Source organism: Hemitrygon akajei, chromosome 14, assembly GCF_048418815.1.
Source record: "Hemitrygon akajei chromosome 14, sHemAka1.3, whole genome shotgun sequence".
Taxonomy (NCBI): domain Eukaryota; kingdom Metazoa; phylum Chordata; class Chondrichthyes; order Myliobatiformes; family Dasyatidae; genus Hemitrygon; species Hemitrygon akajei.
Window position 1 is genome coordinate 9,579,458 of NC_133137.1, and position 117,162 is coordinate 9,696,619.

At 42.3% G+C, this 117,162-nt stretch overlaps 1 protein-coding gene across 4 annotated transcripts; it reads right to left on the reverse strand.

Moving 5' to 3' along the window:
• Positions 1-541: 541 nt before the first annotated feature.
• Positions 542-96,118, reverse strand: nos1 (nitric oxide synthase 1 (neuronal)). 4 transcript variants are annotated; one of them, XM_073065457.1, is made up of 28 exons: positions 95,894-96,118; positions 64,147-64,249; positions 61,619-61,741; positions 61,365-61,510; positions 59,875-60,037; positions 58,417-58,508; positions 55,534-55,675; positions 55,293-55,432; positions 54,988-55,162; positions 51,947-52,048; positions 51,668-51,862; positions 48,710-48,795; positions 43,974-44,118; positions 37,690-37,794; positions 34,402-34,460; positions 30,817-30,933; positions 29,358-29,532; positions 24,139-24,277; positions 23,970-24,048; positions 22,013-22,206; positions 19,737-19,906; positions 18,551-18,761; positions 14,161-14,248; positions 10,417-10,538; positions 9,649-9,797; positions 8,943-9,137; positions 6,267-6,385; positions 542-4,021 (listed from the first exon to the last, which is right to left on the reverse strand). In XM_073065457.1, the coding sequence occupies exons 2-28, from the start codon at positions 64,243-64,245 to the stop codon at positions 4,006-4,008; spliced, it is 3,546 nt and encodes a 1,181-aa protein (XP_072921558.1). In that variant the 5' UTR covers positions 64,246-64,249; positions 95,894-96,118; the 3' UTR covers positions 542-4,005. The 4 variants fall into 4 exon arrangements, with proteins under 4 accessions (XP_072921558.1, XP_072921560.1, XP_072921559.1 ...); XM_073065459.1 differs by lacking the exon at positions 95,894-96,118 and adding an exon at positions 95,485-95,556; XM_073065458.1 differs by lacking the exon at positions 95,894-96,118 and adding an exon at positions 86,392-86,415.
• Between the last annotated feature and the right edge of the window lie 21,044 nt (positions 96,119-117,162).

Genomic DNA, 117,162 nt, shown 5'->3' on the forward strand with positions numbered 1-117,162 from the left:
AGGAGGACCTTCAGCAGGCTTCACAAGGCACTGGAAAAATCCTCCAAATTGACTGGAAGGATGAGCAAATCAACATCAGTATCATCTCCCAAGACAACATCCCCAGTACTGAAGCCCTAGTTATGCTCAGCTAGGTTGGGCAGGCCATACAATCCACACATTCTTGGCCTTCTCCACGGCCACAGAAAGGCAATTGCAAACTCAAAGAACAACACCTCATAGTTCACTCTGATAGCCTACAACCGTTTGAACTTTCCAACTTCATCCAACCCACCTCCATTGTGTTCCTCTCCCTCTCCCACCAGTTCCCCCAGAGTGTCTATCTATTCCTCCTCTCCCATCCATTTCTCCCCCATTAGTTCACCATCCCCAACATCTACATCCCATTTACCCATGTATTCTTATTTGGTTCACCCTTCCAATCCCCTCCCCACCTGGATCCATCACCCCTCCCTTATTTGTTTCTCTTATCAACTACCAGCCCTCCCTCCTGCCACCTCCCTCCACTTGCATCCAAGTGCCCACACCCCAAACCCCCGAGTCTAGTCCCACCGATCACGTACCAGTCTCTCACCTTTTTTGTTTTCAGTGCAGCAGATTTTTTTTTAACTGCTCCAAGCTCTGTCAAATTACCAGGGACACAGATTTCAAAGATGTGCTCAAAGCCTCAGTTAGGACATGCACCATCCTGACTAACCCCTGGGAATCTCTGGGACACTGATCAGTCAAAGTAGAGAAGCTCCATCTGGGATACTATCGAGGACCTCAAAGAAATGCATCATGAGCACACAGAAATCCCTTGGAGGAATGAGACCACTTCATAGACTGCCCACCTGCCCTCCATATCAGCCACAATCTGCCTGATCTGTGGAGAAGTCTGCAGTTCCCACATTGGCATTGTTACCCAATGCAGAATCTACAAAACTAGAGTGCAAGTAAGTTATCTGATGCCAAAAGACGACCTAGGGAGAAGTAGATGCAATATAGTTAGATGTCAGGAGACTTCTGTTGATTGACTAGTAATAAATGGGCTGTTGACTTTGTTGAGAAACTCTGCACAGAAATTCCCTGATTGGACATATATATCACCTTTATTCATGAGGAGCACTTCTTATTTTAATATTTATTGAGATTCATCATGGAATAGCCCCTTCTGGCCCCTGAGCCATGCTGCCCAGCTACTCTAGCCTAATCACAGGACAATTTACAATGACCAATTAATTGGCCAACTGGTATGCCTGTGGACAGTGGGAGGAACAGTGGGAGCACTCAGAGGAAACCCACATTTTCACGGGGGAGCAAACTCCTTACAGACAGCGGTGGGAATTGAACCCGGGTTGCTGCCACTGCAAAGTGTTGTGCTAACCACTACACCACCGTGTTTAATATGTTGTGTGCAATCCTAAACTTAAAAATCTCAGCTTACTCAAATAAAACAATTCAAAACTTTCTTAGTCATCAACAATTTCAATAAAAGTCATTTCAATTTGCTTCAAAGTCTTCTTCAAGGAAGTTAATTTAATAAATTCTATCTATTTTTATCTCATTGCAAATCCACCAGAAGACTCTTCGAATAAATGTAAAATAATGAGGGCTGAAAGGACAGGAAACTTGACTTGTGCTATTCGACAATCAAACCATACTCATGTTAAATTCTGCGTGGGAGAGGCATCTATGTTAAAAATGGAAAAAAAAATATAACCACAGATGTTGGAATCTGAAACGAAAAGAGAAATGTTGGAAGATATCAGTCGAGTATGCATCTGTGGAAGAAAAACAGTCAAAATTTTGGGTCAAGGAGCCTCCTTCAGCGCCAGGGAAGAATAGTGGAGTTACAGTTTTCAAAATGGAGCTGGCGGTGGGGAGGCGCAGAGTGAAGACAGGCGGATGTGTGGGGATGGGTTAAGACAGGTCAGGTTGTAAGGAGACAAAGACAAATGTGACTACAGATGCTGGAATCAGGAATGAAAAAGAGAAAGTTGGAAGAACCGAGCAGGGCAAACAGCATTTGTGGAGGCAAAAGGTGTACTTCAATGCCCCGGGTCTGATGCAAGGTCTCAGCCCAGAACGTTGGCAATGCACCTTTTCCTCCACAGATACTGCTGAACCAGGTGATAGCAAGCATGTGCACCGACTATTAGTGAAATTCTTCAAAGGGACATTAGTACTGTATATTGATAGGAAGTGATAAAAGAGTAGTGTACCTGATGCTGGAAATACCTTACTGTAAAACAGCTTAAGTTATAAACATTCGATCCTGTTTCTGATTAAGTCATTAAGAGCTCACACATGGTGATGACTTCATTACATGATAAAATATGATAGAGAAATTAAATGATTATTAGGGTGAATTGTCACAGGAATTTGTCTGGAGGAATGCTACCACAAAAAAAGTGGCATCCAACATCAAGGGCCCCCATCATCCAGGCCATGCTCTCTTCTCAGGCAGGAGGTAGAAAAGCCTTCGATCCCACACCACCAGGTTCAGGAACAATTATTACCCTTCAGACATCAGGCTCCTGAACTAGAGTGGATAACTTCACTCACCACAACACTGAACTGATTTCACAACCTACAGATTCACTTTCAAGGACTCTATACTCATGTTCTCAGCATTATTTATTTATTTATTATTTGGGATTCTTTTTTTTTTGCATTTGCAGTCTGTCTTCTTTTGCACATTGGCTGTCTGTTAGTTTTTATTTATGTGGTAGTTTTTCATCAATTCTATTGTTTTTCTTTGTTCTACTATGAATGCCTGAAAGAAAATGAATTGCAGGGTAGTATATAGTGATATATGCGTACTTTGATGATTAATTTACTTTGAACTTTGGTTAATTTCCCAATAAGACTTCACCAGAAAACGTTTTATGCGAGGACGGTGTTGCCATTTATAGAGGAGAACAACATAAGACAGATGCCAAGAAACCAAGCAGCGAATTCTTAAAAACCTCGACCGAGAAAATGGTGAGAATGTGGTACTCTACGACAGCTAGTGCTCGAGGAGCTTAATTTAAAGGCAGGTTAAATAAACAGACATGGGAGGAGGCAGTTGTGGTGAGCTACATATACCCGTCTGGACACTCCCCCCCTGCTGACTGCTCCTGTGGCTCCTCCCACAGACCCCAGTATAAAGGCGATTGGAGCCTCAGACCCTTCCTCAGTCTCCAGGATGTTGTGTGATGGTCACTTGCTGCTTGTGCTTTCTTCCAGCCAATAAAAGCCTACCTTAACCCACTTCTCAGAGTTATTGATGGTGCATCAGCAGTAGAGAAGTACTTTTGGTTACACAAGATGACTAAGTCTTGAGTGAACTATTGATAACTGCATGGAGAGATGCGCTATTATGCTGCATCACCTCGGGTTTCCATACTGCCACAGGCTTAAAGAGATATAAATATTTTTTTCTTGTCGCATAATCAGAGAATAATAACATTTGATATCTTTGAAGTATGCAAACACCAGGACTAAACTTCCACAAGCAGAAAAATCTGTATTTTTTTCTTTTAAGCCTCTTGCTACCTTTTAGGAGAGAAACGTATCAGAAACGTTTCCTGTATATGCTACTTGGATTTCAAAAAAAAAAGTAAGTATCTCCTGTAGACCTTTAAAATATACATTTACTGAATAAAGTTCATGGTGTTTTACAATGACCCCCATGTATGCTGAATGTTGTTTCATAAAATGCCTGTTGTTTTTATTACATGCAACAACTTTCTTGTCATAGCACAGACTGTTTGCTTGCTTGAGGCATCGCAAATAATCTAAAAGCAGCATATTAGCAAAAATTTGACCCAACAATAATCACCCCATGTAGCAAATTACAGAGCAATCTTCCTTGTGTAAAAATATTGCAAGCTATGTTTCGTAGAAGAAAAGAATTAAGCTTTTTAAATCACTCTCGTGTGGCAGCCTTGTGTGGACTTCGATGCGCAATGAAGTGTTCAGAATTGAACAAAACCTCTTTCAAAGGCCATGGAATATCTTGTCGTGAGAATCTTCCCATCAAACGCAGAACACCCTATGGAAGACAAAAAAAAAAAGTAGAATCAGTAGGACTGTATGGAAGAAAATCCTTACAGATTTTATGTAACTATCAGAAATTAAAATAGACTTGAGTTGTACTGACTGTGGAGATTATTCAATCAGCAAGATCTAGTGTAGACCTAAATAGACTAAGGGTATATTTAAAGTGGAGGTTGATAGGTTCTTGGTTAGTAAGGGTGTCGAGGAGAAGGCAGGAGAATGGGGTTAAGAGGGATAATTAAGTACGCGGCTCTGTAGCATCTAGTGCGGTGACATTACAGTGCCAACGACACAGTTTTAATTCTTGCCGCTATATGGACGGACTTTGTATGTTTTGTCCATGACTGCATGGGTTTCCTCCTGATGCTCTGGTTTCTTCCCACATTCCAAAAAGTGGATGTAATTGGGTGGCGTAGGCTTATACCGTGCTGTATCTCTAAATAATCTGCGGTAAAATAAAAATGAGCCATGACGGAATGGCAGAACAGGCATGATGGGCCAAGGTCCCAATTTTGCTCCTTCGCTTTATGGTCTGAACTGAGATAAGTTCCTGGATCATTACATTAGAAAGCGAGCAAAGAAGATTTAACAAGGATGCTGCCATGACTGGTCAACCTGAGTAATAGAGAGATGTTGGTCAGGTTAGTACTTCATCCCTTGGAGTGTAACTCACTTGCAGAGTATATGTAAACTTGAGGGGCTAAGATAGGGTCACTGTCTTTTTCCCAGTTTAACATCAGAGGGGCATATAAAAACTAAAGGTACAAAGGTAGAGGCAAAGAAGTCAAAAGAGAGTTGAGGGGCACCCTTTTCCTGCAGAGTGCGGTGTATATATGGAATGAGCTGCCAGAAAAATAAAATTAATACAGATACAATAACAACATTCAAAAGACATTTGTATAAGTACTTAAATAGGAGGGATATGTAGCCAAACAGGGCTAGCTTGGGGGGCTCCATAGTCAACATGAACATGTTGGGCTGTAGGACTTGCTTCAATGCTGTGTTATTCCACAATTTACTGAAAGTCAAGTTTCAGATGGAATCACTATTGGCCCATTAAAAGTTGACCTCATCAATTCTGTCAGCATAAATCCTGAATCCTACTTCCTGATATACGTATTCAGCCTTCTCTTAAACTATCACTTCAACTACTTCCTATGATGGAGGGCTAAGCTTTCCCCATTTTCTAGGTGAAGACATTATTTAGCTCTAACCCATATGCGGAGAAACTAATGCAGGTCATATCTATCACATGATCTAATGATTGCATTTCGATGGGGATCGTCCTTCACACAGGAGTAGCCATCAGACAGATTACTTCCTGAAGTTCAACAGTTTGGGATGGATTTTAAATCTGACAAGCACGGACAAAACTGGTTCTGTGGATTGGTTAGTACGTTGCAACAATGGAGAACATCCATCTGACTAAGAAGTAATTTCAAGGCAATATATCTGCTGATTGAATTGGTGTGAAACCAGGAAAGGACTTTCTGGCATTGCATTTATTGGTTTAGGAATCACATTTACCAGTCCATCCATTACCAACTTTGAATTCATTATTTTCTCAGATTCAACTGCTATGTTGACCTTTACTTTTGACTTAAACCAAAACTAATTTTGCTTTTGGTCTAAATCAAATCTAAACCCATATTGTTTTTGGACTAAGCTGGTATGAGAAGATAATTCTTTCACCACAGGGTGGTAATTATTTGAACTTCTTTACACAGAAAGTGCAGTGGAGACATAATTGTGGGGAATACTCAAGACAGAAATCAAGAGCGGCACCCACAAATCGTCGGAGGAATTCAGCAGGTCAGGCAGCATCTATGGAAAGGGATAAAGTCAAGTTTCAGACTGAGACCCTTTATCAGAAATCAACAGATTTTGTGAATTTTAAGTGATTGAAAGGATAGCATAGGAAAGTGAGCAAAGGGAAAATACCAGCCACGATCTTTCGAATGGCAGAGCAAGTATAAGAAGTCAACAGGGTCAAATCCTACTAGAATTTCTTATGTTCATTTCTGCCTTGGGAATCAATGAAACTCCTTAATCATATTTTCTCTAATTTTATTTTACTGGTTTATTCAGTATTTTAATATTATGAATAAGTTGACTCATTCCCTTAAATTGAAACCAGGCCTAGGATGTTTCAAACAATTCTTTCCAGATGTTATAAGCAATTCTTTAAGAATTCAACTTATTAATGTTGTAATTTCAGTTGTTAGTCTCCACATACTTACTCATCTGAGTCTTTCTTGCTTTCCTCAATAAATGCGATGGATTCTGATCGAAGGCGGTTGGTAACTTCATAAGTACGAAGAGTGACACCAAATATGTCTTCATGGTAACGGTTTTCATCCTGGGGTACAAAACAAGGCACAAGTACTGTAAACCATACTGCCGGTTAGGGATGCTGACCCCCTCCAGATGAAGAACGTCAAGCAAGAGGCATGGTACCTTTTGTGATTATAGTGAAGTTGTCTTAGTGATACTGAAATCTCTAACCAAAAACAATAATCAGTTGTGTTAATAAAATTACTAACAAATCAGTGAATATTTTAGACATGGCAGACGCAGCACCAGGTGTACCAGGGCCACATGAGTGTTAAATGACAAAAACAACACGTTACACCCAGCAGTTCGGATGAAAGCTCTGTAGTCCTGTCACACTTTGTCACAATTTTTATGGACAATTGAGTACATCCTAATGTACACAAGTAGGAGTGGGAGCAGGACATTTATCATTCTCGCCCTAGTAATGGACTCTGCATGGAAATTCTGCTTCCAGTTCTCTAGATAAGGAACATGATTACTAAACCCATTCATTGCAATGTCAGTAGATGTGTAGCTTTGAAGGGGGAAAGGTCAGAAAGAAGTTAGTTCCACCTTCAGTTATTTTAAAAATTTAGTTTGAAGTGTATCTAGGTATTATTTTTTATCTGAAAGCTTTATCAGGGAGGAGGCTAGGCAGCACCCACGCCAGGAGAACCGGACTCAAAAACAGTTACTTCCCCCAAGCCGTCAGGTTGACCAACACCTCCACCCACAAACCCACCCCACCACCACTACATCCGCATCAGCCACTTTATCATTTCCTGTCAGACTACCTAATGTTCAGCTACTCCTCCAACTAGAATCATTTTTTATACATGAATTAGTTTATGAATCTTGTGAAATTACAGCCACATTCAACAGCTACTTGTACGTTCTGTTTTATATTTATATGCATTGTGTTTTTTTATGCTTATTGTGTTCTGTTTGCTGCATTGGATCTGGATTAACAATTGTGTTGGTCTCCTTTACACTTGTGTACTGACGAATGACGATAAACTATCTTAAACCTATATGTTCAGGACATTAGAAATACTCCAAAAACTGAGAGCTTTGATAGATGACAAAGGTGAGGTTGTGGTCTGACTGTCTGTCCATGTTTCCTGACCAGTTTCTGGGTGGGGCTTGTTATGGTCGACCCTTGTGATCTGATTATATTATATAAAAGGCCTTGGCACTGCTGGCACCCTGACTGATTAAGTCTGGGATGTAGCTGGGAAGAACAGAGCAATGGAGAGTTCGAATGGTGAATGTGGGTGTGGGGCACCTCTTGGCAAAATCTGGGCTGGTATTCATTTGCCTAGAAATGTATGCTCATCAACGTAACATAATGTGTTCAGAATCATAGCGTCACGGGGTGATACGGCACAGAAACAGGCCCATCAGCCCATCAAGTCCGTGCCAGCCTTCAACCACACATTTTCACAGATCCTGCATTAATCCCAGTTTTTTAAATTCTCCCCACGTTCTCATCCATTACAGCCCAGATTCTGTCATTTGCCTACACACTAGTGGGAATGGACCTGGGATTTAGGAGGAAGAATACACAGACTCTACACAGAGAACACCTCTGTGTCTCTACGGGCTGTGCCGCTGTGACACCCAAGCAGTGTTGGCATTTTTGTGCTCGACCTTCACAGTTCCTTCCACTGGCATTAATGAAATGATTTGTAGAGACAGGGTACCATTCTCATTACCACTATATAGCATATGTACCGCTGCCATGGGGAGATGATTTATTTGCCAAAACTTACTTTATGCAATATTTCATTTATACAGTACGGCACATTCATTAATAATCATTTACTGCTGTTGCATTTGCAAACAAGATTATGTCAACAAAGCAGCAGTTTTTTCCCCCAAATATTCTACAAGCAATGAGCTTAAGGATTTTACACAGGGCCCAGCCTCTCGGTGTCCACTGTTAGGTTGATCCTAAACTTGTAGAAATGAGACATGCACTTCTAGACAATTTTGGTAATGAAGGACCAGTACACCGTATGCATTGTTGTTTTCCAGATGATGGCTTTAAATCAATATCTATTTACCAAAAGGTAGGGATAACATTTCCCTTGGTACTATTCAGAGAGGAGAATGAAGAAATCTTGCTTTTCTCCCCATAATTTATCAATAATTCAACAGAGTCATGAGGGATATAGATAGGGTGAATGCAAACAATCTGTTTCCCAGAGGGCATAGGTTTAAGGTCAGAGGTGAAAGATTTAAAAAGGGGCTTAAGGGCAATTTCTCCAAGTGGATGGTGATACATATCTGGAACGTGCCAGAAGAAATGGTTGAAGCAGGTACGAAATGGCATTTAAATGACATTTGGACAAATAATAGCTAGGAGGGGTTTAGACGAGTATAGGCAAATGGGACTACCATGGCATCAAGGTCAATATAGACAGATTAGACCAAAGGGCCTGGTTCCATACTATCTCACTCTATGACTCTAATCAAAATCAGCTCCTGCTAGCTTGTGTACAGAATCAGCTGCTGAGTAAACTAACAATACAAATGAATGCTAAAAGGAATGCATTGGAAGGTAAATGTTTCAAGGTTATCTGCCTTGTTTAAAACCTTACCCGTAGCTTGCTGATAAAGATCCCAGCATCTTCAAGCGATATCTTCCCATGCTGTGTGAGAATGTGCTGAATTGTCTTCAGAACATCTCCTGCCATCGTAACATCGCCACAGACGTATATGTGCCCTCCTTGGTCTTGCAGCAATTTGAATATCTTGTCAGAAAGTTCTTCACGTAAAATGTCTTGCACGTATTTCTGAAATCAGACAAATCCTTCAATATATTTATTACTAATAAACACTAATTTAAGATTCCAAATTTGCAACAGCATTAAGTCCTTGGAAAATCTGGCAAATTATTACTAAGCACCATGCTCTTCTGTCATTTCTTTATTTTAGTGAAAATTTCTATCTATAATTCAAAAGCCTCAAAATAAACCACACATTCCGTCTGCAAAATTCCATTTGCGGTATTATCTTTGCAAAATTTTGCATTTAGCCAGTGCCAGGGCTGCTCCACCATGGATCTTTTGGCTGCTCTGTAAACTCAGCCAGTTTGCCATGCAGGAATAAATCATTTAAAAAAATGATGCATCTTGCAAGACATTAAAAACTTAATACAGCACTTTCAGTGGTTCATTGGCTTCTCCGGGAAACTCCTTTACTTTAAAGACTGAAAATTAATACGTATTGTTACTAAAGGTAAGCATGTTAAAAAAAAAGGACACTGAAGCCTAAACAAAGACCCACTTTAAGCCATCCAAGTACCTTTGGTCTTTCTGGTTCACGAGAGTAAGCTGTGTAGAGCTCTTGAAATACACCTTTGTTTTTTACATGAATAGTCTCCTCTCGATAGATGTGGTCAATCTTTGACTGTCGGCAGCCAAACAGAAGTGTCATGGGACATGCCCTCACTCCTAAAACAATAAAAATAAAGAAGCAACCTTTCTTCAGGAAATGTTAAAGTAATTCTGACATCAGGGGGAGACAGAGATCCTTTGCCTTTTGATTTTCTTGTAATACAATATTGGGAGATTGCAAGTTCACCCTCATTTTATACCATGAGCAAAGCTAATAATACTACTGCCAAATTGAACGTATTTCTCACTGACGGGGGTGGAGGAAGTTTGCAGAGCGAAGATACGACTGTACAGAAAAGGCAAGTCTGAGAGAAATGGTTTACTATGGAGTCAGATTGGCACCAAAGTTTGGATGATGATTGGAGATCACTAACATGTAGAGGAATTGGTGGGCTTCATAAAGTCGTGACCTTCCTCCTTTTCTTTGTCTTTTTTCCCCATCAATAAACTTCAACAAGTTTAAAATCAGAAATCAGGTTTATTATCACTGACATAAGCTGTGAAACTTGTTGTTTTGTGACAATTGTACCGCGCAAGGCAGAAAAAAAAATTACTATAAGTTGCAATAAATTGTGTGAAAAAATGGAACAATGAGGGGAATAGTTTATTAATTCGCACTCGTTGAACTATTAACCTTTGATGAGCAGAGTTTAGCAGCTGCTTTTTGATGACCTACCTTTGTATTCAGCATTGTGCAAGCGCTGCTGCCAGAAGCTTCTGAAGGGAGCAATTCCAGTTCCTGGTCCAATTAAGATGCAAGGAACCGACGGATCTTCTGGTAACCTGAAAGACGGTGCGCTGCATCCAAATACACACAATGGATTAATGTAAGGCTCCGCCACTGGGTACAGTGACTGCTCAGTTTTAATTACTTAATGATATTTTGACTAATGACTTGAAATTTGTGGTATTATACCTCCACAGTTTTTGGTTATTTCAAGACTGTTCCTTTATGATGGGGGGGGGGGGTGGGGGTTAGCAACCTTTTTATGCCACGGTCCAATACCATGGCATATTTATATGTGGGTATATTTAAGGTTGATAGTGCCCTGATCAGTCAGGGCATCAAAGGATAAGGCAAGAAGGCAGGTTTATGGGGTTGAATGAGATCCAGGATCAGCCATGATGGAATGGCGGACTCGATGGGCTGAATGGCCTAATTCGGCTCCTATGTCTTATGGTTCAATATCATTAAGCAAGAGGTCCATGGACCGCAGGATGAGAACCCCTGCTTTATAAGGTTAGGAGTCAGCTGACAGCTGGTAGAAGAGCTGCCTCGAAGTGCCGATGACGCAGGTTCAATCCTGACCTCTGACACTGTCTGCACGTTCTCTCTGAGACCATGTGGGGTTTCCTCTGAGCAATCCTGGTTCCTCCCACATCTCAAAGATATGCAGGTTAGTAGGTTAATTGGCTTCTGGTAGATTGCTCATAGTGTGTAGGTGAAGGGCAATGGATAAGAATGTGAGAAAGGAAGATGAAATTAATGTAGGATCAGTATAAATGAGTTGATAATTGGTACAAGTTCAGTAGATCAAAGTCCCTGTTTGGTGCTGTTTTTCCCTATTACTCTATGAGAGTCTTTCATACAGTAGCTATCCCCTTCTTTCAAAAACCTTAAAGCCTTGGTTATTTGCTTCCTTTTGTATCTTGTCTGACTAAAATAACAGATTAAAGTCACAACCAACATAGCTTATGTGTAGCAAGGGCAGGTGCAAAAGCACATGAATTCAGGTACCACAGTTCATTGACACTACAATACCATTAGGAAGTAGTGGCAATGCTAGAAAAATTTATCACCCAAAGTGCAATCTTCAATAATATCCTTCAAATAGTTGAATAATTCTTCGCCAGCGGACACTACCTAGTCTCGTTTTGTTTTAAAATGACATGTCCTGGTCACGTTCACAGCAAAATCTCAGCAAGTAACCTTTAGTTCTTTAGTAACTTTCACCTAGACTGCTGTTGCGCTTTGTTTTTAACTCTGCATCAGCGTCTTCCCTCACTCAGCATAAATTTTCGGGCTTCAGTACACAGTTGTAATTGGGACTAATGAACGTAAATGAGTCAAGAAAAGTTTGATGTAAGTGTGGTCTGGAAGTGCCATTAGTCACTTCCCCCTTTTGTTGCATGAAAACTTAAGAGTCGTAGAGCACTGAGCGCTAAAACAGGCACTGTGGTCCATCTAGTCTGTGCCAAACCATTAGCCCACCTAGTCCCATCGACCTACACGTGGACCATAGCCCTCTATCCCCCCGCTATCCATGTACCTATCCAAGTTTCTCTTAAATGGTGAAATCAACTTTGCATCCACCATCTATGCTGGCAGCTCATACCACCCTCTGACTGATGTTGTTCTCCCTCATGTTCCCCTTAAGCATTTCACCTTAACCTATGACCTCTAATTCTGGTCTCAACCAACCACAGTGGAAAAAGCCTGCTTGCATTTACCCTATCATATACCTCCATCAAATCTCCCCTCAGTCTTCTGCATTCTAGGGAATAAAGTCCCAACCTATTCAACCTTTCCCTATAACTCAGGTCCTCAAGTCCCAGCAACATCCTTGTAAGTTTTCTCCGCACTCTTTCATTCTTATTTACATAGGGACATTTAGATAGGTGACCAAAGCTAGACACACCACTTCAAATTAGGCTTCACCAAGTCTTACACAATTTCAAAATTACATCCCAATTCCTGTACCCAATACACTGATTTATGACGGCCAATATGTCAGAAGTTTTTTTTTAGTGACAACTTAAAGTTCAGCAGAACACTTCCATGCTACATTGAATCCACACTTTTCATCCACAGGACAGTTAGGTTCCAGAGAAGGAAAATCACCATTTTCTACAATTAACTAGGAATGTACAGAACGGGCTAGATTGCCTGATGTACTGCTTGCCAGCCATTCAAGAGATATAATCATTCTCAAAATCTACGCTTCCTTGCCATCTACACTCCATGCTAAACCCCTAGTAGAACTTGCTCATCTTTTGTATTATGAACTGACATGGCATTAACCTCATCAGACAAGCTGAAAACCGTGCGAAAAGCCTTCACCTGCTGATGATGTCCTCTTACCATCGATTTCTCTACTGATTACAGGAAGTATTTTGGGATAAGTGATTTATAAAACAAATATAATAATGAAAGAGCACTAATTTGATTTGATCATGGTTTTAAAATAAAGGCATAGGTAAATTGAACAAACTTGGGCAGACCTGCAGCAACCTAACTCCCATCTGTTCAACTGGCTCATTTCTACATCAATGAGTTTCAAAGCAGAACCACACTCTGGCAGAGTTTAATGATGGTAGAGAAATAAAGCAAAATTAAATAAAGTATAATACCGAAGCCTTGATTATAACCAGTTGTTTTAAGGATACACTTTTAATTCATGAATAGAAATAAAAAATCTTACTAGTCAGAATGGAAACCACACTGCTTCAAGTCCTTTAGCACAACAAGAAGTCTATGGTAGAGAGGATGGGGAACTAAGAGGGTCATACAAAAGTGTGTAAATTATAAGCCTTGGCTCTTTGAAAGTCTATTTCGTGATCACCTTTTTATGTGATTAAAAGAGGCAAACAGTGAGATCTTGGACAATCTGACCATAAAACTAAATGTAATCCTGTATGGTTTAATGGCATTTCATACCAAAAGTTCATCCAGTCATCTCTCCATCCAGCACATTAAAGCATTTTTTAATGAATTGATATCTTTACTACTGTGCAAGAAAGTTAAAAAAAAAACCCTTTCAACTGCAATTACTAATTTCTCAAGTTCATTGGAGTTGTTGCAAAAGTAACTCAGAGAATAACTAATGACATAAAGTCAAAGCCAGTACTATAATCAGCAGCAGCCATTTCAAGCTCTTTACTCATGGGAAGGGCATACTTTATGCCATTAAGTGTATAACTGCATCACGCTGCTTTTTACGAGGACAATGAAGTCTCACAGATGGATTTCAGTAAGGCAGACCACTGCCTGCCCATTCCTCCCCCCACTATTCCATCCCCAGGCCTGCACTGAGACTGAAGTCTCCATTCAGTCTGAGTGTGCCAACTGCTCCCTTGAAGCGAAGGCTGGGTGAGTCGACTCAGGCATTGCGGAGGGTTCAGTCTGCACTGAAGGTACAGCTGGATCAATGAGAGGCAGGGCAAGAGGACAGCTCCCCCCACCGCCCATTAAGAAAAGCCCACAAGTACTCACAGTTACTCGCTATGCTTCAGACAGTCTGGCCCCGTGACTGGGTCCAGTAACCAAGGAGGATTTGGGTGAGGAAACAAGACTGTGCATTACATCCACACACAAACAGAAGGGCTGATCCACTTTCCCAAAAGTCCTTTCAAAGTTCCTATCACTCAGCACTTCAGAGATGTTAATTTTTTTCTCTCTCTCTCTTGGAAATCTAATTACCCTCTGACAAAGCATGGCACCATTTCATCCGGGTCTATCCGGTTCAGCCAGGAGGAGCACACCCCATGGTGTAATGTTCCTTCACCGTCTGTGGAAATAAAGACAACAGCTCCTTGTCAGGAATGTACTTGCCAAGAAATTGAAGCACACATTGCACCTGCTTTTATAAACAAATGGTGCATTACGTCCATCTTACGTGTTCCCCAATGCACAAGCACTCATCTCCCGCAAGTCTTACCTTTTGGCACTTCTGGGGCTCTCAGCCGAGCACACCCATCATTTCTGTTACATAATTTGCATATGTAAAGCCATCATCAATGTGTGTTGCCTCTATTCGCATGCCCATGAAAACTTGAAATAAAAATGGCAAACAGCCACCTGAAGCTGAATGCAAATTGAACTGCACCACTAACTTCCCATTTGCAAGGGAGTCTAGGATCTGAGGGCACACTCTCAGAATAAAGAGACGACTCCTGCTGGGGTTGTCTATTGTGTCCGCTGCTCCTAACACAGCCTCCTCGACATTGGTGAGGCCCATTGTAAATTGGGGGACTGCTTCATCGAGCACCTCTGCACCACTCGCCACAAGTGGGACTTCCCAGTGGGCAAACTTGTTAATTCTGATTCTCTTTCCCACTCCAACATGTTGGTCCATGGCCTCCTCTTGAGCCATGATGAGGCCACCCTCAGGGTGGAGGAGCAACGCCTTATATTCCTCTGGGTACCTTCCAAACTAATGTCATGAATATCTATTCCTCCTTCTGGTGAACAAAAAATCCCCTCCTTCCTCTATTCCCCACCCTGACCTTTTACTCCTTCTCACCTGCCTTGTGTCCCCTTCTCCTTCTCCTATTGTCCATTCTCCTCTCCTATCAGATTCTTTCTTCTCTAGCCCTTGACACCTTTCCCACACACCTGGCTTCACCAATCACCTTCCAGCTGGCCTTATTCCCTTCGCCCCACCTTTTTACTCTGACATCTTCCCCCTTCCTTCTTGACCCTGAAGAAAAGTCTCGGCCAAAACGTTGCTGTTTACTCTTTTCCATAGATGCTACCTGACCTGCTGAGTTCCTCCAGCATTTTGTTTGTGTTGCTTATCTCCCTTTAAATCTGTGTTTGATGAGAAATTTCTTCAGCCAGAGAGTGGTGAATTCTCATAATGGATCCTAAACCGAGCTGATGTGCTTGGGTTGGTTTAATGGTGTCTTCCTGCCATACACGGTGGATATTCCATTTCTTCAGTAAAGGGGATGCGTAAATGTGTAGATGTTGTTTGTAAGCTACAAGGCACTTTAAGGTAGATACTTCTGTTTATATTGCAATATGATTGTAATTACATTCTGGGATACATCATATCCTAATTCAGTTCTAGTCTTAAGTTAACTTTGTGGATAATTAAAGATGGTATGTCCTGGTGCCTAATAAAACAGGGCCCTCTGCTCTCGGTAGGAGAAGGGGATCGGGGCTGGCAGGAGTTCACACTGGGCAAGTATAGGTACAGAAATATTTTCTGGCCCCTTCTGATCTACCTCACCTCTATGACAGTCTTGCTTTATTGCATCCTGACACTACTTAGAAACACTGTCTGGCTTCCCTGCAGGTGTGAAAGTTGCGGCATGGCGAAGGTTAACTTAATGTCCAGGCAAAGAAAGACTGCAGGTAGAGTGTAGTCAGCCCAGGCAAGAAAGGTTTTTGAAGAGCAGGGTTCCTCTTCCGTACAGCAGGAGACAGGAGCCATTTTGGCTTTCTGAGATAAGGTAAGAAGGTAACAGAAAGATTCAAGAAACTCACGCCAACTCAGGGACAATTACTTTACTAACTTCAAAAATCATTAGTTATTAGTTTGTAATTTCTATTGACTTTTAGATTGATCTTGCAAGTCAGGAATTCAAGCATACACAGTTTACCAATTGGTCAATATCCACAACTGCTAGTCAGTTCTGTGTAAACATTGTAGTGCTCTGTTCAGACTTCAGAACAGTGAGGTGACAGGGGCCATGTCGTTCTTCTGTGCAGAACTAAAATGACATATCATTGAAGAATGAGTGTGAGTGTTCCTGATGCACCATCAATAACTCACTCTGAGACGTAAAGGCGAGATATCGGCTTTTATTGACTGGAAGAAGGAACAAGCAGTGGTTGACCACCATACTACCTCCTGGAGGCAGAGAGGTTGGGCTCAGACCTCAATCGCCTTTATACCGGGGTCTGTGGGAGGAGCCACAGGAGCAGTCCAGACAGGTATATGTAGTTCACCACAGTTCCAAGTCCAGTTCATTAGCAACGCCAGTTACTCAAAGGGTTTCCACCGAGGTGGTTAATGCTTGACTTTGTCATATAGGAGAAAGCAATTCAGCCCTGGTAGCCGATCACTTCTAAACCCTAGGTGCTCATATCTGAGCAAAGGACTGATTCTGTAGCTGGGAGACAAATTACCTCCTGTCTGGAGTAGTCAATCTATGCCAGCACCTTAGTTGCTGACATAGAAAAGCTGAAGCTTTAAAAAAAGTGGTTGTCCTGGACCGGGTTGGACAGGAAGAAGTAGTTGCCCCAGTCTGGATCTGATCCTGCAAAAGTATGTTAAAAAAGAAAATCGGTTTCCCTGGAGTGGGCGAGATCCCGCCAAGAGCAGGAAAGAGAAAGGAGAGAGCCCTGGACCAGGTCAGATCCCACAGGAGTATGGTAAGTGTGTAGTTAAAACAAAAGGAATTCTGAAGTGTGTATTTGTGAGTGAGAGAGAGAGACAGAGAGAGAGAGAGAGAGAGAGAGAGACAGAGAGAGAGACAGAGAGAGAGAGAGACAGAGAGAGAGAGAGAGAGAGAGAGAGAGAGAGAGAGAGAGAGAGAGAGAGAGAGAGAGAGAGAGAGAGAGAGAGAGAGAGAGAGAGAGAGAGAAAATGGTGGTGTGAAAGCTCCTGTCCCTGACTTCTAGAAGCATGCATGTTCACACATTATGGACCAGAAGACGTTAAGTATGTTGAGTAGTGGGTGGAATGGGTTAAGTGAGTGTTTGCAGAAATGCTGTTCGGGAAAGGAAAATGTGAGAGGACTGTTGGAAGGCCTGCATTTGTCCAACGTAGATGTGAAATTCAGAAGTGGTTAGCTGAATACCACAAAAAGAGCAGAAAAAATGAACAAAGGTTGAAGATGGAAAAGCCACAGAAAGACAGGCAGAGGATACTAGTATCTTCCTCGGCGTATGAAACTGTCGTGTGGCAGTCTGGCTGGTAGCCACTGAACACACCAAGCAGATTATTCTGTACCCTCAGCCTTCATCCGCTCTCCACCCTGCTCTGCAGAATTTCATTACTAAATCACAACCACTCCCCAGATTAGGGACTGCTAAATGCCAGCGGCATGTTGAATGCAGCAAGTTTTGCTTTTTTGCCGATCGGCAACATGTAACACCTTGGGAAAGAGACGTAACATTTTGAGGTTTGGCAGCAAATCACCCAACAGGAAACACTGTATAAAAACCTAACTTTAGATGGTGCCTTTCCATACACATATCACTTTTTCACTTACTGTTTCGATAACAGCAGATCCCAGTACACAAGGAATATCATGAGCTATAGATAACAATTCAATGGTTTTAATCTTTCCTGTCCTTAGTGTTCTGCTCTAATGTTTATTAAATTGCTGCTGTTGAAGCTGTCTTCCATATCCACTCTGCAAATCATGTGAACCTGGACCATTCTCACAGCAGCCAAGATAAGACCAGAAGATGCAGGAGCAGACTTAGGCCATTTAGCCCATCAACCATTCCATCTTGGCTGATTTATTATCCCTCCCAACCCCATCCTCCTGCCTTCTCCCTGTAACCTTGGTTACCCTAATGAATCAGAAACCTATCAACCTCCATTTTAAGTGACTTGGCCTCCACAGCCACCTGTGGCAACGAATTTTGCAGAGTCACCATCTGGCTAAATAGTTTCCTCCTCCTCTGGATGTGCTTCTGATCTGAGGTCGTGCTCTCTGGTCCTAGACACCCCACTATAGGAAACTTCGTCTCCACGCCCACTCTATCTAGACCTTTCAATAATCAATAGGTTTCATTGAGATCTCCCTTCATTCTTCTAAACTCCAGTGAGTAGTGGCCCAAAGTCATCAAACCCTCCTTGTACTTTAACCCTTTCATTCCCAGGATCATTCTCTTTTGGACCCTCTCCAATGCCAGCACATCTTTTCGTAGATAAGGAGCCTAAAACTGTTCACGATACTCCAAGTGCGGTCTGACAAATGCCTTATAAAGCCCTGGTATATATAACCTTGCACCCAATTGCCACAGTTTACCCCATTTTTTGAACATAACATTCATACACCTCTTGAATTTGCAAAGTACTGCACTGTGGCATTGATGAATGTGTCTCTCCTGCTTTCGAAGAAAGTACCTCTTGTGCGATACGAAACCACAGCCACAGTGAGGTGAATCTCGTCTGGATACATGTCAGGGGATGAGCTGATCGAGTAGTATCGAGGCTGTAGCAGGGGAAGCTGGGTAAGTAGCAACGTAGCTGGGACTTGCACTGAAGAAAACTCCTCCAGCACTTCCATGATGTTTGAGTTATTGTACCACTTCCATTCCTCATAATCCTGCAAGCCCTGTCAATGGAAGACATGCCCCTTATCAAACCTTCACTGCAGGTGGAGAGGGTTTCAAATTAAGATTATTGATCTAAAGTCATCACTGTACAGAAAATGATCAAAAAACTAAATTTGGTGGAGTTATGAGACAAAAGCAAAACTGCAATACAGTTTGTAAACAAGAGTAATAGCAGACACATTGCATTTACATCTTAGGACTATGCTGACTGCTAGTCAGCACTATGGCAGTGTATGACTCTTCGCACCAAAGTCTAATTTTATTAGGTGTGGATTAGCACGTTAGCATACTGGTTAGCACAACTCTTTACAGTACAGGCGACCTGGCTTCAATTACCAATGCTGCCGGTAAGGAGACTGTACGTTCTCCCTGAAACTGCATGGTTTCCTCCCAAGGTCCAAAGAGGTACTGGTTGGTAGGTTAATTGATCATTGTAAGTTGTCCCGGGATTAGGCTAGGATTAAATCGAGCGGCCAGAAAGGCCTGTTTCATGCTGATTCTTAATAAATAAATAAATAAATAAATTTTAAAGTGAAGGTAAAGAAATGAGAATGTAATCAAATTCTTCTGATCCAGCACAGCAACTCGGATCAGTACAGATGCATTGATCTAGATTACTCAGATGAAAGTAAAGAGAAGCCCCATGGCCAATTTTGAACATCATTCACTGTCACGTTATGCATGTATCTGCATAGGTAATCCCTTCAATTTATCTTTCAAAAGATAAATGGATTTTAGTTGCTTAAAAGTTAGGCACAATATTCAGGTTTTCTTGCCGGTGCAAATTTCATAGTACTTACGGGAAGACCAATGATCTATTGGTCATTACTGGGAGTTACCTCTAGATGCATTTTGATTGGTAGGGGCTAGATTTATGTGACGCAACAGATACACCAACTAGCAAAAGGCCCTCTCTCTCAGATTTTACAAAATCGACTTTAATGAATTCAAATTATAAAATTTAAAGGACTTACTTTACTGAGAACTTCAAGCCGCTTCTTCTGAAGGTCATCTTTTGCCAGGAGAGCAAACTGCTGCAGGAGGAGCGGGTTTGGGGGAGTTGTGATATCCAGATAATACTTAAAGACCTCGAAGATGGTGGAAGGTGGAATGCGAGTATCATCACACCAGTTACTAATAACACCTGTGTAGACAAAAGATTTTGTTCCTTCTGTTTCACAAGCCGCAAATGTGAATTTTCCACCCTCACAATGGATCCAGGATATAGAGTGGATAATTCTCTATTCTCAGCTTCATATGTAGAGGGAATCAGTTCAGAATTCCTGGAAGGATCAAGCCCATGGCTGTGACAAATACGAGGAGCATTGCTGCACTGGTAAACCCAATACCTTTTTCAGCTGTTGCTGCAGAACAGCTGGCTGGAAGCCTCACAGACTAATGGATGAGCAAGTAATTATGCTCTAAAATTCTACAGCTCCAGCGTCCTTGCTCCATTGCGATAAGCAAAGACCCCCAATCGGTGAAACATTCGCCCTCCCTCCAGAGGTTTGAAAAGAGTAACTCTCATTACAACTTCATTACAACCCATCTAGATCTGCTCTGAGATCTCAGCATGTGTCAGAGAAAGTGATTTAATGTACTCATGACCTTTTACAGCTGCGCAGTGGAGAACGTGCTGCATCACTGTGCGATATGGAAACTGCACTGTGGTGAACAGGAGGGCTCTATAACGAGTAATTACAACAGGCCAAGTGCATCACCAGCACCAAACTACCCACCATCAATGACGTAGATACAGAAAAGTGCCGGGGAAAAAAATGGCCAGCAGTATCATGAAGGATCCCACCCACCCTGCTTATGAACAGTTTGTTCCACTCCCATCAGGGCAGAGGCTACTTGGCATTCACACCAGGACCACTAGACACAAAAGCTGTTACTTCCCCCAAGCCATTGGGCTAATCAGCATCTTCACCCCCACCAATCCCCACCACCCATCACCTAGTATCACTTTATGTACGTACAATCAGTCTGTGTATATAACAGTTACTTTGCGTTGTGTTTTTAGGATTGCTTTTATTGTGTTTGTTTGTTGTTGTTTCATTTTGTGCTCTTTATGCCTACTGTATTATTTTATGCTGCATCGGATCTGGAGGATCAATCATTTCATTACTTTTTATACTTGTGCACTGAAGAATGACAATAAGCAAGCTTGAATCTTGCATTTGAAAAATAGCTTGTACTCACTTGGATTCTGAGCAATCTTTCAGGCCAATGAGATCATATCTAAGTTTTAAAGGAGGCATTTTAAGTGGCAGACAAAGGAATGTCCTTGGCCGTAGTCCCTGTACCACTTACGTATACCTAGCGCTTATACCACTACAATACAGGCATACACAGGGGTATCAGGCTCCCTCCCGTTTCCTCAGGAATATCTGCAGGAGGCCTGACTTTGGTTCCTACCAGCAGAATCTCCAAATGTACTTAACAAAACTCTGCTCCCCAGAGCATGTACCTGGGTTGGGATGGAAGAGCTGGAATTATCTTGGTCTAGCGCTCACTTTGATATATCTTGTGAGATCCTGAAATTGCCTGCTGTACTACTGGGGGGTTCTCATGCTTGGCAGAGACTACTGGAGAAATATCCTACCAAACTTGAAGCAACACCACGAGTAGGTCTCCTGTTTCCCATCTCCCCACCCTTCGGACCACAGGAGCTCTCTAACACTAGTAAAATGTAACCTGCATGGCAGAACCTATTAAAATTATAGGATGGCACAATTGGCATAACTAGATTAGCCAGTGCTTCACTGTTTTAATGATCTGGGTTCAGTCCTGACTTCCAGTGCTGGCTGAGAGTAGTTTGCACATTCTCTCTGTGTCCATCTGGGATTCTCTGGGTGTTCAATTTGCTTCCATGTCCTAATCTCATGTGGCTTTGGTAAGTTAGCTGGTCACTGTAAGTTGCCCTGAGGATGTAGCTGAGTGGTAGAATTTGTGGGGAGTGCTGGGAATGTGAAAACAATAAAATGGAATTAATATAAAATTAATATAAAAGGGTGGTTAATGGTCAGTTCAGATTCATTAGGCTAAAGGGACTGTTTCTGTGCTGGATGACTCCAATACTCTATCAGGGTGATGAAGAGATGCATACCCTAATGTTGCCCAAAATAATTTTCTAAGTCCAATTGCTCTTACAAACTCATATAATTTTGTCTGATATCTTCACAAAGTTTACGTCCAGACAAGCAGGAATTGTCCATTAAATCCCTGACGCGTGTTTCAGAAGTACCTAAAGCTGTAGTTTTCTCCTCCAAAAACTCAACCTTTATGACCTGATTTGCAGGAGGTGCATCTTCTAATCGGTTAATCAAGGCGTTGACCAGATCCTCATGGTTGCCGGGAAAAACACCAAGATGGTCACCAGGCTGGTAGTTTAATTCTGCCAGCTTGTCTGTGTGTATCTGTAGTAGTATTGTAGAACGGCTAAACAGAAAGACAGAGTAAAGTTTCAAACATCTGGATTTGAAAAAAAACACTTAACGTATATTCCTGTTTGCTCTTTATCATCTTTTCCAAAAGATAGTACCTTGACAGGATGCACAACTTCCTCATTACAACTTTGCTCAATACTACAATACTACTCGTCCATTTGTCCTTTCCTGGAGGTTATCCATGTTATGTTAAGTTTCTTTCCATGAATTCATTTGATGAATATGTCAACATTATTCTAAAGCAAGAAAGGCCACTTCAGCCTCTTGTAAATTAATCTATTTTATTTGAAGTAATGCACACAGTGCTTCAGTCTTTTCTGGTTAATCTCACTCAACTCTTCCAAACCGAGGGGTATCAAGAGCAAGAGGGGATAGGTTTGAAGTGAGAGGAAGAAGTTTTAAAGGAGATCTGAGGGACAGGTTTTTATACAAGAGTGCTGGATATCTTGAAAATGCTGCCAGACCAGGTGACGGAATCAGATAGAGTTAGCATATTTAAGAGGCATTTAGACAGGTTCTTAAATAGATGAGGCACGAGAGGTACAACTCTATTGTGGGCAAATCTAACTAGTATAGGTTGGTATAGATAGGGAGGGCCGCAAACGGTGGAGTGGAGGACTGGCTGAGTTGCTGACCGAGGGATCGGGTTGCTTACAGTTGATGTTTTTCTAGAGGATGGACATTTGGTTCAGGTGCTGGAGGGGGACTTGGCCCATGGATATTTATCCCTGAAAAGCCTTATGAATGGGGGTTAGTTTTGAAAGTTGGCTTGTTAAGGGAAGGTAGTGAGTGGGGAAGTGTGAGTAGGCAGGCTGGTGTGGAGCATGGTGCGCCTTCTGCTACACAGGAGGGAAAAGAAACCCAGCCTAGGACACACAAACTTCTGAGCATAGAGCAAGCTGCACCTTGCTTCAGAACATTGCTGTGATCCGTCCATCATATGCTGAACAGTACATCCTGTGGGCAGTGTATGACAAGTTGCTTATTCTCTGAGAATTTATGCCCCTGTAAGTTCTGCTAAACAGCCACCATTATTTCCAAGGATACAGTGAAAGGTGGGAAGAATTCCCAGTAGTGACTGAGCCCAGGCTAGAACTGGAACACTGCACAGCACATTTCCCACAACGTACAGACCTATTCAACTCTGCTGGGAAAATAGACCCTCCCTTTATCTTGGACAACTGGTGCATCTCGGCCATGACTTGCACTCTCATCCCACAAAACTGTGGATTCATATTCCACTTCTGGGCCTTAAGCTCTTGATCTAAGATAGCAAACAGAAAGTTGTGCATGCTGCATAGCTACAGTGCTTGGGAAAATAAGATGGAATCATAAACTAAATTCCCTCTTGGGTAACTGGGAATGGTGTTACAACAGTATTCTAGGAGTAAGGGGGAGGTACTCAGAAACACCCAGTCCAATTTCACCCATTAACATCACTGCATTAGATTATCTACTCATTAAATCACAGATGATTGTGGAAACATGAATGCAAAAATGCTGTCTATTGAAACAGTGACTTCCCTGTAACTAATGTACTTTCCTGGCTGTATCTTTAGTTAAGGAATACCGAGGATTTAAAAGATCCACATTAATGCAAACTCTTGTTTCCAGTTTATGAAAGCAATATGATCCCTTACTCTCAGTGAGAATAGCAAGGCAGCAATTACTTAATGCTTTAATTTGAAGGGCTGGATTCCATGTAATTATTTTTTTCCCTTCTGAAGTCACACCAACGAAGCAAAAGTGCAGTACCTGGATTTAGGACTTTGCAAGTTGCGTCGGGATAATAATCTTGCAGCCGAAACTTTCTTTTTGTGAATGCTATAGAGAGCTTTGCAGGAAGGGGGGAAAAATCAAGAGATTAATAACAATAATCAAAAGAATGCTTAAAAGTGTGCAAATTAATTTTATTAACATGTACCTTGTGTGAGGTCAGGTGCAGTGGCTTGGTAGGACAGACGAAACTTTGCCCTCTTCCAGCTGCGATCGTTACTGATTAAGGAGTTGTTAGCTTTTTCGATATTGACGTCATCCCCCACACAGAATACATCACACGCTGCCTGAAAACAGCATAGTTAATATTTTTGTATGTGCATTCATCTGCACAATGAGTTAGTTCACAGAATCTCAAGGAACTTGTATTTTTTGGGAGGATCAGTTACTTTTTGTGTTCAAACCCTCCTCTCTTTCTTCCTTTAAGATGCTCATCAGAGCTGTAATTTAGCTCTTGGTCAGATGCCCTAATCTCTTATGTTACCCCCACAAAAGGGGTTGAAGAAGCCATCTTTGTCAAACTGGAAAACACATCCCTGAACAGAGGGGGTGGGGTACAACACCACCTATCAGCTACTTACTACCTCCACAACAGTTCACACCTACATTCATGCAAAGATAAGACTAACGACCATTTCATTACCTCTATAACTCTTAACAATCCTCGTGTAATTGATATATCTTTAAACAACACAGAGTTCATAAGCCGGAAAACGATCCACTATGGATGAGAGCTGAAGAAGCCTTTCAGATGAGTGGCAAAATATCTTCGAGACAACACCACGAGTCCAGTTGCCTTGATTTATGACTGCTTGATATACAATGACCTGGATGACTGAGAAGCTTCATAGACATACCCACACATCTAGTTTCTGCTTAGTTTTGTTCCTGGGAAGCAGTCTGAGGCACCTCACATGACTAAAAGTATACCATTTTTCTTTAGTCAGTCAAGCAACGATATTGCAGGCATAACTTGAGTGCATTGCTGGATAGTTCTCAAATCTACAGCCACGGTATTGTTGCTACCACGTTTCATCTATTAACCACAGAGATGATGACAAATAATCTGACAGGTGTTAGGAGGACCACACTGCTGGCCGGGGGAGATACTGAAAACTACTGAACAAGGACGCACAGTGAAGGAAGGTTCCGTGATTGACACGTTTCAATGTGTTCATCGCCTGATGAGCTATTCAGGGTTAATTAATGGCGGTGCATTGGGATCTGACCATTTGAAGGCGGAACAGTCTGATAATCTGATAATTCAGGAATCAAATGGCCTTTAAGTTGAGGTAATACACACAAAATGCTGGTGGAACGCAGCAGGCCAGGCAGCATCTATAGGAAAGAAGTACAGTCGACGTTTCGGGCCGAGGCCCTTCATCAGGACTAACTGAAAAAGATAGTAAGAGATTTGAAAGTGGGAGGGGGAGATCCAAAATGATAGGAGAAGACAGGAGGGGAAGGGATGAAGCTAAGAGCTGGAAAGTTGATTAGCAAAAGGGATACACAACTGGAGAAGGGAGAGGGTCATGGGACAGGAAGCCTAGGGAGAGAGAAAGGGGGAGGGGAGCACCAGAGGGAGATGGAGAGCAGGCAAGGAGTGATTTGAGAGGGATAGAGAGAGAAACAAGAGAAAAGAAAAAAAGGGGAATAAATAAATAAGGGATGGGGTAAGAAGGGGAGGGGGGCATTAATGGAAGTTAGAGAAATCAATGTTTATGCCATCAGGTTGGAGGCTACCTAGACGGAATATAAGAAGTTGTTCCTTTAACCTGAGTGTGGCTTCATCTTGACAGTATAGGAGGCCATGGATAGACATATCAGAATGGGAATGGGACATGGAATTAAAATTTATGGCCACTAGGAGATCCTGCTTTCTCTGGCGGACAGAGCGAAAGGTGTTCAGCAAAACAGTCTCCCAATATATTGGTGCGTCGGGTCTCACCAATATATAGAAGGCCGTGTAATGGTAGGAATTTGAAGGGTTCAAAGAAAAATATACTTGGATAAAAGAGTGGATTTGTGACTATAAAACCTTGGTTTATGAGTTGTTAAGAGTTCAAGTTTATTGATGGCTATAAATGCACAAAAATGAGCTTTCTGCAGCATCAGCACAATAAACTTAAACTTAACATAAATGTTATAAAACTTACATAACAAATTAAACGGAAATAAACATAACAACTTTAGTGCACGAGCTAGAGGGTGAATGAGCAATTAAGTGTTACCAGAAAACAACAAATGTGCAAGAAGTGTAAGTGAAAACAAGTCCATATATGATTGTGAAGGACAACAGGATTGGAATTAGTTACAACAATGAAAGCCTTAAGAAGATAGAAACAAGAATCTGAGACTCTAGTAATGACAACCTGGAACAAATACCACGGGGGTGGGGGGGGGGGGGGTGGGATCTAAGTTTGGGACTCAAAAGATACAACAGTCCTGTTTTAGTGGGCCTGGCCAATTCATTTCACTCAAGTAGTATTTAAGTGCAAACTATGATTCTTGTGATTTCATAGAAAGGATATGGTGGAAGAGTAAAGCAAATTCATAATTATTAGAAGCCTGTGCTGGCAAATGTGCCTAAGTAACACAAGTGCTAGTAAAAATTAAATTGTCCTAAATCTTGGTTTTAGAGTCCATTTGTTCAATACTTCAATTGATACCTTACGCAAAGATTCCCAAACTGGGGGTCCACGGACCCTTTGTTTAATGGTATTGGTCCATGGCAAAAAAAAGTTTACCCCTGTTATAGAAATAGTGTCAACCATCGTCACAGCATCCAAATGTCACTCCCTTATCAGAACTTCACAAGGACATGATTGTGAAGTGTATTTTTTCTCCTTTTCACTGTGATCAGCACCTAGCACTTTTCCACTCCCAGGTATGATTATGGCTAAAACTGAAACTACTGAAGAGATTTAGGTAATCATGAAAATATCCCCCAATCAACCACATGCTTACACTCCATTTCTTCATTCACTGAATCTTTTGTTCAGGCATTTAGCAACCTGCAGAATGGAATAAATAATTCAATTAGTAACTAGTCCTTATTGTTTATTTCAGGACTGGCCAGTTTTTACACAAGATGTGCTACCCTCTCCTGGTGGCTACAAGACCAACTGAATCATTTGGACTCCCTCGGTCTCCAGGTAGTCCTATTGTTCTCTCCAACCCTCCTCCTCCCTGCAACTTAAAACATGCTTGTTTTCCTTATTTTTCGGTTCTACTGAGGGGCATTGACATATTTTCACCTTGTTTCTCTCTCCACATATGCAACCTCACCTGCTGAGTGTCCCAGCATTTACAGCTTTCAGTCTTATAATTCACACTACCTTCCAGTATTCTTGTTACTTTTATCTGCTCCACTAACTTATTTCAATGTTCCTCCATAGGTTCCTAATGTTCTCCTAATGTGTTGGCAAACACGAGAGATTCTGCAGATGCAGGAAATCTTGAGCAATGCCCACAGAATGCTGTGGAAGGCATCTATGGAGGGGGATAAACAGTTGATGTTTTAGGGCAAGATCTTTCATCAGGACTGGAAAGGAAGGGGGTGGGAGGAAGAATCCAGAATAAAAGATGTGGTGGAGGGGAAGGAGTACAAGCTGGCAGGTGATTGGTGAAACCAGGTGAGGGGGAAGGTAGGTGGGTGGGAGAGGGGGTAGATGTAAAAGAAGCAGGGAGGTGATAGGTAGAACAGGTAAAGGGCTGGAGAAGAAGGAATCTGAAAGGAGAGGACAGTATCATTGGAAGAAAGGGAAGGAGTAGGGGCACCAGAGGGAGGTGATGGGCAGGTGGGACGAGGGGGAAGAAGAGAACCAAAACAGGGAATGGAAAAAGGTGGGGAGAAATTCCAGCAGGCCATGGAAGAAAGGAACTGGGAGGAACATCAGAGGAGATGATCAGCAGGTGAGGAAAAGAGTAGAGAAGGGAACCAGAATGGAGAAAATGAGGCGTTGCTCCTCCAACATGAGCGTGGCCTCATCATGGCAGTAAAGGAGGTCACATGTCAGAATGGGATTGACAAGTTGAATTGAAATGTTTGGCCACTGGGAAATCCCACCTTTTGGACCTCATATTCCATCTGTGTAGCCTCCAAATTGATGGCATGAACATCGATTTCTCATCTCCCTCTGATGTTCCCCATAGCTCCTTTCTTCCATGGCCTACTGACCTCCCCCATCAAATTCCTTCTTCAGCCCTTTTCCTCTTCCACCTATCACCTCCCAGCTTCTCACTTCATCATCCCCTTCCCCACCCACCCATCTTCCTCCTCTTACCTGCCAGTTTTTTACTTCCACCATTCCCCCTTTTAGCTTGTACTCCTTCCCCTCCACCCACCTTCTTAATCTGGCTTCTTTCTTTCCAGCCCTGATGAAGAGTCTCAGCCTGAAGCAATGACTGTTCATTCACCTCCATAGATGCTGCCTGACTTGCTGAGTTTCTCCAGAACTTTGTGTGTGTGCCACATACTGGTGATATTTTGACAGAAACATTTGAATTCTTCATAATTAAATATGAAAGAGATACAGTTTTGGTCCAATGACAAATTACTGCAGATGTTGGAGATCTGAAATAAAAATAGTAAATATGGAAATACTTAGAAGTCCTTCAGCATCTGTGGAAGCAGAAACAGGGTTAAATACTTCAGGTCAATGACCTTTCATCAGAAGTGATCACCTCAGTATAGGAAGGATGTAGAGGCTTTGGAAAGGATGCTGCCTGGATTACAGAGGATGTATTACAAGCAGAGGTTGGTCAAATTTGGATTGTTTTCTCTGGAGTGATGGGTGCTGAGGAAGACCCAGTAGAAGTTTATAAGACTATGAGAGGCATAGATAGAGTAGACAGCCATTATCTTTTAACAGAAGTCATGCATTTAAGTTGAGAGGGGGTAAGATCAAAGGAAACAATCAGGGCGTTTTTTTGCACTGAAAATGGATGCCTGGAATGTCTTACCAGGGTTGCAGTGAGGCAAATATGGTTGAGGTATTTAAGGTAGGCATGAGAATGTGCAGAAAATGGAGGGATATGGACATTGTGTTGGCAGCAAGGATTAGCTTAGTTAGGCATAAAATTAACAGTATAATTGGTTTGAAATTCTGATCCAAAGGGCCTGTATTTGTGAAATATTGTTCTATGTTTGATAGGTAAATTTAATTTTGGCTGATGCTGTAAAAGAAGTCATTTCAACTTAGCTGGGAATCATACATTTTCCCCGCATTTTCATTTACTTTGAAATCTGATATTTCAACTGAATTAATACTGTACATCTCGTTCAAAATTAGGTTCAGTGAATGAGGTGTTGCAACCACAGCTTTAGCTTTAAAGTATAATTAGTTATGTGGTAATGATAATAACCTTGAAGACTCTCTTAGCCCATGTCCTGAATGACTCCTCTTGTCCACAGAGTTCATCCCCCTCACCCATCCTCATAATTCGCTCTCCTCCAAGTTCTTCAAGTAAGGTGTCAACAGCTCGAGCAAAAGCACAGAAATGGGGATAAACTCGAGAGCCGAGACCAAAGACAGAAAATCTGCAAAACAGTACATTCAAACTTAGTATTTCATATAGGAACATCCTCGTTCATCTTCCTTCTACAATTGAATGATAAAAGATACTAAACAATAACCTTTGTAACTAGCTTGAGAATCTTTGATAAATACATTCCCAGTGCAACATGCACAAAGACAGGCAGCATCTTTGGAGGAAAATAGACAGTCAATGTTTTGGGTAGGACAGATGGAGGATCAGCCCGGAATGTCAACTGTCCATTCACCTCCATAGATGATACCTGATCTGCTGAGTTCTTCCAACATTTTGTGTACGTTGCTCTGGATCTCCAGCAACTGCAGAATCTCTTGGCCCTAAAATACATTCCCAATAGTTCTTACAAATTAGGTTGACAATCTATTTGACATTAACTCCATAATTAACACTATGGAATTAACTTTCCATTGTTCCATTTCGATTACATGGATTAAGGGTCTTCAAGTCAATTGTTGGACATTGCATTTTAGCATATTTTAGAAGAATGAGTGGGGATCTCATTGAAACATATTGAATATTGAAAGTGGATGTGGAAAGGATGTTTCCTATAGCGGGGAGTCTCAATGCAGAGGGCACACCTTCCGAATCTGGAATTCATTGCCACAGACAGCTGTGGAGACCAAGACATTGGGAATATTTAAAGTGGAGTTGACAGGTTCTTGATTAGTAAAGGTGTCAAAGGTTAGAAGAAGAAGGCAGGAGAAGAGGTTGAGGGATAATATATTCATCAAGATAGAATGATACAGCAGACTTACTTGGTCAAGTGTCCTAATTCTGCTCCCACAATAGGCATTATGGTTTAATATATACAGAACAAAAGCTCAAGAGTGGTAAATTCAATAAGTTCAGCAGTAATCATCTATGCTTTTGCCAGTAGCAGCTCAGCTCCAGTGGCTGGGTTTGTGTCACTATTTAAGATGACCTTCTGTAGCACTAGAATGAATTAGCTTATTTTACTGGAATCATTCCCAAATATAATGTGAAATGAAGCTGAGCAAAGAAATCCCTCTTCCCCTCAGTTCTAAATGAGCATCTCCCAATCTCCATCGTGAAGCTTCAGCTCCTAGTTCTAGATTACTAATGTTAATGCAATCTCTCAGCACCTAACTTGTAAAGACCCCTTGGTATGTGTATCAAGTAGATCACCTCTCTCTTTCTCTTCTGAAGTTCAGCCTGCTCTATCTTTCCTCATATCAACCATGTCATGCCAAGAAGCAACTTGAAATAATCTACAATGTAACTTTAGAAATATTATTGAGAAAGTACATACCTAACATTGGCCAATTGGCCAGTACTCTCAAAGTTGTCTCTGCTTTCTGCTTCATCACTTGAAGATTTCCGAGCATCTGACACTGAGGATACACTGTTGAAACGAACTTTATAACTCCTGGAGAGAGGGGTGACACAATAGACATAGAGTCAAAGAGAATCACCATAGAGAAACTGACCCTTTAACCCTTCTACTCTATGCAAAACTATTATTCAACCTTGTCCCATCAACCCTCACCTGGACTAGAACTCTATCTACCCATCCCATCCATGTATTCATCAAAAATTTCCCTAAAATTGTGCTGAAAGGATAGGCAGGAAGGCAGACGGGGTGGCATTGCACTGTTGGTAAAAAATGAAATCAAATCATTAGAAAGAGGTGACATAGGGTCAGATGGTGTTGAATCATTGTGGATAGAGATAAGGAACTGCAAGGGTAAAAAGACCAAGACCTGCAAGGGGAGTTGTATACAAACCCCCAAACAGCAGTAAGGATATGGTCTCCAATTGAAATGGAAAATATAAAACTCATGTCAAAAAGACAATGTTACAATAGTCACAGGGAACTTCAACATGCAGGTGGATAGGGAAAATCATGTTGGTGCTGGATTACAGAAGGGAGAATTTCTAGAGTGCTTACGAGATGGCTTTTTAGAGGAGCTTATGGTTGAGTCCATTGAGGGATCAGCTATTCTGGAATGGGTGCAATTAAAAAGAATTGATTAGAGTGCTTCAGGTAAAATAACCCTGAGGGGAAAGTGAATATAATATGGTCGAATTCACCCTGAAATCTGAGAGGAAGCTGAAGTCATCTGTATCAGTATCACAGTGCAGTAAAGAGAATTACAGAGGCATGAGAGAGAAGTTAACCAGAATTGATTGGAAAAGAACATTAGCAGGGATGATGGCAGAGCAGCAATGACTGGAATTTCTGGAAGCAATTTGGAAGGCACAGGATATATACAGGCCAAAGGAGAAGAAGTATTCTAAAGACAAGATGACACAACTGTGGCTAACAAGAGAAGTCAAAGCCGACATAAAAGCCAAAGAGAGGGCATAGAATAGAGCAAAAATTAGTGGGAAGTTAGAGGATTGGGAAGCTTTTAAAACCCAACAGAAGACAACTAAAAACAGTCATTATGAAGGTAAAGATACAATATGAAGCAAACTAGTCAATAACATTAAAGAGGATACCGAAAGTTTCTTCAGATACATAAAGTGTAAAAGAGAAGTGAGAGTGGATATCAGAATACTGTACTGGAAAATGGAGGGGTGGTAATGGGGGACAAGAAAATGGTGAACAAACTTAGTAAGTATTTTACATCAGTCTTCACTGTGGAAGAAACTAGCAATGTGGTAGAATTTCTAGGTGTCAGGGATCATGAGGCGTGTGAAGTTACCATTACTAGAGAGAAGGTTATTGGGAAACTGAAAGGTCTGAAGGTAGATAAGTCACCTGAACCAGATGGTCTACACCCTAGAGTTCTGAAAGAGGTCACTGAAGAGATTGTAGAGGCATTAGTAATGATCTTTCTAGAATCACTCGATTCTGGAATGGTCCCAGAAGACTGGAAAATTGCAAATGCCACTTCACTCTTCAAGAAGAGAGATAGTTAGAAGAGATGAGACTACAGGCCAGTTAGTCTAACCTCAGTGGCTGGGAAGATATTGGAGTCGATTATGAAGGTTGAGGCCTCTGGGTACTTGGAGGCACAGGATAAAATAGGCTGTGGCCAGCATGGTTTCCTCAAGGAAAATCTTGCCTGACAAGTCTGTTGGAAATCTTTGAAAAAGTAACAAGCAGGATAGACAAAGGATAATTGGTTGATGTTGTGTACTTGAATTTTTAGAAGGTCTTTGAAAAGGAGCCACACATGAAACTGCTTAACAAGCTACGAGCCCATGGTATTACAGGAAAGATTCCAGCATAGATAAAGCAGTGGCTGATCGGCAGGAGGCAGAGAGTGGGAATAAATGGAGCCTTTTCTGGCTGGCTGCTGATGACTAGTGGTGTTCCACAGGGTCTGTGTTGGGACTGATCATTTTTATGTTATATGTCAATGATTTGGATGATGGAATTAATTGCTTTGTTGCAAAGTTTGCAGATGATATGAAGGTAAGTGGAGGGGCAGGTAGTTTTGAGGAAGTAGAGAGGCCACAGAAGGTCTTGACAGATTAGGAGAATGGCAGATGGAATAGTGTTGGGAAGTGTATGGTCATGCACTTTGGTCAAAGAAATGAAAGGGGCATGGACTAGAATGGCCGAGATGACCTGTTTCTGTGCTGTAACTGTTATATGGGTGACTATTTTCAAAATAGAGAGAAAATACAAAAAAAAACTGAGGTGCAAAGAGACTTGGGAGTCTTTGTGTAGGAGACCCTAAAGTTCATTTGTAGATTGAGTCTGTGGTGAGGAAGGCAAATACAATGTTAGTATTCTTTTCAAGAGGGCTGGAATATAAAAGTTACAATGTAATGTTGAAACTTTATAAAGCACTGCTGAGGCCTCATTTTGGAGTATTGTGAGCAGTTTTGGGCCCCTTATCTTAGAAAGGACGTGCTGAAACTGGAGAGGGTTCAAAGAAGCTTTACAAAAATGATTCCAGAATTGAATGGCCTGTCATACGAAGAGTGGTTTGATTACTCTGGGCCTGCATTCACTAGAATTCAGAAGAATGAGGGGTGACCTCATTAAAACTTATTGAACTGTGAAAGGCCTTGACTGAGTGGATGTGGAGAAGGTGGTTCCAATGGTGGAAGAGTCTAAGACCGGAGGATACAGCCTCAGGATAGAGGGACGTCCTCTTAGAACAGAGATGAGAAGGGATTTCTTTAGCTAGAGAGTGATGAATCTGTTGCCACGGGCAGCCGTAGAGGACAAGTCTTTCTGTATATTTAAGGCCAGAGGTTGATAGGTTCTTTATTGGTCAGTGCATGAAGGGATACAGGGAGAAGGCAGGAGATTGTGGCTGAGAGGAAAATTGAATCAGCCATGATGAAATGTCCTAATTCTCCTCCTATATACTATGGTCTTATAAACGTTGAAATCAAACCTGCATTCATCCCTTCCGTTGGCAGCTTTTTCCACAGTCATATCACCCTCTGAGAGAAGAAGATCTGCTTCAGACTCCCCTTAAAATTCCTCCTTTCACCTTTAACCTAAGACCTCTAGTTCTAGTCTCTCTCAACTTCAGAGGAAACACCCTGCTTGCATTTAGGCCCCTCAAAATCTTATTTATCTCTATCAAATCTTTCCTCATTCTCCTATGCTTGGGGGAATAAAGTCTTAACCTACCCAACCTTTCCCTAAAACTCATATCCTCAAGTCCTGGCAACATCCTTATAAATTTTCAATCTCTTTGATATCCTTCCTGTAGGTTGGTGACCAGATATGCAGACAATACTCCAAATTAAGCTCTCCAATGTCTTATAAAAACTTCAGCATAACATCTTTAATGTTACAGGAACTGACTCACTAATGCCACAGTACTGTAGTTACGTTTTCAGTTCACAGGCAATAAGTTGCCTCGGGTAGGTTACAATTTAAAAATAGAATTAGCAGTAATGGTGTTTCAATCTCACTCACTGTCCTTCTGCTGATTTTGAGTTAGAGTGTCTCATTTCCATCAGTGCAGAACCAAATTTCTAGAAGAAATAAGATGGAAGAGTTAATTTATATCAGGAATAAACATTCGGCATACCAGATTTTTTTTCTCTGGATACAATGCATGAAGTTAGTTGCCCTATCTTGTCACCTACAGTCCACAGTTCTTCAGAAGAGAACCGTCTACAGTTTTTCAAATTTACAAAATGGACTAAGCTGTTTCTTGAAGTTCATCACTAGGCACTCTGCGTGCTCTTTTTATATTTGAGAATCTTTAGTAAAGGAGAAAGGGAAGAATTCTTCAAACTGTAATGTCCTGCTCTGCCCCCTCTTAATCTTAGATTAATCATTGAGATTACTCCCATTTTTTTTTAAAACTCCAGTGAATACAGGTCAAACTTGTTTAGCTGCCTCTTATAGGACACCCATGGAATTAGCCAGATTAATCTGTTTGGAATGCTTTCAATGTCAGTATGTTCTGTTTTATGTCTGTAGCATTCTAGATACGGCTACCACAAATACCCTGTGAAAGTGCAAGAAAACTGATTAGGAATGAAGTATCTATTTCCTTTGCTAGATGACAACTCATAAGATTTTGTCTAAGGAGAGAGCAGTGGGATACTACTTGTCAATGCCTGCATGTGAGCAGCCCTGCAAGAAGCTATGTCAAAAAGAAATGGCTCAGGGTGTCCAGATACAAGTGCTTCACTGGCCTGGTGATTTCTAGGTGAACCGCTCTTTTATTTGTTCACTTTTCAGGACCTAGCCTTTCTTGGCAAAGCCAGCATTTGTTGCACAAATATAATTGCAATGAACCGAATAGCTTGCTGGCCATTTTATGAGTCAACCACGAGGGGTTGGGGCTAGAGTTACCTATAAACCAGATCACGCAAGGATGGATGCGACCCTTTACTGAAGCACATCAGTGGATCAATGTGGTTTTACAACAATCTAGTGTTTTTTTTAACAGTTTTATTAGTACTTGTTATTTCCAAATTCCAGACGATTAATCTGAATTTAAATTCTCAGTTGTTATGGTGGGTATTGAATCCACATTTTTTCCATTACCAGTCTAGGCTGCCGGATTACGAGCAACTTAGTCTAACCTCTGGAGCACCTCCTGATCCAGGATAACTATGTGAGGCATATAGTGCCAAAGATCTGATCTCTTCTCTCACATAGGAAAATTAAAATGAAACCTTTTTTTTAAATTAAGGCTGGATAAGGCACATCTTGGCATTAAAACTCTCAGTGAATTTTGCAGAGTTTTTGCCATTGAAGGTATGAGGTTTTTTTGTGCCTTGAATATATATATATGGAAAAGTGATACTGCAGGAGTGATGTCCATCTCCAAAAGTAAACCTAGAACAACTATACAAGGTAATGATGTCCATCCATATCATTCATATTAAAGCAGTTGCCATTATCAAAGGGTTCCTGAGATCAAGTCATTTAACCCAAACATATGACCATTGTGTTGGGGATGGAGGGGTGTGGGCGAGAAGATTCAGATGGGGTTCATTACTCCAACATCTCAGATGCCAAAAACTTTCTTCCAGATTCATCCAAAATGGTACAGAACAAAGTTGTATTAATTTTGAAAGCGTCACTTTCAACAAAGTATGGCATTGGCTGTAAAGCTACTTAGAAGTAGAAAAAGAAACCAAAACAAACACCTGCTTTCCCCCTCCTCCCCTTCTTACCCCATCCCTGACATATTTAGTTGTTTGCCTGTTCTCCATCTCCCTCTGGTGCTTCCCCCCCCCCCCCCCCCCACCTCCTTTCTTTCTCCTGAGGCCTCCCGTCCCATGATCCTTTCCCTTCTCCAGCTCTGTATCACTTTCGCCAATCACCTTTCCAGCTCTTAGCTTCATCCCACCCCCTCCGGTCTTCTCCTATTATTTCGCATTTCCCCCTCCCCCCACTACTTTCAAATCTCTTACTATCTTTCCTTTCAGTTAGTCCTGACGAAGGGTCTCGGCCCGAAACGTCGACAGCGCTTCTCCCTATAGATGCTGCCTGGCCTGCTGTGTTCTACCAGCATTTTGTGTGTGTTGTTACCTGCTTTCTTTCTTTTGTCTTTGCTAACATGTAAATTTAAACCTATTTAACTGACTGGCCATCTAACCCTGAGAATATGTGAACCATCTACTCTACACAGTGTACAACAGTGTTCAGGTTAAGCTCTGATAGCCTCTGACAGAATCCTAAGGTATATTGTTATATACTGTATTACGTAGTATGCTATAGGTGAACTGTTAGCATCACAGCCTGGTATGGACGCTCCAATGTGCAGGATCAAAAGAAGTTACAGAGAGCTGTCGACTCAGCCAGCTCGATCCTGGGCACAATACACCATACTTTGAGGACATCTTCGAAAGGCAATGGAGCAAGAAGGCAGAGTTCATCATTAAAGACCCTCACCATCTAGGATATATCTTCTTCTCATTACCGCCATCAGGGCAGAGTTATAGGAACCTGAAGATGCACACTCAACACCTTCCACCCCTCTGCCGTCAGCTTTCTGAATGGAAACTGGACCCGTGAACATCACCTCGTTATTTTTCTTTTGTGCTCTTCATTTCTTTATTATGACTTATAATAAGTTTCTGCATATTGCACTGTATTGCAGCCACAAAACAACAAATATCATGACACAATTCTCACTGGTTTAATCATGAAAACTATTTTTAACTTGCACTGTGCAGGCTACACTTCAGAAAAGAGAAGGGATTTTTCTAGGCAACAGAAGGATCACTTACGTTCCTTAGCTGCTGCAATTACATGATAAAAACCTGAGATTAATGTTAAATGCAGCAAATTTTACTTCATGAATCAAAAATATGATAAAAGAGATTTACCTGAAGATGGTTTTTTTTAAATCACTACCGAACACCCAGCATGTTTGCTGTAAAATTAAGACAATATACCACATTCCAGGCTTTAAAACTACTTGGAGCAAATCCCAGTTAAGGTGAGAAATAAAAACCAGGTAATGGTGGGTCCTAGGGTTCCGAAACCACCCACAATGCACAACAGCCATGTTGCACAGGTCTGCATGTACTTCCATGCAAAATATAATGAGAAAGGTGTCATGTGACATGAACTACTGTTGGCAATATTGGCAGTAGCAGTACCAACATAAAATACAATGCAGTTGGGAATAATACCCACTACCCACATAATAATCCGATTATGAAATCGGATCATTTTAAATTCTGTTTTAAGTTTGGAAAAATGCCATTTATTTTCACTCAGTGACTTTCATACTTCTCCATTCTCAGGTGGGTCGCCATTGCCAAAAGTGCTTGTGACCACCAGCACCAGTGCTTCATGTTCCAGGTGAACAATATCATAGTCATCCATGGATATGACCTACAGAAGAAACACATATAGTCATTTACAGAACTTCAACTCCATAACTGCTGTTCTCCCTCTACACCAATGACTGCACCTCCTCCAACCCCTATGTGAAGCTTTTGAAGTTTGCAGATGATACTACCGTCATCGGACTCATCCAGAATAGTGATGAGTCTGCATATCGACAGCAGGTGGACCAACTGGCGCTCTGGTGCAGTCGGAACAATCTGGAGCTGAACACGCTCAAGACAAAGGAGATGATAGTGGATTTCAGGAGACATCCCTCCGCTATGTCTCCCCTCACAGTCCTCAGCAGCCCTGTGTCCACCGTGGAGAACTTCAGGTTCCTGGGAACCACCATCTCTCAGGATCTGAAGTGGGAGCAGAACATCAGCTCCATCCTGAAGGCGGCCCAGCAGCGGAAGTATTTCCTGCGGCTCTTGAGGAAATACGGTCTGCCTCAGGAATTGCTGCTGCAGTTCTACACTGCAGTCATTGAGTCTGTCCTGTGCACCTCCATCATTGTGTGGTTTGGAGCCGCCACCAAGCAGGATAGAACCAGACTACAGCGCACAGTGAGGACTGCCGAGCGCATCATTGGAGCCTCCCTGCCCTCTATTGTGGACCTGTACTCTTCCAGGTTGAAGAAGAGGGCGGGGAACATCATAAAGGACTCCTCCCATCCTACGCACGGACTGTTTGATCTGCTTCCGTCTGGTAGGCGCTTCAGATCCCTCCAGACTAAGACTAATAGGCACTGGAGAAGTTTTTTCCCTACTGCGGTCACTTTGCTGAACAGTTAACTGCCGGTTAACTGTCGGCGAACTATTACTTGGATTGCACTACCTGTATGTATAATCTATATTTTCATTTATATTTATCATTATTATTGTTATGAGCAGAGAGACAACATCTGCCGGAAGTAAATTCCGTGTATGTGCATAGGTACTTGGCGATTAAAGTCTGATTCTGATTCTGATTCTGATATTGATTCTTTGTAATTCAATGGACTATAATTCTCATTAATTCTTTTTTAATCAGTAGAAATACAAATCCGTTCCTTATTTATAAAAGGCAACAGATGTTAAGCATACTAAAATGAATTTAACTAGCAGGAACTATTTAATAATATTGGTGTTTGTCAATGGGATCTCATTTATGTGCTTCCATGGTGCAGTTTCTCAGGTTGTCAGTATGAGTTCCACTGTAAGGCTTTGTATCCAAAACTTCTTCAAGTACTGATGGTTCTCTAATGTTTCAAACACTTCTAAACTCAGATTCCATCTACACTCCAAAGCAGACATCATGATCTCATGTCACTCTTTTTCGAAGAGCTCGAGGGGATTTCTCCTGTGTCCAGGCCAACTTTTATTCCTAGTCGACTTCATGAAAGCAAAGTCATAACTTCTCATCATTGATACATTGCTCTTTGTGGGAGCATGCTGTGCAAAAATTAGGTGTCCTGTTTCATGTATCATAGTTGTAACTACAAAGGTAATTAATTGGCTATAAGCCTTCTGTAATGTTTTGATTACATAGGATTCAATCAGGGCAGCATGGTAGTGTAGCGGTTAGTGCAACATTTACAGGGTCAGCTATAAGATTTGGGTTCGATTCCTGCCATTGCCTGCAAGGAGTTTGTACATTTTCCCCGTGACCATGTGAGTTTCCTCTGGGAGCTCCAGTTTTCTTCCATGTTCCAAAGTCATAAAGTTAGGGTTAATAAGTTGTGACCCAGAAGCTGGCAAAACTTGCAGGCTGCCTAGCACAATCTCCACTGATTTGATTTGATGCAAACGACGTATCTTACTGTACATTTTGATGTTTTGATATACATGTGACAAATAAAGCAAATCTCTCTTTAAATCTTTAAGTATATTGTCTGCGGAGTGGGAGATTGTGGAGTGAGTTGGAGACAGTTTCTAGTATACTTTATGCGCCAGTATTAAAAAGCAAATGGGGCCTGTCAGGTCTTTCTGTGGAGCGGGAGATTGGTTGGGTTAATAGTAACTAGGGTTAATTAGCAAGAGTCAATAAAAAGAATTGGAGTTTGAGTGAAGCAATGAATGGATAGTATTAGAGTGGTCAGGTTTTGGGTCAACAGGCTTGGGCGAGAACAGGCACAGGCTAGAACTTATATTTTAAAAGTTAGATGCATAATAAGTGTAGACAGGTTGGTAGGCCAGGCAGTGGAATGCCTCTCCTGTGAGTTGTGGGATTTCAATGTACCTAACAGTCTCCCTGATGACTACATCTACAGGATGCGCACCCAACTTCAGCTGCCGGCTGACAAGGGCAAGGAACTGGAGCTGGAGTTGGAAGTGTACAGGATAATCCAAAAACTTCACAGATGAGTCTTTTACTGAGGTGGTCGCACCCAAGAGTGCAGGCTTCAGATAGTAGATGGGTGGCCAGCAGGAGAAGTAAGTGGAACAACCAGTCGATGTAGAGTTTTCCTGTGGACATTCTGCTCAGCAACAAGAACACCCTTTTGGATACTGCTGGTGGGGTGGGGGGGGGGGCGCAGAAATGACCTATCAGGGCACAGCAGCAAACAGGCCAGTGGCACTGTGGCCGGCTCTGAAGCTCAGCAGGGAAGGTCAAAGTCAGGCAGAGCCTAATGACAGGAAACTCGATAGTTAGGGGGACAGGCAGTGGATTCTGTGGCCGTGAAAGAGAAGCCAGGATGGTGTGTTGCCTCCCAGGGGCTGGGGTCCAGGAGGTCTCAGAGCAGCTGCAGAAGATTCCCAAGAGGGAGAGTGACAAGCCAGAGGTTGTGGTGCATGTTGGCACCGATGACATAGATAGAAAGGGTAATGAGGTTCTACACTGTGAGTATAGGGAATTAGGGAAGAGGCTGAAGAATAGGTCCATCCAAGGTAGTAATCTCTGAATTACTCCCAGTGCCACATGCTATTCTGGGCAGGAATAGCATGATGGTACAGATGAATGAGTGGCTGAGGAAGTGGTACAGCAGGCAGGGTTTCAGAATTCTGGATCATTGGGATCTCTTCTGGGGAAGGTATGACCTGTACAAGGCATGTGTTGTACCTGAACCCGAGGGGGTCCAATATCCTTGTGGATAGGTTTGCTGGAGCTGCTGGGGAGGATTTGAATGAAGTTGGCAGGGCGATCAGGCTGAGGATGGGCAGAGTGCGGTGAGACTGTGAGGATGGTCAGGGTGATGAGGAAGATGATAGGGCAAATTGCAGTCAGTGGGATGAGGTGAAGTGTAACATGGGAGTGAAACCAAAAAGGGGGATGAATACAGGACTGAAAGTGTTATATTTGAATGCACACAGTATATGAATAAGGTAGATAAACTTGTTGCACAGTTAAGGATTGTGGGCATCACTGAGATGTGGCTGAAAGAAAATCATTGTTGGGAGCTTAGCATCCAAGGATGCACCTTGTATCGAAAGGGCAGGTAGGTAGGCAGAGGAGGTAGGGTGGTTCTGTTGGTTTAAAAAAAATGAAATCAAGTTGTTAGAAAGAGGTGGCATAGCATCAGAAGGTGCAAACCCATCAGAAGGGTAGAGTTAGGAAATTGCAAGGGTAAAAATACCCTGATGCGAGTTTATACAGGCCCCCAAACAGTAGCCAGAATGTGGGATATAATGTTCAACAGGAAATAGAAAAGGTGTGAAATAAGGGGAAAGTTACAATAGTCATAGGGGATTTCAATATGCAGGTAGATTGGGAAAATCAGGCCAGTGCTCAATCCCGAGAGAGGGAATTTGTAGAATACCTACAAGATGGCTTTTTAGAGCAGCTTGTGGTTGAGCCCACCAAGGAAAAGGTAATTTTGGATTGAGCGCTGTGTAATGAACCAGATTTGATTAGCTAGCTTAAGGTAAAGGAGTACTTGGGAGGCAGTGATCATAACATGATAGGACTCACCCTGCAGTTTGAGAGGGAGAAGATAAAGTCAGGTGTATCAGTATTACAGTGGAGAAAAGGGAATTACAGGGGCAAGGGACAGAAGCTGGCTAAAGTTGATTGGAAGGAGTCAATAGCAGGGACGACAGCAGTGCAGCAATGGCAGGAGTCTCTGGGGGTAACTTAGAAGGCATAGGATAGATACATCCCAACGATGAAGTAGTACTCTAAAGGGAGGATGAGGCATTCATGGCTGACAACCATAAAAGTGAAAGAGAAGGTATACAATGAAGCAGAAATTTGTGGGAAGCTAGTGGATTGGGAAGTGTTTAAACATCAATAGAAGGCAATTAAAAATATATAAGGAGAGTAAATATATATAAGGAGAGTAAAGATGAAATATGAAAGTAAGCTAGCCAAAAATATCAAAGAGGATATCAAAAGTTTTTTCAGATATATAAAGATTAAAAGAGAGGCATGAGGGGATTTCGGGCCACTGGGAAATGACACTGGAGAGGTAGTAATGGGGGACGAAGAAATGGCAGAAGAACTTAATAAGTATTTTGCATCATCTTCACTGTGGAAGACACCTGCGGTATGCCATATGTTTGAGAGTGTCAAGGGGCAGAGGTGAGTGTAATTGCTATTACTAAGGAAGCTGAAAGGTTTTAACATAGATAAGTCACTGGGATCAGATGGACTGCACCCCAGGATTCTGAAAGAGGTAGCTTGAGGAGGCATTCTAGAATGGTTCCAGAACTGGAAAATTGCAAATGTCACTCCACTCTCTAAGAAGGGAAGGAGGCAGAAGAAAGGAAATTATAGGTCCGTTAGCTTGACTTCAGTGGTTGGGAAGATTTTGGATATTATTATTGAGGATGAGGTTTTGGAGTGCTTTGGTCAGGATAAAGCAGGCCAAAGTCAGCATGGTTTCTTTCGAGGAAATATTGCATGACAAGTCAGGCAAGATCAACAAAAGAAAGTCAGTGGATGTTGTTTACTTGGATTTTCAGAAAGCTTTTGACAAGGTGCCATGAGGCTGTTTGACAAGGTAAGAGCCTATGGTATTTCGGGAAAGATACCAAGGCTGGCTGATTGGCAGGAGGCAAAGAGTTGAAATAAAGAGGACCTTTTCTATTTGGCTGCCAGTGATGATTTCACAGTGGTTATATTGGGACCGCTTCTTTTCATGTTGTATGTCAACGATTTGGATATGGTTTTGATGGCTTTGTAGCCAAGTTTACAGATGATACAAAGATAGGTGGAGGGGCAGGTAGCGTTGAAGAATCCGGAGAAGGACTTGGACAGATTGGGCGAATGGGCAAAGAATTGGCAGATGGAATATAGTGTAGGGAAGTGTATGTTCATTACTCAGACCACACTTGGAAAATTATGAGCACTTTTGGCCCCTTATCTAAGAAAAAGTGTGCTGGCATTGGAGAGGATCCAGAGGAGGTTCATGAGAATGATTTTGGGAATGAAAGCACTAACATGCGAGGAGTGTTTCATGGCTCTGGGCCTGTAACTCACTGAGGTTTAGAAGACTGAGTGGCATCTCATTGAAGCCTATTGAATAGGCCTAGACAGAGTGGATGTTTCCTTTATTGGGTGAATCCAGGACCAGAGGGCACAAATTCAAATAGAAGGATGTCCATTTAGAACAGAGATGAAAAGGAATTTCTTTAGCCAGAGTATTATGAATCCATGAAATTCATTGCCGCAGATGGCTGTGGAGGCCAAATCATTCAGTACATTTGAAGCAGAGTTTGATAGATTCTTGGTTAGTCAGGGCATCAAAGGTTATGGGGAGAAAGCAAGAGAGTGTGGTGGAGAGGGATTATAAACAAGAGAAAATCTGCAGATGCTGGAAATCCAAGCAACACATTCAAAATGTTGACGGGATTCAGAAGAACAGGCAGCATCTACAAAAAAAAGAGTACAGTCGAGGTTTCGGGCTGACCCATCTGGCAATGTTGACCATTGCACTTAGTTACTTTAGTCACATTTAACTATAGCACTCCGTGTGAAATATTTCCCCCCAATTCTCCCATGTCATATTTGCAAAGAGCTTTGCTGTGACCAATTGTGACAATAGCAGAAAACAGACCGGGTCAAAACCGAGCCCAATGAAGGAATTCTATTCCACTGAATTATTTTGATGAAGGAAAATTAGAGAATTTGGTATTGACTGGTCTTGGTGAATTTGAATGTCATTCCAGGACAATCTTATCCATTGTGCAAGACAAAGTATTACTGTAGACAGTGATTTGTGAAATAACTTAAACAAGTTCCGGTAAAATAAATTCATTCCTTACCTTTGCATCAAATGCATGTTTGAAAATTTCACACAGTGTTTTTGCATAGACTTGGGACTTTCCAGTTTCGGTAGCATATAAAATGGTGGCTTTTACTCGTTTGGCCATTGCTTGTCCCATCAGCTTGGTGGAGAACTTCACAGCCCTTTTCAAATGTAAATGAAAGAACAGTCTGAGTTCACGATTCAGTTAATGATGTCCATTTTGAAGGAGTATCTCACCAGCTGGTACCTGCCTCTGGATTCAGACCTGGATCCTCTCCTTGCCTGGCTTTGTGTGGCAAGTATATTTTCATTTATTCACTCTTGGGATTAGGTGGCAGACTAGAGATACATCCCCACCAAAAGAGGCATAAAGCTCTCCCTCCCACTGCTAGCCTGCAGGCCACCCTCGCACAAAGTGTAGCACCTGCTTAACCTCCCGATCAAGGCCACGTGTAGCCGTGCGAGCAGCTGGTGCATATCACAAGTCCTGGTTAGGCGACCACGGATGCCAGGCAGACAATCTCTGAAGTGTTTTAATAATGGCAGGGGTCTCTCATTTCGTAAAGACTCTGCCCAGAAGGAGGCAATGTCAAATCACTTTTGTAGAAAAATTTGCCAAGAACAATCATGGTCACGGAAAGACCACAATCACCCATGTCATATGACACGGCACATAATGAACAAACGAACTCAGCATGTGAACGCAGTTAACTAAATTGACATTTATATAATAAATTTATATCATTATACCATAAACTATAATTTGCCTCTGGATGGTGTCCTCACTATTTCAGAGATTAGTTAAGAGATCAAACACTGGTGAGCCAGAAGTCACATGAAGACCTGATTAAGAGTAGCCAAGCTTTCTTCTTTGAAGGAAGTGAATAAACCAAAGGAAACACTATTCAAGCTGGAAGTTTTATGGCCAACATTATTGATGCAATGATGCAATATTTTATCTCAGCTTTATTATTTGACTTGAAGTTAAATTCTCTCTTTAATTGTAGATGGTAACTCATGCTTTCAGATTATTTGCTGACCTCAATTATGGGACCCATTTACCATGTTCTCGAAGCTGGATTCATTTCTAAGGTCACAATGGCTGCGGACCTGAAAGGGTGACGTCCGAGCTGTCCGTGTAGGATGAACTAGGAGAAGGGTTGGATGGAGCAAATAGACGACAAAGCAAAGAATAGGCAAGAAGAGTTGGCAGCAGTTGAAGTAGGGAGGGAGCTGTGATTGGGAACGTGTCAGGTAATTCAATGATGCGCGGAGCATCGAGCCAGCACACCAGATTGAATGAAGCATTGGAAAGCTGAAAAGGCAAAGTGAAATGAGGAGGATCTATGAGGGCTCAGAGGTAGCGGACAGCAGGAAGAAATGCAGCAACAGCATGATTTTCTGTGGTTTGCACGATGGGACATCTGGCAAACCATGTGCGGGCCCGGCAATGCAGAGCACAGGCAGACAAGCAAGGGAAATGTTAGGGTGAAGTATGAAGGGGGGGTGGGGCTCAAACGGATTTGAAGGGGGGATGGGGCTCAAACGGATTTGAAGGGGAGGCAGAACAAGTCGTGACCTGAAGGGAGAGGTCATGATAGATGTGGACCTGAAAGGATGATGTCCGAGCGGACAGGTAGGGTGAGCCAAGGACATGGAATGGATGGAGTGAATGGGTAACAAAGCAATGAATGTGCACCAGGGATCAGTGAAACAGGGAGCGGGTCGAGCAATGTGAAAGGTGATGAGCCAGTGCACCAGCTTGAGTGAAACACGAACAGCTGAAGAGGCAGATGAAGTGTGGGGGAACAACGAGGGCACAGAGGTTGCAGACGGCAGGAAGAAAGGCAGAGGCAGCACAATGACCCTGGTGAGATCTGGCAAACTGAGTATAGATGCAGCAAGGTGGAGCTCAAGCACATAAAGAGGAAAGCACAGGGTGGAGCACAGGCAGACCCAAAAGGGAGAAGGGAAAGCGGGGCTCAGGGAGACCCGAAAGGGAGAAGGGAAAGCGACCCTCAGGGAGACCCGAAAGGGAGAAGTGAAAGCGGGGCTCAGGGAGATCAGAAAGGGAGAATGGAAAACGGGGCTCAGGGAGATCAGAAAGGGAGAAGGGAAAACGGGGCTCAGGGAGATCAGAAAGGGAGAAGGGAAAACGGGGCTCAGGGAGACCCGAAAGGGAGAAGGGAAAGCAGGGCTCAGGGAGACCCGAAAGGGAGAAGGGAAAGCGGGGCTCAGGGAGACCCGAAAGGGAGAAGGGAAAGCGACCCTCAGGGAGACCCGAAAGGGAGAAGGGAAAACGGGGCTCAGGGAGATCAGAAAGGGAGAAGGGAAAACGGGGCTCAGGGAGATCAGAAAGGGAGAAGGGAAAACGGGGCTCAGGGAGACCCGAAAGGGAGAAGGGAAAGCGGGGCTCAGGCAGACCCGAAAGGGAGAAGGGAAAGCAGGGCTCAGGGAGACCCGAAAGGGAGAAGGGAAAAGCGGGGCTCAGGGAGATCAGAAAGGGAGAAGGGAAAGCGACCCTCAGGGAGACCCAAAAGGGAGAAGGGAAAGCGACCCTCAGGGAGATCTGAAAGGGAGAAGGGAAAGCGGGGCTCTGGCAGACCTGAAGAAGGGGACCTGAAAGTGAGGTCAGGATGGAAGCACAGCTGAAAGGAGAGCACACCGAGCTCTGCGCAACAGGAATCGGCCATGCGTTGAAGCAGGGAGACCGATATGATTGGAAGTGAATTCCAGTCTTCTTAAATGTTGCTGCTGTCGTTTTTGGTGAAGACAAACTCAGAACATTGGACTTGAAGAAATAGTGTGTATGAAAAAACCCAAAAATCACTGGTTACATTAAATAAAGGATATTAGTTCTTAACAATCCCATGTAAAGGATATACATACTAGTGTATTTTTAAGTATTGTTACGTACCCGTGGGTATTTTGTACTTGTCACGTGACAGTGGTGTTGATGCTATACTGGACTTAAGGTAGTGGTCTTGTGATGGTGGAGTGATGTCATTTTCCCACCAGTAGAGATCATGTGACAGGTTTTTTTTACAGGGTATAAAAGGAAGACCCCTCCCTGTGAGGAGGGGCAGTTCGTGGCTGGATTTGCCATTTTGACTCCATGCCACTGCGTGGTCCAATATTATCACGCAGTTTGGTTGAAAGGTGGAGTTTTATTTAATGCCTAAAGTTTAAAAGGTCATTGCTGGCAGTTTCTTTATAATACTGCCAGTTAAAAATCAGTGGAGAGTGAGGATCGGAGTTCGGGAGCTAAAAGGTCGAGGAAAGTCGATTTCAATGGTGAAACAGGTTCGACCTTGTTTGATCCTCATTCGGAAGGAATTCGTTGGCTGTCCCCATGCTAATCCCTGCGAAATATAGCAGAAAGGATTGGGCACAGTTTTGTAAAGGAAAGGTCAGTGCCTTTAAGCCGTTTCATTTTCACCTTCGTAAATTCTCCAGGAAAAGTACAGTTCGACTGGGAACCGCAACAACACAACATGAAAGAGAATTTAAATCATCTAAAAAGTCTCTCCTTTAATGGACTGTAAGCATTTTGAACTTTTGCAGTACTACTTTGAAGAACTGTTTTTGCAACATAGTTTTAAGAACTGTTTAAGCTTTATTGCTTTAAGAACTGTTTAAGCTGCCGCACAGCAGCTGATTTCTGGTTACGTTAGCGGTTTGTTTACTTTTGGGAGTTCGTTTTTCAGTGTTTAATAAATGCTTTATTTGTTATAAAAACCCCTGCCTTACTTATATATTTGTTGTTGCTGAATCAGTAACAGTATTCTAATATCACCTTTGAATCTTCTTAATATCTTCTTATATTGGCTTTCAGAACATAGATCCCACTCATGTGCTCTTTGCATTTCTATCTTAAATTAAGCCTGTTTTGGCCTTAGGATCAAAGCAAGATTTCTAATGCACCAAGAGAAACTACTGGGTCATGCTGACACTGAACAAGCTGTCAAAGCTGGTTTTGTATTTAAAATATTGAATCAGATTTATTCATCGAAAGACAGCTCAGATATTTACACCTAATTCCTCAAGTGGGAACACAATGGAAAGATCAACAAAGAAACTCTTAAGCCATACTTTGTAAACAGCTGAATAATAATTCAATTACCATCAAAGCAGAAGACAAATCACCCTTGTAACTTTCAAATCAATTTCCTTTCTCTCTCTAGGAAGTTCCAATAAAACTGCTTCCTTTCCATTTTTTTTCCAGGAAAGCTCTTTCTACAACTAAGAAATGGTTACTTAGATTTCTTGGATTTTGAAAACCTGCAGCTCATACTTAACATGGAATTATCAGTCGTACTGCATGATCGATTCTTTCTTCTCTTCATGTGGCTAACAAAACTAGCATCACTAGAAATCTTAGCTAAGGTCAAATTTCTGCCTGTTGCCTGTTTGTGTTTGACGTGCCTCTCATTGGATTCAAAGGAACAGTGACAAAACAAACCAAGTCAAATTATCAAAATAAAAAACAAACTGCAGGTGATCAAATCCAATGCAAAAACAGAAAGTGTTTGAAACACTCAGCAATTCAGGCAGCAACTGTGGAAAGAGAAACAGAATTAACATTTCAGGTCAAAGAGACTGTCTGGACTAGCTAAAATTACATTTGAGATCATCGTAAGTAAGCAGCACATCACCAAGGTTTATCTGTTAAATCTAAATGAAAATATTGAGCAATGTGGCTTCTTGATGTACTTTGCTTTTATAAACTTGCTGAGTGTGAAAAACCCTTACTTTGCCAGCTTCTTGAATCCAATAGCTCTCTTTTTGGTGGGAGTTCCATTGGCTGCTTTCCACACATGAGTGAACCAAGCGTCTAACTGTACAAGAAAAGAAACGAAGGCCACAGTTAACTTCCCAACATGCCGTGATGCAGCAAGGTATGTTATAGAAAGAACGTAAAAACAGACCAAGTAGAAGCAGGAGTCGGCCATTCGGCTCCTTGTGCCTCCTCTACCACTGAACATGGCAAATATTCCACCGTAGCAGTTTTCAGATTGATTCTTTTAAGAAATCTATTGAATTCTATTTCAAATACAATCAGAGTGACACCAACAACAATCCTCCAGGGTAAACATGTCTACAGATACACCACACTATGAGTGAAGAAAGTTCTCTAGAGTTTCAGCATGATTGAATTATCCTTAGGGAGACTCTGTGACTTCTAGTTATGGACATTTTAACCTGGGGAAACATCCCTCCAATCTTCAGGCACTACTCTTGTGGGCAGTGAGAACAAAAAAGTCGTCACCAAAGGCAAAGCAACCTCGTCACTTGCTTTCCGTAGAAACCTGGTGTAACCTGGTGGAAACCCATCTGGGTCTCATCTATTCTAATGGTGTTAAAAAGTTCCAGCACATCCTCTTCCTTAAGTTTGACATGTTCCAGCACATTTGCTTGCCCTACACTGCCCTCACATTCCTCAAGGTCCTCCAACTGCAGGCATATGTTTCCTTTTTTACCCCTGATTGTTCCTATCCTTACTCTAGTCACCCTCTTGTTCCTTAGGGTCTTCCTTAATCCTACTTGGTGGCTGTTGGGTGTGGGGGTAATGGAAGGGCAAGCAGGAACAAGCATGAGTAGCTCAGCTGTATGGAAGTGGAGGGAAAAAAACTGCTGGAGCTACATTCAGTGGCCACTTTATTAGGTACACTTGCACACCTGCTCATTAACGCAAATATCTAATCAGCCAATCATGTGGCAGCAACTCAACGCATGGAAGCATGCAGGCATGGTCAAGAGGTTCAGTTGTTGTTCTGACCAAACATCAGAACGGGGAATAAATGTGATCTAAGTGACTTTGACTGTGGAATGATTGCTGGTGCCAGATGGGGTGACTTGAATATCTCAGAAACTGTTGATCTCCTAGGATTTTCACAGACACCAGTCTCAAGAATTTACAGGGAATGGTGCAGAAAACAAAAAAGCATCCGATGAGTGGCAGTTCTGTGGGTGAAAACACCTTGTTAATGAGAGAAGAGAATGGCCAGACTGGTTCAAGCTGACAGGAAACTCAAATAACCATGAGTTACAACGGTGGTGTGCAGAAGAGCATCTCTGAATGCACGAACTTTGAAGTGGATGTGCTACAGCAAGAAGGGACAAACAAAAATACACTGAGCGACTACTTAAAGTGTCCACTGAGTGTACAGTGATAGGCAATTCATCTCCGAAAGGAGTAGACTCTGTTTCATTGGCTGCAAACAAGGCACTTTGCTTCCCTGGCACTGAGATCAAAATCATCTCCAAGTGGGTAATAGATATTTTGAAGGGGGAGAGAGAATAGTGAGTGCTTGTGGAACATAGATAGAGAGAGGGATGATATTCTGCATTATGGGTGATGTAGCTATGCTCAGTGCACCTATAATTTCCATTCCCATTTCTTTCTTTATTCCAGAAAGAACTTCATCTGTGCAAAGATTCTTATCCACTTCGACTTGTCAGTTCTCTCTCTTCATTATCTCTGTTACTTCTACTTCTATTAAAACTTCAGCAGCACCCTTGGGAAGTACAGATCCAAAGTAAGCCTGTGTTCAACTTTCTCTAAGTACATACATCACCCTTTAGGTCCTGAATCAGCTGAATCCACCCTCCTACTACTCCCACACAATTCTATGCAAAAAGAAGACATTTGCATTGTGCAACAAGCACAGAATGCTGCAGGAACTCAGCAGGTCTGGCTGCATCTATGGAGAGGAATAACCAGTCAATGTTTTGGGGCCGAGACTCTTCATCAGGACTGGAATGAAAGGGGGAAGAAGCCAGAATAAGAAAGTGGAGGAGAGGAATGAGCATCAGGTGATAGGTGTAAAAAAAGTGAGGGGAATGTTGTCTGGGTGGGTCGGTGGATGAAGTGAGAAGCTGGGAGGTGATGATGGAAGATATAAAGTGCTGAACTTGACAGGGGACAGAGTGGACCATGGGAGAAAGGGAAAGGGGAGGGCCACCAGAGGGAGGTGATGGACAGGCGAGGAGAAGAAGGGAGTCAGAATGGGGAATGGAAAAAGAGGGAAGGGGGAGAAATTACCAGAAATTAGCGAAATCAATATTTGTGCCATCAGGTTGGAGGCTATCCAGATGGAATAGATAGATAGATAGATACTTTATTCATCCCCATGGGGAAATTCAACTTTTACTACTACTACAACCAGACTATCCTCATTGTCAGATGAGAAATCAAGATAGAATGTTAGAATTATTTTCTCTATTACATTGTGCTGCAGTCTATTTTCAAGTTCCAGCTTGATTCTTTTGAATTCATTTCTCAGCTCCATTCTAAGCTTTCCATTTTAAACCATAGTCCAAATAGCTTGTCAACCAGATATTGCCACATAACCCTTTTCCTCCTGAACTTTATTCACTAACTCTTTCATTTGATACTCTCAAGGCAGCATTTTCTTGTCACCAGATCTACACTACTCTTATACCCTGAATAACTTGCTACTGGGAGACTCCTCAATGCTGTTGCAATAAATTTTCAATTCAGTTCCAGTGTTCCCTCTGAGAAGTAGGCCGCTGCATTTACTTTGACAATAGTTTTCTTCTACATGAAGGGTTTTACTGTTGCAATGACAGAAATACAACTGGCTTTCAGGTTCCACATGGACACATACAAATTTAAATTTTTAATTCGGAACCCCAATGACCAAGAGAAACTAAAATTAAAATAAAGGTATTGTTCCGACAGCTCACCTGATATTCAAATGATGGGCTCAGGTGATAGTTCAGCATCTCCTGATGGAAGACAGGTGTAATGCTTCCTGACATTGGGGGGACTATCCACACCCAGTCTGCGGGACACCCCCCTCGGTATCGGTATTCATTTTCCATGTGTTTCATGAATGATTCCGATGCAGAATGATGGTCCACAATTGTCACTTTGTCAGACTAAATAAAAACTTCCAATGAGTCTTAAATCTCTGCAATTACCGATTTGTAAAAAACAAATCCTTTAATGAAGCTTCTATGTACCTGAAAACTGTGTAGGACTGCAATATTTATTTCAACTAATGCTTGGTCCTTCCAAAGAGACGATACATTTCCAGTGTTAAGTCCCATTCGCTTTGCTACTTCCTGTGGGAATATTATATATAAATATTTGAACACTAACAATTTCTGTAAAGCAGCCCCTTCCTGCTTGTATCAAATTAAAGTGCAGATGCATTTTTTTTATTATGTTTTATCCTTGGGAATCGTAGTTTTTTTGTTCTACTAAATGGGAACTGTGTGAAACACCCATAGATCATAGAATTAATTGTTTTGGGGATAAAGCTACGGACTAACATGAAAAATTTTATTAAAAGGTCTTGGTTTATGTGTTCACTCGCTAGGACAGAAAGAGAGTTGTTTTACGAGGGGTGATTGATAAGTTCATTGCATGTAACGAGAGCTGTATAACTCATCTCCTTCTACCCTAGGCCACGAACTTATCAATCACCCCTGCTGTGGACCACCTGGATGTCCAGGATGCTCTCATTACATGCACCTGCATTTCAACTCTTTGAGTGATAGTGCAGAAAGTTTGAAGTTAATAAATGTGCTAGGTTTTCTAAAATTAACTCTTTCTGCCTTAGGCCACGAACTTATCAATCACCCCTCGTAAGTGAGACATGCAACAATGCCAACATTTTCCCCACCCAATCGCAACAAGTTCAGAATCTCCACAGATACTTTCGGGAATGCAGGGATAATATCCAGCAGTACCACAGTACTCAGGAGGGACCTGCCCCAGGTTAGCCACACTGCAAGAACTTCACTATTGACCTGCACGGAGGCTGATCAAGAGTGTTCAGGTAAGATGGCATTCAATATGAAGTAGTAAATTGGTTCTGACATTGTCTTTGTAGGAGAATCCAGAGAGGGGTAGTAAATGATGATGAGAGAATCAACCCTGACAACAGAAGCTTCTCCCATCGCCATTACCCCACATACCCCTGCCCAGCCCACACCCCTTTGACCCCTCTGTTGCCTATCAGTGGATTTAAAGCAGGAGTATCTACTGCAGAGCAGGCAGTGCGTCGATGCCAAGGTTAAAGTTGACACTTTTTGACAATTTGGAGTAGCGACTGTGGGCATCTTGCAGCCGACTGCAGATTCTGGGCCATCATTTTCAAACATATGAGAGCACTCTTGACTCAAAAATCACTAAGTATTTATTTAGTTCACCTTCAGATGCTTAGAGGCAATATACGCACGTAAAGAAACAATTACCTGTCCAGAATTACACTTCTGGATTATGCTGTAGTAAAACAGACAGCAGTGCGAGGGAGTTCCTAGAAATAAGATCTGTTCATGAGACTGGCTGACACAACTGAAGTTAATAAAAAGTCTAGAGCACAATATTCCCAACTGTATGGCATGGATAATTTATTCGGAGGTGTGCTGGCCCATCAGCTCTTTTTTGGAATTAAGCCAGAGGTCAGTTTTTAATAGTTTGCTGGGCTGCATGTATGAATTTGCTATTAAAAAGTCTTGGTTTATGCGTTCACTCACAAGGCTAGGAAGTGAGTTGTTTTAAGTGGGACATGTCAGAATGCCAACATCTCCCTGCCCAACTGCAACAAGTTCAGAAACTCAACAAATACTTTTGGGAATGCAGAGATAATATCCAGCAGTACCAGAGTACCTAGTAGGGATCTCCACCAACTGAAATCCATTTCAAGCCCTTACATGTCAATTCTATCAATTATTACTTTATAAAAGTTCATTCCAGTGTTACAAAATCTGTAGCAATTCATCCACCCAGCATCTGGGAAGCAAACTGATTGGCTAGTGCAGTGACTGAAGTTACCCGTAGGAGTTACGCCTCATGAGCAGTAAAGTGAGTATTATGCTTTCATCACAAAACAAATTGTGATTTCAATAATGTGAATCTGTTAAGGTTTTCTTATTGACAGACATAGCAAGTTGCTTTGAGCCACTAAAGCTGCTTTGTGCAATAAGAATAAGTTCCTTCATGTGTTTATTCTGTTCTTTTTTTTCTCTTTAAAAATGTTCCTTTTTTGTCTTCAAAAGGCAGTGCCTCACAAAGGCGGCATCCTAAGATCTCCGATCATGCAGAACACTCTCTTATTACCATCATCAGGGAGGAGGTCCGGGAGCTTGAAGACACTGACTCATTGTTTTAACAATAGCTTCTTCCCCTCTGTCATCACATTTCTGAACAGATAATGAACCCATGAACATGACCTCACAATTATTGCTCTCATTTTGCAATACCTAATTTAATTTTATATACAGTATATGTAATCTGTAGTATTTTCATGTATGTACAATGTACTGTGTATGTTAATCAAAATGGCTTCTTTGGTTTGCTAGAGTAGGAATGCTTTTATGTTTGATAAGTGTTTTCTCTCGCAGTTGTTTAGCTTTGGACTTGCCGATATGGGGATTGTATTCATTTTTTAACCAATGGGGAATGTTATTTTGTCTTGTGAGGCTGGAAGCTTGGGGGTTTTGCGGTCTTTTTGGGGGAGGCGGGAAGGAGACGCCGAGGAAGGTGGACGTGCGCTGCACTGCTCGGTTGACCACCGGGGGTGGTCCCAGGTGCGAGGACGTGGAGGTCGGAGGAAAGTGACGAGGGGTCGAATAGTTCGATGGTTGAGCTCCAACGATGTGCACTAAACTGACTGAACTTTGATAAGTTGGCACCTTTTACCTTATTTTCTTTTCCTTCATATATACCGTATTGCATAGTACTCTTTTAGTTTTAGTAAAATCTTTAAAGTGTATTCCATAACGGTATCTGGTGTGAGTTTGATATTGTGTGTGTACACGCGGCATAAACTTGATTCCCACAGCACCTGCGTGTACGGGAGGTGGGGTTGGTGAGTGGCTGGATCTCCTTTTCCCCTAGACATATACCAGCCTGTTGGGTAAGTGTTACATGTATTCCACTGTACTGCTGCTGCAAAAAACAAATTTCACCACCTACATCAGTGATTTTAAACTTGATTCTGATTAACTCAAGATTATTAGAAATATTTCTGAGCTATTCTAGAGGAAGAAGTTACCTCTAGCACGTAGTAGCGAGCAACATCACAGAAGTCTCGGACTCCAATCTCTGTCCCCATATACCAACCATTGAAGGGGCAAGCAGTAAACTCAAGACCTCCAATATCCAGGAGCATGTTCGAAACAGCTGGCAAGGCATACCACTTCAGTTTCAGATCTTCAAACCATTGAAACCTAAGGGATGAACAAAGGGTACAAAAATGCAAACAGCACACCATCAGATGAAACTTTTTCATTCTTTCTATGAAGAAAAAAAAACTTAAAATTAACAGCTGACCTCAGCAGAACTGAGCACAGTACATACTTGGGGTGTCTGATAGGTACTTCCAAGATTAGTTCAGGAGGAATCTCAAATAGTTCAGGGTCATTTCCATTGGCTTGAAGCAAAAGAGGGAGGATGTCAAAGCGACCCAGTGGCGCCTTCCAACCTTGTTGGATACAAATCTGCATAAAGGATAGTCAACAACCGAACTGTAAGATCTAGATATTCAATGATCATAAGTAAGAATGAACGCTGTAAGTTGCAAAAAAAAGGATCTACTAACCTCAGTCAACTCCACCGAAGCAGGGTCACCAATGATGGAGCCATCAGCTTGTTTGTACCCAGCATATCTTATCAATTGGCTGTTCCAGATTCTGAAATCACATTTTCCATCTACTCTCTGTGGGAATATTGTAATTGCTGATCTGCAAAATCATCAGCTTTATAAGTAATGATTTAGAGACATCTATTGGTATTTATGAAACTTCAGGATTTTCCAAAATGAGAATTTGAATTCTGACTAAATCTACAGACTTTTACTGGAAGTAATTCATATATACTGTAACCAGCCAAGCTTGATACTAAGCTTTCTGTCATTGCATTTAGTGAAAGGAAAATAAATTCTGTATTTGTGGAGCCTTTCATCCTTTTGAAAAAAATCATTTTTGACAGGATATTTTAGTAAGTGATCACAAAACAGACAATTGTTTCATAAACATTTTATCATCTTCAGTGGTGTCAGCCAGTATCATGAATATCTCATTATTCATGGCCACAGCTACTTCTTCAGAGAATTCTTCAAGTACTAGAGATCATTTTCTTGAGAAAAGTGGGGTTTATTATTTTCCTGATCCATGTTCTCCATTTTCGTACTGTGCAAAGCAACCAGACAAGGAATTGTGAAGCATTCTACCTGGGATTATCGTGGTTTGGTATGGCAACTGCTCTGCATGTGACCACAAGAAAGTGCAGAGAGTGGAGCACACAGCTCGGCACATCATGGACACCAGCACCCCTCCACGGACTCGGTCTATACTTCTCGCTGGCTCATTAAAGCAACTAGCATGATCAAAGACCCCATCCACCCTGGACATTCTCTCTTCTGCCCTCCCTCATCAGGCGAAGATAAAAAAGCCAAAAAGCATGTATCACTAGGCTCAAGGATAGCTTCTGTTGTGCTGTTATAAGGTTATTAAATGGTTCCCTAGTACGTTAAGATGGACTCTCGATATCACAATCCACTTTGTTATGATCTTGGACCTTAATGTCTACCTGCAGTGAATTTTCTCTGTGGTAGTTCCACTTCACTCTACATTGTGTTTTTGTTTTACCTTGTACTACCTCAATGTACTGTGTAATGAATTGATCTGTATGAACAGTATGTAAGACAAGCTTTTCATGGTATCTTGATAAATGTGACAATAATAAACCAATTCCATTTACGTAATTGAACAACATAAAATCATTTTTAAAAACCCAAGCATAGGGCTGGATATTAATCAGGATTTCACCAGGACATTAATAAACTTGAAATTTCATCTCAATTAAGAATGAGATAATATTTCAGGAAAATAAACCCCCCAGTGTTTGTTAGTCTAATAGATAATGATGCACCATCAATAACTCTCGGAGAAGTGAGGCGAGAGATAGGCTTTTATTATCTGGAAGAGAGAGCACTATCAGCAGCAAGAGACCATCACACAACATCCTGGAGACTGAGGGAGGAGCAGTGCCTCCAATCGCCTTTATACAGGGGTCTGTGGGAGGAGCCACAGGAGCAGTCAGCGGGGGGGCGTGTCCAGACAGGTATATGTAGTTCACCACAGATAATTTTTTTTTATCCTTCTAAGAGAGATACTACTTCACAGAATATACATTAAGAACTGTGCACAATTCTTAACAACTTGTACCTGACTGGACGTTCTTTGTCAAGCATAATAGGAATATAGACCTTATCATTCTGCTTAGATTAGTGACTCTTTACAGGTTAAAATAATAGGAGCTAATGGGTATAGTACATAATTAAGCAATTCCTGTTTATTGTCCTGTTACTTTGTATGGTATGAAATTGAAGCACAGAGAATGAGAGAGCTCGTGGTAAATGCACTTGAAAATGACTCATTCGCAAATGAAGTGCCTCCCCGAAGAATGAGATACAGCCCTAAATAATGAGGTATTCATCTATTGACATCTTCAGTGAATGAAGACAATAAGTTGAAAGCTAAAAGTATTCATGATTCAGAATAATTTATTTACCTGGAGAGGGAGAGCAAAACAATATGTCATACAACATAAAACATTTATGTGGTGATTGGATCAGGTTTGGTCCAGCTCAATACTCATCCTTGCTTGCCCATGCTGTTCTGTAGCCATGATTACCTTTTGCAGTCCTGCAGGCCCAAACCCTCCAGGCCTTGTTACCATGGCAGCGGCCTGTGAATGGTGACAGACCTCAGGCAGAGGATCTGAAACCCTGCCCTGGACTTCCCTAATGGCATTTTGATAGCTCACTGTTGTCAAGGGTCTCTAAAGTGTATGATCAGACATATGAAATAATTGCTCAGGATAACTTATGTAATTCTTAAACATGACCTAAAACTTGTCTAGGCTGAAAGAAATTATAGACATTATGATTAAGTGATATAAGGTGACAAAAAGAAAATACTTGCTTCTCAGTCAAGTTGCAGATCAAATTGAAACAAATGGGCTGAAGTACATTTACCTAGATTGCACCTTCTATAAAGTGCAACCAATCCCACAGCTCTCAATCCCCAGCTGTCAGCACAGCAGCAGACCAGGAGGTTGGCTGCCTGGGTGCATATTTTTTTTAATTTTAGAAATATATTTCATTCATAATAAAGTATACATGATATAAAACCAGGAGGTGACTTTCTTCACGTTCATTGTAGCATCAGATCAATTTAATGCTTCAAAACTGTTTATGCTTTCTTCTTAAACCAGTATGTCCACGGATGGCTAGGTTATATTGTGCAGGAGCTGACGTCTAGGGCAAACTGATGCATGTGCAGTGGAGTCATTGACATGTGAACATCATGATCTGGCCCATTGCATTTTATATTTGTAAATGTAATGCCTAATAATGACCATGAGTCGTTTCCTGTCTATGCACACGCCACCTGATTAAGTTGATTAATAGGTCACCAACCTGAGATTTCCCTTGTTGGTGGCGTACTTGATGTGATTGCATATATAGTTGAACATGCCGTGAGAAGTGGAGCAGTCTCGTGCATCAAAAACCTGCGAACAATACAGCTATTAACAACACTGCCGAGGGTAGCCGTTCAGAGACCGACGTCCTATGATGACGCTCTATCTCTATTTTTTTGATAACATCTATTTCCTTCCATAATTCCAGATCCAGACCACAGGTTATTAGATATACAGCAAACAGTACTGAAATAAGTTTGTGAGATGTTTTCTAGTGCTGGGGAAAGCAAATTTTTAGTTTTTTTTTTACAGCAACTCCAGTTCAATTCTACCAAACACTAGAGCAGGGGTTCCCAACCTTTTTTATGCTATGGGTCCATACCATTAACCGACAGGTTTGTGGACCCCAGACTAGGAACCTGCATCAGCCAATTCAGTTCCCATTTCTGTTAAATAGTTTTCTGAAATATCCTCCTGTAGGATAATTAATATTGAAGGCAGTTAGATTAACATATTAAAGCAAGGGGATCATCAAGAAACATAAGGAATTTCTCTCTCACACATACTAGCCATTCACAGACATGGATAAATGAGCCTTCGTTGCCATTTTTATAATTAACCATCATAAAATGTATCCATACAAATCAATTGGAATCATGGTTGATGGGAAAATCTGAATCATGGTTAGTACAACAGATACTTGCAAAACAGTCATGGGTATCTCTATTGCATCCCAGGGAGCTGTGTTTGAATTAGTTAAAAGAATTGTAGCTTCTATATTCTAAGCTTTATGTCAATTTTTGAACAAATTTATTCTTGTTACAATTTTAACAAGGTAAAACAGTGACTGTTCATCTAGATTGACAGCTGTTCAATATATGATCATTATTCATGCAAAGTGCTATACGTAAACTAAGGCTAAGGAGTTGTAATAATGAGACTGTTTGGCAATAAGCATAACATTCTGTAGGTTTGGAATATGATCATTTCATGGTTGAGAACATAGAACACAGATCACAGCACAGTAAAGGACCTTTGGCCCATGATGTTGTGCTGATCTAAGATCAATCTAACCCTTCCTCCTACATAGCCCTCCATTTTTCTAAGAGTTTCTTAAATGTCTCTAAGGTATATGCCTCTATCATGACTTCTGGCACGCACCCATTCTGAGTAAGAAGATGTTACCACTGATAACTCTCTTACAATTTCCTCCAACCGCTTTAAAAGTATGGCTCCTGGTATTATTAGTCATTTCCACCCTGGGGAAAAACATCTCTGGTTATCCACTCAATCTACGCCTCTTATCATCTTGCCGCCTTTCATCTCCCTTCACTCCACTTGTAACGTTTAAACATTGCTTCTGAGCTTTCATGCCTCTGCTCCTTGTCTGACTGGACACACAAGGAGACAGTGTTATTTAAAGAACATTTTCATAGCATCATGAGCAAATCTTAACCTGTAACTTGGACCATTGGATCCTCCCAATGCAGCGGGCCGCATTCCTCCAGGCATGTTTGGCTCCATAAATTAGCTCAGTGTCTTTAAGCTGGTAAGTGCCGGTTGTTTCGATTTCCCTCATCACCTTTTCCATCCTTTCAATGTGAGCCTTAGATCCATGCCTGTTAACAAAATGCCTTACACTTGTTATAGTAATACTATGTTTAAAAGGACTGTACAGCCAGGGAAAATGGCTCATTTTCCAAAACAAAGGTAACATACAAGAATACAAGTTTATTCCTGTTACTAAACTTACTTTGGCTGTGGTGTCAGAAATGGAGCAGATGTCCACCAGTCAAAATGTCACAACTTTTGTATTTTGATATAATTTTGACCAAGTCAAGAGATTCCATGATTAGAGAATTGAAAACCTCTCAGAATCAGACACTCCTAAATTGCTGTTTAAAAATCATCTCTCTCCTTCCCTTAACACATATGCTACACCTTTGTGCCATTTCTGTTCCATACCCAATGCAATCAAAGCATTTCCAGGGAAAAAAAATCATTAAAAATCACATTTTTGCCCAATGTATCTCAGGGAAGTAGGTTAATAAATCTCAATCTGATGTCATTAAGATTCCATCAGTTATCAGGAAGTGATGGGACATTCACCGAATGGTCTGTAGCTGGCCTCAGTACCCCTGTTACTTTACAGCACAATTTTTTGAGAATTAATTTAATCATCCAAATTTCCCTGAAAAGTTAGCAAAGTATAATTGCGTGGCAGAAACTTATCACAGAGACACACTGCATGAAGAAATGGAGTGGGGTCAACTTGATCAAGAAGCATGCTAGTCAATGTATACATCATATTTTTTCCAAGAGAAATGTACTTAATAGTTAGAAGGGTAGATAAAAGAGGGTGAAATGGTTTTCTTTAGACAAGGAAAGATGGGGGTAATTTGATAGATGTATATAAAGTGATGAAGGATCTGGAGAAAGTGGAATGTGCGAGGCCCTTGCCATTGATAGAAAGGTCGGGGACCACAGGTTGCAGGTGTAAAGCAAAGGAAAAGTAATGGTGACATGAGGAAAATCTTCTCCCCATAGCGTGTGGCTGGAATCTGGAATGAACTGCCTGCAAATGTGGTGAAGACAGTTCCAAAGGAGTCTTCAAGAGAGAATCGGATGGCGAGGAAACACCTGCAAGTAAGTGAACAAGAGATGAGGCGGTGGAATTGTGAGTTGCCCTCGTAGAGGGGTCTGGTGATTCCAAAGGGGCCTTCAAGAGAGAATTGGATGGCGAGGAAAACTCTGTAAGAAACTGAAGAGTTGAGGGGTTGGAACGAGTGAGTAGGGGTAGAGGGGTGGCATGGACATAATTGTCTGAATGTCCTCCTTTGGTGGAGTAATTATTCAATGATTCCATGATTAATCACAACCACTGAAATTTAATACAGCAATCTTGTAGAAGCTTCTGTGCAAAGTAGGAGTAAATTGAATAATTGCCTTTTGATGGATGTGTAGTACTGGTTGAAAAAGTCTTCTGCCAGTGGAACAAGTTGCTCTTTAGTTCGGGCTTCGCTTGGTTTCCTTAAGTGTTGACTTGGCATCATAATTGATCCCGTGCATATCTGCTCTCTGCACCCAGTTGCCTGTAAGCATAGAACAAGATGAATACCAGAACTATGGAACGCTACACTAAAATGCCCAACCATTGTCTGCAAAAGCCACAACTGGAAGCTTTAAAAAGCTAAGCTTACCACTCTTGAGTTTAGGTGCAACGTATCACTTAAAATGGCGCCTGTTTCCCAGTTCTTTATCTTAATAAAACGGGGAGATTTAGATGGGCTGTCATTTGGCAAATTCTTTGTAGGTGACTCTTCCTGAAATAAATGAAACTAGTGTTTTAATTTAAATCAGAAAGTGTAGAAAATGATACTTTTCAGAAAGGAGTCAATGTAGATGTCTGAATAAACATTTGCTTAGCTTAGTAAAATAATCATTCACATGAATAAACTCCAAACTCTGATCAGGTAGGACGGATGATGGTTTTACCTGAAGAAAGGTCTCGGCCCAAAACAATGAACATCTAATTCATTTCCATAGATGCTACCTGACCTGCTGAGTTTTTCAAGCATTTTGTGTGAGTTGCTTTGGATTTCCAGCATCTGCAGACTTTCTTGTGTTCATGGTTTTATTTTGATGCCCTCCACAAGGTTTGTATCCAGTCAATCCAGAATGAATAATTCATCTGTTGAAATCAATACTGTATCCACTGCTCACGAATTGGCCTCCTCTATTTTGGCGAGCCCGGCCATAGACTTGGGGAACCACTTTGTCGAGCACCTTCACTCTATTCACAAAAAGCAGGATTCCCCCATGTTCAGCCATTTTAATTCCAATCCCCATTCCTATTCTGACATGATAGTCCATGGCCTCTTCTACCGTTCTCCAAGATTTGGCTATTCTCAGGATGGAAGAGCAACACCTCATATTCTGCCTGAGTAGCCTCCAACCTGATTGCATGAACATCAATTTCTTTGACTTTCCCCCTCTTCTTCAGTACCCCATTCTGCTCCACCCTGACCTCTTCTCTTCTTCTCACCTACCTGTCAACCCCCAATACCCCTCCTCCTTCCCTTTCTCCCATGATCCTCTCTCTACTCCTATCGGATTCCTTCTCCAGTCCTTTGCCTTTTCCACCTATCACCTCCCAGATTTTTATTTCATTCTCCCTCCCTCACCCACCCGGCTTCACCTATCACCTGTCAGCTTGTAAGACTTCCCTTCCCCCCACCTTCCCATTCTAGCTTCTTCTCCTTTCATTTCCAGTCCTGACGAAGGGTCTCAGCCCGTAATGTTGACTGGTTACTCATTTCCATAGGCGTTGCCTGACCTGTTGAGTTCCTCCAACATTTTGTGTGCATTTATCAATATCAAGGTAGCATTTTTCAAGAGAGTGCTGTTCTGGAATACTGGTAAAGTCAAAGTTAATGCACATTAAGAGATAAACCAGTGGTTGCAGTGATACTCCTACAAAGGTAGATGTTTATAGCATAGGAAGTCAATCATTCCAGCCTTAGGACATTGAAGCATCTTCAACCCCTTCGTCAATGCTGGGGTCAGCCCACAAGTGTCACCACACAGTCTGGTGCCATCACAGCATGCTCACAATGTTCAGCAGGACAAAACAAGTAGCAACAACAACAGAACAAGACAAGACAACAACACCAAAACAAGCCCCTTTCCCACCCACACAGGCAGGCCCTTCACCCCAGGACAGGCTGTTTCCAGTTTTCCAGACCTTAGCCCCAAACTTGCAGACTCGACCTCCAAGCCTCTAGCTCCAGACTCGCTGACTTCGGTCTTTGACCTTTAGGCTTTCTGTCTCCAGTCTCGCCCAGCTCTGGACTTCAACCTTTGGCTTCGGTTATAATGATTTTACTAGTCCTTTTGAAGCATCTTTCAGTATTGTCACCTGGTTTGGAAACACTTTGCCATGATTTCATCATGACTGAACTTGAAATCAAGACAGCTTTCGGGAAGTACACTCAGAAGAGAGACTGCTTGAGTTTGAGAAAATACAGTACCTCACCATAACTCTCTCAAGGACAAAAATGCTAGCCAAGCCTGTAACAGAAAAGATTGGAATACTTTCCATTTGATTTTTTTTTACAATTTATTCCAGCTGCTAGTATCTGGGAAACTGTACCGCAGCATAAAAGCCAGGACCAACAGGCTCCGGGACAGCTTCTTCCATGAGGCCATCAGACTGATGAACTCACGCTGAATTGAGTGTGCTCTATATTACATTGATTGTACTATTTATTATGAATTATTATAAATTACAATGATTGCACATTACACATCTAGATGGAGACATAATGTAAAGATTTTTACTCCTCATGTATGTGAAGGATGTAAGAAATAAAGTCAATTCAATTCAATTATGAATATTATGATGTTAAAATGTAACATCAGTTACATGGGCTAAATATGCAATATTGTGATAAGTGGATATTGAACCTCTCCCTTGGAAATCTGTTTCATATGTCCTTTGAACATGAAGTGTAACACATTATGAAGCTCTATCACTGATTTAGCACAATCTATACACTGGGGAAAGATTTTTTTCCTTGTGTTTTTTGGAACTGAGCAATTAAATTGTAATTGATAAACAATCGTGCATAACCTGTACAATAAATTAGATCCATTTTTAACACAAGTCATATATTTAAAGTTCATCATTTCATATATCCAGAACCAGTGCTGATTTGAATTCTTTTACCTGCTTTGAAAATGGATTAGGAAGAACTGTCTGCAGATCATTAGGAACTTTTTCATTCTCACTTTGAAGGTGCAGGCACCGCTGGTTTAAGTCCACCATGTCCCTATATGTGAACATTGCTCTGATTAGTTCAGTGATTAAAAAAGAGTCTTACAGCATATTTTTGTTTCATCATTGTTATATAACAGCAATAAATAAGCGGTGGGTTTTGGAAATGGAGTCACAGCCATTATTAAACTGCCTGTAAGCTACTGGTGATTAAGAGAAACTTTCTAGGTAATTATCCCATTCATCAGGGATTTCTACATGAGAACAATTTTTAGGAATTATTATTATCAATAATGGTGTCAAATGAATAATAAGTCAATTCACAGTTGTGACACCAAACCTATTTGAAAGAACACACTGTAGATAAATATAAATCATTTCATTATCATTGAATAATCCCATTTTCTGTTTTTAAAAAAAGCTTATTAATGAGACTGGATTTTTAATGGGCTGAGCTATGTTGATCAGACTCATCAGAAATAGTATCCAGCTATATATATGAACAGAGACACAAGAGACTGCAGGTGCTGGGGTCTGGAGCAAAACACACCTGCATGGCACTGAACGTTCTGACTCTGTACACAACAGACAGAACAGCCTTCCAGCACATAGCCATAACATTAGATTAGATTAGATTCAACTTCATTGTCATTGTGCTGAGTACAGATACAAAGCCAATGAATTGCAATTAACATCTAACCAGAAATGCAAAGAATAATGTTATTTACAAAATAACTGCGATTAAAAAGTAAGTGCTACAGCACACAAATATAAAAGTACTGAGACAGTACAATACGGGTGCAATACAGCTTAGCGCTGTGATGTGAGGTTCAGCAGGGTCACAGCCTCAGGGAAGAAGCCCTTCCTGTGCCTGCTGGTGCGGGAGCGGAGGCTCCTGTAGTGCCTACTGGATGGGAGGAGAGTAAAAAGTCCATGGTTAGGGTGAGATGCATCTTTGATAATGTTTCTTGCCCTGCTCAGGCAGCGTTTATGGTAGATGTTCTCAATTGTGGGCAACTGGGTGCCGATAATCCGCTGGGCAGTTTTCACCACACGCTGGAGTGCTTTGCAGTCTGATATGGGACAATTGCCATACCACACTGAGATGCAGTTGGTGAGTATGTTCTCAATGGTACAGTGGTAAAAGTCTGTCAGTATCCTGGGACAGAGGTGAGCTTTATTGATGCTCCACAGGAAATAAAGACTCTGTTGCGCCTTTTTGATCAGGATGGAGGAGTTCAGGGACCAGGTGAGATCCTTGGAAATGTGGACACCAAGGAATGTGAAACTTGATATGCACTCCACTGCCGCTCCATTGATGTAGATGGGGATGTGAGTGTGGCTTCTAGCATGCCTGAAGTCCACAATGATCTCCTTGGTCTTCTGGGTGTTAAGGGCCAGGTTGTTGTCGGCACACCACGTGGCCAGGTGCTGGACCTCGTCCACACCTAGAATAATCCACTGATTTTTGATATTAGACATATTTCAAATTCCATAGATGTCACATTGTTCAATCCTGATATTCACTTTCCTGTGGGCAAACTCAATAAATCTAAGAACCATAATAGAAAAAAATGAAAAAACTGCACCGATAGGGTAGACAACCAGAGTGCAAAAGACAATGAACTGTGCAAATACAAAAAGAAAGAAAATAAAAGAAATAACAATAATAATAAAGGACTAAAGGAACAATAAATATCCAGAACATGAGATGAAGAGTCCTTGAAAGTGGGTCCATAAGTTGTTGGAACATTTCAGTGATGGGGCAAGTGAAGTTGAGTGACATTATCCCCTTTGGTTTAGGAGTCTGACGGTGAGGGGTAGTAACTGTTACTGAACCTGGTGCTGTGAGTCCTATGGCTTCTATACCTTCTTCCTGATGACAGCGACATTACCATGTGATAAGTGTATGACTTGCTTCAAGTAAATATAAACTTAGACACACATTCCAGCTCTCTTGTTTCACTTCCAGTTAGTTTAATGTTCTCAAGTTACAAAACGCTTGTGTGGCGACAAAACATTTTGATTGAACCAAAGATGACAGGCAGCGAGACGTTCAAGTTTTTAAAAAATGCAGTGAGAATTGTTGAGTTCAAAAAAAAAAAGCTGCTCCACTTATATTCTTTGGAAGAGAAGACATGTTCAGTTAAATAAAGGCAGAAAACAGAAGAATTCATGGGCCCATAAACAATGTGTACCTTGGGATAATAATCAAATGGGTTTCATAAGCAGGATCAAAAGGTAGCATATGTGACTGAGTTGAAGAGATTGTCTCAGCATTGTCAGTTCAGTAATGGGCTCAATGATGCACTGAGAGATCATTCAGTTTGTGGAATCTTACAAGAAAGTGTTCAAAATGGCTCCTAACTGAAGTACAGATTACATTTAAAACAGCAGTTGAAATAGCTGTATCAATGGAAACAGCAGTCAGAAATGCAATGGGGTTAGCAATGGAAGTGAGTGTGAAGAAAATTGCAATGTCTAAACAGAAACTGGCCTGGCCAAATTGTGTTACCATTGTGGCAGGGGCACACCTACATCAGCCCAGTGCAGATTTAAAGGAGAAACCTGCAGAAAATGCAACAAAGTGGGACACATACAAAGAGCATGTCGGGCAGACAAAAATAAATAGACTGCACAGGCAAGAGAAGAGAAAAAGATAAAAAGTCAAGTTGCAGTTTCAAAAACAGCAATAATCAGCATGCTGCTGAGGAAGAATCTACTAATGGTGAGAGTGATGCAGGCCTGAGCAGCCTTGAGATTTTCAACATGAGAACTAACAATAGACAATCAATATGGCTTACTCCGGAAGTAAGTGGCAAATTAACTAAAATGGAATTGGACACTAGCTTGGCTGTTTCAGTCCTTCCACAAAATGAGCTTGAACAGCATTTAAAAGTTACTGTAGATAATGAACTAAGAATTTACGCTGAAGAAAAGAAAATTCCTCTGGGAATCACATTTGTAACAGTGAAATACAACAACCAAAAAGCCACATTGAGCTTGTCTGTGGAAAAAATAGGAGGTCTAGCATTGCGGCAGCACGACTGGCTGAGGTAACTACAACTTGATTGGAAATTCATCCACCATTTGCATGTCACACACCTTGCATAGAATCAACTGAAAGCAAATTAATTAAAGTACTGTATGCCACATATGTCTCCATTCTGTAGGCCATGAACCATTGCCTAACAGAGGGTAAACAGGTGTTGGTGCCAACCTCTATGCCTCTGGTTGGAAAGCATATTGGACCAGGGAAGGACCATGGTGCCCAGAGGAATCAAGAAAGTAGCCATCTACACAAATGTAGACTAGTATTCTTGACTCTCTTGTTTTACTTCCAATTAGTTTAATTTTTTAGAATTACAAAACATAACAAGGGGGTGTATGTAGCTCACAGAACGTTACTGGCTTACCGACGCCGTTTTGGAAATTTTCTTAATAAAACTGTGATATTCAGATGCACTTAAAAAACTATTCCAGGGCATTTATGAAATTAAAAGTAATAAAAGGTAGAGGAGAAAAGGTCTAGGATTAAACTATAAATGCAATAATGAGCACCTAAAATACTAACAATTAAAAACATTAGAATGTAAAAAAATGAAATTTTACCTTTTCCCTCACGGGTTCCAATACCATTCAGATGCAATAGACCAGCCTATAAAGCTGACGGGTCAGGTGCAAAGTGTAGCTGTGCTCTCTCTCCAGCACAGTTATGCTCTACCACCAGACCAAATAGGGAATTCAGAGGAGCAGCAGATGTGCTAGTACATGACAACCAACCCTTTATACTTGCTTGAACTAGTACATGCAAGTATGCAAGACAAACTGAACTGTCGGTGTCCTGCGGCTTGAGTTGATGAGGCTTAGGTTCTTACTCACAATCCATTATGTTCTGCTTTCTATCTCAGTTCACCAGAAACACAAGTAGTTGTGCATGTACCAAAACAACACATACGTACACGTACACGCACACGCACACACACGCAGACACAATGCTGCAGGAACTTACCAAGTCCGGCAGCATGTACGAAGGTGAATAAACAGCTGACATTTTGGAACTGAGATGCTGAAGAGTCTCAGCCCATAAAGTTGACTGTCTATTCTCATCCATGGATGCTGCTTGTCCAGCTGAGAAGAATTCCTTAGAATTTTTTGTTTACAGTGTGTATTGAGATAAGCCAGTTGGGACAATGCAATTGTGAGCTAGTTTACCAGTGTTATTGATCATACAGCTGATGACCAACAAGCAGCCAAGAGCATAAAAGAAATCTTACTAAAGTACGGGATCATTCTTGGGTAAATAATGTGCCAGTAGGTCTGGGAATGAGCAATAAATTCTGGCCTTACCCACGATACCCACATTCCAAGAAGTAAATAAAAATATCAATTAACCTTTGCAACTGAAACAATCATATTTCTGTACGCAATGCAAATTAAATGATAATGGCTTGCTTTGATTTCAAATCAACTGCTTTGAATTAGATCCAGTTTATTTTTGGAAATCATTGCTATGTTATCAAGAACCAAGTAAATGACGAATATCCAATAAAGTCTGTTCATGTGTGACCAAAGTTTTCTTGGAGAAGACTAATAAGGAATGAGCTTCCATCAAAGTATTGAAATAAGAACGAAGACTGACAAAATGTGGAAGGCTGAACAACTATGGGATTTATAAATATATGTAAACATATAAATGCATTAACCCAGGGACCTTCCTGATTGGACCCAAGAAATAGTGAAGGTAAATGGTTCTGAGCCTCTATGGAAAGTATGGAAAGGAATAATATAAAACTTCCATTTCAAGGAGAGGCTGCAAAAGATGTGATTGATGAAGGGATGATAAGTGCCTTTTATTTCCACTGTGGATATGTGAAGCAATTGGAAAATGTACCACAAGGTAGCTAAGAAGAGAATTGCTTCCACATTGAGTTGGTATAAAATCTTTCATTAATTAAGCAAAGTAATTTTACCTGAATCATCATCAATAAACATCCTTTGTGCTTATGTGGAACCTGTCTTCACATACAATGTATTGACTATTGTACATGTGGGTATATTGCAATTGGGGAGACAGGCCAGTAAATTAGCATGGACCCTCTCTCTCTGCTCACCTTAATCTCCCCCTCTCCGCCTCACTCTGTCCTTCTCTATCTCACTCTCCCCCCTCCTGCCCCAACCAACTTTCTCCTCTCGAGCAACACATCTTTGTCACACATCTTAACTTCAAGTGTCATTAATAAAAGTTGGGGTCATTGTTAATTGTATCCCTGTAAACCTGTAGGATTAGTGTTGGGGCTTCAACTATTTACAATGCTCAACCCAAAAAGGACATGCTTATCCTAACTATTTTATATCAAGAAACTATTGTCTACATAAGCTGCTACATAATTATGAATTTTAATCATTTTTCTGTAGAACTAAATGAAATACCCAGTGGAAATCCAAATATATTGTATCCACTGGTTCCTTTTAATCACCCTACTAGTTAATGTATATCCTTAAAGATCTCCAATAAAGTTATCCAAACACAATTTCCATTTCATAAAACAATTGTGACTCTGCCTAATCTTGTTATTGATACCATTCCACTTTATTATTTCCATTTTAATGAACCCCAGCATTTTCATGACAACACATTTTTAGGCAAATCTTTCCTTCTACCTTCTTTAAATGATATCTCCTGAAATGAGCAGTTTTGCCCTCATGCCACTTTAAATAGTTTTGCCTGTTTCATTCTAATTTAAATGTAATTGCATTTTTGTTTGGAAGGCATTTTAATAGTCTCCCATGACTCCTGCTCAGCAACTTCAGCTTTGTTTTGATGACAGTTTAATAACTTCAGAAGCTGTTCAAGTTCTTCTAGTTCCACCCATTTTGATTGGTCTCAAACTGTTTCCTGACAGATGTTGCAAATTCTCCACTATTGCCCAACCTTGCCTCCTGCAAAGTTCACATTAGAGTGGAGCTAATTTTTAGAATTAATGAGAAGCTATTCAGTGTACAGTGACAACACCCCAGAATAAAGTTCACGGAGAAACCAGTAGACATGCCGAGTACACAGTTGACACTTGTGTTAGCAATCTTAAAGGCAAAACTCTCAGATGTTGTTGACTCATTCACCAAAGCATTCAAGAGGATGACCCTTAACATCACAAGACTAAGGTCTGCTGCCAATCTGTCAATAATTGTTCACCATTGGTCTTCCCATATTCTGCAAGCCAACTCTCTATAAAGTCAGACAATGTCTTCAACATATCAGCACAATCGCTGGTCAACTGAGGAAGAGGGTATTAGAAGCATAGATTCTTAAAGCTGGCCCTCTGAAATGACTCTGAGATCTTGACTACCTACAACAGGTATCTCAAGGCACTGGGAAAAATGCATCACTGTTGTATCCACAAACTCTTCAAAATTCACTGGAATGACAACCAATTTCAATGTCCTTTTCATGGCCAACATCCCCATCTTTGAGGGCATTGTCACACTCATTCAGCTACGTTGAAGTTGGATGTGTTGATCACATGCCCAGCTCTAGACTCCTAAAACAGACATTCTGAGCTCTCATCTGGGAGGAGATTACCAGGCAGGCAGAAGAAAATATTCAAAAAATTTTTCCATCCTGCCGAATGGTCTCGGCCCGAAACGTCAACTGTATTTTTTGTTCATAGCTGCTGCCTGGTCTGCTGCGTTCCTCCAGCATTTTGTGCGCACTGCTTGGATTTCCAGCATCTGCAGATTTTCTCTTGGTCAAGAATTTAAGATCTTATTCTTGAGAAGTTGCAACTCCCACCAACCAACCATCTTCCATCCCATCACATGGCCCACAGTTCCAAAAATGGCATCATTAGTCATCCAAGAACCCTCAAAACCCTCAAAAAAGAGTGAAAGCAAGTCAGATTTGGAATTAGAATCAGGGTTATTATCACTGACATACGCTGTCCTACGGCTGTAGTACAGTGCAATACATAAAAAATACTATAAGCTGCAATAAAGAATAGTTCAAGTTTTTATTTTGGAATTCAAATATTGCAATATTTTTCTGTTAGGTGTTACAGTGAAAGCTATCCTGCAGCACAAGCTCTGGTATGATAGGCCCCTGACATGCTGAGATAGTGCAGGAACTGGTCTGAAGTAACCCTGTGGTAGTCAGAGAACTAGTGCCGAGATCTGTACTGGTCTTCTCATTACTTACCATAATGAAGGAAACTCCTTGCCAGATGAGGTGCTTGGTGTGGGTCTGCTTTCAACATTTAATTTTCAATAGGTACGTGGATGGGAGGGGTATGGATGGCTAGGGTCCAGGTGCAGGTCAATAGGATTTGGCAGAATAATCGTGTGGCACAAGTGGCCTCACTCTGTGCTGTGTGGTCTATCACTCTATGACCAACGGCACAGCAAGAAGTTAAAGACAATGAATGAGGACAATTCAGACAGCCTCTTTCTACCCTGCATCTCTAAGAGGAACTCACATGTGATACCAATAAATTCAAGTTCTCACTTACACATTTCTGCACTCTATCTCAATAGATAGATAGATAGATAGATAGATAGATAGATAGATAGATAGATAGATAGATAGATAGATAGATAGATAGATAGATAGATAGATAGATAGATAGATAGATAGATAGATAGATAGATAGATAGATAGATAGATAGATAACTTTGACCAGTTTAGATGTGGAAGATAGTATTCAGGATATTGCATGGGACCACTAAAAAGGAGAAAGCAACAGGTGTGCTCTCACACAACCTGGTGACCTGGTCATTGTCAACTGAACCCCACCCATACAACATCTTTCCACAAGCCTCTGGAAATGTTTTTTCTTACTTAATCTCTTTTTTTATAATAGAACCAGAATAGAAAAGAGAAATATTTGGCAACATTTTAATGCTTGTCTACCTGTCCAACTGGAGTCCAGCATCATATTTCTTTTCCTGACCTGCTGAGTTTGCTCCAGCATTTTGTGTGTGTTGCTTTGGATTTCCAGCATCTGCAGAATTCCTCGTGTTTATCATATTTCTTTAGCTTCAGTAGATCTAATATGGGTTCAATTGCTTTACGAAGTTCATCGTTCTCAGTTTTATTGTTTCTCTTCAAGTTGCTAGTGTTGGCACAGGGATCATCTCCTTTCAAAGCATTAATAATAGCTGAAGACATCATTTCAATTGGGGGACTATGCTTCTCTGGAATCTCATGTCCCATGTCACTGTGGTTGGGTTAAATATATCACTAAGCTTTTTGTCTTCAGTTTAAAAGTTGTCACTGTCCTGACCACCATCAATGGGAGAGTTGCTCAGTTGCCAACATTTTTGTAACATGTACAGTTTTTGGTGTTCCATCACTCATGAAGGTTGTCTCCAGGTGAGTAAAGAAGCCTGGGGTTATGTTCTTCAGCATCTCCGGAGCACGTTCATAGGTCATGTCAGCAAGCAGCTTGACAATGGCAGCCACAAAGATATCTCCAACCTGAAGCAAACCACTGTCCTTTGTTGTTCCACCATGAATTAGATCAGAGTTGACAACAGGAGTCTTACACATACTAAAAATCCAGCTCCACCAACTGTAAGCTCAAAGAGCTTGAATATGATGTTTAGTTCCAGCTGCTGACAGTGAAACTCATTTGGCTCCACAATGCATGTGTTTCTCGCTGAATATCCAATTATTGAATCTCCACTTTGATAGAGCTTAAATCCAAAATAACCTGTTTTTCCAATGCTTAGTGGGGTCTCTTACCAACTTAAAGAAACACAGTGTTGGGTGAAGGAATCACAATAGTAAAGAACATCGCTGTAATAAAAAGAGTAATTTTCATTTCTTAATTCATTTTAGTAACTCCGCCTGGCAAATCCAGTGATGCAATATCATTAAGTGAAAGACTGGATCAATTTCAATTATATTTGTAGAAAATCAAAAAAACACAGGATAAGATGTTAATTTCCCTTGTGCACTTGCTCAAGACTGCCTTGATGTTGGGAGTGGCACAGGGTTGACACACAGGTGTTTTCAAGTGGGCACCCCCCCCCCCTTCCTCGCTGTTCCATCTTAGCCTATACGTCTCTGGAAGGCTCGACAATGACTTCTGGCATCCATCCCCCATTGTGTCCTCCCACTCTCTTGATGCTATCTTGGAGCCCAGGAGGGGTCTTTTTGTTCGATCCGAAGCCAGTGGCTGCTCCTTTCCACCAACTCTGATGTGGCTCTGAAGGTTTGCCGTAGAGTCTGCCCATGGATCCCTAGCCGCTGCAGCAGTTTGGTGGTGGATGTGGTTATAAATCCCCTCCAACCCACTTCCACAGGACAAACTTTGGTTTTCCAGCTCCAGTGCCGAGTTTCAGCTGCCAGATCTGCATAGCATAGCCTCTTGTGTTCATATGCTTCAGCCACTGAATCCTCCCACAGGCCTGTGAGTTCCATGATGTAGGTGATCTGTAATGAGTTGGACCAGAGAACCAAGTCTGGCCTGTGGTTGGTGGTAGCAATTTCCAGAGGAAGGGTGAGTTGTTTATTGACATCCACCACCATTTCCCATTCACAGGCCAAGTTCATTGGTCCTGTTTCTGGCTTAGGAGGGAGATTAGTTGGTCTTTTTCCTCCGTTCCAGATGAATGCTACTGGTGTCAGAGCGTTAGTCGCTCTTTGGGGGCAGGGAGTTGGTTGCTATCCTCTTGTTCCCAACTGGTGCTGCCAGACTCTTCAAGACCTAGTTGTGAAGCCACTTGTATCTGCTTGTGTGAGGCTGGTTTTGCAGCTTGCCAGGATATGCTTGAGGGTTCCCAGAATTGGGCACAGGGCACAGGTCACCGTACCACTGGTGGAGGTTTTCTTTGGTGAGGGAAGCACATCATATGTAGCTCTGAGGAGAAAGCTAAATCTGCTTGGGTGACCTTGGTTCCAGAGTGTTGCTTCAGCAGGTTGGACTCTTTTCTCCTTACCTCCACTACTTAAGGTAGTTTGTTGGAAGTGACATGTAGCATTGACTGAGATTGGGTCCGGTGTAGACCTGTCAATTTAGGGTCACGACTCACATGTTATCATGGAACAAATGTGGAGAACTAAATGTTCGAAGGGAGTGCCACAGTCCTTACCGGTTAATGGAATCCAAGGCTTTAGTGAAGGTAAGAAAGGACATGCACATTGTTTGGTGCTACTAGCTTCAATTCTCCTGGAGTATTGCATGGTGTAGATTAGGTCTAATGTACCTCTAGCTGCAGAATCTATGCTGCAAATCCAGGAGAAAACCTTTGCCAATGGGAGCAAGCAACTGAGGGGGAGACCAGTGCTGAATTTTGTTCTGCATTTTTTAAACAAAATGTATCCTCCAGGTGAGATTATGGAGACTGTAGTCCAAAGTAAGTTTGGTTGCTGCTTTGGTCTCTTCCCTTCCACATTGTTATAAAAATATTATTGTCTTCCTTGATTTGATCTGCCAATATTTGTACATATATTTACGTAATTTTCCTTAAAATTTCACACCATCAGCTTCTATGCTTCCCTATTCATTCATTCTAAAGTGATGAGCTGTTGGTAAATATTAGAAATTTCCTCTTTTTTGTCTTTTTGTGTTGTGTTTCCTGATATTTGAGAATTTCACTTTTTTGACAATTGGGAACATATTAGTCCAAGCCCTTAGATTATTATTAAATATCAACTACTGCAGTCTTATTGTTTAACCTTCGTGTAGCAGACTCCTCCATCAGGTTAGAACTTCAGTACAAACTGTTCATATTGTTCTTATTACAAGGCACTAAGCCTTGAGAGCTCAAAATTGAATTCAATAATCTCACATCATCAGCTAAACCAGTTTCTGTCAACTGGCTGAAGAACAAAAGAATGCTGAAGGCTGAAAGCCCCAAGGGCTTGGAAGATCTGATTTTGCAGGGCAAAATCTCATGTTTGTGTTGGTGTGGCCTGCTGTCTCTACCTCCTTCTCTGTATGATTTGCACAACTTGATTTTTTAAAACATTTTCTGTTTTAGTTTTACAGATCTACAGCATCTCCAGATAATTGTTTTCCGATTTTAGGCCAGCTGCCCAGCTGTTGAAGTTTACCAGTGTGCAGTTCTTTCATATTTCCACTGTGTCCTGTATCTCATAATTTCAGCAACTTCTGTTTTTGTCTTTTTTGTCTTCTCTTTCCTCTCTGTACACTTTCTCCAAGTGGCCACTACCAAAGCTACAGGTGCCTCTTTGATGACGTGATTTCAATTCAATCACATACACTCAGAGGCCACTTTATGAGGTACACCTGTCCAACTGCTTGCTAGTGCAAATATCTAATCAGCCAATCATGCGACAGCAATTCAATGCATCAAAGCATGCAGATACGGCCAAGAAGTTCAGCTGTTTTTCAGACCAAACATCAGAATAGGGAAAAAAATGAGATCTAAGTGTCTTCGACCATGGAATGATTCTTGGTGTCAGAAGGAGTGGTTTGAGTATTTCAGAAACTGCTGATCTCCTCGGATCTTGATGCACAAGAGTCTCTAGAGTTTACAGAGAATGTTGCGAGAAATGAAAAAAAATCATCCAGTGAGCAACAGTTTTATGGGCAAAAACACCTTGTAAATGAGAGAAATCGGAGGAAAATGGCCAGACTGGTTCAAGCCGACAGGAAGCCAACAGTAACTCAAATAAATACGCATTACAACAGTGGTCTGCAGAAGATCAACTCTGAACCCACAACCTTGAAGTGGATGGGCTTCAGCAGCAGAAGACCATGAACATACTTTGTGGTCACTTTATTAAGTACGGGAGACTCATAATGAAGTGGCCACCGAGTGTAAATGCTTTTTGTTCTGTCCATTCTCCTTGTTTTCCACAAGTTAGAAACTACCTGAAACATTAACACTGCTGCTCTCTTTACAGTCTGTAATCTCGGTATTATATCAAGTGTTCAGCAGCCTCTGTGCTTGTTTCTTGGATATCTTCAGGCAGCTTTTCCATTTCATCTCTGTGTGGTGAAACTGCACAGTTCTTTGCTGGGAAGTCATTAGCAGACACGTTAGAGGCATTTAAGCAGCTCTGAGATAGGCAACTGGATGACAGAAAAATGGAGGGCTATATAGGGAGGGAAGGGTTAGATTGATCTTGGAGTAGGTTAAAAGGTCGGCATATCACCGGCTGAAGGGCCTCTATTGTGCTGTAATATTCTGTGAAGTGTTAACTCTGGTTCTGTCTCTATAGATGCTGCCTGACCCACTGAGCTTCTCCACTTCTTATGCATTGCTCCAGCATTTCCTGTATTTAAGCATTTTTACCCCAGTCTTTATTCTTTCCCTAAAGCATCTCACAACAAACCAAAGTCTTCACACCGCATACGATTGCCACAGATCAAGATTCCCAAGATCATTCTCTAAAACTACGTCCAGTAGCATGCCCTCTCTTGGGCTTACTAAACACTGATGAAGTGTTTTCACAAATACATTTCAGGTGATCTGTGACATTATTAATGTTAGGATAGAATTCGCTCAGCTGTCCCTACTCCAGCTCCCACCAGCCTTTAGGTAAAGGAGGGAGTGTGGATTAATACTTCTCCTGAATCTCTACTGGACCAATACATAAAATCTGAGGCTACAACAGCAGCGTGGATATTGCTAGAGCATGTGATCCGCCCTTTCTTTTTAAATTTTTTTATTAGTTTTTCAAAACATTTTACAAAATTAAAAACCCCAAATCCCAACGAGGAGCATTAATACAGTGCAAGATTAAGCCTACAATAACAATATGCTACAAAGGAAGAGAATTTAACAAAAAAAGCACCTAAATTAAAGACAAGTGAGCTTAGCGTCCTCCCCAAGCCCCACAACACAAGAAAAAAACAACAACTCCAGACCAACCACCACACAGTATAAAGAGTATAAGTCCGGACAGTCAAACTCCCAGACTGTGAATACACTTAGCAACAGAGGATAATAATGCCTACTACCAGAAAAAAAAAGGGAGCTGAAAGCAAGGGACCGAAAAGAGAAAAAAAGAGGAAAAAAAAACCCTAGTCAAGAGGAAGGTTATGAAAGTACTCGATAAAAAGTCCCCAGACCTTATGGATCTTTAGATCCGAGTTAAGAACCGATTGAATAGCTAAGGCAGATTTAGTAGGTGATCTGGTAACAGAGGACGATCGGTCCAGTTTAGGATCCAACCAACAGTTGAAGTCACCACCCAGTATAAGAGAGTATGAGTTTAAGTCTGGTAGTGAGGAAAAAAACCGTTCAAAAAAATTAACATCATCAAAGTTGGGGGCATACAGGTTTGCTAGTGCAACTTTAGTGTTATATAGTTTACCAGAAACAATAGTAAAACAGCCATTTGTATCAGATATTTTATTATGGAGTTCAAAAGGAATATTTGAGTTAATAAGAATGGAGACTCCCCTAGCTTTAGCGGCAAAGGATGAATGAAAATGCTGACCCGCCCACTTTGACAGAAGCCAGGAGTTATCAAAACAACGAATATGAGTTTCTTGAAGGAAAGCAATGTCAGCTTTGAGTTGTTTGATATGTGAGAATACCTTCCTCCTTTTAACAGGGTGATTCAATCCCTTTACATTCCAGCTCACGAATTTAAGTGCACTAGCCATTATCAATTACTAATGCATAAAAGGCAGCAGGCATATAAAAAGTCAAGCAGTACAATAGCAGTCTGGGAGCAGAGATGTAAACATAGATTCGTGAAATCAAAACATATACATGTCCTGAGCAATAAAGAGAAACAATAAATACGGTGAGTGATGTTGGAACTGGAAAATCCACCCCACCCACACAACCCAAAACTAGACGGCTACCAAAACAAGTAGCTAGCTCTACCAAAAAAATTAACCCAAATACAACTTCCAGATCTGTGTCATTAACAACAGTTCTGTATAAATACTATAGCAAATAGTAACTAGTTTATGCACTAGAAAACATAACTACAGATTAGAACACCTTCTGCAGAAATATAAAACTTAATACAGAGAAAATTGGAAGAAAACCAAAACTAACCTACCCACAAAAAATTATAGAGGAATAAAGTAAGAGAAAGGGAAAAAAAGGGTAAAAATAAGGAGAGGAAGGGGAAAATTATAAATTCAAGATGAGTATTTATCAACCATTTACAGAGAGGAGAGAAAAAAATTCAGAGATTAGAAAAAAGGGTGAAGAAAAGAAGAATAAATAAATAAATAAATATTAAAAAGAGGAAAAATAAATCAGCAATTAAACTGTGAACCAACAAACAGGGAGGCCTTCACTAAAGACTTCGAACCTCCAAAACAAGTTAGAGTCAGTTGTAGAACTCTGTAGATAAAGTTATACAAGAATAAAAATAGATTACACACACAACAAATCCCGGGAGAGATTGTCAACAGCCCTTAGAGTTTCAATGAATAATGTCTGAGTGATTCAAGTAAAGTCTGAGTCCAGAAAAGTAATTTTACTACAAGGAGTACTTATCCACCATTTTAGGAGGTCCAATCAGATTCCGAAGATGACTGGATAGCCGGAAGACTTGCCACAAATGCTTCCGCTTCCTTCACTGATTTGAACCACTTGTATTTTCCAGTATTAAGCTTGATTCGTAGATCGGCAGGAGTATGAAGAGAGGGTTTGAAACCATGTTCAAAAAGCACTTTCATTGCACCTTTAAACTCAGCGCGCATCTTTAAGGTCTGGGGTGCAAAATCTTCCACAAAGCGAATGGTTGTATCCTGGAAAGTAAAAGACCCCCTGATTGCCTCTACAATCAGACTGTGTTTTACCTGGTATTGATGGAAGCACAAGATTACTGGTCGCAGACGGGAGCCCAGAATTCCGGGGGGAACGTAAACTCTGTGTGCCCGTTCGAGCTCAGGCAGGTTCAGAAGCAAATCTTTCCCGAATATCTCACAGAGAAACTTGGTGAAAAACTTCACGGTTGGTCCATGTTCGGTCGCCTCTGGCAATCCAAGAATTCTAAGATTGCAGCGTCTGCTGCGATTTTTGAGATCCACCATTTTGGAAAGGAGTTTGTTACATTTTTCCTCTAAGCTGGAACAGAGAGTCTTCAAGTATCGAACACGACTTTCTAAATCTTCAGAAGTTGAATCGATGCGAGATAGGTGTTCGGCATGCTAGTCCACTTTATCATTGATCCGATCCAGTTTGTCTTCCAACTGTTTGAAAGCGGTTTTAAATTCCTTTAAAATTTCGTCTTGGCGCTGACGGAGCGCAGCCAGGGTCTCGTCTGAGGGAGCCGTAGCTTCCTTTCTCCCAGATTTAGAACTCTTGCTAGACATTGTAAGTTAGATATGTTCACAGGCAAGTAAGAGATCCCGAAAAAATTCCTAACTAAGGTTTAAAAAATGGAGACATTTAGTGCAAAGATAGCGACAGTAACAGAACAAAAGTTTGGAGCAGCTAAACAATCGCCATCTTACCGGAAGTCCATGAGAGTTTCTTAAGTCAATATGTAGATCATCCAACAAGAGGAGGGGTTGTACTGGATCTGGGTAATAAGCTGGCCAGGTTACCAACCTTTCAGTGAGTGAGCAGTTAGGGATCAGTGACCAGAATTCATAAAACTTTAAAATACGAGGGGTGATTGATAATTTCACAGCCTAAGGTAGAAGGAGTCAATTTTAGAAAACCTAGCACATTTATTTTTCGACATAGGCCCCCCTACATTTACACACTTAGACCAGCGGTTGTGGAGCATATGGATCTTGGACCTCCAGAAAGTGTCCACAGATGGGTGATTGATAAGTTTGTGCTCTAGGGTAGAACGAGATGAGTTATGCAGCTCTCGTTACATCAATCACCCCTGCTGTGGACACTTTCTGGAAGTCCAAGATCCATAAGCTCCACGACCGCTGGACTAAGTGTGTAAATGTAGGAGGGGACTATGTTGAAAAATAAATGTGCTAGGTTTTCTAAAATTGACTCCTTCTACCTTAGGCCACTAACTTATCAATCAACCCTCGTAGCTATAGATTGGGATAAGCATGGACCTCGCAGGGCAGTATCAAACTGGAGCAGGGAAAATTATGAGAGCATTAGGCAGGAACAAAGAAGAGTTAACTGGGAACAGTTATTTCTGAGCAAGTTCCCATCTGACATGTGGAGGGTGTTTGAAGACCCAACTGCACAGTGTACAGGACAGGTATGTTCCAGTCAGAAGGAAAGACAAGGATGGCAATGTAAGAGAACCTCGGATTTCAAGAAAAAAGGGAAAGGTATGTAGAGCTTAGGAAACTAGAATCAAACAAAGCCCTGGATGTTTATAAAGAAACCAGAAAACAAAAAAACTCAAGAAGAGAATTAGGAAAGGATGGATGAAAATGCTGACCCGCCCACTTTGACAGAAGCCGGGAGTTATCAAAACAACGAATATGAGTTTCTTGAAGGAAAGCAATGTCAGCTTTGAGTTGTTTGATATGTGAGAATGTGATCTGCCCTTTCATAACCTGAATCTTCCCTTCAAGGGGGGAATAGCATGCTCGCCTATTCCCTGGATGAGTGCAGCTGCAAGCACAGCCATGCAGGCAAAACAGCTGCTGGACTGGTGCCCCACTCACCACTCTGTGCATTCATTTATTGCAACACCATCTGCAATGTATACCATCTACAAAATGCACTGCAGATATTGAGAAGTTGCTCCGACAGCCTGAGATATGAGGTCCCAAACACATGATCTCTCCCAATCTTCCTCAAGAACAAAGGCACTAGATGCTGTGAGAAACACCAACCCTAAATCACATCCCGTCCTAATTCACAAAATACATTACTGCAGTACTCTGCACGTGTGTTAGGCACATATATACTGCTAGGGTACCCGAGACTTTTACACAGTGCTGTACTTGTCAACGTGGAGTTTGTAAATCTGGTAGGAGCAAAGAATGTTGGGAATGGTGAGGGTAGAGGGCTGTGCAAGGACAGTGGGACTGGTGGTAGGGCAGGAATGCCAAGGGTGGGTGGGGTGGAGGTGATGCAGGTGCAGGCACACCCAGCCCTGAGACACCAGAGAAGGTGACTTGATACCAAACAATTGGTTTGTTGATCATTACAGAATGTCTCTCTGGTTCTTCCCGCTCCCTCCCCCCTCCCGCCTGCTTTTCCCAACCATGATTCTCCTCTCCCCGTTCCCTTTCTACTCTCAATCCACATATCAGAATCAGGTTTATCATTACTCACATGTGTTCAGAATGTTGCTATTTTTGCAGCAGCAGCAGAGTGCAATACATAAAATTACTATCTATATGCCTAAGACTTTTGCACAGTACTGTATATAGGCAAACCTGTGCTACTGGGGGTGCATTTTCATACAATGTTCTATATTAAGATTTACTGTAATGCAAAACTGCATATGAACATGTAATTGCACCTGCATACAAAATGTGAGTTGAAACAGATATTTCACATGTATTTATTTATTATGTAAATTTCACAAGGGTGAACTTGTGTTCCATATCCCAGTATGTTCTGGTAGTGATTTGCAAATTCTGCAAGAACAAATCTCATTACCCGAACTGCAATCACACAGGGGTTGCTTGTACTTTGGTTGTCACTGAGCCTAAATCTTACCCAACAGGACTGTAGCAATCCCCAGAAGGACCGCAGAAATTCACGCAGAAAGGCTTATCATCATCTTTTGTAAATGCAGATCTTACAAGCAGCAATTGCATTCCATCAATAAAGAGAAATTATCTTCATGATTCTTTATTTTATATTAATCTTTGTTTATCTTTATTATTATTCAAGCAATAATCCATTTTATTTTTTGGCATCTCAATGTCATTGCTAGTCTGCTGAGGTTCCATTCCAGTAATGTTTCACTAATAATACACTTGCCCATGACTACCTGTGCCCTCAGTTTATCACTTCTGGGGATCATCAGAGTGAGAACACATATAACAATGTGGACTTTGTGAAATGCAGAACCCAGGACATGCCCAAAATTCCAGCTGTAGTAATGAATAGAGAGAAACTGAACCAATATCACAGAAAACTAGTCAGTGTGATACAGACGGATAAAGGGAGCTATATGAAGTTGAATAATGTGGAAAGTTCAGAAGGCTGTAGCACACCAGATGGAAGATAAGGTATTGCCCCATCCGGTTCTAACCATCAGCCATCAACCTCTGTCTCAGCCCAAAAAAAAAGCCTCCACCTTCTCTCTACACTCTCAGTCCTGATGCAGGATCTCAACCCAAAACACTGATCCATCCTTTCGCCTCTACAGCTGCTGCTTGAGCTACTGAGTTCCTTCAGCAGTTGAGTTTTACAGACATTCAGTGGTCATTTTATTAAGAAAACACCTGAACACCTGCTCATTAATGCAGAGATCTAATCAGTCCTAATACCTGCCCTATTACCTCTTTCTAGATGGGACTAGGAGGAAGAATAGTTTGGCTGAATAGTTCAGACTAGATGTGCTGAAAAGCTGAAAAGCCCCTATCTGTGCTGTAGTCCTCTAGGCCTCGATAGTTCTTCCTTTTCCATTATCAACGTGAAGCAGCAGTCACTTGCACTTTTTCTAACTGAGTACGGAACATGCAACGACTGTGATGCAATCTCCTTAATAATATAGAATCTAAAATGTGATTGGGTGACCACAGCCAATCACTCTCTTTGCCCAGCATCTCACCTGCTTCCAATTGCCCATCACCCTCAGACCTATGCACTGGATTTCACTCTTCTTACCCCTCCCCTACTTGACAACATTTGTCCATCATCCCTTCCTTGTCTGATTCCAACCTCTGTTTCACCCCTCCCACTCACTTTTATTCAGAGTCATGGAGAGATAGAGTTAATCTGTGACTTTTGCCTTAGTGTAGACAAAATAGCAGTAAGGAGAGTAAGAGGAGTGGAATGCTCCTTCTGAAAGATATGGGAAGTCAGGAAATATTAAAAAAAACAAGAAAGCAACATCTATCATCAAGGACTCCACCACCCAGGCCATGCTCTCTTCTTGCTACTACCATTGGCAGCAGGTACAGGAGCCTCAGGCCTCACACAACCAGTTTCAGAAACAAATACTACCCTATAATTATCTGGCTCCTGAACCTGCATGTATAACTTCACTCAGCACAAACTCTGGACTGATTTCACAACTTAGATATAATTTCAAGGACTCTACAATCATGGTTGCAGTATTTGTTTTTTGCGCAATTGTCTTCTTTTGCATACTGATTGCTTCTCAGTTTTTGTTTATGTATAAATTTTCATGTTATTTTGTATTTCTTTGTTTCCTTGTAAATGCCTGCAAGAAAATGAATTTTAAGAAAGTATATGCTGCCATATACATATTTCGATAAGGGCATTCTTAAAGGTGATAGTGAGCAGCGAGAGATTGTGGTCCATACTGTTATCAATGACATAGGCAGGAGCATGGATAAGGTCTCGTAAAGGGATTGTTGGCAGCTAAATAGAAAATTAAAGAGCAGGACTTCTGGGGTTGTGCTTAAGGTCAGATTCTAGTGAGATGAGATACATAGTGCAATTTAAGGAGTGGGTCCAGGACTGAAAGCTTCAGATTCAGATTTATGATTTATGGATTCAGATTTAAGGTAGAACATACAAGGTAAATGGTAGGGCACTGAGGAGTGCAGTAGAACAGAGGGATCTGGGAATACAAATACAAAATTCCCTAAAAGTAGCATCACAGGTAGATAGGATAGTAAAGAGAGCTTTTGGTATGTTGGCCTTTATAAATCAAAGTATTCAGTATAAGAGTTGGAATGTTATGGTGAGTTGTATAAGGCATTGGTGAGGCCGAATTTGGAGTATTGTGTGCAGCTTTGGTCACCGAACTACAGGATGTTGCTGGGACTTGAGAAACTAAGTTACAGAGAAATGTTGAATAGGTTAGGACTTTATTCCCTAGAGCGTAGAAGAATGACGGGAGATTTGATAGAGGTATGTAAAATTATGATGGGTATAGATAGAGTGAATGCAAGCAGGCTTTTTCCACTGAGGTTATGGGAGAAAAAAACCAGAGGGCGTGGGTTAAGGGTGAAGGGGGGGAAAGCTTAAGGGAATGTTAGAGGGGGCTTCTTCGCACAGAGAGCGGTGGGAGTGTGGAATGAGCTGCCAGATGAAGTGGTAAATGTGGGGTCACTTTTAACATTTAAGAAAAACTTGGACAGGTACATGGATGAGAGGTGTATGGAGGGATATGGTCCAGGTGCAGGTCAGTGGGACTGGGCAGAAAAATGGTTCAGCACAGCCAAGAAGGGCCAAAAGGCCTGTTTCGGTGCTGTAATGTTTTGTAGTTCTAAGTACATGCATGTCACCATATCCAACTCTGAGATTCATATTCTTGCAGGCATAATCAATAAATTCAATAACCATAACAGAGTCAATGAAAGACTGCACCAACAAGGCAGACAATCAGTGGCCAGAAGACAACAAACTGTTCAAATAAAAAAATAAAAAAATAATAATGATCATAATAACAAATCACATATGACCCATCAAAATATTGTTCTATTACTTGTTTACAAATGATATATAAATGTATAACATTATGCACCTCGCAACTGATCACCACTCACTTAGATAGCCACAATATACTTACAGAAGAGCAGAAAGTCTTCCATAAACATTGTAAAGAACAACTGACAATAGATTCTGTTATTCTAAGTCAAGTCCAGAGGAAAAGCAGAAATCTCTCATGTTGTTATATTGACAACCAAAAAGCATTTGATTCTGTCCCACACTCATGGTTAACATAAGTTCTTAATATATATATAAATGACACCCAATACTTGTGAAATTCCTACAACATCTGATGAAGGGCTAGGTACTATAAAACCAGAAGAGAAAAACCATTGTTATCAAAATAAATTGAGGCAATTTTCAGGACAACACTTAAGCCCACTATGGTTCCGTATACTGTAGCTTTAAACCTGCTCTCTAATTTACTGAAATTAAGGTATGAAATCAGAAAAAAACCAAATGACTTATACCTTGACACATCTTCCATACATGGACAATTTTAAATTAAATGCTCCTTCTCAGTAAAGCGAAAGCAATTAATTCAAAACAGTAGAACTATTTTTGAAAGATATAAAAATGAACTTTGGACTAGATAAGTGCAGAACAAAAAACTATCAAAAGCTGATAAACACAAAGAAAGCTGCAATAGAGCTATTAGAATATAAAGCAGGGCAGCAGGACACAATACAACTGATGGATGAATATGAAACATATAATATTTAGGATATCAACAAGCAAAGAAAATAGATCATATTGCAATAAAGGGAAAACTTTTGACAGAATTTTCTTTGAGGCTTAAGAAAATCTGCCAAACAGAACTCAATAGTAGAAATATAACAAAGGCAATAAACGTTTTCAGTATATCCACACTAATGTATTCTTTTAGCATAATATCTTGATCCAAAACCGATCTGGAAAATTTACAAAGGAAAATAGGAACTGAAATGACAAATTTTAGAAAACACAATGTACACTCAAACACACTTAGATTAACACTGCACAGGACAGAATGAGGAAGAGAAAGAACAGGCTTAAAAAATTACATAACGATAGATAAAACATCCAAGGATATATTTCCAACAACGAAAACAGGATTCAGCACTTCATGCGAGCATATGAAATTCTGATAAGTACTCACCACTAAACTTAAATGAAAGCACAACCCAGAAAAATGAAGAAGTTATCATTTTAGAAGAAAAAGTTAACCAATGGAAGAGCATGACTCTCCACGGAAGAAATCCCCACGACCTAAGCCGACTAGATGTCTAGAAAGAAACGTCGAATGTCTGGCCCAGAGTTGGAAACCTCTTCGCAGGAACAAAGGGATTCATTGTGACCAAGTGGGAAAAAAATCAAAATACATAATAAAGGCGGAAAATGCCAAGAGAAGTCAGAAAGAATCCAGTAAAGGTTCTCTAGATTATTCCCCTCGAGTGCTTATCTGACTTGGGATTCAGTATCCCAAGTGACAGGAGCCAAGAGTTTATTCTCCGTTTTGACCTCGGGTGCTTGGGACACATCGTCGCGATTCTGGGAAACCGGTGAAAACAGACACTCTGGCAATTAGAGGTCCAATCAGTAATAAATCCCCAGACCGGTCAGTCACAGGGACATGCTGAGACAGCCCTGGATGCCCAAGAATAAGAGAGATCTCTGTAGAATGAATCAAGCGGAATGTTAGTTTTTCATTGTGATTCCCTACCTGAAAAACGAATGGTCCAGAAATGTAAGAAACCTTACCCGGCTCAGGAGGCGTACAGTCCAGGGCACTGATGATCAAGCTTAGAGATAGAGACCGCCCTTTACTGTGCCACGCCTAAATCTATCAAGTCACTCATTGAACTCGAGTCAGCAAATGGGAAACTCCCTTTCGACTGCATATCGAACAAGAGGGGATATGGAACCACGAGGAAGTGCTTATGGGAGAAGCCCTAGGGACTGTCACAGATCTCGCCTCACTAGGCGGCTCCCTGGAGTTTCCCGACTCTTGGAGAAAATGGCCAGATAATGCCCCAGTCTCCCACTCTAAAAGCAACGTCTCTCTTTAGACCTTCTGTCGTGTTCAGTAACCGAGAGGTGTGTCCTGCACGAATGCATCTTCGTTCGGCGGGAAACTTGTGCAGAATCAGTTCGAACACCCGGTTATAAACGATTCGCGACTCACGCCGAAGTGTCCCGGGGTTGGCAGATTGAGTGAGCGATCGGCACTCTCCCTCCGAGGTCGTGGCGCAACTGATCCGTGGGCTTTTATGTTTTCCTCGGTGGCAAAGAGAGACGTGGCCATTCCCTGTAGCTGCCGCTTGTGCCTACTGGCCTTGGAACTCTGCTTTGCCAGATCAGGTCGCATGTCGAATCCCGATGGGTTCATTTTTTGTTTGGGTTGTTCTGTAAAGGTCACTAGTGAACTCAAGTGCAGGAAACACAGAGACTCCAGCAATTAAAATAAAACTTAATATTTATTACAGAAATTAACAAGAGCTCAGGCAAACTGAAATCACTTCCGACACACAGGAACTCAGTCTGAGTTTCATCCAATAAGGAACCACAATGACCCAACAGATAGGGGTTGGCATGCCCCCTCCTCCCGAAATACACCCTAGAGCACGTAGGAATTCCTAAAATAAAGTGCTAATTGAATTATCCTAAATTAGGGACAATTGATAAATACAAAGAGATTAACAATCCCCATGATCCCAAACGAGACACCCGAAAACAAAGTGAAAACCCGGAGATAGTCCAAAGACAAACAATTAGACGTAAAAGGAAAACAACGCAGACCCACCACGTGCCATTGAGAAAAATAATGTCCACGTTCTAACCGGCAAAAAGAAACTTTTCTTTAAAAACGATCCCTGGTTGGGACAGATTCAGAAGGTAAAGATATATGGGATCCAAGGTGAATTGTAAGTTTGGATTTGGAACTGGGTTGCCAGTAGAAGACAGAGAGTAGAGACGGAAGGCTGTTATCAAGGCTGGAGGTCTGCTACCACTGTGGATCAGTACAGGGACCTCTGTTATTTGTGATACATGTCAACGATTTAGATGAAAACCTAAGTGAGTGGATTAGCGGTCTGTGGATAACATCAGTTGTGCCGGAGTGTGGACAGTGTAAAGGACTGTCAAAGAATACAATGGGATATAGACCCGTCACCAACACGCATAGAAAAGTGGAAGACGGAGTTTAATCCAGGCAGGTGTGAGGTATTGCACTTTGGGAACTCAAGTGAATGGAGAAAGCATATAGTTAATAGTAGACCTACTAAGACCTAGTAGATAGATCATGTGGTCCAGGGCCATTGTTCCATAGCTAACTGAAAGAGACAAAGAAGGCGTTGGGCATGCTTGCCTTCATTGGTACGGGTGTTGAGGATGAGAGAGAGGAACCCACGCTGCAGTTGTACAAAACTTTAGTCCGACCACATCTGGAGTATTGCTAGCAGTTTTTGTCATCCCATTACAGGAAGGATATGGAGATCATGGAGGGGACACAGAAGAACATTACCAGGATGCTGCTTAGATTAGAGGCTGTGTGCCATAGGAAAATGTTGGAAGAACTTGACACTCCCTAGAGTGCCAAGGGTCAAGGAGAGACCTGATAAGTTTTTTTTTTAAATTATGAGAGGCATAGATAGGCAGCCAGAATCTTCTCCCCAGAGTGGAAATGTGAGCGCCAATGAATATTTTTTTAAGGTTAGAGAGAGAATGTTTAAAAGTGTTGTGAGGGGCAAGTTTTATATGCGTAGAATGGTAGATGCCTGTAATGGGTTATCAGGGGTAGTAGTGAAGTGATGGAGTTTAAGAGGCTTTTAGATAGGCACATGAATCTGAAGGGAGTGGAAGGATATGGATGTTGCACAGGAAGAGGATATTTACTATAAATCAGAATCAAGATCAGCACAACGTGTGGTCTAAATGGCCTGTCCAGTGTTGTACGGTTCTGTGTTTTATGTTTAACTGCAGACTAGGGACAATTTGCAGTAGCTAATTAATCCACTAACCCACATCTCTTCGGGATGTGGGAGGAAGCTGGAGTACCTAAAGAATCTCATGCAATCACAGGGAGAACATGCCAATTCCATACAGACAGGACCAGAGGTCAGAATTGAATCTGGGTGACTAGAGATGTGAGGCATCAGCTCCACGAGATTCCAGAATGACCTCATTCCCTTGCCAGTCTGCATACTTGCCAAATCTCTGACCTGCTGGCACAGCTGAAGCTGCACTTGGCACACTGTAAATATTTTGCACTTGTGTCTCCTACTGCTGTCTGTAAAGAGTTTATATGTTCTCCCCGTACTGTAAGGGTTTTCTCTGGGTGTTCCGGTTTCTTCCCACAGTCCAAAGAAGTACTGGTTGTTAGGTTAACCAGTCTCAGTAAATTGTTCCATGCTTGGGTTGGGGTTAAGTGGGGGATTACTGGAAGGGCCCATTCCATGCTGTACCTCAATAAATAAATAAATAACTAAATTACACCTCAGTTCCTTATGATAGGACGTCATACATTCCGTGGCCAATGGTGGAGAAAAAAAAAACCCATCCAAAAATAAAGCTAAACTTTTTCCTTTTCAAAATGGATGGCATGTGGAAGATTCTTTTGGTAACTGGACAGATGGAGCAGTGAGTGAACAGGAAGTGGAGTGGGAAGGAAACAAGTAAAGAGTCCGTGAGGGGAGTAGCAAATGGGCAGCATGATTGTAAAGAGATAGTGAGGGGTTTCGACGAGGCTGCAATGATACAGTCAATGGGCATTAAGTGGGGCATGTGAGATGGCAGAGAGGGGCTATAATAGGATAGCAAGTGGTGGTGAGAGGGTAGTCCAGAGTTGTGAGGGGTAGTGAGGAGCTAACAGTAGAGCATAAGGAACTGACCATTTGTATCTTTAAACATGGCTAAGCATATTCATACTTGGTCAAGACCAGTTGAAAACAGTGAGGGGAAAATCATTGCCACCACCTGTCTTCCCCATATTTCCATGGTTTTTTGAAAGGATCGCCAGGATCCCAAAGAAATGCCAGATTAATACCATCCACAAACCCACAAGGAAGCTCAAATCACAATTTATGTGGGTCAAAGATGACCTGGGACTCAGGACAGTTGGTGTTTACAGGATTCCCTGGGAATATGGGGCAATGTAAATCGGCCAGATGGGGTGCACAGTGGAAACTTGCTTCAAGGAGTACAGGAGGTGTATCTGTTTGGGTTACCTGAAGAAATTGGCAGCAGCAGAACAGTGCATTTGCAATGGCCATAAGATTGACTTTGATGGCACAAAACTACTGTGCTATGTCAATGACTTTTGGGACTATCTGGTGAAGGAAACCATTGAAATAAAACTAGAAAAAAAGAATTTTAACGAAGATTAAGGTCTTGCTCTAAGTAAGAACGAGAATTCGATTTTAAACAAGGCGGGACAGTGAAAGCCTGATTGGATGAGGACTAACCAATCAGGAGGGATGGATGATTGGGGAATAAATACCACTGGACTTGACATACCCAGGCATCAACCCTGATGAAGATGGCGGAGTTTGTCATCGAAATGTTGGTTAAAATCAATACCTGTACCTGGTTGGAAGCCTGAGAAGAGTTCATTAGTTGGGATTTTATTTATTAAATGATACGATGCTGATTAGGCCTTTCTGGCTCTTTGAGACACACACTCCCAGCAAACCCACAACCCCAATTAACTCTAATCTAATCATCCGACAATTTAAAGTTACCAATGACCCTACCCAGTAGTTATTTGGACTGTGGGATGAAACTGGAACACCAATGCATTCCAGGACATACAGAGACTCCTTACAAAGCAGCACCAGAGTTGACCTGCGGAACATTCCAAGCTACTGAGAACGTCACCCTTAACCTCTCCACAAAAATAAATGTTGTACTCCATTGCCCTAATGTTATCAGTACACACTGACTGCAAGCTTAAGCAGAGGTAACAGACCATAAACATACACTTCCATATTAATCACTAATATCAGCTCTAATTTTCAATCAACACCGAAAGAAAGAGATGCACAGGAAGTTTTTAAAATGTTCAAAGGGAATATTTTGAGAAGGAATTATTAAACAGTACAAATTGTATTTTTTCACTCAAAAAAAAAAGTTAAAACCTAAAGAAAAACTTCAGTCCAACTCCACTGGGTTCAGGAACAGTCAGTTTCCTTATAACTATTAAGTTCTTGGATAAGACTAGCAAGGGACTTTGCGGTACATTTCACTGCATGGACTTGCCTTCTACCGGTATATTGTGTTTTTTGTGCTGATGCCTTGTTTTGCAGGTTTCTTTTCTTCACTGTTTTGTATAATTGATGTTCTGTGTTTTACTGTCGTATTTATCATGGTGCTGTAAGAAAGATTTTTTATTGCACCCATATTTCATCCTATGCGTGCATAATAAACTCGACTTTCCGTAACTTCTGTTTGAGAGTCCTCTCCCATCCTTCAGGCTATTCAGACGCAGACGCGGCGCGCCACCACTAGGGCGCGCAATAACAGAGAAGGTGACAATTCTCAAGCAAAAGAAAGGTTTTAACTTTAACAATTGAATGAAACTTTTCTTAGCTTTGAAGTATATTTCTGCTCTGTGATTTCTCTTTTGTCCGTCGAATTCCAACGTGAAAACGTGACTCATGTAGAAACGTTATTTTGACTACCGGAACTCTTGAAAATTTTACTTAGTTCGGTTAAGAAATTGATTGCCGACTTCGCAAAAAGTTTTTCGGAGCGTTTGCAGTCCTTGGTTGATCTTCGAATGGGAGTTCACTCAAGAAGGGAGAAAGCTTCTTCCCAGTAACTTTACATAGACAAATCCGAATAAAGGTTCACATGGTGAAATAACACCAGCAGTGAACGAGAAAGCAAGAATCAACTTTCGCTAGAAACTGAAATAAAAATTAAGCAATGTTGGAAATACTCTGCGTGCTAGGCAGCATCCCTGCAGCGAGGAACAGATTCCGACCTGGTGCAGATGAAACGCTGCCATCTATCGGAAAAGTTACCTTTCTCTGTGCCTCTCGGGCGAATGGTGTCTAAAGGGCCCGTCCGGGTATTTACGGCGTTTCTGTTTTTATTTGATTAGTAATATCAAATTACAAGTATGCAGGTCCAACATTTACAACTCAGTTGCAGCGAGTTCCAAGGAAAGGAAATACAGTAATTCCGCATACTGATAGAGACATTGTTAGTTACAGTATTCCGCAATCGTATTTCTTCAGGCAGTAACGTAGCATCCGCCAATCTTTGGAAAACTCGTGACTACACTACAGTGGCACCCCAGTGTAAGCAGAGTTCGCGACAGTTCAGGAAGTCACTCGTCCGAGTATTGTTCAAGGCTTGGGCATGTAAACTGTCTAACTGTGACAAGTGAAATACAAACACTAGACAATATGAACCCAAGGAAATTTAATTTTGGAAAAATGTTGGAGAAATGTTGGCCAGTTTCTGAAGGAGACTGGTTGGCCCTTCAGAAAGTCAGAAAACAGTCTCAAACATTAACCTCGCTTCTCTACAATAAATCTGATCTACTTTCCGATCCGCCGACCTTAAACTCTTGCTGTTCCAGCTCGGTTCACCCTTTAAGCCTCATAGTTCCCGCACCCCGCACCTCTCGTTTCTACCTCCTACCCAAGATCCTCAAATCCGCTTGCCCAGGTAAATCCATCGTTTCAGCTTGTTCCTACCCCCACTGAACTCATATCGGCATTCCTTGATTTGTTTTAACACCCTGGTCCAGTCCCTTTCTAACTACATCCGTGACACTTCACACCCTCTGGGTCTTTTCAATGATTTCAAGTTCCATGCCCCCCCCCCCCCCATCTTAGTTTTACTATGGACGTCCAGTCCCTATACACCTCCATCCCCCACCAGGAAGGCCTCAAAGCTCTCCGTTTCTTTCTGAACACCAGACCCAACCAGTCCCCCTCCATTACCACTCTCCCCCGCCTAGCGGAACTTGTCCTCAGTTTGAATAATTTCTCCTTTGGCTCCCCCACTTCCTTCAAACAAAAGAGCTAGCTATGGACACCCGCATGGGTCCCAGCTATGCCTGCCTGTTTGTCGGCTACGTGGAACAGTCTACTTTGACCGTCCCGCACTGTTCCTACACTAACTACATTGGTGCCGCTTCCTGCACCCATGCTAAACTCGTCGACATCATCCACTTCGCCTCCAACTCCCATCCTGCCCTCAAATTTACTTGGTCCATTTCCGACACCTCCTTCCCCTTTTTCGATCTCACTGACTCTATCTCCGGAGACAGCTTATCCCCCCCGTATCTAGTATAAACCCACGGACTTTCACAGCTATTTGGACTATTCCTGGTCCCATCCTGTTTCCTGTAAAAGCGCCATCCACTTCCCTCAATTCCTCCGTCTCCGCCGCATCTGCTCTCAAGAAGCTTTTCATTCTAGAACGAAGGAGATATCCTCCTTTTTCAAAGAAAGGGACTTCCCTTCCTCCACCATCAACGCTGCCCTCAACCGCTTCTCTTCCATTTCACGCACGTCTGCTCTTAGCCTATCCTCACCCACTACCCCACCAGCCTCCGTATCCAGCACATAATTCTCTAAAACTTCCGCCATCTCCAACGGGATCCCACCACCAAGCACATCTTTCCCTCCCCCCACTTCCTGCTTTCCGCAGGGATCGCTCCCTAAACGACTCCCTCGTCCCTACCCACCGATCTCCCTCCTGGCACCTAGCCTTGCAAGCGGAGCAAGTGCTACACCTGCCCCTACACCTCCTCCCTCACTACTATTCAGGGCCCTAGACAGTCCTTCCAGGTGAGGCGACGGAGGTCGGAGCCCTGCGAGTCAGTAGGCGTCATATACTGTGCTCGGGGCGGCCTCCTGTATATCTGTGGACCCGACTAAGACTGGGAAACCATTTTGCCGAGCATCTACGCTCCGTCCGCTAGAAAAAGCGGGATCTCCCAGCGGCCACCCATTTTAATTCCACTTCCCATTCCATTCCGATATGTCTCTCCATGGCCTCCTCCACTGTCGTGATGAGGCCACACTTATGTTGGAGGAACAACACCTTTTATTCCGTTTGGGTAGCCTCCAACCTTTTGGCATGGACATCGATTTCTCAAACTTCCGGAAATGCCCCGCCTCATCGCCTTCCTCTGGTCCTCCAACCCGCTTTTCTTTCTTCCACGGCCTTCTGCCTCTTTCACCAATCAACTTCCCAGCTCTTCACTTCATTTCCCCCACCCCTCCCCAGGTTTCACCCATCACCTTGTGCTTCTCTCTCCCCTCCCCCCATCTTTAAAATCTACTCCTCAGCTTTTTTTTCTCCAGTCCTGCCGAAGGGTTTCGGGCCGAAACGTCGACTGTACTCTTTTCCATAGATGCTGCCTGGCCTGCTGAGCTCCTCCAGCATTTTGTGTGTGCGTCGCTCGGATTTCCAGCGTCCGCATATTTTCTTTTGTTTAAGTTGGACAATTGCGAAAGGTAGATTTCATATTTTAAGTCAAATAATTTTCAATCTGACGACACACAACCCTGTGCAATCTAACCCAATTCATTCACTCTTGGCGTTGCGGGCACAAAGACTGAAACATGCCGGCAAATCTCAAGGGGTCGGTTCGCGCCTGTGGAGAGAGATACACAGGCAAAGTTTCAGGTCGGAAACTTTTGGTCTGAGTGTTCTCCGACTTGAAACATTGACTCCGTATCTTTCTCCGCGGAAGCTGCCAACCCGCCGAGTGATTTCAGTATTCCCTGGGAATATAACGGATTTTCAGCATCTGCAGTTCTTTTTTCCATTCTGAGTAAACCCACTGACGGGGAAGAACACTTCTTTTTGCGAGATACCCGGTGGCACTGGGATTCAGGGTTTCCCAACCTGGGGTACTCAAACCCCTCGGTTAATGGCAAGTCTGCATAGCATAAAAAAGCGTGGGAACCCCTGCTGGGAATAAATAGCAACGATACGCACACTAACACGTGTCATCCATTACCTTTCACCGACTAGGTAAACGTTTCCACTTAAAGTCCTCATGCTGGCGTTCAAATCTCCCAGTGGCTTTGTCAACGCCCCGCAATACCCATCCGCAGCTCCGCTTCGCTGCACCGCTACATTTCCCTGTATTGATCATCACTGGCGATGCTTCCAAGTCGGCTGTAATGTGATCTCTAAATTTCTTAGTCTTTACTACTTCCCTCTTTTTAAGATACTTCCCATATCCGCTTTACTTGAACAAAACTGTCCTGGTGTGATTTAGTGCCAACTTGTGTCTGGCCTGGTGCTGCGTAGTTTAATATGAGAACCACTTCATAAATGCAGATGGTTGACAAAAGGGATTGCTGATATGGAACATTGTTCTGGTCCCCCGTTTAGACCAGCAGGTTTGAAGTGTCAACATTTTCATAAAGATTGAGTTTTATTTAACAAGTCTCCCCCCCCCCCAACCTAAAACCCGTGACAGTTCCGCACTGTGCTCGGTTACGAAAGAAGCGGCGGTCCCGCCAGCCTTCCTCCGCCCACCCACCACTCATTCATCTGTCTGTGAAGATTCGTACGCTTGTAAAGACGAATCTTCGCTAGCAGTGAAGTTCATCTCCGCTCACCTAGTACTGCCTACGGGTACAAACTAGCCAGCACGCCAAAGGAAGGTGAGTTCGCAAATTCGGATTACCGGCACCACGATAAACATCCCAATAAAGTAAGGAGATGAAATGGAAAGATGTTTACCAAGTTTCGAGAGTTATAAATGTCTAATATTACATAAGGCTGACCATCTGCGGACGCAATGATTCAACAATTATTTTGCATAGTTGGAAAGCTCTTCCACTCTGCTCTTTCAAACTAAGATGTCTCTAAACTCACCGTTTCAAACTCCTCTTTATGAGTCGAGATGGTCGTCTTGCTTGATCTCCCGAGCAGGATCTTAACGCATCTGAGTCCATTGCCGTAGAGTGAAAAGGGAATAAATATCTGCCTCCACTCTGACCCGAACGTACTACAGGTGCTCAGATTAACTGCCGCAAAAACTCCATCCCGCTCGGTGAAATGAGCAAACGACCCCATTCCGAAGATCGGCGGTTCTGCCCTGTGTCCCAAACCTTCTGTTGCCAAGGCAAAAGACACGCTCACAGAAGCGCCAAGAGCTGTTATCTATCCCGATTAAATCTCGCTCTCCTCACTGTCTAGCCAAGGCACCGAAAACTGGAAACGAGATCCAGTGCCGCCACTGCCTTATGCTCAGTAATAAACCAGGTAAGTATTAGCCACCTACCTAGTTCCACCGTTGGGTTCAGCGATGTCGGTTCTGGCTTCCTTGTGCAGTTAATTCGCCTTGCCTGCTCCGGCAGACAATTCACCCGGATCCCCGCTGGTGACACGCTCCAAGCTCTCTCCCTCTCTGTCTATCCCGAGAACGTGGAAGCAGCATTAATATGTTGCAAGTCCATCCAGTGCCGTGGGTCGAGGGGAGGCATTATTTAATGTGACTCTCGTCCCCTGTCATCACTAAACGAATTAATTTGGATGGCCAACCAGTTTCTTATATGAAGAGAGTGAAACAATATAACCCTCATTAGAGAATCCGCGCGTCTAAAAAGTCACGGATCTTTGACAACGAACGACGTTATAAATATTAATACATTACATCAATACGTTGCCTCTTCGTCCCTGAAGAAACGGTTGACGGAAGACGAGAGAATATCTTCATGTGCAACAGAAGTCTTTGTGAGAGGCAGTGATCACGAATCATTATGATCATTATGATCATTATGACTTTAAATTTCATAATGTCGAAAGCAAAGTATTCTCATTGTAACGTGACTTTACAGCATTTTTCGAAGTGACGTTGACAGGATTGGGCATCCTAAGTGTTCTTTAGTTTAATGTTCGCTGTTATTTTTTAAAAACATTGCAAATACTGCCATTCTCAGAAGCTATATTCATTGTAAAAACGTAAGATTAGATATTTGATTTTTACTTCCTTTGTTTTTTAACTTCCTGCTGTCGATTATAAAATTGCTGTTGCAGATCTCCTTCCAATGACAAGTGGGTCTTCGAACAAACAAAACCAAACCCAGCGCCCATCGAACCCACCGACCGCCTCAGTCAAACAGCGGCCCATCTCAGTCGTGGTCCAAACTCAATCCCGTCTGCTTTGACAGGATACGAAAGCAACTACACAGCGCTCTGTCGATACATTCTAGTCCGTGAAATGGACAAGAATACCAGTCTCAAAGCCTACCTGGACTTTTCCGAGAGACACAGAGGGAGGGGCGGTGTGCAAACTAAAATATGAAATGGCGAATGGAAGTCGACACGGACACAAACTAACCCAGAAAGCTTCCCCATTCACTTAGGGAGTTGAAGTTAATTATTGTATTAGCTTTACATACATTTACAATTCAATTCAATTTAAATATTGTACATAATCCGTTATGTGTTAAATCCTTCAGTGAAAACGACAAAAGGAACACATCCGGAGTTTCTGTCGCAAACCAGGGCCGGCTATTTTAGAGGGATAGACAGCGGGTGGGCCGTATTACCGCAGAAATATTCCAGGCTCGTAGTTAAGTATCGACTGGTAAAAGTTCTATGAAGTGGGTCGCTGCTGATCTGAAATCTGCACTCACGTCGTGCAATAAAACCTTACTTTTTCTACAAGCTACTTGTGAATTAAGTTTTGCTTCTATGCAGTTTCTCGCAGTGAGCACTTGTTAGAATTTAGTTCTAAATAAAAAAAAGTGGAGGATGCTTTTTTTTAATGTCCGGTTTCTCATTTTATTGTTTTGTTAAAGTATTGTGTACTTTTACCGTTTTAATAGCTCCATGGTAGCCTTTAAAACCACGAAGTGATTGATTAGAAAGCCGAGAGTTGATCCAATAGAAAGCACTAATTCCCAGAATGGTTAGAATACGATTCTTTACCGAAAACCCCTTGGGCATTCACCCCCCCCCCCCACCCCTCCCCCGATAGAAGATGATCTGCTTCTAGTCCAGTTCATTGGTTTCTGAGGTGGTTAATGAGGCCGATGTGAGAAACACACAATCTTTCCCACATGGCGAAGGGGGTAGTTGGAGAAGTGGTTAGATTGTGAGGCCGTTTGCTCTTTCCGTCATTACGCGCGTGTTAAATGCGCCCCCAGTGCATTGACCATGACCTCGGGCTTTTCAATACCATCTGGAACGATGCCCCTCTGCTCTGCGAAGTCATGCGTCAGAAATGCCCAGGAGTCAGCGCGGGGTGTTGCCCTCCTTCAGGGAAACTTTGAGCGCATCCTTTAGTATTTTTGTCCTGTCAGCTTCCGCCCAGGACAGAACTCGGACTAGAGTGTCAGTAGCGGATGTCCAGCGACATGGATAAAGTGAATACCGCAAAGATACTGAAGGGGAAGGCATCGGCGGAGAGGAAGAAGAAAAGCTGGAGAACCAACGTCATTTAGGACGGCAGGGGCAAGTAGACTGCCCCAGAACTCTGCGTTCAACAATAATCGGATGCAACGTGGATCAATACACACAAAATGCTGGAGGAACTCAGCAGGTCAGGTAGCTTTTCTCCAGGGGAAGTAAACAATCCCTTCTTGATTTCGGCTCGAAACCTCGAGCATTTGTTCCCCACCATAGATGCTGCTTGTCCTGTTTGAATTCATCCAGCGTTTAGTGTGCGTTGCTCAAGATTTCCAGCATCTGCAGAATCCCTCGCAAACGTGGTTCAGGCAGTTTCCAAAGTTCAACCAAATCTGAAACAGCACGGCAGGCCTTAAATCCCCGACGTGATCAGTTATAATGACCAATATTAAAATCTTTACGTATTTATGCCTGTTTGTTTCTGGGGGATGCTGTGGGACGGAACTGATGGTGAGAAAGATGATGTTAGGTGTTGGGGGCCAGGGTGAATAAGCACAAAATAAACCATTTCTCAGACACCGAGTAGTTGGAGCCCAAACCAGTGAAAAGTATGGGGTCCTTCAGTCATCGTGATTTAATGAATACGAGACTAGATAAAAGTGTTTATACGTTCAGACATGAATTCGTTGGGATTCAATAAAGCATCGACCTCGCTCTGTTTTCCCTGACATCACACAAGACAGACTGAGAACTACATGTTGCTGGTATTGGGGCAAAGCAGAGCGTTTGTAGAGATCCAACACTGCACAATGTGGAGGCTTTTAGACGATTGTCACAGACGGACACTGGCACAGTACTGAGTTAGAAAGATATTGGCCGGTCGATGAGTTCAAATGAACACAGGCAAGGTGAACGAGCGGCTCGCAATTACAGCTGTGTTGGGAAGGTGCGCTGTGTGAAATTATTAAACCTTCAGTGTTTAAGCTCGGCACCCTCTTGAAGGCAGTGGGCTCAAGCAGAGGCACGGTAACCGAGCGGAGCGTAACGACAGCACAGCCGAGCCAGGCGGTGTCCTTAGCGGAAATTGGAGAATGAATGATCACAGCGTGGCCTTACCTTTTCACTGACAACTTCTGTTCCAGATCGCTGGTCTCTGTCAGATCCGGCTGGTTGCTGTAGTGGTTCAGTGGCTCTGCTTAAGAGTGACCTCGTGGTGTGCTTGAACTTTCAGGGTCTGTACTCCCCGAAAACTGTCCCAGTTTTGATCCCAGAACCGAACTTTTTCTCCAATGACGCGAATGAAGAAGATGCGACAGCAACGTGTGGGAGGAACGTGGGCAGACACATGAATAGACATGGTGAAGAGAGATACACACTATGTGCAGGGAGATAGGATTACTTGGATTGTGGTAGACGCGATATGACGGGCAGAAGGGCCTGATCCAATACTAAATGTGTTCTAGGTCTTCACAAAGAGAAGGAAAGAGAGAGCAAGGGAGAGGGAGCTGAGAGAAACGGAGAGAGAGAGAGAGAGAGAGAGAGAGAGAGAGAGAGAGAGAGAGAGAGAGAGAGAGAGAGATTGGGAGAGAAAGAGAGACTGAGAGAGAGAGGATAGAGAAAGTGAGAGAGGGATAGAGAAAGAGGGGGAAATTGATTGATTGATAGATATGGATGTTTCTACTGATACATCAAACATTCTTCAGATAAACATGTATCTCCCAGGGTGCTGTATACAGACACTATCCCATAACTCTGAGACAGAATGTTAATGAATTGGTCCCGGGACTATTTTGTGATTTGACAGAAATACCACTACCTCATTTGGGACTATGTCGACTGTATTTACGAAATACTAAATGTTGAGGCGAGTTCTGAATGAGATTTCACACATCGAAGGAACGGATTTTTTATGAGTTGAATCTTCGAAGGACAGTAACCTGTTCCAGTGTGCCGTGTAGAGTGGCGAGGCTGTTGCTTGGTAACGTTAAATACTTTTCTTAATAACGATGTTCTGGCTCTACATCGGAGCAATAGTTGTACCGAGTTGATGAGCGGCTAGGAAACTGATACAACTTGGTCGCACTCACAGGGGAGGTAACACCCCGCAGAGCTGAACATTCAGTTCAGGAAAATCAGGGGCAACAACTTCTGTCCAAAATATGGAGTGACCACCGTCAGATCGATCCAGAGTGACTTCACTCTATAATCCCTTGGCAATAGACTAATGTTCTAAGTGATCGTGAGCACAGATCCGTCAGCCACCACCCCCACCCCCCGGCCCGTTTACAAAGTTTACCAGAGTACCGTGCTGTATGAGGTCCCTCGCGCACTTCCGTTTACTCTTGACGGATATGTTTCGCTTTAGCTGAGTAGTATATGAAATTCGGGGGAAATGCGGGGTGGGGGGGTACTCAGCTGGTCAGGTTGCATTGCTAGGGACAGAACAATTTATGTTTCACATCATAGGACACTCTGAAGCAAGGTCTCCTTCAGACTCTCTGCCAGAACAGTGTTAGACTTAAAAGTATTAATCCTGTTTCTCCCTCCACTGATGCTGACTGACCTGCTGAGTACCCCTAGCATTTTCCATTTTTTTAATTTTTTTTATTTTCAACAGCTGCAGCATTTTGCAGGGTGGTGCATCTCTGTAGAAGGCTCAGAATTACCCCAATGGAACGACTTCAGCTATGAGCAGTATTGCGAATAGAAATTGTTATCTTTCACTTGATGTAATAATCCCAATCCAATCTGGTCCTCTCAGCTGCATGTAATAAGTTGCACTATTCCAAGAAGTACAATTTAAATGATTTTTTGTTGAAAATATTATGCCCAAAAAGGGCAGAAAAGACACCTGATGAATAAAATTTCCTAATATTATATTGATATGTCATTTGCATAACTTTACAGCACAAATCTACAGTACAATTGTGAATAGTTGAAAAATAATGTACATCTTGGTGACAAAGTGTATTGCAATGACTTGACATTCTTCGCATTTATAAAATGTGTTCTACTTAAAAATGTTACATAGATGTCTTTAATTGCTTTCCGGAATCATTGGAACTTTGGCTAATTTATGAGCAGTAATGTTTTGTGACTGAAGGGAATAATGTATTTTGACCAGACTGTTATCAATTCAGAGTCCTCAAGTCCAAAGGAACAGTCTTTCAAAAACCAAAACTAATTCATTACAATGGCTGCTTCTGCAAATTAAACGTAAAGAGTCAGTACACAAAACACAAAGTGTTATCACATACACCCAGTGACCACTTTATTAGGTACATCCTCTAACTAATAAAGTGACCACTGAGGGTATGTTCATGGTCTTCTGCTGCTGTAGCCCATCCACCTTAAGGTTTGACGTGTTTTGCTTTGAGTGATGATCTTCTGCACACCACTGTTGTAATGTGTGGTTATTTGAGTTACTGTTGGCTTGAACCAGCCTGGACATACTCCTCTGACCACTCCCATTATCAAGGCGATTTCACCCACAGAACTGCTGCTCACTGGATTTTTTTTTGGGTTTTTTTGCACCATTCTCTGTAAACTCTGGAGATGGTTGTGTGTGTGAAATCTTGGGAGATCAGCAGTTTTTGAGATACTCAAACCATCCCATCTGGCACCAGCAATCATTCCAAGGTTAAGGCCACTTAGGTCACATTTCTGAACAACAACTGAACCTCTTGACCACGTCTGCATGCATTGAGTTGCTGCCACATGATTGGCTTATCAGATATTTGCATGAACAAGCAGGTGGACAGGTATACTTAATAAAGGGGCCATTGAGCGTACTATTCCCATGTTGAAGATTGGATTTGATCACCCACTAACCAAGCAGATATAGGATGTCTCAGCAAATTGAACCAGGACATCATAGCTCCTTCTTCACCCCTAACCAATATGACCTTACCTGGGTAGAGAAATTCCTAAAGAGGAATGTCTTAGTTTACAAAGTTGCAGGAGCAATGGTGCAGTGTTTAAATTACCAATCTGAGGCCTATTCAGATTAATAATCTGGAATTTTAAAACTTATCGTAAGAAATGGTGACCAGAAAACTACTTGGTTTGCTGGTCATAAACGGAGATGATTCTACAGATGCTAGAAATCCAGAGCAACATACACAAAATGCTGGAGGAACACAGCAAGTCGTGCATTGTCTATGGAGAGGAATAAACAGTCAATATTCAGCTCTGAGACCCTTCATCATGACTGGAAGGGACGGGGAAGAAGGTGGAGGAGTAGAAGACATACAAGCTGGCAGGTGATAAGTGAAATGAGGTGAGGGGAAAGGTCAGTGGTTGGGGAAGTGAGTGAAGTGAGAAGCTAGGAGGTCATATGTGGAAAAGGTAAATGGCTGAAGAAAAAGGGATCTAATAGGAGAGGGGAGTGGACCATTGGTGAAAGGTAAGGAAGAGGGGCATGTAGGGATGTGATGGGTAGGTGTGGAGAAGAGAAGGGAGCCAGAATGGCGAATGGAAAAAGAGAGAAGGGGGTAGAAATTACAAAAAGTTAGAGGTCAGTGTTCATATCGTGAGGTTGGAGGGTACCCAGACAGAAAATGAGGTGTTGATCCTCCAAGCTGAGAGCTAAATGGTCTTCTTTAGGAGAAAACATCTGCTCTCCTTAAATGGTCTGCCCTCCACATGACTCCATGTTGAACAACACCTTCTGGAGACACTGAAAGCATCAATGCACTCTGGGTGGGGACTTCAGTGCCCGTCAACAAGAATGACTTGATAGAACCAACTGACTGAGTCCTCTTGGACCAAACTGGATTGAATGATCTAACAAAAGGGATAAACCTAACTAACTTTGTCTACATGCATGTTTGACACATAATTGATCAAAATGACCACTATACAGTCCTTGCGGAAAGTGTGGGCCTACAGTTGTGCTAAATGGGATAGAAGAAAACTGGCAGCAGGAAACTAAACCATAAGATCATAAGACATAGGAGCAGAATGGCCCATTTGGTCAACTGAGTTTGCTCCACCATTGAATCATGCCTGATTAACATCTGGTAAACATTCAAGAAGTGCTGTTGAGTATCACCAGTGGCTGAAATGTATACCATCATAGCTGGCAACCTCATGTCCTGTTCTTTCCCTTGCTCTGCCATTATGATCAGGCCAGGAGCTCAACGTGTTCCAATGATGAGTGCAGAAGGCCACATACCTTAAAATGCCATACTGTACCATGTTAATGAAGTTGCAACACAGGACTAAGTGCATGCTAAAGAGCAGTGTAACATGCATTAGACAGAGTCAAACAATTCCAGAGACAATAGTTCCTAGTGGAGATCCTATGGTTTTGTCACATCCAGCCATGAATGGTGATGGATAAGTCAAGATTCTGATAACTGGGGAGGTTCCATCAATAACCTGCTCCTCAGTGATGCCACAAGACTGTTAAAGACAGTGGTGATATATTGCAACCAGACATGGACAGAAATTACAAGTGGATTCATATTGATAAGCTGGTACATATTGTCATATGTACTGAGCTCCAGTGAAAAACTGACATACCATCCTTTCAGATTAATTCATTACAACAGTGCATTGAGGTAATACGAGGTAAAACAATAGTAGAGTGCAGAATAAAGTGTTACAGTATGGCAAAAGTGCAGTACAGGTAGACAGTGAAGTGCAAGGTCATAATGAGGTAGATTGTGAGGTCAAGAGTCCATCTTAACATACTGTGATGTGCTGAGCTAAGCCCACAACTCTCTGCAGTTTCTTGCAGTCATGGGCAGAACGTTTGCCTTTCCAAGCTGTGATGCATCTGGATAGGAAGCTTTCTATGGTCATCAATTAAAAATTGTGAGGGTCAAAGATGATATGCCAAATTTCTTCATTGCTTCTTTCTAGGATCACCACCATCATGGAGACAGTCTTCAGCAAGTTCAACTTAATCCACAAAATATTGAAGAATGCCTAAGAACACTGTATACAACAAAGGCATGGGACCAGATAAACACTCTTGCTGAATAACTGAAGACACACCCTCCAGAACTTGTAACACCTCTATCCAAGTACAGTTACAATGCTGGATCTACCCAACAATGTGTAAAGTTAACCGGTTATGTTCTGCTCCACAACAGCAGGTCAAATAAAATCCAAATAATTACCGTCTAATCAGTCTACATTCAACCATTAAAGTAACAGGAGGCACCATTGACAGCATTGTTCTGTGGTATTTGCTCATTTACCTGGATAATTTATCTCCTACCCTAATTGATGCCCTGGTCCAAACAAAGACCACAGCACTGAATTCCAGAGGTGAGGTGACTGTCTCCAGGGCAACGAGGAATGCTGAATTCACATGATAATACGCAGAGAGCTTTCTAATGGTTGGAGTCATAGCACATGTATGTGGTTGTTTCAGGTCAATCATCCCAACCTCAGGTCAGTACTTGTTAAGATCCTCAGCACAGCATTCTGGACCCTAGCATCTTCAACTGCTTTGTCAATGACCTTCCTTCTGTTATTAGGTCAGAAGTTGGGATGTTGACCAATGATTGCACAACGTTGAAAACAGTTTACAACTTCTGATCAAGAGAGGTAGCCCAAGCCTGCATGCAGAATGACCTAGACAACATCTAGACATGGACTGATCATGGCAAAAACTTTCAGGCAGTGACTACTTTGAAAAAAAAAACTCACAAGGGTCTAAGCAAACCTGCCCTTGACACTCAATAGCACTGCAGAATATCGTATCATGAACAATGAACCAGTTACTCAAATGGGCCAGGCATGTAAGTATTGTGACTTCAATGCAGGTCAGAAGCTGGACATCTTGTGCTGAGTGACTCACTGTCAGGAAATGTAGAGGAGGCTTGACCCGAAAGCAGAGTAGCGGAGATGATTCAGCGATGAATGATAAGTGTAATAATAGACCACAAAATAACAAGTCACGCAGGGATATGAAACAAGAGAGAGCAGACACTAATCAGATAAACCAGGCAGGGAGAGTGAAGGCTGGGAGCAGCTGGTTGAGGCCAGCTGGTTCAATGGGCAAACAGGGACTCTGATGAGAACTGGGGTTAAATAGGCTGCAGGTGATGAGTTCAAAATGAGCCGCAGATGACTCCTATCAGCTGGGAGGAGATTGGGGGGTGCCTGTATATGCAGGCTTGGCAAGATCCCACCCCAACACCTACGGTCGGCCCCCAACAGCCCAGGATGATCCGGATTGGTCCGGTGGAACTCTTTAATGAGCAATAAGATGTAACTGAATTGTACCCAAGACCTCTCCTAACTATGTCCTTCCCCGAAGAGTGTGACCGTCAATGAAGAAACAACTTGTGCAGAGCAGCTGACCACCAACACATCAAATGCCTGCTGCATCCGGCCACTTCCCATTCAGCTTGGTACTGCATACCCTTCCCATGGCACCATGATTCTATCAACCAATGGACCATGCGCTTTGGAACAGCTTCCACCATCCTAGGTGCAGGCTCAGGTGGGTTGAGAGGTCCACAGAGAACGGGCTTGAGACAGGATTGTGGAAGATCAGTGTGATCCTGAGGGACGGTGGCAGCTTGAGAAGGCCAGTGAATGGACTGATGCTATGCGTGATCTTGAATGAACTGGGGCGAGAGCTTGTGTGAGTTGATTGGCAGGGGCAGATCTCGGGTGGACAGCCAAATAGGGTCGCCAGGCTGGAGTAGTCTGGCTGGGTGCTGGGGTCTGACAGTGGGGTTGGCAGCAGTAGGTATGGTTGGCAGCTAGGATGGCCTTCCGTGCCCTCCTTCAAGTGTTGATGCCGTGGTAAACCAGAGGCGTGGCAGACAGGACCTCTACCATTAACTCCCCCCGGAAAGCAACGAGAGTTAGTTGTCATGAAGCACTTCAAAGGGTGACATACCTGTGGCAAAGGAGGTGTGTAGATTTTGGGACAGGTCAGCCCAGAGTAGATATTTCTTCCATGTGGACGAGATAGAGGCAGCAAAGCATTGCAGAAATCTCCCCGTTTGCTTATTGGCACTTTCTGACTGTCCATAGGACTGCAGATGATAGCCAGAGGACAAGCTCACTGAGATGTGGAGGAGGGAGAAGAATTGTGGATCCCAGTCCGAAACAATGCCCTGGGGGGAGTCATGGAAATGAAGTACATGTTGGAGAATCAGGTCCACTGTCTCAGCGGTTGATGGGAGTTTGCAGAAAGCAATGGACTGGGCCGCCTTGGGGAAACTGTCCACCACTGACATGACCACAATGGCCTCATTGGAAGGTTGCAAACCCTCATGAAGTCCATGATGACATAGGACCAAGGGTGTTGAGGGACTGGTAGGGGCTGTAGAAGCCCAGAGGGCTGCTGGTTGAAGGAATTGGACAGGGTACTCTGAGGGTGGGTGGCGATGAACTGACATACATCTGTGATCACGGCGAGCCACCCGAACCAGTGTTGCAAAGAATCCAGAGTCCACCCTGTGCCAGTATGGCTGGAGAGGGTGAGGATTGGGCCCACTGGAGTGCATCAGAGCGCACAGCTGCCCGCACGTACATGCGGTTGTCAGGTGTGTTGACCGGAACAGGCGCGTGCTGTAGGGCCTGGTGGATCTGTTTCTCAACGTCACGAATGATTCGGCTGAGGATCAGAGTGAAAGGAGAGAATGGAAACTGAGAGTCAGTCTCCATTTCAGCTGGGTTCCATTGTCATGACAGAGTGTCCACTTTGGTGTTCTTGGAACTGGGTCAGTTGGAGATTCTACTTCTTCTTAAGCCCATCACCCCGACTAGGGCTTAGGCCACTGACTGCGGAAGTCTTCTGACCTGGGGCAGCTTTTTAGTCTATCAAGGGGTAGCCCATCAAAGTTCCTTGATCTCCCAGGGATGAGGTCTTTGGACCTTCTGTTGGCATTTCTAAAGCACTGGGTTTTTATGGGATGGGTTGCTCACCCTATGCCTAACTCTCCTCTCTCACAACCAGGTTTGGGACAACCTATGGCGCAGTTTCGGTCTCAGATAGTGAAGCTGAATTGTTTGAAGAAGGAAGCCCAGTGAGCCTGACGTGGGTCTGTTGCATGGATATGAGGTTCTGGTTGTCGGTCCAGGTCAGGAAAGGCTCGGTGTTTGCCATCAGTCACAATGTCTTCACTTTCCATGGCCCATTCAATAGTGAGTAGCTCCCTGTCTCTGACTCCATAATGGCACTGTGTAGGGTTGAGCTTGTGCAAGAAGAAGGTGTCACCTACCAGCAAAGATAGAGACGTCCGTTGAAGTCTGATGATACTATTTTTAACAGTATTTATTAGTAAAAATACACAAAAATAATATCAATGCAAATACACAGATAATATACGTTGTCAATACTAAACCTAAAAGTGCGGGTATAATAATAATCAATAAGAAATAAGCTCTATCGTTGTCTAGGGGATAATGAATTGTCCGATGGAAATATAAAGTTCGCTGCAGTTCACACAGGCTGCCGTCGTTTGTTTGTCGCTGTGCTGCAATTGTTGGAGAGAGAGAGAGAGAGATAGGAGAATGGGAACAGTTACCACTACGGGTTTTTCCAACCTTCCTTTATGATTTTGGTCCGTCGGTGTCTCGTTGGTATGGCCGTTCAAGTGTGACCTCTCCTTTAGCTAAACCGTTCTTCCGTGATGAGCCCGCCACCCAGGCAAGGGAGGACGCACACGAGCTCTCACCGGCTTTTGCTATAAAACGCTGTCCCTGGATCGCTAGCGTTTCTCCTGGTGCGTCTGAGGGGTGTTTCCCCAGACCCTCCTTTTATCCTCACTCACGGGGTCTCAGATGTCAATCAGGTTGGGATGATGCAATCCCTCAACCAGACCACTCTGGTTGTCCCCTGAGGGGTTTCAATGAATAGTACAGTACTCAATACACAATTCCTTCTCCAAGAGACAATCACAGTAATCAGTGGTTCCGTTCCGCTTTTGTTAGGAGGCATTCCAAACCTTGTGTATTCTGCGTTGTCTATGGCAACTGCCTTTTCTGTGATCCTGCGTCTCGCTCTCTCATTATTGACATGATGTGTATCTCTCTCATTTCCTGGGTCTCAGACCCGAAATACTAGCAATCTTGTGATTCTCAAAAAGGAAGGGGCGGCTTTGTACCCTTCGGCCCCTCAGAGTTGCTCCACATTCGTAACAAAGGCACAAAAGTGTATTTTCCCACCCAGTCCTCGCTGGGAGAGACGTGTCAGACGTGTCCACCTCCACCACAAAAGGTCTGGATGAGCTTGGATGGTGGAGAATGGCAGCGGTGATGAAGCTTCTTTTGGAAATGTCCAGGTTATCCAATGAGGTAGGCAACTTGGTGAGGGAGATGGGAGGAGCTAGAAAGTTCTCTGGTGTGCCAGAACCCACCACAATCTCATGTGTGTGTAGGGCCACCAGAGTGTGGAGCAGGTCAGAGAGAGTGAGACGGCCTATGCTGCTGGGACAAGGGGCTGGGGAGAACTTACCAGATAGGAAACTGCTTGTCTCCACCTGGAGGCACTGCCCCGGATGCAGCAGGCATTTGATGTGTTGGTGGTCAGCTGCTCTGCACAAGTTGTTTCTTCATTGACGGTCACACTCTTCGGGGAAGGACATAGTTAGGGAAGATCTCCCCAACTGCCTGGGTTCTGGAAGCACTGGTGATGAGGGTCCTGCAAACTGAAATGGTTCTGGGAATAGAAATGAGGGTCGGGCTGGTGATATGGACAGATATTCCAGAAGAGTGATGAGGCTTTCGAGGGCTGCTGGCATCTCTCAGGTAGACAGCTCATCTCTCAAGTACTCTGAGATGCTGTGATGGTAATGGACCAGCAGCACTTCCATATTCCAACCGCAGTCTGCTGCAAGGGTCCTGAATTCCACAGTGTAACACAACACAAAGCATGTACCTTGATGTATCTGAGTCCCGTAAACACCAGCCACAGGGAAGTAAGAGGATTATGCAAGTCTTTCTTACAGAATGGCTACAAGGTGAAGGAAGTCAATCGTACCCTTAAAAGGGCCGACGGAAAAAGCAGGAAACCTAACAACGAGGTCTTCCCTACATTTCCACAGCTTCTGGAAGGATCACCAGGATCCTGAAGGAATACTGGATTAATACCATCCACAAACCCGTAAGGAAGCTCAAATCCAAGTTTACGTGTATCAAAGATGACATGGGACTCAGGTTGCCTGGCGGTTACAGCATTCCCTGTGAATGAGAAGCAGTATATATCGGCCAGATGGGATGCACAGAGGAAACCTGCAACAAGGAGCACAGGAGTTGTATCTATCTGGGATATCCGGAGAAATCGACAATAGCAGACCATTGCATCCGTAGTGGCTGCAGGATTGACTTCAACGGCACAAAACTACTGTGCTGTACCAACTGCTTTTGGGACCACCTGGTGAAGGAAGCCTTTGAAATTAAACTAGAAGAAAAGAATTTTAACAAAGATGAAGGTCTTATTCTAAGCATGAACTCGAATTCGATTGTAAACAAGGTGGGCCAGTGGAAACCTGATTGGATAAGGACTAACAAATCAGGAGAGACAGACGACGGGGAACATAAATCATGCACCATCAATAACTCTCCGAGACGTGAGGCGAGATATAGGCTTTTATTGGCTGGAAGAAAGAACAAGCAGCAATTGACCACCACACTGCATCCTGGAGACTGAGGCCAGGGCTCAGGCTCCAACCACCTTTATACAGGGGTCAGTGGGAGGAGCCACAGGAGCAGTCAGTGGGGGGGCGTGTCCAGACAGTAGTTCACCACAATAAATACCACCAGACTAGACATGCCCAGGCATCTCCCTGATGAAGTAGGCAGAGTTTGTCATCAAAACATTGGTTAAAAATGTTACCTGTACCCGGCTGGCCGAAGTCCAAGAAGAGTTTATTCTATGTCAATTACCAGTAAGATGGAATAGATGGCAGTTTGGCCAAGTTTGCAGATGATACAAAGATAGGTGGAGGGGTAGGTGGTTTTGAGGAATTAGAGAGGCTATAGAAGGACTTAGAGAATGGCAAAGAAGTGGCAGATTGAATACAGTGTTGGGAAGTGTATGATCATGCACTTCGGTAGAAGAAATAAAAGGGTAGACTATTTTCTAAATGGAATGAAAATTCAAATATTCTGAGGTGCATAGGGACTTGGGAGTCCTCATACAGGATTCCCTAGAGGTGATTTGCAGATTGAGTCAGTGGTGAGGAAGGCAAATGAGGCTTGTCACATGAGGAGCGTTTGATGGCTCTGAGCCTCCACTCACTGGAATTCAGAAGAATGAGCAGTGACCTCAGTGAATGTTGAAAGGCCCTGATAGAGTGGATGTGGAGAGGATGTTTCCTGTGATGGGGGAGTCTAGGATCAGAGGACACACCCTCAAAATAGAGGATCATTCTTTTAACATGAAAATGAGGAGGAATTTCTTCAGCCAGAGAGTGATGAATTTGGAATTAGTTGCCACAGGCTGCTGTAAAGGCCAAGTCTTTGGGTATTTTTATGGCAGAGGTTGATAGATTCTCGATTTGTCAGGGCATGAAAGGATAATGGTCTATTTCTGCTCCTGAATCTTATGGTCTTATTTACAGGGCCCAAGTCAGGAGTATGATGGCATTCTCTTCACTTTTTATTTCATTTTCTGATTTTGCGCAGTAATAGGCCCTTCCACCACAACGAACTCATGCTGTCCAATTACACCCGTGTGATCAATTAACCTTCAGACCTGTCTGTCTTTGGAAATCGGAGCACCCAGAGGATTCCTGTGCAGTTGCAGCAAGGATATGCTAACTCTTTATGGACAATAGGGAATTGTACCCAGGTTGCTGGTGTTGTAATGGCGTTTTGTTAACTGTTATGCTACTGTGCTACTCCATGATGAATTCACCCCAAGCAACTTTCAAGCCATTTGACATCATCCCAACTGACTGGTAGCCCATCCACTGCTCTAAGCATTTCATCTTTCCACCCTGAGTCAGAGTGACCGGTGTCAGTCCCACACAACACGTCTCTCTGTGTTTCATTTCCGTATCCTGGCAATTCCTGCGTAATAGCTTGTGGGAGTACTTTCTTCAGAAGAACTGCAGCTCTTCACAAGTGTGGCTCACCACAAACATGAGAGATTCTGCAGATGCTGGAAATCCAGAGTAACACACACAAGATGCTGGAGGAAGTAAGGCAGCATCTACTGAAAGGAATTTCAGGCCGAGGCCCTTCACCAGGATCGCAAAGGAAGGGATAAAAGCCAGAATAAGCAGAAGTGTTAAAGCTGTCCATTCACCCCCTCCCTCACCACCATTCAGGACTGCAAACAGCTTTTCCAGGTGAGGCAACACTGCACCTACAAATCTGTTGGAGCCGTCTATTGTATCCAATGCATTGGTAAGACTCAACATAGATTGGAGGACCGCTTTGTTGAGCACTTTAGCTCTGTCTGCAATAAGCAGACGGAGGTGGCCAAACATCTTAATTTTACTGTTGGTCCGTGGCTTCCTCTACTGCCACGATGAGGCCACTCTCGAGTTGGAGGGGCAACACTTCATGTTCCATCAGGGTAGCCTCCAACCTGATGGCATGAACATTGATAACTCTAACTTCCAGTAATTTCCCACCCCTCCCCATTCTGTATCCTCTTTTACTCCTTCTCTTCTCTTCATCAGTCTATTACAGTACTCTGGTGCTCCTCCTCCTTCCTGTTCTCCCATGATCTTCTCTCCTCTCCTATCAGATTTCTTCTTCTTCAGCCCTTTACCTTTTCCACCTATCACCTCCAAGCTTCTCACTTTATCACCTTTCCCCTCACCTGCATTACCTATCACCTTCCACTCCTCCTCCCCCACCTTCTTAAAATGGCTTCTGTGGTGAACTACATATACCTGTCTGGACATGCCCCCCCTGCTGACTGCTCCTGTGGCTCCTCCCACAGACCCCGGTATAAAGGCGATTGGAGGCACTGCTCCTCCCTCAGTCTCCAGGATGTTGTGTGATGGTCTCTTGCTGCTGATTGTGCTCTCTTCCAGCTAATAAAAGCCTATCTCTCACCTCACGTCTCCGAGAGTTATTGATGGTGCATCAGCTTCTTTCCACTTTCCTTCCTGATAAAGGGCCTTGGTCTGAAACGTTGACTATTTATTCTTTTCCAGAGATGCTGCTGAGTTTCTCCAGAATTTTGTCAGTGTTATTCCGGCTTGCTACCGTCTTCTCAATGATGACTAGGTTAGACAACAGTCATGGCCTTCCCAGATCCAGGGAGATGGATACATTTAAAAAATGTTGTCAGGCAATGGTCAGCCCAGAGTGTGCTTATATTCCCGAGGGGAGAGGAGAGAGTGGATCTGATTGGGTTTTCTCCACGAGATGGCCAAGACACTTCATCACTAGATACAGCAGGCTGTAACCTGGATGTTGGTGACAAAGGCTTTAGTAAGCACAGGTAAACATGTTTTATACTTAACCAGTTACTAATTCCAAATAGCTTGTGGCTGTAATTTATTAAATTTGACAATGACCACAGAAATATTATTGAAATTATTGTATTCAATTACATGAAGACAGTCTTTGCTTTGGTGAATCAGCTGATATCCCTCCTACAAATGCTGGGATTGATGGGAAAGCCAGATTTATGGATCATTTTTCCATGGGAGGAAAATTAGTGGAAATGAATATCTGGCAGTTTTTGCAACTGGAAGCCCGTCTATTTTACACCTGGATAGCAAATGGAAGTTCCTCTCTGAAGGTTGTTAGCAACTTTTATTACAGTTATGGTTGTCATGCATTAAATGACTTAAATGGTCTGCAAGGTAAAATCTTTATGGGTGTTGAGTTAATAAGGAGCTCAATAGGTGGTATGGTAGAGCAGCCGTTGATGCTGAGGAGCAGAAAGGCCTGTGTTTCATCCTGACCTTGGAACTCCCTGAGGAGATTTCATTCTGTAGATTTCCTCCCAGGTCCTTTGTTTTCATCAAAGGTGTTCCATCAAAGCTGGTACTTAATTTGCTACTATGTAGGTGGGCTGTTGAAAATAGTGGTGCTGGGGGTAAGTGGTGGCATTGGGACTGATAGGGATGTAAGAGAGAAAACAGGATCAGTATAGAAGTCTGCTTCACGGTCGTTGCAGAGATAGCAGGCCCAAGGGCATGCTTCCATGCAGCAGGACTCTATAATTCAGCAATATGAACTCTCCAAATAACATAAACATAAGCAATTCGAGCTTGTACACTGTAATAAACTTCTAAAGAATTTCGAGACCTAGTCTGAACAATTGTTCTGTCATTAATTCTACTTCACGCAGCACAGAAACGAATAATTTTACCCACTGAAATCTCGACTTTGCCAAACTCTGCTGAGTGATTGGTTTAGAAACAATTCAACTTTCTATAATTAGAGAATGTTTGACCATTTACTGTATATAAAAATTTTGTGGGAGGACAAGATTTGATAACATCTTGGGTCAAACCCCTGGAGTCCTGATGCAGGGCTTCGACTTGAAATACCCACAATTCCCTTCCTCCCACAGAAGCTGCCTGAACTGCTGAACCCCCCCAGCCCATTGTGTGTTGCTCCAGATTCCACTCTCTTGTGCCTTCAACAGGTTAGGGCTTTGAAAAGATTCTGGAAAAAGAATCAGATCTTCTTTGGACCGTTTGACTTGCTGATGGAACCGTGGAAAGAAATTTCTTTAATCCAGCAATCTTGTAGAATGAATAGGTGATCTCCTAATGCTCTGGTTGTATTGGGAGTTTGCAGCTGTCAATATAATAACAGCTCTCATGATTTGATGGAAAGTCATCAGTATGAAGCATTGATCTGGTTTCTCTCTCTTCACAGATGCAGCCTGACCTGCTGAGTATTCCCAGCATCTTCCGTTTTATTTTAAATTATAGCAGGAAGATTGCAATCTTTCATATTAAATTGTGTGTGGAGCTCTCTACCTGTTTGTCTCAGGTAAATTATGTTAAATGAGGTGACTACCAACCGTGCCACTAGCTGCTCACTGTGTTGACATTTCACAGGCTGAGCTTGAATTTGTAAATGTTGCTTCTCTTTGGCATAATGTCTATGGCACATCTGGCTCATCATACTGAGTGGTGTCTATTCTATGAAAGAATAAGAGACAGATGGTGCATTGAATGGTGGGATGAATACATCCTTTCCGCCAGCTGCAGACAGTTTACATAAAATTTCAGGCACAGGTTCATCCAGCTTCTAATGGATGTAACATCGCAGCACAAAGCCTCTTGTGAATTGGCACTAGCTGCTATGAAGCTGGTAGGATTGCTGAGAAGAAACTGAAGTCCTCAGTATGGAAACTGAGGTTACCCCAAGGGAGGTTGCACTCTGGCCTTGAATTAGTTTGTCCCAGGGAAGGGGAGTTAAACCAGTGACATTTTGGTGAAGGGCTGAGGTGAAGAGGTGTTGGTGCCATGCTATTATGTAGAGTCGGAAGGACTTTAATATCTAAACTGCCCTTTTCCATCTTGTTGTACATAGAATGGCTCAAGTATGTTTCCTTGGGCTATCAGTTACAGGGTAATAATCTGAAAACAATTTTCCATGAGAGACTTAAATTTCACTGATGAGGTCACTAGGAACTGTTTAAGAGAGAGGCTTCAGTGAGGAACCGGCGTGGGAGTTGGATGCTGAGAAGGAGAGGTTGGGGTGCTTGTGTGCAGAATCCTTCTATCCTCACAGAGATCTAAGGACAATTTGGCAACCTACAGGATCTGCATAAGGAAATAAAACATTGCACAGATCAGTAAATTTTTGTCCAGTGTTTGATTTTAGGGCCCAATGCAGAACAACAATTAGAAGCCCCGTTGTGCAGTGTTATTCCTGACAACGCCAGTAGATGGCAGCAGCTTGGGGCCCCTGCAGGCCAGGACTGGTTCATTTTGGTGAAGCCAGTTCTAGCCTGATCACATGGTCTACTTTTTAAAATTGTTATACTTAGATCAGTTATTGGATAAGTCTACTTGATGGGAAGATGATTAGCAATAAAAACATTTATCAAAATGGATTTATTAAGATCAAATCAGACAGCAGAAATAATCCTGGTCAAGATCATGTGGGTTGACTTTGATTCTGATCAATGTGTTCAGTCCTTCCATTGCTATGTGCACCATAACATAATAATTTGCTCTGTTATTATCTGAAAACAGTAGTCTTCACAGTTATCTAATTACTATAATATCAAAGTCATAATAAATTGCAGACAACGGAAATGAATCTCTTTTCACTATTCCCAAACTCCCATCCGCAACCCCAAGATCACCTGGAGATTCAATACTTTCTTGCATCTCCCAGGGCAGCAGGCAAATGTTTTTGGGTGCAGGAGTTGAATGTTGCAGATCACGGGGGGGGGAGGGTGGGACAGAGAGGAGATCAGGTTCGCAGCCATGAGATTTGGCACAGGAAAGGAGTGCTGGGTGGGGGCTGTAGACCAAAGTGCCTTTGGTGCGTTGAGAGATCATGAGCTTAGGAATCCAGAAGGGCTGGAAGCAATCATCAGAGTTTTCCACCCCAGAACAAAAATCACTGTGCAACTGCGTCATATTGAAAACATCGATAGGCAGTTGAGTACCTAGACCAATTAATGTGCTACTTCAAAGTATATTTTGGCAGAGTAAAACTACAATAACTGGCTATCCCACAGAACTCCTGATGGTACAGCATTTAGCTCACTCACCAGCTGATGTTTGCCATATACCCCATCCCAGTTCCCATGCTCCCTATCCACTTTCTGAGGTTTCAGTCCCATTCACATACTGGAGTTCTGATTCCCACACTCCCTCTCCAATTATGGGTGCTTCAGTTCCCACGCTTTTTACAAGCATAATGGGGCCCCAGTTCCCATCCCCCCCTTTAAGCCCTGTGGCTTTGTTTCCCACATTGCTTAGAAACCTTTATTGGGCCTTTTGGAATGTTACAATGTAACATCTAAAGAAAGTGAGTTATAGTACAAGGCTGCAAAATGAATGCAAAATAACCTACTTCACAAACTTCTGAAAAAGGTCTCAAATCTGTGTTCACCTATGGCCTGTGTCACTGTGTGGGGTGGGCAAGGACTAACCTGTGGGTAAATTGCTTATATATGTCAATGGATGCCAGGATATTGAGTTGCCTGGTCCTCAGGAGACTAGTGATGGAAGGAAACTGTGAGCCCTCGCTTGCAGCAGATGCTGACCCAATTTCCCCCAAGCCTCATGCAAATAGGCTTCCCTCCAGATGATCCCCCAGCACTCTGAAAACTAAAACTTCCTCTAACCATGATCAAGAATTGTCCCACCATCTACTTTCAACCTACAACTTCCCCCATCTCATTCTTTGTCAAGCCAGTTGACAAAACTACACACTCCCCTGACTAATTTTCATTCAGATCTTTCCAGCCAACTTGCTGCAAAACACACCCAAATAAGTAATTTATGATTATTATTGGGTTCTGGAGACTTTCATGTGAAGTCTGGGTGCAAGCCCATCTCGTCTCCATGGGCCGCTCTTTGCCATTTTCTTTATTGCAGGCAGAAAAAGAAGGCACACCACATATTTGCGAGTTAATCGTGCACTAAAACAGGCAGCACTTGGTCACCCAATGCTCTTAGAACTATGAATGCACAGGAAATGTTATGGGGGGGTCCATGGCTATTTGTGGTAAATATGAGAAGATATTTTGCTAAATGATAAGAGAACTAGTTGGAGCTCAGGGTCTCCCCCATTTTCCAATAGTGGCGAAGTCTCGGACCAGAGGGCACAGCCTCAGAATAGAAGGATGTCCCTTTAGAACAAAGATGAGGAGGAATTTCTTTAGCCAGTGGACAGTGAGTCAGTGGAATTCATTGCTACAGATAGCTGTGGAGGCTAAGTCACTGGGTATATTTAAAGTGGAGGTTGAGATGTTCTTGATCTGTAAGGTTATGGGGAGAAGGCAGGAGAATGGGATTGAGTGGGACAATAAATCAGCCAGAGAGGAGTAGATCCAATGGGCCCTAATGGCCTTATTCTGTTCCTATGTCTTATAGACTTAACTATCCAATTGGTACAACTCTGGAACCATTCTGAACATATACCCTCATGAATTTTTACACTTCCAAAGCTAAATTGTCTTTCTTATTAGAACAACTCCGTTTTACCTGTGCTGCAATGTTCCTTTTTATGAATACAAGGAATCTGGCTTACCCCCTCAGCTTTGTTAAGCCATGTGTTACTTTTCCAGGAGACCTCCCCATGCTTTTGTTACTGTCCCAAAGTACCACC

Bases quoted from the DNA above. Each gene is read 5' to 3' on its own strand.
- nos1 (XM_073065457.1), bottom strand. From the start codon at position 64,245: ATGGTGGACTTAAACCAGCGGTGCCTGCACCTTCAAAGTGAGAATGAA. The intron at 48,796-51,667 runs GTGAGCTGTCGG...TTTCTTGTACAG, and splicing joins GCCCATCATTTGAATATCAG to TTAGACGCTTGGTTCACTCA. The intron at 9,138-9,648 runs GTACTTGGATGG...GTCTGATTTCAG, and splicing joins GTGAACCAGAAAGACCAAAG to AAATACGTGCAAGACATTTT.